The 144179-nt window shown below is 41.9% G+C and overlaps 2 protein-coding genes across 6 annotated transcripts in view; one reads left to right on the top strand and one right to left on the bottom strand.

Annotated features, from left to right (window-relative positions):
* Positions 1 to 13887: 13887 nt before the first annotated feature.
* Positions 13888 to 48782, bottom strand: Lamp3 (lysosomal associated membrane protein 3). 2 transcript variants are annotated; one of them, XM_042699632.1, is made up of 6 exons: positions 48520 to 48782; positions 37081 to 37811; positions 35901 to 36029; positions 27639 to 27696; positions 26044 to 26211; positions 13888 to 14412 (listed from the first exon to the last, which is right to left on the bottom strand). In XM_042699632.1, exons 1-6 carry the CDS (start codon positions 48566 to 48568, stop codon positions 14279 to 14281), a joined length of 1269 nt encoding a protein of 422 aa, XP_042555566.1. In that variant the 5' UTR covers positions 48569 to 48782; the 3' UTR covers positions 13888 to 14278. The 2 variants fall into 2 exon arrangements, with proteins under 2 accessions (XP_042555566.1, XP_042555565.1); XM_042699631.1 differs by lacking the exon at positions 13888 to 14412 and adding an exon at positions 21245 to 21751.
* Positions 48783 to 137131: 88349 nt separating this feature from the next.
* B3gnt5 (UDP-GlcNAc:betaGal beta-1,3-N-acetylglucosaminyltransferase 5) overlaps positions 137132 to 144179 on the top strand; it is a 17179-nt gene continuing 10131 nt past the window's right edge. Inside the window, exons 1-3 of one of the 4 annotated variants that reach the window (XM_042699634.1) lie at positions 137132 to 137409; positions 137615 to 137693; positions 141427 to 141533. The gene's annotated coding sequence lies outside the window, so the exon portion shown is untranslated. The other 3 variants (XM_042699633.1, XM_042699635.1, XM_042699636.1) reach the window with 3 other exon arrangements.

The following is a 144179-nucleotide window of genomic DNA, read 5'->3' on the forward strand; positions in this document are numbered from 1 at the left end:
TCTATCTATCTATCTATCTATCTATCTATCTATCTATCTATCTATCTATCTATCTATCTATCTATCTATCTATCTATCTATCTATCTATCTATCTATCTATCTATCTATCTATCTATCTATCTATCTATCTATCTATCTATCTTTCCAGAATGAAAACAAAATTGAAAGAACTTTTAAATTATTAGGAAGCAGGACTTACTGCTGACTAGGAAAGTGGCAAGCATCTAGAACGGTCCAAATGCCCAATTGCATTGTGCAGAAAAGTTCAAGATGTAGATCAGGAGATTAAAGCTAGACACAGTGGCTCATGTCATTCCAACTACTTAGAAGATAGAGATGGAGAGGATTCCAATTTGGGGATAGCTCTGTCAAAAAGTTAACAAGACCTCATTTCAGAAAGACAAAACAAAAACAACAACCCTGGGCACCATAGTATGCCTTTGTAATCCTAGCTATTCAGAAAGCATAAGTAGGAGAACTACGTTCTGATCTAAAAAAGATGAGTAAGACCCTATCCAAAAAATGACTAAATTTAAAAGGGCTGGAGATGTGGCTCAAATGGAAGAGTTCAAATGTGAGAAACCTTTCAAAGCCCAACTGTTGGGACCCTTGGTTAATGACATGTCCTGTAGCTGAAATTCTGCTAGTCACATTCCCCTGGTCACCACTGGCTGAAACACAGGAAACGGAACTATTCTCTTCTGGGCTCTCTCTCTCCCTGTTCCATCATAAAATTTATAGAATGGTTGGGGAAAAAAGAAGATAATTTTAGCAGGTGACTGGGGTAGAAAAAGTGAGCAAGGTGCTGGGATCCAGAGTGACGGACACAGATATTGGTGGCTCACATCTGTAATCTTAGCTGCTGAGAAGGCTGAGATCTGAGGATTATAGTTCAATGCCAGTCCTGAAAGTCCATGAGAATTTTATCTCCAATTAACCACTGAAATTCCAGAAGTGGAGGCATGGATCAAGTAGTAAAGCACTAGCTTTGGGTAAAAAGGGTAAGCAAAGATAAGAGGCCTTGACTTTACATCTCAGTACCAGCACACACACACACACACACACACACACACACACACACGTACACACACACATTCACTCACACTCACAGGTGATTATGTAAGTGAAGGCCCTGCTTGCTGCACCCTGAAGACATAACGCTGGAGGAGGACAGGGCACAGCTCCCAAAGAGGCTCACACCTAGGATGGAACGGAGTCTACATAGCTTGGTGTGGTGCCAGGGGGAAATAGGGTAGTAGTCTGTAATTAGAAGGGTAGATAGGACTAGAATTGGCTGATCCCAGAAAGTCAGAGTGGAAAAACCATTGAAAGATGTTTTACCACAAGGGTGTCAGGATCTGACTTATGCATTTGTTTTTTTTTTTTTCCCTTGTCAGTCATGTGGCTTGAACTCTGGGCCTGGGTGCTGTCCCTCAGCTGTTCAGCTCAAGGCAAGCGCTCTACCACTTGAGCCACAGCGCCACTTCCAGTTTTCTGGTGGTTAATTGGAGATAAGCGTCTCATGGACTTTCCTGCCTGGGCTGGCTTTGAACTGTGATCCTCAGATCTTAGCCTGTTTTAAAGAGTGGATTTAAAGGAGCCAGAGGGCAAAATCATCAGAGTAACCTGGCAGAGAGAGGATTGACTGTGGTGGTGGTGGCACAGGTATAGGTGGCACAGGTGAGAAGGGACCAGATACTGGACTTGCAGATAGTAAAAATGGTGAGGTGATGGGAAGGATTAGGGCTGATGCTTACATTTTTAGAATCGAAACGAATGATGTTAAAATGGAAGGAAAGGAAGGGGAGGTTTGGAGAGTAAAAGGTGAAGATCTAGCCTTTGCTTGCAATTTGTTAGGTTTGAGATATGTCTCTTACATAGCTCACACCTGTAATCCTAGCTACTCAGGAGGCTGAGATATGAGGTTTACTATTTGAAGCCAGCCCAGTCAAGAGAATCTGTGAGACTCTTAACTCCAATTAACTACCCCAAACCCAGAAGTGGAGCTATAGTTCAAATGGCAGAGTGCTAGCTTTGAGCAAAAAGAAGTTCAGAGACAGTGTTCATGCCCTGAGTTCAAGCCCCAGAACTGGCAAAAAAAAAAAAAAAAAAAAAAAAGATGGCCAAGGACTTAGGGAGAGACTTGCACTTTGGTTTTCTTCAAAGTTTTTTTGTTTGTTTGTTTTTTGTTTTTTTGCCGGCGGTGGACCTGAACTCTAGGCCTAGGCGCTGTCCCTCAGCTCTTCAGCTCAAGGTGAGCGCTCTACCACTTGAACCACAGTGCCACTTCCGGCTTTTTCTGTTTATGTGGTGCTGAGGAATCGAACCCAGGGCCTTAGGAATGCAAGGCAAGCACTCTACCACTGAGCCACCTTCCCAGCCCTCTTCAAAGTTTTTATGGTTAATGTATCTACTTCAATCAGCCATAATATCCAGTGATTTAGTCAAGCATTAGTCTCAAGATGCATTGTATTCATAAATTGATTTGAGTGGTAACCCTTTTGTAACACTACTTAGAGATAGGAAAAAATATATTTGAAAACATTAATATAACATTATAATATAACATTAATGTAATGATTCTGAAGACATTTTATAGATGTGATTAATATCCACACATATCTGAGTTTGAGTAGAGGGGATTCTCCCTGATAATGCGGATGGATCTCACACAAATAATTGAAGGCCTTAGTGTTAGAACCCAAAAAGGCACAGAAAGTCGGCAAGAAGACAGTTCAATGCCAGTAAGGTTTACTGGGGAGAAAAGCCTGTGTGTGTGTGTGTGTGTGTGTGTGTGTGTGTGTGTGTGTGTGTGTGTGTGTGTGTGTGTGTGTCCTCCAGAAAAGAGCTAGACCCCAATCCCATTTATGGACTGAAGAGTTTTATAGGGGCAGGAGAGCAGGTCATGAGGGAGGGAGGGGGTTAGGTGCCCGTAGGTGCTGAGCAATAAGAAATGATAGTGAGGTTCAGGGTTGTTAGGAGGGTAGCTAAGGATGAAGTCTGAGGTCTCTAGGGGCACAGACTGTCATCTGGGGTGCAGGGTGTTACTTGTGGTCTGGGTGGATTTTATGCTGACTTAGGAAGTAGTGAGGAGGTAGTGAGAGGAAAAAGGGAAGTTTTCTATTTTGAGCTGATTTTTTTTTGCCAGTACTGGGGCTTGAACTCAGGGCCTGGGCACTGTCCCTGAATTTTTGCTGAAATCTAACACTTTACCACTTGAGCCATAGTACCACTTCTGGCTTTTTCTGTGTCTGTGGCACTAAGGAATTGAACCCAGGGCTGCATGCATGCTTGGCAAGCACTCTACTACTAAGCTACATTCCCAGCCCTTGAGCTGATTTTAAACAAAACTTCTGGGCAGGTACCCAAGGGGGTACCTTGGCTAAGCAGACTTAACACTTAGAGTTAAAAACTGAGATTTCTTTCAGAGAAAAAGTACTTCTGTGTTAAGACTAAAGTACCAATACTTTTCTGAGTTTGAATATATTTCAGTCCCTCTACACCTATCATCCTTTTACTTTCTTCTCTTTCTCCCTCTCTTCTCTGCCCCCCATTCCTTCTTCTTCTCCTTCTCCCCCCACCCTTATTGGCTCTGTCTTCAGGGAAATTCAGAGGAATATAGTCAGTATTTAAAATCCCGGAGAAGGCAGGAGGACCAGTGGAGTGTAGGGGTGAGTAGAAGGAAGCAGAGATGGAACTCTGGAGTGTGGTAGATCAGAGGCCATGGACGACAGCTTCCAAGAAGGTCCAGTAAACAGTTTCAGGTCATAGAAGTGAACAAAGAGGGAAATGGGAAAGTTTGGTCATGAAAAATTCTATCTGTAACTATCTGCCTATTATCTACAGCTCACCTGTCACTGAAGGAATTTAACTACTTGATTAAGAGTGTCCAAGTGCAAAAGGAGTTGACAAAGATTGTGTGGAATAAGCTCATAGCCACAGCTGTCTTGTTAGGAAGTGTGGTAAGAGGCCCCTGACAGGTAGGTAGTGGGAAATGACGAAGGCTGGAATATCCTGCTGCCTTGAGAGATTCCTCTTGGTAGTCTTTTTTCAAGCTTAAAACCTCATCATCAGAGCTTTCTGACTTTGGGTTAAAGTTATTGTCATGACAAAATGCAAGTGGCTTTAGGAAAGTCCCTAAACAGCCACTAACATATGATAATCAACTACTTAATGAGATTGGGGGAGATCAGCTGACACAAGTTGGAATGGATTATGAGGTTGGTGGATATCTGATGAAATCAGTATAATCTATGGGCACTGCCATGGTTTGGATATGGTTTGTGGCTTCCCCAAGGGTTCTTGTGTTAGAGGCTTGAGTGGAGATGTTGGAAGATGTTGTAGATCTTTATTAAGAGTGTCCAAAAGAGAAAATCTTAGGGTATGGGGACATTGCCCTCAGAGAGGATTGTTGTAGTTCTCCTAAGATCCTGACTTATCACAAATGTCAGTTGCTATGAGCTACTCATGCCCATATCTTTCTTTTGCTTCCTGGTAAGATGGCATCTTTCCCATCCACAAACTCCTGTATGATGTTATCTGCCATTAGGTCTTCACCAAAGGTCAAAACACTACAACTGCCTGATCTTGGAACTTTCTATTTCTATGATGGCGTCAACTGAGCTCTTTTTTATTGTAGAAAGTAGGTAGCCTCTGTCATTTTGTTATAGTATTAGAAAACTGACTAATAGTGTGAATTAACAAGTAAGTTTGCTAGAACAGTCAAGAGGCAATACCTAGAAAGCAAGAAAGTTAGAGAATTTTAACAACAGAGTTAGTTTTGACTCCCAGTTTTGGAAGTTCCCAGTTTAAGATAGATGGCATGTGCTTGGTGGGAGCATGTGGTACAGCAAGACTACTCACTTCATAAACCAGGAAGCAAAAAGAGAGAGAGGAAGGAACCAGACTCATACAATTCCCTTCCAGAGCCTTCCTCCAGTGATTTTTATATGTTTTTTTATTGTAATAATACTGTACAGAAGTATTACAGTTACATGAGTAAGGTAATGAGTACATTTCCTATCCAGCATTGTTACTTCCTCCTTTGTTTTCCCCCTACTATCCTTTCCCTCCCCACTTCCTCCCCCCCCCCCAAGTTGTAAAGTTTGTTTTCAACATAGTGTCTTGTACATCTCATTGTCACAATGGGTCAACCTGTGTCCTTATTTCAGCATTTTGTTATTTCACTTCTCCCCAAATTAGAAAAATGTATACACAAGATGCAGGGCACCGACATCAAATACAGTGAAAACAGGGTGTTATACCGTGGGGGAAGAACATACAAGAGAAACAAAAAAAAATCACATTGTAAATACATTAAAAACAATAGCAAGAGAGAAAAAGACCCTTTTCTCCCTATCTTGGGGCTCATTTCATTTAATATCATTTTTTAAAATAAGTTTTTTATTGTGAAAATACTGTACAGAGGGGTTACTATCACATGAGAAAGGTAATGAGTACATTTCTTATCAAGCATTGTTGTCTCCTCCTTTCTTTTTTCCCCACCATCCCTTCCCTCCCATCTCCACAACTACATGCCCCCAACACCTAAATCGTAAAGTTCGTTCTTCAACATAGCATCTTGTACATCTCATTGTTGTAATGAGTCAACCTGTATCCTTTTTTAAACAATTAGTTTTTTCAGTTCTGGTCCCCAAATTATACCAACATCAAATACAGTGAAAACAGGTTATACCGTAGAGGAAGGACATACAAAGCAACAAAAAAAAAATCACGTGGTACCTTATAAATATGTTAGAAACAATAGCAGCAAAGAAAAAAACCACTTGTGTCCTTATCTTGGGGTTCATTTCGCTTAACATCATCTTATCTGAACTAGTTATTGCAAATAAGGAAAACCATGGGACCTATGTTTCTTTGGGCCTGGCTTACTTCACTTAATATAATTTTTTCCAAGTCTTTCCATTTCCTAACAAATGGGGCAATGCCATTCTTTCTGATGCAAGCATAGAATTCCATTGTATATATACCACATTTTCTTGATCCATTCATCTACTGAGGGGCATCTGGGTTGGTTTCATATCTTAGCTATGGTAAATAATGCTGCAATAAACACAGTTGTGCAGGTAGCTTTAGTATGGTCTTGTTTGTGATCATTCAGGTAAATGCCCAAAAGTGGGATTGCTGGGTCATAGGGGGGCTCTATGTGGAGTCTTTTGAGGAACCTCCATAATACTTTCCAAAGTGGTTGAACAGGTTTACATTCGCACCAACAATGCAGTAAGATTCCCTTCTGCCCACACCCCCTCCAGCATCTGTTGTTATTAGAGTTCTTGATTATAGCCATTCTAACTGGGGTGAGGTGGTATCTCAATGTTGTTTTGATTTGCATTACTTTTATGGCTAGAGAGGTTGAGCATTTCTTCATGTGTCTATTGGCCTTTCTTATTTCCTCTTCAGAGAAGTTTCTCTTTAAGTCTTTAATCCACTTATTTATTGGGCAGTTGTTTCTTTGAAGATTTGTTGTTGGGGGATTTAATTTTTTGAGTTCCAGGTTTATTTTAGATATGAGACCCTTGTCTGTTGTATGGCTAGTGAAGATCTTCTCCCAATCCGTGGGCCTTCTATTGATCTTGCTAGCTATGTCCCTTATTATGCAGAAGCTCTGCAGCTTCATGCAATCCCATTTGTCCAACCTTTCTTTGATTTGTTGTGTTTCTGGGGCTCTATTAAGAAAATTTCGGCCTGTGCCAATGCGACCTAGGGTTTCTCCTATTCCGTCCTGTAATGTTTTCAGGGTGTCTGCTTTGACTCATAGGTCTTTGATCCATTTGGAGTTGATTCTGGTACAGGGTGATATATAAGAATCTAGCTTTAGTTTTCTACAAGTGATTAACCAATTTTTCCAGCACCATTTACTGAATAGGTTGTCTTTCTTCTATTCTATTTTTTTTAGCTCCCTTATCTAAGATTAGGTGGCTATAGGTCTGTGGGTTCATTTCTGGGTTTTCAATTTTATTCCATTGGTCCTGAGGTCTGTTCTTGTGCCAGTACCAAGTTGTTCTGATTACTATGGCTTTGTAGTACAGTTTGAAATTTGTTATTGATATTCCTCTGCCATTGTTCTTTCTGCTAAGGATTGTTTCTGCTATTCAGGGTCTTTTATTGTTCCATATGAATTTTTGGATTGCTGCTTCTATTTCCTTGAAGAATGAGATTGGAATATTGATAGCTATCACACTGAATTTATAGATAGCCTTGGGAAGTATTGCCATTTTCACGATGCTGATACTTCCAATCCTGGAGCATGGGAGGTTTTTCCACTTTCTAAGTTCTATTTTGATTTCCATTTTCAGGTTTTTAACGTTTTCATCATAGAGATCCTTCACTTCTTTGGTTAAGTTAATTCCTAGGTATTTTATTTTTTGTGGGGCTATTACAAATGGAGTTGCTTTCCTGATTTCAGGCACACTTTTCTTATTGTTGGCATACAGAAAAGCCATTGATGTTTGAGGGTTAATTTTATACCTTGCTACTTTGCCAAAGTTTTGAATCAGCTGGAGTAATTTGGGAGTGGAGTCCATGGGATTCTTTAAATACAAGAGCATGTCATTGCAAAGAGGGAGAGTTTTACTTCATCTTTCCCTATTTGGATCCCCTTTATGTTTGCATCTTGTCTTATTGCTGTAGATAGGCATTCTAATACTAAATTGGAAAGAAGTGGAGAGAGTGCACATCCTTGTCTCATTCCTGAGTTTAGAGGAAATGGCTTTAGTTTTTCACTATTAAGTATAATGCTGGCTATAGGTTTGTCATATATAGCCTTTATTGTATTGAGGAATGTTCCATGGATTCCTAATTTTTCCAGAGCCTTCATCATAAAAGGGTGTTGGATCTTGTCAAATACTTTTTCTGCATCTATTGAGATAACCATGTAGTTGTTATCCTTGCTCTTGTTAATGTGATGAATTATATTAATCCATTTAATTGATCTGTGTATATTGAATCAGCTTTGCATCCCTGAAATGAATCCTATTTGATCATGGTATATGATTTTTTGATGAATTGTTGAAGTCGGTTGGCCAACATTTTGTTGAGAAGTTTTGCATCAATGTTCATCGAAGAAATGGGTCTGTAGTTTTGTTTCTTTGATGAGTCCCTGCCTGGTTTTGGGATGAGGGTTATGATGGCTTTATAGAATTAGTTTGGTAGTAAACTTTCTCTTTCAATTTCAATGAATAGTTGAAGGAGTATTGGTGTGAGTTCTGCTTTGAAGTCCTTGTAGAATTCTGCTGTAAAACCATTAGGTCCTGGGCTTTACTTAGATGGGAGATCTCTTATTGCTGTTTCTATTTCATTGCTTGATATGGGCCTGTTAAGTTGTTTTAACTCATCTTGGTTTAGTTTTGGCATGTTGATATTTGCTAGGCAATCATCCATTTCTTCCAGGTTCTCAAGCTTATTATCATAAAGGTTTGAGAAGTATTCCCTTTTAATGTTCTGGATCTTGGTTGTTTCCATTCTCATCTCTGAGTTTGTTTATTTTGGTATGTTCTCTTCTTTTTCTGATAAGATTTGCTAAGGGTCTGTCAATTTTGTTAATTTTTTTGAAGAACAAACTCTTTGTTTTGTTGATTCTTTCTATGGTGTTTTTGGATTCTAATTTGTTTAATTTTGATTTAATTTTAATTATTTCTTTCTATTACTGGATTGAGGTTTAGCTTGCTGTTCTTTTTCCAGGAGGTTCAGATGTCTCATTAAATTGTTGGTTCCAGATCTCTCCGATTTGTTGATGTAGGAACTCAGAGCTATAAACTTGCCTCTGAGTACTGCCTTTGCTGTGTCCCAGAGGAGCTGGTAATTTGTGTGTTCATTTTTGTTGAATATCATGAGCATTTGAATTTCCTTTCTAATCTCTTCCATGACCCACTGGTGATTCAACAGTGTGTTGTTCAGTCTCCATGTGTTACAGGGCTTTCTTTGGTGGCTTTTGGTGTTGAGTTTTAATTTTATTCCCTTGTTTTCTGAGAGAATGCAGGGCATAACTTCAATGTTTCTGAATTTGGACAAGTTTGCTTTGTGACCTAAAATGTGGTCTATTTTGGAAAATGATCCATGTGCTGCTGAGAAAAATGTGTATTCTGACGTTGCTGGGTGAAATATTCGGTAGATGTCTAAGTCTAGTTGATCTATGCAGTTGTTCAGATCTACATTTTCTCTGTTGAGTTTTTGCCAAGTTGATCTATCTAGTGAGGATAGTGGTGTGTTAAAATCTCCACCAATTAGTGTCTTTGGATATATGTGAGATTTGAGGGAAAGTAGAGTTTCTTGGATGAATTTGGGTGCTCATTTGTTTGGTGAATAGATATTTAGAACTGTAATATCTTCCTGAAGGAGAGATCCTTTAATTTCTATGTAGCAACCTTCTTTATTTCTTCTCATTAATTTTAATTTGAAGTCTATTTTATCTGATATTAGTTTTGTTTTGTTTTTGCCAGTCCTGGGGCTTGAATTCAGGGCCTGAGTCCTGTCCTTGAGCTTCTTTTGTTCAAGGTGAGCACTCTACCGCTTGAGCCACAGCACCAACTCCAGCATTTTTTCTGTGTATGTGGTACTGAGGAATCGAACCCAGGGTTTCATGCATGCTAGGCAAGCACTCTACCACTAAGCCACCTTCCCAGCCCTTTTATCTGATATTAGGATTGCAATTCCCGCCTGTTTATGGGGGCCGTTTGCTTGGTAGATATTATTCTAGCCTTTCACTTTCAGAATCTGTTTGTTTTTATGGGCAAGGTGTGATTCTTGAAGGCAGCAGATAGAAGGATCTTGCTTTTTAATCCAACTAGGCAGTCTATGTCACTTAATTGGAGAGTTTAGTCCATTAATGTTGAGAGTTAGGACTGAGAGGTGTTTGGTAGTTCCTTCCATGTTATTCATCTTCTTGGGGGCTGTGACAGATGGGTTCTTCCTATGGTTCTTGTACTCTCAGTTTGGGTGCAATTTCTTGGCCTTTATTGTGTTGTTGGTTTTCTATGTGTAGCACATCTTTAAATATCTTTTGTAGGGCTGGTTTGGTGGAGATATTGTTTCAGTTTTTCTTTGCTAGGGAAGGTTTTTATTTGACCTTCTGTTATGAAGGAGAGTTTAGCTGGGTACAGTATTCTTGGTTGATAGTTGATTGTCTTTAGGGTGTGGCATACACCATTTCAGGATCTTCTTGTTGTAATTGTCTAGCTTGAGAAATCAGAGGTTATTCTAATTGGTTTCCCTGTGACAGCTTTAAGGATCCTTTCCTTGGTCTGAATTGATCCTGTGCATATTATAATGTGATGGTGGGATGTCCTGTTCCGGTCTGGTCTATTTTAGGTTCTAAAAGCTTCTTGTATCTCAATAACCCTATCTTTTTGCATGTTTGGGAAGTTCTCTGTTAGCATCCTGTTAATAAATTTCCTAGACCTTTAACTTCTGTCTCTAGGTGCTCCTCTACACCCATTATCCTCAGATTAGGCCTGCTGATGGTGTTTTCCAAATGTTGAATAGATCTATCATATTTCTTGGATTTGTCTTAGATAGCTGTATGTTCTTTCTCTATAATATCTAGCCTGTCTTCAATCCCCAAGATTTGATCTTCTGCATGGTCTAATCTACTGTCAAGACTTTCTACTTTGTTTTTTTATTTCCTTTCCTTCTAATTGGTCAGCTTTGATGGCTTCAGATTCTTTGTTGGAGCTTTGTTTTAGGTCTTGTATGAACTTCTTTACTTCCTTAATTTGGTGTTCAGTGTTTACTCTCAAATATTTGGTTGATTGGTTATGGTTTCCTTGGACTCCCTTTCCTTCTGATGGGCTCCATTCAGCATTCCCTTTGTGGTCTCCCTGGAGTCCTTCAGCTGTCTGTTTATGGATTCCATGAATGCCTCTATTGATCTTTGCCTATTCTCATCCTGCTTATGCAATTCCTGTATTATTCTTTCATTAGCTTCCTCACACTCATGCAATTCCTTTATTTCTTTTTGACTGTTCTCAGCCTGCTCATGGAATTTCTGTCTTTCTCTTTGACTGTTCTCAGGCTGCTCAAGCAATTCCTGTATTAATCTTTGAGTAGATTCCTCAGGCTCATGAGATTTCTGTAGTAATTTTTGGTTAGCCTCATGCTTGTGAAGTTCCTGCATTAATCTTTGGTTTGCGTAGTGTTGCTCCCTATCACGCTCACACTGAGTCCTTTGCAGGTTTTCAGTCTTTTCATTCACCATGTTTACCAGTAGTGTTTAATAGAGCTTTTTGGGAAGTCTCTTCTAGATAATTCATTAATTGTTCTGTCACCTGATTATCCTGAGTGGGAGCTGAGATACCCGGACTTGCCATTTTTCTTGTCTTTCTCTGGCTTGTTCTGCCCATTTTAACATCATCTTATATGGTCATATTTACATAGCTTTTGACCTATTCTGCTTGTCTTAGATGTATTAGTTATTGCAAATAAGGGAAACCATGGGACCTATGTTTCTTTGGGCCTGGCTTACTTTACTTAATATAATTTTTTTCCAAGTCTTTCCATTTCCTCACAAATGGGGTGATGCCATTCTTTCTGATGGAGGCACAGAATTCCATTATATCTCTATCTCTATCTCTATCTCTACATATATATCACATTTTCTTGATCCATTCATCTACTGAGGGTCATCTGGGTTGGTTCCCTATCTTAGCTATGGTAAATAATGATGCAATAAGCATAGTTGTGCTGGTAGTTTTAGTATAGCCTTGTTTGTGATTGTTTGGGTAAATGCCCAAAAGTGGGATTGCTGACTCATAGGGGAGTTCTGTGTAGTACCTCCAGTGATTTAAGGATCTCCCATAAAGCTACATTTCCAAAAGGCCTATCACAACACCCCATAGCACCACCCCAGGAGCAAAGGTTTTTAACACACCAACCTTTAAGAGACCTTTCACCTCTAAACTATAACAAAAAGTATGTCATTTCTATGACTGGGTTATAAAAAGCACAATCTCCCTCTGTCTCTTGAATCACTATAGATAAGTTATCTCTTCTTATTTTGAGAACCTCCACCCCAGCATCTGGCACTATGTCCTTAATTGGTGCTGGTGAATGAAGGAATGAATGGATGAATTATGAAAGCCCTTAAGTCAGACCACAATGTGATAATTTATTCTAAACTAGGAGAGGAGAAATTACATCTGCAACATTAATAGGATTTATTTTCTTGGGAATTCCATTTCTCCCACCAAGGGTCTTTCTAGTAGTGATAGGGCAGTAGAGAATAGAATAAATTACTTTTTTTATGAAAAGATGACTGAATTTATTGATTCAAATCAAGACCTCCATCTAAAGGCCTACCATGAAAAATGTAAACATTTATGTTACACAAAGAATTATACAAAAGAAATGACAAGAATATCCAAAGTAACAGTTTATTATAAGAGTTTTTCATACAATTCAACATTCCATTAAGGCTAAAGTCAGGACCTTACAACTACTGATTTATAAGGGCACATGTCAGATTAGTTGATGTGCTCTCTGGGTTAACATGAATTGTCTCTTTACTAAAGATGCTGGGATTATGTGTCTCCTGCTATCCTGATCTAGTTTCCTTCCTGGAGTGGTGGAATGCAACAGGAATACAAATACAGGCTGCTCTGCAGGATGAAGAGAACTACAAAAGGAAATGTGACTGAAAAGTGTAAAAGTGGCAACTTACCACAAGAGGGGGATCTACATTCAAGATAGAAACGTTGGTCAGTGTGTGATCGGATGACTTCTCCATTTTTGAAGTTGAGGGTTGGGGGGTGGGGGAAAATACATCTTCATCTTTAGATTCACAGTTAAACACTCCCATAAAAGTAAGAAATGACATTTTACAGAGTTCCAAGCCTCTTCAAGAGAGTGGAGAGTGGGGAAATATATTAGCATTTCATTAAGTCTTCTTTCATCTACCCTGTCTGCTGTTCTGGATAAAGCCACTCCCTGTAGAGGTGGATTGAGAGACACAGAGGGCAACACTCAGTGTCAGTGTCCTGGTAGGAAAGATGAAAGACATTTGAACCAGAGCTACATGAGTTCCAATTCTGGCTCTGCCTACTGTTAGGTGTACAACATTTGAGTGATTTAATTTCTTTAAGCAAGAGCTGGGAGCTGGTGGTACATTCCTGTAATACTTTGCAGGAGACTGAGGTCTAAGGATCCAAGTTTGAAGCCAGCCTAGGCAGAAAAGTCCCTGAGATTCTTATCTCTGATTAACCACCAAGAAACCAGAAGTAGAGTGCCAACTTTGAGTGAAAAAGCCAATCAAGAGCACAAGTCTGAGTATTGGCACACACACACAAAATTCCTTTAGCTCTGAGTTTACTCACCTTTAAGCTATAAAGTGATTAAATGAGATGTATTTAAATTGCTTATCCTAGTGTTTTACATACATGCGTTCAATAATTAAGTGCCATGATTATTGTTGTTTCCTTATTATTTAATTATATTGTCTCTAAGCAGGTAATTCTTAGTCTTTAATAATTCCAGATCAGGAATTGGATTTGTGTGTATGCATACATATATGTACATGTACAGATATATATTCATATATACATATATATGTGCATGACATATACATACATGTAATATTGTAAATATCAGGAATTGTGTGTATATATGTATCAAATATATATACACATATAGAACTTATATGTGTATATATAGGTATATTTGTACATATATGCTGATTTGTTTTTTCTGTTTCACAGTAAAAATTTAGATAACCTGAGACATATTGTTCTTTTCAATGGTTAAATAAAGACAGAAAAAGCAAAACAAATTGAGTAAGCAGAAGAGGAGGTGTGATACTAGGCATACAAATATGAAATAGACTCAAACAGCAAAAGTATTGAAAGGCCAGTTGACAGAAAAAGTAAAGACTTTTTTTCTTAACTGGGAAAGGTCAAGGGTAACATAAAATTCTTAATGTAAACAGAAGTAGCACTAATTACAATTAACTCTTAGGAGGGACCATGCTACTTTACATCTATTATGTCAACTCAATGTACCTCAGATATTGACTTTAAGATACTCTGTAGAAAATACTCTTCCACAACTCACTAAGTCTTTCATAAGATGAGCAAAAAATAGTCAGGAATTGGTGGGCTGCTTGAACTTGCATGGCTTACAAAGGCTTACTCGGTTTTAGTGGAAGATGGTACATCATTTAGTGGAAGATGGCTTGTGGTTTGAAGGACCCAGACTTAAAAGGAAGTCCCAAAATTCTGGAAATCATGAACGAATTTTCTCAGCTTTATTGTTTAATTTTTTGGGCACCAGTTAGATTCTCTGGTATCCGGATAATTGGCGCTTCAGGCGGATTATATAGACCCCCAGACCCACAGTGCAGAGGGCAACCAGGATGGCCCCAATCACAGGAAGCACAACTGTGTAGTCAGAAGAGCACTCGTTCACTAAGAGAGAAAACAAATACAAAATAGCAGGTGAGGTTTGGCAATGACAAGCCAGAAAATAGGCTAGACTAGGAAAAAATAAAGTGTGAGCTTTGGAGTCAAAACAAATCTAATTTTGACTTTTCATGACACCATTAATTTGCTGTGTGATTGGAGGCAGGTAATCAATCCTTCATAAAGTAAGCAGATAATTTATACAAAATGACAGACTGCTTAAGTAAAATATTTGTCTTATGTTCTCAAAAGTTAATAATGTTCCAAACATTAATAGTAATTTTTCTCAACATTGACAATAGCATATATATATATATATATATGTATGTATATATATATATATATATATATATATATATATATATATAGTCGGTTGTGGGCCTAAACTTTGGGCCTGGGCACTGTCCCTCAGCTCTTCAGCTCAAGGCTAGTGCTCTACCACTTGAGCCAAGCACCACTTCTGGCTTTTTCTGCTTATGTGGTGCTGAGGAATAGAACCCAGGGCCTCATGCATGCAAGGCAAGCACTCTACCACTGAGCCACCTTCCCAGCCCCAGCACTAATATTTTTAGCCCAAGTTAGTGAGTGCCCTTCAGAGCTGCTCTCTGAACAGGGGGAAATGTCCCTATATCCCAAATGATCCTTCAGGGAACATGGGTTGTTTGTCCAACTTATGAAATATTGCAAGGCTTGAATGTGGGGCCTGGGCACTGTTCCTGAGTTTTTTTTTGCTCAAGGCTGGTGCTCTACCACTTGAGGCACACCTCTACTTCTGGCTTTGTGGTTGTTAATTAGAGACAAACTCATGGACTTTTCTGCCCAGGATGGCTTTGAACCACGATCCTCAGATCTCAGCCTCCTGAGTAGCTAGGATTACAGGTATGAACCACTGGTGCAAGACTCAAAGGTTTTTTGTTTTTTTTTTTGGGCCTGAACTCTGGGCCTGAGCACTGTCCTTCAGCTCTTCAGCTCAAGGCTAGCACTCTACCACTTGAGCTACAGCACCACCTCCAGCTTTTTTCTTTTTGCATATGTGGTGCTGAGGAATCGAACCCAGGGCCTCATGCATGCAAGGCAAGCGCTCTACCACTGAGCCACCTTCCCAGCCCCATCAAAGGTTTTTATATATTGCTTTTAGCTAATATTTTTTTAAAAAGACCAATTTTTTGTGAGAGCTTAAAAGTAAGAGTTTAGACTGCCAAAACTGGTTTTCCTTTATTTCACTAGAGAGCACTTAACTCATTTAAAATGAAATTGGTTGGATCAGAAACTAATCAATCTTTTAAAATAATTGCTTTTTATGCCGGGCACCAGTGGCTTACACCTGTAATCCTAGCTACTCAGGAGGCTGAGATCTGAGGATTGCGGTTCAAAGCCAGCCCAGGCAGGAAAGTCTGTGAGACTCTTACCTCCAATAAACCACTAGAAAACCAGAAGTGGTGCTGTAGCTCAAGTGGTAGAGTGCTCGCCTTGAGCCTGAATTGCTGAGGGACAGCGCCTAAAACCAGAGTTCAAGCCCCATAACCAACCAAAAAAAATTGCTTTTTTAAGTGCCTTTAAAAATTATCCAAGTAGATTCACAAAGAGATTTCAACTTGACAGTTTATAAGTATAATGCATCTTGATTGATGACACCCATTTCATCATTCTTTCTACCCCCATCTATTTCAACTTCATCCATCCCTTCAAGTTACCTGATTCCATTTTCATATATGTACATTGAATGCAATGAGTTTGTATATAATACAATGTATTTGCCCACCCTCCTTTCTCCATTTGTCTTCCCCTTCCCTCCCCTTAACCTCCTCCCTCTGACAAAATATGCTTCAGTTTCCTGGTATTCATTTTGTTAAACCATACTTTAGTTGTTTAAACAAACTACACCATTGGAATCCTCCCTTGCACATACAGTACTTTAATCAATTTGTTTGTGTATATGTTTGTATGACCCTGTATATGTTTTCATATGTGTTTGTAATTTAGATCTATTCTACAAATGAGAGAAAACATGGGCCCTTTGTTTCTCTGAGTCTGATACTTCACTTAACAGAACTGTTCTCAAGTTCATAATTTCCCTGCAAATGATATAATATTCTTCTTCTTGATGAATAAGAAAAATATGCATAAAATATATATTCACCATAGACAAGTTATGGAAATCTGGGCTGTTTCCATAATTTGGCTGTGGTTAATAGTGCAGCACTAACTATGGATGTATATCTTTACTGTATCCTGAATTATAATATTCTGAATAGATGTCTGAGTGATAACCCTGAATCATAGAATAGTTTTGTTTAGTTTTTTGAAGAATCTCCATAGTGGCTTCAGTAGTTTATATTCCCACCAACGATGTAATAGGATTTCTTTTTCCCCATATCCCTTCCAGCATTTGTTAAGAAAAACCAATTTTGACTGGAAAAAGATGAAGGACATGGGGATAAAAAAAATCTCAGTGAAAAAAAGGTCAAATACACAGAAATATATATGTACATATGTTTCACTCATAGATATGAAAGTATATGTATATGAGCCAGTATGGAAACTTTGTCTTAAACCAAGGATTACCACTAACTCACTCTTGTGTACCTGAAGTCCAAATAGCAGGCAGGACATAGAGAATGACAATTAGAGATAATAGAAAAAAGGAACATTTATATAAGAAAGAAATTGTACTTGTAGTATAGTATATAATTTGGCAGTGGGCACTATTTTTCCTATTTTTCTCCACAGGCCTATATAAAACTTGCATGATGCTCTATGGCCTATGTCAGATATGTCCCTGAGTTTGACTTTTTGTATCAGTTCATCTCTGTGACTCAGTATGAACTTTCAACCCCATCTTCAAATATTTATGTTAAGGGAATTATTCAACTATATCTTCATTCCATTTTTCAGCTCTCTAAACAGGCACCAGCTGGCACTATGTCAGATGATCAGAATAACTTCTATTGCTAGTAACTTCTCTATAATGCTTTAAAAAAATCTGCAGTACATGTGATTGCTGCAGTCAGTCTATGAAAATACTGCACTTTCAGCACTGTCTATTTTGCTCTTGTAGTTTCTGTACAGTATGTGATGGTGCTCTATTTATTTTTCTTAGATGTGAATGCTCCTTTTAGCTTATATTTCATTTAACATCTTATCTATGTAAATTCTAGTTATATCAAATTAATTCTTATTAAGTGATACTTAGCATAAAGAAAGTTTCAAGGACTTCTTTGTTTCTTGGCTTTTCTTAGTACTATTTTATATCAACTGTGTTGGTTTCCAACTTTCTGCTATAAGCCAACTGTCCTCTTCTAAAATTCACAATTGAAATCTTAATTCCTAAGGACCAGAGAAAATGACTATATAGGAAATCAATGTCTCTAAAGAATGAAGTAAAATTAGCTCATGAGGGTTATCCACAACCCAACATGAATAGTCCTCCTAAGAAAAGGATATTTAGATATTGATAGGTATATAGAGGGAAGACCATATAAAGACCTGGAACGTTACAACCAAAGAGAGAAGCCTCAGAAGAAACCAATGATTCCAGTGTGCTGATCTTGAATTTCTAGCCCTTGGAACTGTGAAATTAAGTTTCTGTTATCTAAGGCCTTTTGTCTGTGTACTTTGTTATGGTATTCCTAGCAAACCTCCCTTCTTTAATCAATTTAACTTCATAGCATTCTTTTTTTTTTTCTCTTTTGTTGGTCATGGGGCTTGAACTCTGGGTCTGGGTGCTGTCCTTCAGCTTGTCAGCTCAAGGCGAGTGCTCTACCAGTTGAGCCACTTCCAGTTTCCTGGTTGTTTATTGGAGATGAGAGTCTCATGGACTTTCCTGCCTGGATTGTCTTTGAACCACGATCCTCAGATTTCAGCCTCCTGAGTAGTTAGGGTTACATGTATGAGACACTGGTGCCCAGCTCATAGCATTCTTATAGTTATTTTCCCCCACACTGCGTTCATAGAAGACATGCATTTGTGTGTGTGTGTGTGTGTGTGTGTGTGTTAAATCTTGGCTTTTTTTTTTTTTTTTGGTCGGTCATGGGGCTTGAACTCTGGGCCTGGGCGCTGTCCCTTAGCTCTTTAGCTCAAGGTGAGCACTCTACCACTTAAGCCACAGCACCACTTCCAGTTTTCTGGTGGTTAATTGGAGATAAGAGTCTCACAGACTTTCCTGCCTGGGCAGGCTTTGAACTGTGATCCTCAGATCTCAGCCCCCAGAGTAGCTAGGATTACAGGCGCGAGCCACCTGGGCCCAGTTTATCTTGGCTGTTCTTGAGCTTGGCAGTCTAGAGATTCAATTTACTGCCATACCTTTTGGGAAAATTATGTTGATTTTTTTTCTCATTCTATCTGAGATCTGTCAAAGATTCTCTGTAAATCAATATTTGTATTCTATTCCTTTTTCGTAGCCTGGAAACTAGAGACAGCCTCTAGTTTGGGGTTAGGTTCCCAGTTCACTTCCATCAGTCCCTGTGTTCACACTTCCTGGTCTTCTAAGAGCAATGTTCACATCCTCAGTCGGAGATGGAAGATGTGTACTCTGCTAGTTTGTTTACTCCAGACTTAAGATTGGCAGTGAGTCCACAGAGCTTTGCTCTGTCATTGTAGGCTTCTTAGGGTGAATATGTGTGTGATGGTGGGAGGAGGGTATGCCTGGGAACCTGGCTTGGCTGCTGTCTACTTACCACTGCAGAAAGTGAGAAGAGCTGTGAGGAAGGTACCACACTGAAGCTTCTGCTCTGTGTAGTTACAAAATGTGAATCCAAATCAATTTTAAGGCTAATTTGTGGTGGTAGTAAATATCAATAGTGCCCTCCAAAGAAATCACTGAAGAGCTGGCTGCTAGTGCCTCATACTTGTAATCCTACTTACCCAGGAGGCTGAGATTTGAGGATTGGGGTTTGAAATCAGCCCAGGCAGGAAAGTCTGTGAGAGCCTTATCTACAAGAAACTATTCAAAAAAGGCTGGAAGTGGTGCTGTGGTTCAAGTGGTAGAGCACAGGACACTGAAGGACAGCACCCAGGCCCAGAGTCCAAGTCCCAGTACCAGCACCAAAAGGAGAAGAGGAAGGAGGAGGAGGAGGAGGAAAAGAAGAAGAGGTGGAGGAGAAAGAAAAAAATCACTGAAGATAGTAGAAAAGAAAATTAAATGACATGAACAACCTTATTCCTCTACTGCTAAGGTTTCCATCAGCTCTGGGAGACTTCCACATAATAGAAAAACTACTGTAGTCATTCTGCACATGGCCAGTGGTTTGGTAATTAACACCTCACACTCTGCACTGTAGAAGTTTTCAAGTGCCCTTAACACTGCACACATGAGAACCCAGAGCAGGTGTGTATCTGAGGGAGGAGGAGGAAAGAGTTCACATCTCTCCAGAGCCAAGCTCTCACTATGAGATCTGAGTTCCTTTGCAGAGCATGGGGGTCCTCACACCCACATTTCCATCAGTGGCTCCTGTGTTTTCAGGGGGAAATAGGCATTTCCTGATATTCTGATCTCTTCAGGGGCTCTTAGCATTCTCTTGAGCTGCCGAGTGTCCTCCAGATCCCCTCACTTCTAAGGAAATGGAGAGAGCTAAAGTGCTGCCAAAGAACGTCTGTACATTTCTAGATAAGCAGTAGAGTTGTTGACAAATTTCATAAGTTGCCTGTTAAAAATAATGAATGACATCTTTGGAAAATATAGAAAAGAAAACAAAGTTTCCTATGAGTAAAATCAGATAAGAACATCTGAAGAAGCTGGGGTCGGGGCTCAGGTTTGTAATCTTAGCTACTCAGGAGGCTGAGTTTGAAACCATCCCCAGCCGGGAATACTGAAACTTTGATCTCCAATTAAACAGCAAAAAGGTGGAGTTGTGGCTCAAGAGGGAGATTGGTAACTTTGAGAAAAAACAAAAAAGCTTAGGGACAGCACCACAGTCCTGAGTTCAAGCCCCAGTATCAGCACAAAAACAAATATGCAAAAAAGAGAAAAAAAATCTGAAAGTGGATTATGCTTCCTTTTCCAGAGAAAATGATATCCCAGTTCTCATAGTTAAGCTGGCAGTGTAATAAAAATAAACACGAATAGCATCCTAAGCCATATTTTAATAGAATATGTTCTTCCAACTACTCATTACACCCAATCTGGAATTTACTGAATTACAATTTTGTGGTTTGTGAAATGGGAACGAGAGACCCAGTCTGGGCAGGTCTTCCTCTTGTTGCTTACCTACATCTCCTTCTGCAATGGTCCAAATCAACACAGTTTTCAAGGACAGAATAGCATTAAAGAAAAGCAAGGAGACAAGTCAAAGAAAAAATGTCAAGAAAACAGACAACAAATGAGGTTGAAGGAATTAAGAACTAGCATTTATTGAGCCTTTGATTTGTTTGCCAAAAAATTAGTATATGCTTTACATTACAAAAGAAATACTAGCAGTATCCTAATAATAATAACATATTACAATAGCATATAATCTTTTAAAAATGATAGCATGTGAAGGCTATGTAGAATTTGAGTAAATTTGAGTTAATCCAAATCATTTCATGATATAGTTTGAAATGAATTGTTTTCTAGAGTAATATTCAAAAGAACACTACATAGTAAGACACACACACACACACACACACACACACACACACACACACATATATGAAACCAGGCACAGGTGTTTCATTCATGCCTGTAATCCTAGCTACTCAAGAGGATGAGATCTGATGATCACAGCTCGAAGCCAGTCTGGGCAGAAAAGTTTGTGAGACACACTTGCCTCCAATTATCCAGCAAAATCTTGGCAGTGAAAGTGTGGCCCAAGTGGTAGAGCACCAGCCTTGAATGGAAAAAGAGAGTGCCCAACCCCTGAATTCAAGCCCTAGTACTAGAACATGTATGTACACAAAGAAAGATCAATAGAGTCTAAAAAATGGTTTCCTTATGGTTCTCCCTGTGGGCTTTACTCTCTCCTTCTCACAAGCACCCCATTCACATCTCTTCCTTTGCCCAAAATTCTCACAACAGTCCTGTTTATGCTTATGAGGAAGATGGCATCCAAAGCAGTGGGTCACAGACGCCCCCCCTCACTCAGCCTACATAAGGAAATGGGTCCTCCCCAGTTTAGGGTAGATATGCCGGTCAGTTAACTAGAGAGGTCAGTCCTTTCACTTCTGGCTGAATATGAATCTAGAATGCCAAAGGCCTTAACCTCACACATCCTGAAGATGGCAGTGCTTTACACGCGTTCATATCCCCTCCTGGGACTCTTTCTGGCCACCAGATATGCTGTTAGCAAAATGACAAGCAGAACTGCGATACTCAGGCCCATGGCCACAGGGATTTCTCTCCTGTTTTTGTCACTGAAGCATTCATTCTCTGTAATTGAAGTCAGAGTAACAGGTGTTACAGGCTGGCCACACATGCTAGGAAATGATACTGCATCTGTCTGCCTCAGTTTAGGAGACAAGGAAACTGGGGTGGGTAGAGGAAGGGGTCTGCTGCCTCAGACCACAAATGGGTGAAGATGAGGGAGGAAAAGGGTCCAGATAGTGGGTCTCAAACGGGTTGGGCTCTTAGAGAGTATTCAATCACAGATCTCTAGGTTACATGCCTGAAAATTTGTGATCCAAAGGGGTCTGTGGTGGGTCTGGGGATTTTGATTCTCTTCTGGCTCTGTTCTTAAATTCCAGAAACAAGGTCTCAGAGCCCAAGTTTTCTATTCAAACTGCTTTTTAAAAAAATTATGAAAATACCATACAGAGGGGTTACAATTACATGGGCAAGATAATGAGTACATTTTTTATCAAGCATTGTTGCCTCCTCCTTTGTTTCCCCTTCCCATCCCCCCCTTACCCCCTACCCCCCCCCCCCCAACCCCGGCCAAAGTTGTAAAGTTCATTTTTCGACATAAAACTTGTACATCTCATTATTGCAATGGGTCCACCTGTATCCCTATTTAAACGATTTGTTTTTTCCCGTCCCCTCCACAAATTATACCGACATCAAATACAGTGAAAGCAGGGGTTATACCATGGGGGAGGGGCTACTGGCAGGGTACCAGTGGTTCACACCTGCCATCTTAGCTACTCAGGAGGCTGAGATCTGAGAATCCTGGTTCAAAGCCAGCCTAAAGAGACAAATCTGAGAGACTCTTATCCTCAATTAACCAGCGAAAAAGGAAGTGGGAGTATGGCTCATGTGGTAGAGCACCAGCCTTGAGTGGGAAAGTCAAGCCAGACTGCAAGGCTCTGAGTTCAAATTCCAGTACTGGCACACAATAAAGAAAGAAAGGGGCTACTGGGACAGCCTGATGTCCCTTGGATGATAGGGGAAAATAAAAGGCATAGTAAATAAGTAAATAAAGGCAAGCCCCATGGAGGAGTTGTGAATGCAATTAGAAGCCATTCCCTTTGACAAAGCTGAGCTTTTACACTTGCTGGAATCCTCTCTAAGTTCTTTGAGCCTATTAAATGTCACCATCGTAGTTATTACAAATGAGGGAAAACATGCAGCCTGTTTCTTTAGGTCTGGCTTACTTCACTAACTATAATTCCATTTCCTGATGAATGGGCCAGTGTCATTCTTTCTTATGGAAGCATAGAATTCCATTGTGTACCATATTTTCTTGATCTATTTATCCACTGAAGGGTATCTGGGTTGATTCTATATCTTAGCTATGGTTAATAATGCTGCAAGGAACATAATTGTGTTGGTGGCATTAATGAGGGCCGGTTTGAATCCAATGGATAATAAAAGACAATTAATTACACTGGGAAATGATTAATTAAACAGCATTTTAAGCATTCACACACTGAAAACAAATGAGGATATTCTTAGGAGAGGATCACAATGGCTCAATAGCTATGTGCATATGACAATATACAATGATGCTTATTGAAATGAACTCCAAGAAATGGAAATGAGGATTTTTATTGTATTATTTGCAGTTATTTCTTTTTTCTTTCTTTTTTTCTCCTTTGGTTTATTCTCTGTTGTCACTGTTTTTTTTTTTTATTTATGTACCTTTTATCTTGTATATAAGTGTGTCCTATTTGGGGAAGGGGAGGGGAATCACAGAAATGGTGGGATAAAGGGTGAGACAATTCAACAGTGATAGTTACTAGACACTATGTTGGAAATAAGCTTTACAACTTGGAGGGGGGAGGATGAGGAGAAGTGGGATAAAATGAGAGAGGTGGTAACACTGTTCAAAAAGAATATACTCATTACCTTATAACTGTAACCCCTCTATACATCATCTTTACAATGAAATTTAAATTAAAAATAATTACACCATTGGCCAGAGCTTCTCTAACACATCACTCTTCAGCAACACTTTCACCTTTCTCTGAGATTCCAGAACCTTGCTCAAACATGTTTAATACAATTTATTGCACAGTGGCATGGTCCTTGTTACCATCTACTCTTACTGGTAAAGATATAGTTTACAAGCTGGCTGTCCATGGCTCACACTTGTAATTATAACTACTCAGAAGGCTGAGTATCTAAGGATAGATGTTCTAAAGCTAGCCCAGGCAGACTCTTTTCTCCATTACCCAGTAAAAAACTGGAAATGGAACTGTGGAGCAAGTGGTAGAGTACCAGCCTTGAGTGAAAATGCTTAGGTGAAAATGTCCAGGTCTTGAGTTTCAGCCTCAGCACCAACACACACAAACAGCACAGCTTAAGAGTAATAGAGTGATTTGTTTTCTTCCCATCTGATTAGCAAAATCATGGAATATGGAGCTGAGCTGAAGCAGGTAGAATGAAGTAAACAAGAGAAGTTCTTTGACAGAAAGATTGGCAGGGCTTTGTGAGCAAAGGGTGACAAAGATAGACAGGGCTAAGTGATAACTGAGGTCTCTTGTTTGGGAACTTTCCGATGAAAGGGGTGTGTGTGTGTGTGTGTGTGTGTGTGTGTGTGTGTGTGTGTGTGTGTGTGTGTACATGTGCGTACGCTGGCACTATTGAGATGTGAACTCAGGGCCTCTAGTTCTTGCTTGGCTTTTTTGCTCAAGTCTGGCACTCTACCACATTCTACCACTTGAACTGTACCTCCACTTCTGGCTTTTTACTGGTTAATTGGAGATAGTCTCCAGGATTTGTCTGCTCCAAACCACAATTTTCAGATCTCAGCCTACTGAGTAGCTAGGCACACTCCATTAACTCTTGGCTTAGTGCCCAGCTAAATGGTGATTTTTTTTTTTTGTTTTTAGGAAACAAGATAAAAATAAAGCTTTTCTGCATCTACTTGTGAATACTAATAGTAGCTTATTCCCCACCTGCCTACTTCCTATTTCACAAAAGTTTTTTTGTTTTTGTTTTTTTTGTTTTTTTTTGGTCGTGGGGCCTTAACTCTGGGCCTGGGCGCTGTCCCTCAGCTCTTCAGCTCAAGGCTAGCACCTCTACCACTTGAGCCACAGCGCCACTTCTGATTGTTTCTGCTTATGTGGTGCTGAGGAATCAAACCCAGGGCCTCATGCATGCAAGGCAAACTCTCTACCACTGAGCCACCTTCCCAGCCCCACAAAAGATTTGATGGGAAAATAAACTAGTATGTGCCTCATTTTAAGATCACATGATTCATCTCAGAGGTTTTTCAAACCTTCATCATGAATTTTCAAAGGAATAAATACTTTCCAACATTAGAAGCTTTGAGACCTGCTGATGAAGTCGGTCTTAATACTAAATCTTAATAGTGAGCCTGAATGCTGTGGCAAAGGCCCAAATTAAACAAAAGCAGTGTCTATAGACACAGGAACCCCCCCCCCCCCCCACACACACACAAAAACCAGGGATTCAAGGCAAAGCAGCAGCTGACTCCTCTGCCAAATGTTTCCACTAGGTCAGGAAAGTTTTCTGCTAGACACATCTTTAATTTTACAGTGAAAGCCAGAGTGAAATCTGATTCTCAGTATGGATATTTAACATAAGGCTAAGCTTCTAGCTAAATCAACTTTGGATAGTTGAGAAACACTTAAAATATTTTTGACTTTTGAGAGCCTGTTTTAGAAATTGAAGTTCATGGCCCTCCTGAGAAGATGTAGAAGGTCCTTATAATGCTGTTTTCCTGGCAGACAAGAAAGGACTTTTCTGGAAAGTCACCCTGCTCTGTGCCTGGCCCTTATCCAAAGACCAGGGTCCCTCATGGGCATCATCAGGCCAGCCCTGCCTTTTGAAGTCAACCCCAAAGCAGCAATCAGATGGAAATGAGTATTGACTCTTGCGAAATGCTGTCAGATTCAACAATTTATAAATGAGTGGATCCAATAGAATTGATTTCTTTCTTGAGTTATTGTGTCTGGCTCCTTTCCCTCTGCAGGTGGGAAGGATTCTATTCTGAAATCTTAAGTCACTAATCCTTAGGATCTTTAAAGTGTTCTCTGAGCATACAAATTCCCCACTGCTCATCGGCATGTATAGGCAAGGTCACCAATGGTGGTTTCTGACTGTTGAACTGAGAACTATGGGTTTTGGTTAGATGAAGAGATCAGACACAGGAGACTGTGCCAAGGGGGCCGAGGAGTCTGTCTTTGAGGTGTGGTGGTGCTACATTGTTCTAGAAAGCATCTGCTTCCTGCCCCTTGACACCTTCAAACCAAACACAGCTTGGAGCTACCCCCGAATCTCAAAGCTTCTGTTTGTGACTTCATGAGCCTTTAACTTACCATTTCCAAAGTCATCTCCTTCAAAGTCGAAGGCCTGAAGTTGGAGATTCATTGTCTTCAGTCGCAGCTGGGGTGACAGCTGGAGGCTTTGTTCACTCACACACTTGAAGGAATGCCCCACCGCAGTTTCAAAAATCACAGCACGTTTCATCCCCTGGTACGTTTCCTCTGAAGAGAAAAAGTAAAATGTGGATGTATAGGAATCCTGATGCTATTCACCAAACTGCTGCTCGGCTGCCCTGAGGGCTTCCTGAAGGAAGTAGCTTGCCGAGCCTCTCTGTTCCTGCTTGGGATTGCTTCTGACCTTATTACCATTTGTGAGTACAGGTTCACATGAATTCGCATACTATGTGCTTCCTTCCAGGGTGCATGCTCCATCCAACAAGTCAGGTGCTATCACTTTGAATAATTATGTGGTTTTGTTTTTATTTTATTTTATTTTTTGGTGCTGGTACTGGGGCTTGAACTCAAGGCCTCATGCTCTCACTTGGCTTTTTTTTTTTCTTTCAACCAGTGCTGACTCTACCACTTGAGCCACACCTCCACTTCAGGCTTTTTGCTAGTTAATTGGAGATGAGACTCTCGTGGATTTGTCTGCATGGGCTGGCCTCAAACCAAGATCCCCAGATCTCAGCTTCCTGACTAGCTTATAGTATAGGCATGAGCCACCAGCACCTGCCCCCACTTTGGATAATTATGAATCGTCAATGCCCAATGCAGGCAGGGCTCAGCAACTACATTTTATAGAGTGAATATATTTTTTCTGAGAGAATGAATTGCACTATCCACCACAAATCTGTTAAAAAGTCATTAAATTTGTTACTATTCTGATCGTGTGCTCTCTGACATAAGCAAGTCTCATCTATGAGAAGGTAGAGAAATGGAAGCACACACTAATAAATATTCCCCCCCTCCTACCAAAGTTTAACTGCTGGATGCCTCCTCCATTCTGTTTCTTTTTTGTTTGTTTGTTTTTTGGTCGGTCATGGGGCTTGAACTCTGGGCTTGGGCGCTGTCCCTGCGCTCTTCAGCTCAAGGCAAGTGCTCTACTGCTTGAGCCACAGCGCCACTTCCAGTTTTCTAGTGATTTATTGGAGATAAGAGTCTCATGAACTTTCCTGCCTGGGCTGGCTTTGAACCAAGATCCTCAGATCTCAACCTCCTGAGTAGCTAGGACTACAGGCATAAGCCACCGGTGCCTGGCTTCCATTCTGTTTCTTGAATGCACTAGGCACCAGTGGTTCATGTCTGTAACCCAAGCTACTTAGGAGACTGATCTAAGGATCTCAGGTCAAAGCCAGTCCAGACAGACAAATCCAAGAGACTTATCTCTAATTAATCACTAAAAAGCAGGAAGTGAAGGCATGGCTCAAGTAATAAAATGGCTGTCTTGAGCAAAACTAAGATTGAATATGATGCTCTGAGTTCAAACCCCTACCAGCACACACACACACACACACACACACACACACACACACACACACACACAAAGCACAAAGCAGCATCAAAGATTAGCTAATCCAATGGAATGAAAAATGAGCTAGCCAGATACACATTGCCATTGATGGTCAAAAAGCTGTTCTCTGAAGACTAACCTGGATTTGAGACGGTCAAATAGGCTCCCACTTCACTGATGTAATATGAATTTTCTTCCTATAAAATACCAGCATGATAAAGTTTAGATACTCTCCATTTTAATGTTATGCTCATGGCCTACACATTTTTTTACTGACAATTTCAACTATTAAATGCTTGCTATGGGGAAGAATTAGGGTATAGAACCACAGTTGTGCTTGAAATTAAAAAAAAAACATGTCACACAAAATATTCAAAATAAGTAATACCTTATCCCTGTCTCTAAATTCCATTATTGCTTACTTGTTGCAATAAATGAAATTCCATCAGTATAATTTGAGTCCCTTCACGAACCACATTTCTTTATTGTATCCCAAAGGTTCTGAATGTTATGTTTTTATTTTCATTCTGTTACTCCAAGAACCTTTTGATTTCTTTTTTTTTTTTGTTTCAAAGACTTAATCATGTGTTGGTCAGTCCCTGTATGTTTAAATATTTATTAGTTGTTATTTTGTGTGTGTGTGTGTGTGTGTGTGTGTGTGTGCGTGTGTGTGTGTGTGTGTGTGTGTGTGCGTGTGTGTGTTACCAGTCCTGGGGCTTGAACTCAGGGCTGGGGTACTGTCTCTGAGCTTCTTTTGTTCAAGTCTAGAACTCTACCACTAGAGTGACAGCTCCATTTCTGGCCTTTTCAGTTTATGTGGTTCCGAGGAATTGAACCCAGGGCTTCATGCATGCTACGCAAGCACTACACCACTAAGCCACATTCCTAGCTTACTAGTTTTAATTCCACTATGGTCTGATAGAACATAGGGAAATATTTTAATTTTTTTACATTTGCTAAGACTGACTTTCTGTCCTGGAACATGATCTATTTTTTTTGAAAATTCCATGGGTTTCTGAGAAGAATATGTACTGAGTAGCTACTGGGTATTCTATAGATGTCTGTCAAGTCCATTTGGTCTATGGTGTCCAAGTTTCCTTGTTAAAATATAAGTTCATCTGGAGGGTATAGGGGTTGGAGGGCCATACATGAGCCTTTATAAGTAAATAACATCAAGATGTGGTGGTTCTTAACCTGAGGCTACTTGGATAGAATGAATGGAGTTCACAAATCCTCTGGGGAAAAATAATGAATATAAAACCAGATGTGCATTTTTTCTGGGTAGGATGTTATTTACTCTGGAGAGATTAGTAAATCCATGTTTCTAAACTGTTTAAGTAGGGTTACCAGGGGGGATTCTAAGGAGAAACCATTTACCACAGAACAAGACCCATTTTGAAACACAAAGCAGTGCCCTGCATTTTATCTAGAGATTGTCCTTTTGGAAAAACAAACCAACTCAACTACAAAATAGCCCTTTAACCTCTTGAATGATAGGGGACATGAACCCTTCAAGGGAATTAAATTGGGGGAAAGCCGGAAGTGGCGCTGTAGCTCAAGTGGTAGAGCGCTAGCTTTGAACTGAAGAGCTGAGGGGCAGTGCCCAGGCCCAGAGTTCAGGCACCATGACTGACAAAAAAAAAAAAAGAGCAAATAGAAGAGAGAATTTCTTTTCTTTTTTTCTTCTTCTGTTTTCTCTTTTGTTCATGCTGGATATTGAATCCAGGGCTATAGTAGCCCTTCTTCCTCTTTCTTCTCTTTTTTTCCCTCTTCTTCTGTCTCTTACTCTTCCTCCTCCTTCTCTTTTTCTTCCATTGTATCGATCACTTAATTTCAGGAAATCTTTCTATTAGTTTATAGTCCAAAAATATAGACTTTTTTTTGGGGGGGGTCCAGTCGTGGGGCCTGAACTCTGGGCCTGGGCGCTGTCCCTCAGCTCTTCAGCTCAAGGCTAGTGCTCTACCACTTGAGCCACAGCGCCACTTCCGGCTTTTTTCATTTTGCTTTATGTGGTGCTAAGGAATCAAACCCAGGGCCTCAGGCATGCAAGGCAAGCGCTCTACCACTGAGCCATCTTCCCAGCCCCAAAAATATAGTCTTGAAATTGAGTCTCTGTCCCTAGAGCTTAGCCTCTGTTAAAGTTAAGCAAAAAAAAAATTCCCTCAAATTTTAGTGTCTCATGCATGCTAAATACACATTCTATACCTGAGCAACACACCCAGCCTATTTCTGTTTTTTAAGTTTGATGATCTACAGCATTCTCACAAGAAAGATGTATGAAAAAAAGAGTAACTAAAATTATAATCTGAAATCAAATTAGTTATAGATAAATCTAGTTACAAATAGAATTTAACAATAATAATCTATACCATGGTAGAGTCCATGTTATATTATTTATCGACGAAATGGTGATTCATTGCACAATGCAACATGCTTTTGTAAGGAGGGGCTTTGCTATAGATACACTGAACTCTAGATCATCTAATTCATTGGTTTCACCTATCACAGACTGGTTAACCTTGTGTGAGGCACTGTAGCAGGCATTTCCATATTTAATCCTCCCAACTATGAGAGGAGACATAGGTTCAGTGACTTACCCAATGTCACAGTGTGAAGAGGTGACAGGGGAAGATGTGAGCTCTAGTTGTCTGTCCCTCAGTCCCGGATATATATGTTTTATATACCTTCTATGTTAGGATTGTTTCCAGGTCCTGGAAGGGGACCAAACTAGGCTGTCCTTCTTCAAGGCATTCAGTCTTGGCAGTTTTGAAGGGAATTTGAATAATATGCTCAGGCCATGCATATGCTTTAGGGAAAACCAGCTGCGACTCAGGCCCTTTTTGGGTTACTTTCACATACCATTTTTTGAGGGATATTACTTAATTGGGTTTCCATTTAGCATAATAAAAGACCTGAACCTTAGGACCCACAGTCAGGGTTACAAGACCCCTGCTCCATCAAAAAATCAAAAGGAAGCCATCAAAGCATTTGAAGCAGGGTTTTGTGTTTAGGAATTGCTTAGGCTGCAGTATGAGACTGATTTAAAGGGCATCGGTACAGACCAAGGCCACTCAGCCTCTCAGAGGCTTCCTGGCATCTTCCCTTTCCTCTAACAGCTCCCTGATCTTCTGCATCTATGAAAATCTGGCATTTCTATGAGCATGTCACAGTTGACAAAATGTATCTGAATATTTCCTATGAGAGGTTGGCAAAACTATAGATGTGGAACTGGTAGATTAAGAGTAAACTCCAGACAGAATTCCAGAAGGATGTCCTAAAACAAACAGGGCAGGAAAGAAGTGAGGAGATGAGGGTATATTTATCTTGAACTTGAAGGGTCTGAAGAACTGTAAGTATGACACCCTAATCAAATAAGACAGAGAGGGAAAGGTTTTCAGGTCTTAAAAAAGATGAAACTAACCTGGACACTAGTGGTTCACATCTATCTATAAGTTTAGCTATTCCAGGCGGCTGAGATCTGAAAATTGAGGTTTGAAGCTAGCCTGGATGGGAAAGTCCATGAGACTCTTACTCTAATTTACTAGCCAAAAGCCAGGAGTGAAGCTGTGGCTCAGGTAGTAGAGCACCATTCTTGAACAGAGTAAAGCCAAGGTACAGTGCCTACACCCTGAGTTCCAGTACCAGTACCAGTACAATAGCTAGCTAGCTAGCTAGAGCTGATAAAAATGAGACAGGAAACTATCCTTCTCCTCACACCCTCTCCCCCCACCTCCTGCCATGATAGACCAAATATTATACTCAGCACCTTTATAATCTCCCAGAAACCTAACAAATTGTTATAGCAAACCTCTTGTTTGAGGTGGAGGGAACTTTGAAATACAGTTTGTGAAGCCATTACAGATGCTAGCCGGGAAAAGGAGCATGTCTGGGGGACAGTTTCTCTCAATTTCCAGTCACAGGCTTAGAGAGAAGTCCACCAGACTTAACACTAAGAATATTTCCATAATGACCTTCTGAGGAAGGAAAGCATTAGCTGTTTCTATGGAGACTGCATTGGTTATGGAGGAGAGGGGCGGGACAATGTGAAGCAGGGAAGCTTTGGGATAGGATGGCCCACAGGTCTGATTGTTGCTTCTGTGCTTGTTGGGACTAAAGCAGGATGTGGCGCATCTCTAAGGAGGTAATGAGAGAACTTTGGCCATGGTTTTAACATACATTCAGGAATGCAAAACAATGTTGTTGGTTTGACCTGCAACTGCTAACTGGCTATTCTCCTTCATCTCTCCTCGTCTCCATCTTGCTGCCCTTGTAATCCTGGGAACTATAGCTTTGGGTCTTTTGTTGTTCCCCATCTGCCTAACTCATTGTTAAGGTCTGGGAGAGAGCAGTGGGTTGTTTTTTTTTTTTTTTTGACATGAAGCATGGTTGAGCTGAAGACAGCTGAGAAGAGGCAGCTTCAGAAGAGTGTTCTTCCCTCCCTGATTACCCAGAGGCAAGACATAGACTAATACATTCATCACCTCCTCTCCTGCCCATCAGGAAGGACCGAAAGTAGTCATTGGAGACATTGGAGACCCCTGTCTTCTGGAGACACCACACCAGAGACTCCATTACTTTCCCCTACCATTAGTTTCCCCACATATTTGCTTTCCTGAACTTTTTATCCCTGTAAGCCAAAGGCTGCTTTCTTTGTCTTGCTACTTCTCTAAAATCTACTGCTCTTTGCTGAAGTTGTCACATAAGCCTGAGTTCTAAGTCATTGCTTCAAACCATCTTTCATGGAGGTTTCTCCCAAGTAATGTGTGCTGTACACATTTGCTTGTCTTCTCTCTTATGAATCTGTGTTTTGTTACAGGAATCTGCTCCATAAGCTGGGGACAGACTTGTGAGGGTTGGGAAGAATTGTATTTCTTCCACAGTAGGTTGAAACTTGGTTGAAGCCAAGTGCTGGTGATTCATGTCTGTAAGCTACTCTGGAGGTTGAGATCTGAGGAACACTGTTCAAAGTCCACCTGGGCAGGAAAGTCTGTGAGACGCTTATCTCCAATTAGCTAGCAAAAAATCTGGAAGTAAATCTATGGCTTTCCTATGCTAACTTGGAGCAACAAAGCTATGAGACAGTACTCAGGCCCTGTGTTCAAGCCTTATACTAGCACAAACAAACAACAAAAGAAAAGTAAAATGAAGTAAAGAGCTCATTTCTCTTTTAGAAAAATCTAGGTGGTTTTCTTCTTGTCTGGCTATTTTTACACAATATATCTGTTAAGGCAGAAGCCACAGAATCAAGTCCTATAGGCTAAATCTGGCCCTCAGCTGAGTTTCATTTGGCTAGCATGATGTTCAAATTTTAAAACACGTTACTAACATTTAAAATAATGTACTTTTCTGAAGACATTGGATTTCTGACTTCGCTTGAATAATCACACAAACAATTTGGAAACACTAGCTTTGCATTGTGATAACTATATATGTAAGTTATTTAACAGCTGATACTGTAGGCAGCCACTCACAATGGACAGCTGACCTTCAAGAATATATAAATGTCTCCATAAAAGATTGTGACAAATCCCAGAGTTAGTCATCAACCCTGTAACTGGTACCATAGCTGGAGCTAAGGACAGACTGTGTCGTGTGTGTGTGTGTGTGTGTGTGTGTGTGTGTGTGCGCGCGCGCACGTGCACACACGCACGCCCCAGAACTAGGGCTTGAACTCAGGACCTAGGCACTGTCCCTTAGCTTTTTTTTTTTTTCCCTTAGCTTTTTCATTCAAGGCTGGTGCTCTACCATTAAACTACAATTCTAGTTCAAAAAACACTGTTTTCACTAGCCTGCTTCATTCGTTGCATTACAGGCTTAGCTCACGCAGCCCTTTAATTTATGGCCTGTTTAATTTAAGCCAGTTCTCTGAAATGCAGAAAGTCCCCAAGAGGATGATGGCTGGCAGGGATTTTGACTTTCTCAAAGGCTTTTGCTTTCCTCCAGTTCTGGAATCTGAGTCAGCTGCCTGGACAATTTGTGTTGGAGAGTGGAGTGACTAAGTGGGCTGCTTGAGCAACACTAGAGATGAAGGAGTTCACGAAGGTGTATGGGGAAAGGAGGAGGGAGGGTCAACTGGAGTTCTAGATCCTTCTGGACCCTCCTTTCCAACCCATGTGTATGAAAGGAGCAAAAATCAGGGACATACATTTTTGTTTTACAAAATCCAACATGTGGTGGAGTTTGGTGACAGTCCAGCTTGAAGGTTTCAGATGGGCAGGGTGGAAACTTGGGGAGGCAGAGAAGAGACTTTGGAAGGCAGCCAAAGAAACTCCCATTTGCAGTTCCACCCAAGGCCTAGGCAGCTGCCATAGTGTGCTGCAGACAGACGCAGAGATTTCTGCTGCATCCCTGACGCCATTGTTCACTCAGGGCTTGGGAGAGGCTCTAGGTGGAAGTGGAATCTGAGGAATAATAAATCTATATCCTCTGACATAGGGTTTTCTTTATTTAACTTATTTTTTGTTGGTTCCTGGGCTTGAACTTGGGGCCTGGACAATGTCCCTTTTTTGCTCAAGGCAAGTGCTCTACCATTTGAACCACAGCTCTGCTTCTAGCTTTTTGGTAGTTAATTGTAGATAAAATTCACATGAACTTTCCAGCCCTGTCTTTGGTTGTGATCCTCAGATCTCAGACTTCTGAGTAGCTGGGATTACAGGCATGAACCACTGGTGCTGGGCCAAAAGTGGGTTTTTAAAGAAAATATGGACCCTTCTATGATTTTGTCCAGAGATAGAGCACTTTCTTTGCTCTGAATGGCTTCTAAGTGAGGGATTATGCCTTTCCGAGGGTACTAGAGAGACTCCTGTGACTTTTCCAGTGTATCTCTACTTTTTAAAGAAAAGTGTGCATCACCACTACCCTTTACTGAAGAAACTAAACTGTCAAACAAAATGTACAGAAAGCCATTACTTTGGATTGAGCTCCTGAATTGGACCCAACAGATAAATTAAAAGTAGGTCACTCTCACTGAAGTTCCAGGCTAACAAGCCAAAACTCATTTGCTTATCTGACCTGCCCAGAAGTCAGGAGAGAGATAGATAGTGGTCAGATCCCTACACAAGTCAGTTTTAGCTCACATGATAAGGAAGTCTCCTCTGCCTTAATTGTACAAAGAAGGGAACTTTGAAAATTTGGATCCATCTTCTGTCCTACTTTCCTCACCTTTCTTTGCCTGCTCAGCTCATCGGAACGCTTGTTCTGCCACACAGAATAAAGTATGGGTCAATCTAGAATCATGAATAAGGGCTAATGAAGAACTTTAAATAGATTTCTTATATTTTTATCTTTTGTACCAAGCACTGTACTAGCAAGTTTACTCACATACGTGAGTGTGTGTATTGATACTATGAATTGAACTCAGGGCCTCACGCTTTCAATTGTCTTTTTTGCTAAGGCTGGTGCTCTACCACTTGAGCCATATCTCCATTTCCGGCTTTTTTCTGGTTAATAGCAGATTTTTCTGCCTTGTCTAACTTTGAACAGTGATTGTCTGATCTCAGCCTCCTAAGTAGCTAGGATCATGAGTGTGAGCCACCAGTGCCCAGTTAAACACACCTCTAATCCTCCAAACAGTCCTAGTTGGTAGGTGCAATCATGTAATCATTTCCACAGTTGGGGAAAATGGCCCCACATAGCCGGAGTCATAGAGCTGGTAGAGTCTCAGCACAGGCCACATGGGTGAGTCTCCCCAGGAGGGTGGGCCTACCAGGCTTCTAAGACTCCTAAGACATTTGTTTGCTCTGGTTACTGTAATTATAGCTATTACTAGTAAATACCTACCATGTCCTATCTATTGAGCATACTCTTTATAGAGGTGATATTTTCAAGTGATAAAGCGAAGCTTGGAGAGGTTAAGGAGGCTGCTCACAGTCACGTGAAAAGCCAGTGGCAGAATCAGATATGCTGCTGACTCTTACCTCAACACCCACTTTCCACTTTATTGTGTTGTCTACCCACATACACCCAAAATATGGTCTGGAAAACCCAGTTTCATTAGTCCCTTAATTTTGCCTTCTGGGGTTGGAAATAACCCATTCTGACGTTTGATCTTCAACTCATCCTTTTTATGTGGTATCCACTGGGAATTTCTACAATTTTATTTTAAATCTACACAACTTCCTCTTTTGGTGGTTTGTAAAGGGCACTAGAGACCAGGTTCCTCAAAAGCCAAGTTTCCCATAAGAGCCCCTGGAGCCCTTCTTGGGCCTGTACAGAGAAGGCTGGAGAAGGAAGAAAGTAAACAGATGTCCACACTTCCCTCTCTCCATCCCCCAGCCCTTCATCCTTATCAGCAAAGATCTCCAGATTCTTCCGCTGGGCCCAGATGAAGTGGAGACCTGTGACTGCGGAGGGACGCCAAGGGAAGTCAGAGCCAAGCAGGGCGAAGGAGCTCATGCCTCACCTTAGTAAATGTGAAATTCACAGATCCGCCTGGGAAGCTCAAGACAAGTTTCGATTTTCGGGACTCACATTTTCCAGAGATTTGGGTTACATTAGGATCGACGTTGAAGTATTTCTGAGGTGAAAAAACCTAAGCCAAATAAGATAGACAGATCAGCTCCATGGAGGCAGAATGAAACTCAAGTTGGGAACCTAGACACACAGACTAGCTAGGTGGATGTTCACCTGAGAACAGCAAAATCAAACCAGATGGGTGAGACTTTTTTCATCTCCACAGTCTTGCTCACAGGTTTCTTTCTAGAAAGAGTGCCCACAAGAGAGCTGCAGCTCCTTGATAGGTAACTCATGGCAGGTATGTTGCTGATAAGCCACATAGAGCTTTTTTTAAAAAGTTAAACATGTTGCAAGGGGCTAAGAGAAGGTACTTCTGACTTAAATAAAAACCTAGAGGTGGAAGTTTCATTTCAAATCATAAAAACTGTCTGGAACATAAAACCATTATTTTGATTTATTAATAAATCAGATACTCAAAATGCTCTATTTGATGTTCTGGTGGCTTTGTTGTCATTGTTGTTTGTTTTGTGCCAGCACAGGGGTTTAAACTTAAGGCCTCACACTCTTGCTTGGCTTTTTCTGCTCAAGACTGGAGCTCTACCACTTGATGTACATCTCTACTTCTAGGTTTTTGTTGGCTAACTGGAGGCAAGAGTCTCACAGATTTGTCTGAGTGGGCTGGCTTCAAATCATGATCCTCAGATCCCAGCCTCCCGAATAGTTTAGATTACAGGTATCAGCCACCAACACCTGGCCTGAAGTTCTTGTTCATTTGAATTTTCATACTAATATCACAACAGGTAGGATCCAGGGGGAACATTAGATTTCAGTTTCTCATTTCACAGGAGGGGTCTGCGATTGGGAAGTTACACAGAGAGGCAGGGCTGTGCTACCTCCAACTCTTTCCAACCTTTTCCCCTAGGTAGAAGAAGGGTGTCAGGTTGAAAGTTTTATTGTGTGTCTGCCTCTCTTTTGTATTTTTGCACATCCTCTTAAACAGATTCACCTTGTAATGGAGCACCTCACAGCTATCTGCCTTAAAGACAGGTACAAGGAAATTCTCAGTCCTAGCAAACTCTATTCAGACTTTCTGAAGACAGTGTTACAGTCCTATGATCCCAACTTACCAACTCCTTTTCGTGAACAATCAGCACTATCCCCATCTCTGCTTTTATACAGAGCTTGCTTCCATTTAGAACTTGGTAAGTTCCTGTCTTGACTAATGATGGCTGAGGGGCAAGGGTGGGTCTGGGAACTGTGGGGGAAGGGGCAGCTGTTTGAGTGGCATTGTGTGTGGATGTCGGTGTTCCTGCACCATGGGTAGGTGAAGTAGGCATCTGATAGGGTGTGCTTTGAGGCGGTGCTGTAAACAAAGTTTTTGAAAGGGTGGTCTGGCCACCAGGTAAGGGTGTTTGCCCAGCTGTGTAACTGATAGTGGATGGACTTGTTCCAGTTGTAGGGGCTGGTGAGGTGATGGGTTGCTGTGAATGTGTAGTTGAAGCAGGAATGATGGTAGCTTTAGTAATCATAGTAGTGGTGTGTGAATCATTAGATGTAGCCAATGTATAGATAATTGGGCTGGTGGATGGAGGGCTTCCTGTAGTTACTGGAAGTGTGGTAGTTGGGATTTTTATGGTTGTGTGTGTTAAGACTTGAGAGCTGAAATTTTCACCAGCTGTTTCAGAGGTGAGGTGACCATCCGTTGTTGTTGCTGCTGAAGTTTTGTGAGGTACATGGCTAGTTGTCTGCTGGAGAGGTTTGGATGTGGTCTGCCCTGTTGCTGTTGGATTGGGTTGAAGATAGCTTCTTGTTTCTGAAGATACTTGTGCTTGTATTTGATGGCCATCATGCAAAATTACTGTAAATTAGGAAACAAAAGTTAAGATACTAACCAATCACTAAAAGTTCCTCCTCCATTCTTGTTTTACTGTTAGTTCATTAAGAATAATAACATGCAGCTGGGTGTTGGTAGCTAATGCTTTTAATCCTAGCTAATTGGAAGCTGAGATCTGAGGACTGCAGTTTGAAGGTAGCTTGGGTAGGCTACCCAAACACCCAGAAATGGAGCTGTGGTTCAAGAGGTAAGAGTGTTTGCCTTGAACAACAACAACAAAAAAAGCTCTAGGACAGTGCCCAGGTCCCGAGTTCAAGCCTCAGAACCAGCACACACACACACACACACACACACACACACACACACACACACACACACACACAAACAACCATGCAAGCCAAGTGCTAGTGGCTCATACTTGTCATCCTAGGTACTAGAGGCTGAGATTGTGGTTCAAAGCCAGCCCATGCAGGAAAGTCCCTGGGACTCTTACTTGCAGTTAACCACTAAAATCTGGAAGTAGATCTGTGGCTCAGGTGGTAGCGATACCAGTCTTGAGCAAACAGCTAAGGCACAATGCCCAAGTCCTGAGTTCAAGTGCCAGTGTAGACAAAAAATAAGTTTAACATATATAATTTTAAATATGAAGAAAATTCTCAAGGTGGTAACAATAAAATAAAGACAATCAAAGACTAGTTAGTACTAGACCACAGTTGTAGTGTTTTTCATTCACCAATAGTTTTTACATGGTCATTATGATACTACACACATGCTTCTGCACATAACCCCTTTGTCTGCATAGGGTATGGTAGTAAGCACACCAAAGTGGTCACACTCAGCTAGGTACTAAAGTCAATGCCTCTCCACTGCCCACCCTCACATGTAACAATGGTGTCCTAGGTAGACAGCTCCTGTGATGATCTGAGGCAGCTGAAGCAGTGCTAAGAATTTGCAGAGCTTTCTAATGTTCGTAGAATCTCATAAGTCAAAGTTTGCAGAGGGTCTTGAGGGCCATCATGTCTAACCTGGTGCTTGGGTTGTGACTATGGCTCTTCTCCACGTGTTCATTCCATCTAAACTTAACTATCCCAACGGTGGGAGACTCATTTCTTCATAATATACTCCCTTCCATTTTCATTTTGCCACTTATTTGTCTAAATATAGGCTAATTCTTTTTTTTTTGGGGGGGGGGTCCGGTCATGGGGCCTGGGCTCTGGACCTGGGCGCTGTCCCTCAGCTCTTCAGCTCAAGGCTAGCGCTCTACCACTTGAGCCACAACACCACTTCCGGCTTTTTTCTTTTTGCTTATGTGGTGCTGAGGAATCGAACCCAGGGCCTCATGCATGCAAGGCAAGTGCTCTACCACTGAGCCACCTTCCCAGCCCCGGCCAATTCTTTCCCTAACCTTTTTGAGCAGTTCAATCTGTCCCAACTAAGAAAGAAAATGGAGGTGTATCTGCTCCAATATTTCAATTAAGCCCCTGGCTTAATCATCAGTCAACTCCTCAGAATCTTCCCTATCTTCTTGATATAAAATAGGCCCTCAATCCCCCCTTCATATGTGTGTATTATATAATATATAATATAATATATATACATATATAGCTTTCATTGCAGCAGTGACATTTTATACTTATATAGAGAGACAGGGTTAAAATAGTGCATGACCAGCCTGGTGTAGATACCAGAAGAATTTCAGCCCTAGAAATCACTAACTTATTGGTTTAGTGGCTAATTGTACACTGGTAGCTCACGTCTGTAATTCTACAAACTCACGAGGCTGAGATCGGAGAATCATGACTTGAAGCCAGCCTGGGTAGGAAAGTCCATGAGACTCTTAACCTTCAATTAACTACCAAAAAACTGGAAGTAGAGCTGTGGCTCAAGTAGTAGTGCACTAGCCTTTAGCAGAAAAGCTCAGGGACAGTGCTCAGGTCTTGAGTTCAAGACCCAGGCAAGCATCGCATGCATGAGTGTGTGCATGCGCACACATGCACATACAACACTCAAGCGGTAGGAACTGTGTGTACAGCTTCTGTCATCAGTACTTACACATACAAGTTGGATGAAAAAATAACTGAATGGGTAGATGAGGATAATAAAGTGGGCCCTCCAGGTTTCTTCTAAGAGTCAAATGAGTTGGCTTCAGTGAAAATCTGCATCATTATTGAGCACATCTAGTGGCTACTCTTGAAAGAGTCTTTCTGAGGTTGTCTATCAGGGGCCAAAGATTTCTTGCTCTTTTATCCAGTATAGTCTCCTCCTTCCAGACACACAGCAATCCAGAAAAGTGGACCAAATGCAAATGATGGCCCTGGAACCCACAATCAGGTACACTGGGGATAACTTTCCCTTCAGCTCTGTGGCTCAGTTGTGTTAACTCATGAAAGCTGTAGTTACTGGATGCTAGGTTGAGACTTGGGGAAACATGCAGAGAGGAAAAGAAGATGCCACTAGCTGGTGTTTTATAAAATCCTAAAGCTCATCTCCTATCAAAATAACCAATAAGTATCTTTCCATCTCCTTCTTCCTATTCAGTTTAATAAATTTCTGTGTGTGTGTGTGTGTATAAGAGAGAGAGAAGGAGAGAGACAGAAACATACAGACAGACACACACACACACACTCACACACACACACACACACACACACACACACACACACACACAGTGTCCTGGGGTTTGAACTCACGGCCTGAGTACTCAGGCCTCACCACTTCAGCCACAGCTTCACTTCCAGCTTTTTGGGTAGTTAATTGAAGATAAGACTTTCCTGCCAAGGTTGGCTTTGAACCCTTATCCTCAGATCTCAGCCTCCTGAATAGTTAGGATTATAGGTGTGAGCCACCAGCACCTGGCAGTTCAATAATTTTCTGTTTATTTTCTCCATATTAACAGATAATAACAACAACAAAAACCTAAATTACTCAATGGTTAATACAAGGAAACTTGAGGTCAAGTTTGGTTGATTCTTTAACTGGTCCTTTCAAAACCCCTCTGAGGCAAACTACTTTTATTGAGGAAACTCAGGCTACAAAATTCCATCAACTTGAGTAAAGTTATGTAACAGAAACTGGTTACTGTTGGAGTTGAGACTTGAGCTCTTATAAATGTAAATCAGTCTGCCACTGCATTTGGGGGAAGAGTAGAGTGTGTCCCTGGGAAGAACAATGACAAAACACACAGGCAGAGGGATGAGAACTAGCAGGGTGCTCTTCAGGGACCCGAATTCACTGAAAACTCATAATGGTGGCCATTGGTGAGTCATTCAAAAGGTCACCTTCCAAAATAACAATTATTTTCTAGAAGAAAAGTTCTGACCTATAAGTTATTTCTGCACACACAAAAAAAACATTCATTTAAATTGTGTGGGATCTCCTTTCTAAAAAGAATTGATAAAACCAGACTCTGGTGGCACACACTTGTAACCTATAATCAAACTAGATCTGAGGATCATGGTTTGAAGCTAGCCTGGAAAAAAAGTTTGTGAGACTCTTATCTCCAGTTAATTAGCAAAAAGCTGTAAGTGGAGCTGTGGCTCAAGTGGTAGAGTGCCAGCTTTGAGGGAAAAAGCCAAGCAAGATCACAAGATCCTGAGTTCAAGTCTTAGTACCAGTATATACACAAAGAAAGAATTATTATTAATGACATTAATAATTATGTGAGATCATCATTGAAGATAGTGTTTTTGTATAGCTTAAATATTCATTTGAATAAGATAAATACATGGTCTCAAAAGCTGTAGATTTTATGACTGTAGGTTTACTTTACAAACCTTTATAAACTCTTTACATGTGGGATATTTATGTCTGGTTGTAGAGCTTCAAGAAAGACTTTTCACTTCAAGATTGTGATAGAATTCAACAGTTGTTGAAGATTTACTTTCATAATTCATATGAGCTAAACCTCAGGTGCTGATTCTTTGGTCAAGAATTAAACAATAACCCTAAATAAGCTTGTATTATCCATATGGAGAAAGAAAATTCATTCCCAGATGTAGTTTCTATGAATTTCTTGGGAAAAGGAGTGATAACTTTACAGAGAACCTCTGGAGACTGATTATCACTTGCCTATTCTCTTAGGATGATCATTGTATCCTTGTTAAAATACTCCTCCTGCCCCCAGGAATGACTAGTGCTAGAAGCAAATTTCAACTGAGTAGATTTTCCTAAACTTAAAAAAATAGCCTTCCTAAAGCTCCTCTTTCAGTAGGGAGAAATGAACTCCAATAGATAAGAAAGGAGATTTGGTTCTCTACAAATGAAACACATTCTAAGAAGGTTCATGGTTTCCTGCAAAGCATGCTTGGTATGATGGAAGTCTTAGTGGGGTGGTGGTTGGAAGACAGTTTTGATTTGGTGTACAGGTGTGTCTTTGGGAGGAGGAAAGTGTGTAATTGCTACAATTTGGGTTGGGGTGGCATCCTCCAAAGATCCATGTGTTCTAGGCTTGGTGCCCAGCTTGTGCTATTAGAAGGTGGTAGAACCTTAGTAGGTAGAGTCTAACAGAAGGTCTTTTTTTAGGTCATGGTGTGTGTTCTCAGGACATTGTGTCTCTTTCTCACTTTCCAGCTATGAGGTGAGTGGTTTTGCTACATCACACAATTCTGTGATGGTGATGGTTTTGCTTTACCAAATGCCAGGGCCAATCAATCATGAACTGAAACTTCTGCAACCACAAGCCAAAGTAAACTTTTCTATTCACTTAGCTGTTTGTTTTGAAGTGCTGGGGACTGATCATAGGACCTAGAGTATGCTAGGCAAGTACTGTTGTATTTGGTTATATCCTAGCCCCAAACCTTTTCTCTTTATAAGTTTATCATCTTAGGCATTTGTTATAGTGACAGAAAGCTGACTAACACAGTAATGAGTAGAAAGCTGGGTAAACAGGGGCTGGACCAAAAGTGCCAAGTTTTCAGTTGTATTACAGATTGGCTCACTGTAGTATATAGTTCAGTATTCCCCCTCTCCTCTCCACCCTCCCTCCCTTCCCTTTTCCTTTAGGAGTGTGCGGTATAAATGCCATATTGGTGAATAGGTTGGAAGAAAATATTTTGTACATCCTAATATGTCCCGGAAAGTTTGTGTGTGTATGAGTTAATCAGTGAATCTGGGACACAATCATCTGTTTTTACAAAGCCTTTCTATATGGCTACACTTTTATCCAACCTTTGTCAAAATTGGGCAGAGTTTTAACCTCTGAGAGTCTCTAGCTCTTGGAGATTTGTCAAGGTCACTATCACAGAGAGGTCAGGAGGAGAAGGAGAGCAGAGCAGAATCTTGACCCTTTATTCTCAACAACACAGCACTACAGTTTACACAGTAATTGGCCAACCCCATCAGCCTTCCAGAATCTGCTGTCCAGGCGGACCAGATTCAGAAAACAAGTGTCCCAGGCCTTAATCCATTGCTCAAATGTGAGAAGGTTTTGGTTCCCTTACAACCAGCAGAAGAAGCTGAGAGATGAAGCATTGCCTAGTTCTTGGGAAAGTCAGTGGCCACACAAGGCCCAGGTTGACCTTTTAAGTTTTCCACTGAAAGTTTCCCCTTAGTTTTCCCCAGACAGTGTCTTCCTAGACAGTTGGTTGCCTGCCTCCTGCGGTTGTCTCCATGCTCAGCATTGGCAAGGTGGGGGGGAAGGGTCAAATTCTTGTGAGGCAGACATTGAAGTAGTTTACATTCTTCTGTGTGACAAAGTTATTTTAGAAACAGCCACAGGGTGCCATGACAGAATGTAGTTAGGTGTATCCAATACCAAATTCTTCAGATAGACAAACGAGTGGACAGTATCCTACAGGAAGATAAGTATGTGAAGGGGCACAGAGGTTCAGAAGACATGTATGTTTAGAGGACAAGAAGGAGTCAAAGCTGGGCACTGGTGACTCCTGCTTGTAATCTTAGCTACTCAGGAAGCTGACATCTGAGGATCCAGGTTCAGAGCAAACCTGGGCAGGAAAGTCAATTAAGACTCTTACTTCCAATTAATTACCAAAAAGCTGGAATAGAGCTGTGGCTCAAGTGATAGAGCACCAGCCTGGAGTAAAAAAGCGAAGGGACAGTGCTTAGGCTCTGAGTTGAAGGGCCAGGACCAGCACAAAATTAAAACCAAAACCATAAACAAACAACAACAACAACAACAAAAAATGGAGTCAGCATGATGAGAACTTAAAGAGAGGAAGAGGATGAAAGGGGGATCCATGGGGAGCCAGACTTGCAGGCCTTGGAGAATCCCACTTGTTTGAAGGCCTCTGAGGAGCACAGGCAAGGAGTAATTGAAAGCTTGAGACTATGTTCAGGCCTGGGAGATCAGTTTTTTGGTGTGTGTGTGTGTGTGTGTGTGTGCGTGTTCATGCTGGTCCTGGGACTTGAATTTAGGGATTATGCACTGTCTTTGAGCTCTTTTGCTCTTTTGCACTTTACCACGTGAGCTATAGTTCCACTTTCAGTTTCTTGGTGGTGAACCAATTTTTGGTGGTTAAGTATGACACTTTCTTGCCCTGGCTGGCTTTGAACTGTGATCTTCAGATCCCAGATCCTCAGATTTCAGCCTACTGACTAGCTAGGATTACAAGTGTGAGCCACTGGCATCTGGAAAAGGAGACCAGATTTTTAGCTCCCTGAACAATTTACCTGGCACCTCCTTGGAAAGTTCTAGAAGGGATGTGCAGAAAGAGTCAAGGGGTCCCCTAGAACAAGAAGGACTTGCCCTGTGGCAGTCTACAGGCCAACTGCTCCAAAATTACTCTCCCCTTCTTCCTTGATAGTAGAGACCTGAGTTTTATTGAGCACTTGTTACCTGAAATTAAGAACCCTTTGTCCACTGTCCTGTCTAGCTGGATAGGAATGTATGATGGGATTTTACAAAGCAGTAGAACTGATGAGGTCACAGGCCTTCTGGGAAGGCTGGTGGAAAGGACCTCCATCAACTGTAAGTCCTACTTCCCTATTTGGTTTTTGTTTTCTCTTCTTCAGTCAACCAGCAACTCAAAGATATGCAGAACTATGAGGAGGTGTTGAAAATATGAACCAGCAACTCAAAGATATGCAGAACCATGAGGAGGTGTTGAAAATATGTTAGGACACTGGATTCCGTGTGTGTGTGTGTGTGTGTGTGTGTGTGTGTGTGTCTGTGTGTGTCTGTGTCTGTGTGTACATGCGCACGTGTGCATGCTGGCACTGGGGCTTGAACTCAGTGCCTCCCATGCTCACTTAGCTTTTTTGTTCAAGGCTAATACTCTACCACTTGACCTCTACCACTAGCTTTTTGCTGGTTGATTTGAGAGAAAAATCTCCTGGAGTGGGCGTTGGTGGCTCACATTACTCAGGAGGCTGAGATCTGAAGATCACAAGTTCATGTGAATTTTATCTCCAATCACCCACCAAAAGGCTAGAAGCAGAGCTGTGGCTCAAGTGTCTAAGTAGAGCACTAGCCTTTAGCAAAAAAGCTCAGGGAAAAGCACTCAGGGCCTTAGTTCAAGCCCCACGATTGACCCCCCCCCCAAAAAAAAAAAGAATCTCATAGACTTTCCTACCCAAGCTGGCTTTGAACTGAGATCCTCAGAGCTACCGCTTCCATCCATCATTGGATCCTTTATGAAAATCCTCTAGCACAGATTTATATTCCCCTGCATTTCCTTTCACATGAAGGAGTATCAAGAGTGTGCTGGTATTTGGAGCTTATTGGTTTTATGTAGCTGATCCTAAACTTTGCAAATTAAATCCTTTCATTTGGGGGTAGGATTAAGAATTTGAGACCAGGGAAGCAAAGGGCCTGGATAAAGATCACTCCTGAGGTTTACAGGAACTGTGTTTCTCCCAGCAAAGTGTCTCATGGCTTTTGATCATCTGATTCCACAAATATTTCCTGACACTGTATGCAGGATCATGTGGAGAGAAGTACACAGCTGAGCTCTAAAGCTCAGCTTCTTTGACACCAGTACTAGGGGTGCCACTACTAACTGGGGTAACACAGGAAGCCTCTGAGCCTCCCTCTGCCTTGGGCCCTTCATCAATATGATGGACATAAAGCAAGGAGCTACTGCTCAGTGTTCTCATGAGACCACACAAGTTATAGGCAGGAGAGTTGCCATGAGAACAGGCAGGTTCACGGCTCAGGTTGTCACCACCCATGTAATTATGAGCAAGTTTTATTTGTATGTTTATTCATTCATTTCTTTACTGTCCAAACTCTGCCTGAACTCAGTGCATGGGCACTGTCCTTTAGATTCTTTACTCAAAACCAGCACTTGACCATTTGAACTGCAGCTTTACTTCTGGCTTTTTGTTGGCTCATTGGAAATAAGAGTCATACTTGTTTGTCTACCGAGCTGGCTTCCAGCCTTGATCCTCGGATCTCAGCCTCCTGAGTCGTAAGGATTATAGATGTGAACCAGTGGGCACCTGGCGTGAGCAAGTTCTTTAGGCTCGAAGCCTCTATTTACTCCAAAGTGGAATGAAGGTGGTATCTGTATTTTCAATGTCATATTGAGGTAGAAGAGCCATGAATGGAGCCTGGTGCACAGCAGGTACAAGCAAGGTCTCACTATCACTGTGCTGTGTGCTGAGAAGAAAGCTACAGAGGTGCGTGCAGAGAGGGCCCTGGGAGGACAGTGAGACAAGTGGGACTGACCTGACCAAGCACAAGTACCTATTTCCACACATACGGGTTTGTCTCCTCAGCACCCTGGGAGAAGATGCCATCATTTCTCAGTGAGGAAACTGGACCTCTGAAAGGTTAAGGGATATTCTCAGTGTCTCCTCCTGGGGAGGGTCCCACGGGGAGGCCTGCTATCCAGGTATGGCCCCTCAGAGGCCCCATGACACCTATGTCCTGCAGCAGCTTCATATGCTGCCTTCACCCTGTATCAGTGCAAGGAGAAAAGGGCACAGCTGCACTCCCAGCCCCCCCCCCCCCACCCCCCCCATGTATCCTGTACTTGTCAGTGCTTGGGTTCCTGAACACACCCGTCCCTGTTAGCCTTTCATTTGGTGGCCCCATGGCAGGTCACTGAGGAGGCTAAGTAGGCTAAGTAGATATAATTTACTTTTCTATTGGTTTCTAATAATGACTTCTTTTTTTGCTTCTCTCTTTTCCTTCTCCTCCTTTCTCCTTTTTTTCACTTTCTTTCCTTTCCCTCCCCCTTTCCTTTCCCTCTCTTTCCTTCCTTCCTTCCTTTCTCTCTTTCTCTTTCTTTCTTTCCTTCCTTCCTTCCTTCCTTCCTTCCTTCCTCCTTCCTTCCTTCCTTCCTTCCTTTCTTTCTTTCTCTTTCTTTCTTTCTTTCTTTCTTTCTTCTTTCTTTCTTTCTTTCTTCTTTCTTTCTTTCTTTCTTTCTTTCTTTCTTTCTTCTTCCTTGCTTCCTCTCCTTGCTTTCTCTTGTTCTTTCTCTCCTTCCTTTCTTGCGTGCTTCCTCTCTCCTTTCCTCCTTCCCTCTCTCCTTCCCTCCCCCTTCCCTCCATCCCTTCTCCCCCCCCCCCCTCTTTCTCTCTCTACTCTGCTGTGATGTGGGGATAGAATCTAAGGAAGGTGAGTTTTATGCTGAGCCACAAAGAACATGGCATAATAACTGTGAAAGCATGCCATAATGAAAAGCAGGCTGGCTTAGGGGAGCAGGCCTGACTGCACACATTCACATCCCAGACAAGGGCCACTAAGTCCTCTCCTGGAACATGGCAGCAGGGCAGAGTGTGGGCTCATTGGGCTCCTCTGACATGCTCAATTCAGTTCTAGTTCTAGAAGGAACTTGGGATTATTTAGTGAATTTGGTAACAGGAGCAGACCAGCAGAAAAAATACTCAACATCCTAGGCAGAGAATGCTCTGGTGGGAACAGGAGCTCCTCAGACAGCCTTCTGAGCTGAAGTGAAAGAGTAATTTTTTTTTGCTTTGCTTTGCTTTGCTTTGCCTTCCCTTCCCTTCCCTTCCCTTCCCTTCCCTTCCCGTCTCCTTCCTTCCTTCCTTCCTTCCATTTTTCATTGTTTTCTTTTTCTTTTTTTGTTGGTTGTGGCGCTTGAACCTGTCTGGGCACTGTCCCTGAGCTCTTCAGCTCAAGGCGAGTGCTCTACCACTTGAGCTACAGCGCCACTTCCAGTTTTCTGGTGGTTTATTGGAGATAGGAGTCTCACGGTCTCTCCTGCCCGGGCTGGCTTTGAACCGCGATCCTCAGATCTCAGCCTCCTGAGTAGCTAGGATTACAGGTGTGAGCCACCAGTGCCCGGCTTCTCCTTCTTTCTTAAAAAACAAACAAAACCTTTTTGAGGCCCTGATTTATATCTTTCTGGAATGATGCAACTGGTCAGACTACATCTAATGCATCTTCACAGTTCACTGTTTATATCAGACCAACAGAGCTTAAGTAAAACAAGGAAAATAAGATATGCCTACCAGATAACAAAGCAAGAGCCCTGTGTCTGAACCCTGACTCAGTTTTCCATCTCCTAAATCAAAGAGATTTCTACAAACGCAGCCTGAATCAGGTGCTCTGAATGAATGTTGGCACCAACTAGACAGTGGCAACAGTCTTCTGGAGTTGACACCTACTCTGCCTAACTAAACCAAAACAAGTCTAAGCTGCAAAAACCCTTGAAAAAACAAGGTGTGCTCCAACAGGACCAAGTTGGAGATACTTTGGGACTAAACACCTATAGTAGCAGAAGTCATATCTATAGACTGGGGACCACCACCAGAATGATTTAAAAGGACTAGAGGGCCACCACAGAAAGTGGTGTGTATCACTCACCAGCCAGAGACAGGAAGATCACCACTGACGCAGAGAGCTGCCAAGGCATGACGGGCACTTTGGGGAGACCTTCTGCACTAATGGGGACTCCACTGATCTGTGCTTGGCTGGTCACAGCTGGGATTTCCAAACTGCTCACTTGGAGTTAATTCCAGGGCAGGTCCCCAGAACACCAGGGACGACTCAGCTCCCGGCTTCTGATCTGCTTGTGGCTGAGAAAAACTGAAGTTACTTAAGATTATGACAAGTGGTCGAAAGGCCCGCCCCGGTGGAGTGCTGGGTTTGCAGGAAGAAAACCACAAGTAGCTCTTTGTACCTCTGCCTGTCCTGTTCCCGAGGGGCGGGGATCTGCATGGGGACCAGCCAAGGCAAAGTACTTCTCCACAAGAAATGGAGAGTCTCTGACAGTACTTCCTCTCCTAAGCTAGCTCCCCCTCATTCTCACAGAGTGGGCACATGTTTGTAAACCCAGAGACCCTTATCAACTGAGAGAAAAGTCCCTTAGAAGGTTGAGCAGGAGTCTTAACATATAACAGTTGGAGTCTAGTGCTGGTGGTTGATGCCTATAATCTTGGTGATCAAGGTTCAAAGCTAGACCCGGGTAGGAAAGTTTGTGAAACTCTTACCTCCAGTTACCCACCAAAAAGCCAGAAGTGTATTTTTGAACTCTTTTCTTATTGTCTGTCATGGGGCTTGAACTCTAGGCAGACCTGGGTACTGTCCTTGAGCTCTTCAGCTCAAGGCTAGCACTCTACCAGTTGAGCCACAGCACCACTTCTGGTTTTCTGGTGGTTAATTGGAGATAAGAATCTCATGGACTTTCCTGACTTGGCCAGCTTTGAACCGTGATCCTCAGATCTCAGCCTCCTGAGTAGCTAGGATTACAGGCATGAACCACTGGTGTCGAGCTTGAGCCACTTTTTGAACTGTAGTTCAATGGTAAAGTGCCAGCCTTGAGCAAAAAAAAAAAAAAAAGAAGCTAAGGGATAGCTCCCAGGCCCTGAGTTCAAACCCTAGGAGCAGCACAAAAACAATAAAACAGCAACTGGAGTCTAAAAAAGCCCCACAGAAAAGTTCTGCCTCAACCCAGGAGTGTTCTGGACGTTGTATATGAAAATAGGTGTCAGTCTGATGTTCCCAAGGGCTAGGTGGGAGGTTCTTAGGGGAGATGGCTCATCCATTGATGGGACAGTAGTTACTGAAGAAGATCTAGACCCATCTCCTGAGCAAGTGTTTGATTTAAACTAGAGGTGAATTTTCACAGCTTCTGCCTTTGACTAACAGAGAAATGTCACAGTTGGGTAGTTCAGAAGCAGACAGGCTGTGGAACTTCCACACAACCCATAGCCAGCAGAGCAGTTGCTGGGTTCTGGAGACCTATGGAAGCATATTTCAAGTTCTGAAAACTGTCCTGTTGTTATAAGAGACTCATACAAATTTTAGCTGCTTTGTGTCATGAGCTGGGGTCAAAGACCAGATGATAGAACAAAAAGTTCTCTTCATACCCTGTCTGCAAGGGTTTGAGGAGCTCTACCTCAGAAACTAGAGGAGAAAGCAAGTATGTATTTCTTATTATGACAATCTTAGAGTAGTTTATTATTTTAAAGAAGATTTTTTCGCATTCAATTTGCTGAATTTATTCACATAAAGCTTTTTACCATATTGCCTTATAAGTCTTGCATTAGTGATGCCATTGCTTTTATCATTAGTAATAATTTGTCATTTTTTGTGTGAGTGTGTATGCTAGTCCTGGTGCTTGAACTCAGGGTCTAGCTATTTTCCCTGACCTTTTTTTCAAGGCTAGTGCTCTACCATGTGAGCTACAGGTCTACTTCCAGCTTTATTTGGTGATTAATGAGAGATAACTCCCATGGATTTTCCTGCCTGGGCTGGCTTTGAACTGAGATTATCAGATTTCAGCCTCCTGAGTAGCTAGGATTATAGATGTGTTCTACTGGTGTTGGTTAACTTGTCTTTATTTCTCTTTCCCTGATCATTCTGGCTTGATGTTTATCCATTTTATTCATGTTCTCAAAGAATAAAAATTTGGCTTCATTGAGTTTCTTCATTGTCCTGTTTTCTGTTTCATTGATTGCCATTTCTTTTTTTTAATCTTTTTTTTAAATTAAATAAGATTTTTATTGTGAAAATGCTGTACAGAGGAGGGGTTACAGTCACATGAGCGAGGTAACGAGTGCATTTCTTATCAAGCATTGTTGCCTCCTTCTTTGTTTTCCCCTACCAGCCCTTCCTTCCCATCTCCACAAGTACATCCCTCCCCCCCCCCCCCCCGCCTAAATTGTAAAGTTTGTTTTTTGACATAGCATCTTGTATATCTCATTGTGGCAATGGGTCAAACTGTATCCCTGTTTGAACAATTTGTTTTTCCCCTTCACATCTCCAAATTATACTAACATCAAACACAGTGAAAACAGGAGGTATACCATGGGGAGAAGACATACAAAGCAACAAAAAAAGCATGTGGTACCTTATAAATATGTCAGAAACAATAGTGAGAAAGAAAAAACCACTTGGGTCCTTATCTTGGGATTCATTTCGCTTAACATCGTCTTATCTGACCTTTTCTGCTTGTCTAAGACATATACTAGTTATTGCAAATAAAGGAAACCATGGGACCTATGTTTCTTTGGGCCTGGCTTACTTCATTTAATATAATTTTTTCCAAGTCTTTCCATTTCCTAACAAATGGGGCAATGTTATTCTTTCTGATGAAGGCATAGAATTCCATTGTGTATATATACCATATTTTCTTGATCCATTCATCTACTAAGGGGCATCTGGGTTGGTTCCATATCTTAGCTATGGTAAATAATGCTGCAATAAACATGGTTGTGCTGGTAGCTTTAGTATGGTCTTGTTTGTGATCATTCAGGTAAATGCCCCAAAGTGAGATGGCTGGGTCATAGGGGAACTCTACGTGGAGTCTTTTGAGGAACCTCCATACTACTTTCCAAAGTGGTTGAACAAGTTTACATTCCCACCAACAATGTAGTAAGATTCCCTTCTGGCCACATTTCCTCCAGATGTTATTAGAGTTCTTAATTATAGCCATTCTAACTAGGGTGAGGTGGTATCTCAATGCTGTTTTGATTTGCATTAATTTTATGGCTAGAGAGGTTGAGCATTTCTTCATGTGTCTATTGGCCATTCTTATTTCCTCTTCAGAGAAGTTTCCCTTTAAGTCTTTAGCCCATTTATTTATTGGGCAGTTGTTTCTTTGAGGCTTTGTTGTTGGGGAATTTAATTTTTTGAGTTCCAGGTGTATTTTAGATATGAGACCCTTGTCTGTAGTATGGCTAGTGAAGCCCAATCCATAGGCTTTCTATTGATCTTGCTAGCTATGTCCTTTGCCATGCAGAAGCTCTGCAACTTCATGCAATCCCATTTGTCCAATCTTTCTTTGATTTGTTGTGTTTCTGGGCTCTATTAAGAAAAATTTTGGCCTGTGCCAAGGAGACCTAGGGTTTCTCCTATTCTGTCCTGTAATGTTTTCAGGGTGTCTGCTTTGACTCGAGGTCTTTGATCCATTTGGAGTTGATTCTGATGTAGGGTGATATATAAGGATTTAGCTTTAGTTTTCTACAAGTGATTAACCAATTTTTCCAGCACCATTTACTGAAGAGGCTGTCTTTCTTCCATTCTATTTTTTTTTAGCTCCGTTATCGAAGATTAGTTGGCTATAGGTCTGTGGGTTCATTTCTGGGTTTTCAATTCTATTCCATTGGTCCTGAGGTCTCTTCTTGTGCCAGTACCAAGCTGTATTTGCTATTCCGGGTCTTTTATTGTTCCATATCAATTTTTTGATTGCCTCTTCTATTTCCTTGAAGAATGAGATTGGAATACTGATAGATATCGCATTGAATTTGTAGATAGCCTTGAGAAGCATTGCCATTTTCACAATGTTGATCCTTCCAATCCAGGAGCATGGGAGGTTTTCCACTTTCTAAGCTCTGTTTTGATTTCCTTTTTCAGGTTTTTAAAGTTTTCATCATAGAGGTCCTTCACTTCTTTTATTGAGTTAATTCGTATGTATTTCATTTTTTGTGGGGCTATTATGAATGGAGTTGCTTTCCTGATTTCAGCTGCCCTCTTCGCATTTTTGGCATACAGAAAAGCCATGGATTTTTGAGGGTTAATTTTATACCCTGCTACTTTGTCAAAGTTTTGAATGAGTTGGAGAAATTTGGGAGTGAAGTCCGTGGGATTCTTTTTTTTTTTTTTTTTTTTTTTATTGTAAAGCTACTATACAGAGGGTCACAGTTACATGAGTGAGGTTATGAGTACACTTCCTCTTGAACATTGTTACCCCCTCCATTGTTTTCCCCCTACCATCCCCTCCCTCCCTCCCTTCCCCGAGGTTCTTTTTTTTTTTTTTTTTTGATTGTGATTAAATGATTACATAATTTCAAAGTCACAAGTTCATTCTAACTTCCCTGGAGCAAATTGTCTACCACAGTCTGTAATATATAACAGTGTTCACATGTTATATACCATATTTGTGATCAGCAGCATGAGGATATTTAGTAGTGGTTCAACCAGATGAGCGGGAGTTCTTTGTTTCTTAAGTCCTGTTAGTTTTGTCGTATCACTAACCTTTTGGATTTAGCATCCACTTATGAGGGAGACCATGTACCGTTTGTCTCTTCGTTCTTGGCTTACCTCGCTCAACATGATTCCTTCTAGCTCCATCCATTTCCCTGCAAATGCCATTATTTTGTCATTTCTAATGGCTGCATAATATTCCATTGTGTATAGATACCACAATTTTTGGATCCATTCATCTGTGGTGGGGCACCTAGGTTGTTTCCATATCCTAGCTATTGCGAACAGTGCTGCAATAAACATGGAGGTGCACGTGTCCTTGTATATTGGTTCCTGTTGTTCAGGGTAGATGCCTAGAAGTGGTATGACTGGGTCGTAAGGGAGGTCAATCTTTAGCTTTCTAAGGACCCTCCAGACTGCTTTCCAAAGTGGTTGTATAAGTGTACATTCCCACCAGCAGTGTAATAGGGTTCCTCTTTCTCCACATCCCCTCCAGCATTTGTCGTTGGCTGATTTGTGGATGTGGGACATTCTGACTGGGGTAAGGTGGTATCTCAGGGTTGTCTTTATTTGCATTTCCTTCACCACCAGGGATGATGAACATTTCCTCATGTGTTTCTTTGCCATTTTTATTTCTTCATTTGAGAAGTCCCTCTTTAGTTCCCTTGCCCATTTAGTAATTGGTTTGTTAGGTTTGGGAGGGATTAGTTTCTTGAGTTCCCTGTATATACAGGATGTTAACCCCTTGTCTGATATATTGCTGGTAAATATTTTTTCCCAATTAGTTGGTTGTCTTTCTAGCTTAGTTGCGATAGATTTAGCTGTGCAGAAGCTTTTTATTTTAAGGTAGTCCCATTTGTCGAGTCTCTCTCCAACTTGTTGTGACCCTGGGACTCTGTTCAGGAAGTTCCTTCCTGTGCCTATTAGTTCAAGTGTCTCTCCTACTCCGTCCTGCAGTAGTTTCAGAGATTCAGGTTTAATGTTAAGGTCTTTAATCCATTTTGAGTTGATGTTGGTGCATGGTGATAGGCTGGGGTCCACTTTTAGTTTTCTGCATGTGGCTGCCCAGTTTTCCCAGCACCAGCGGTTGAAGAGGCTGTGTTTCTTCCATTGTATGTCTTTGGCTCCTTTGTCGAATATCAGCTGGCTGTAGGCCTGTGGATTTATATCTGGATCTTCTATTCTGTTCCATTGGTCTTCGGGTCTGTTTTTGTGCCAGTACCATGCTGTCTTTGTGATTATAGCTCTGTAGTAGAGTTTGAAGTTCGGCATGGATAGCCCTCCCATATTGTCTTTATCCCCTAGAATTGTTTTGGCTATTCTAGGTCTTTTGTTGTTCCATATAAATTTTTGGACTGTTTTCTGTATTTCAGTGATGTACGTCATTGGGATTTTAATAGGAATTGCATTGAATTTGTATATTAATTTTGGAAGTATCACCATCTTTACTATATTAAGTCGGCCTATCCAGGAGCATGGGAGGTCTTTCCATTTCCTAGTGTCTTCTGCAATTTCTTTCTTTAACTTTTTATAGTTCTCATTAAATAGTTCTTTTACATCTTTGGTTAGGTTAATTCCTAAATATTTTATTTTTTGGGAGGTTATTGTGAATGGGGTTGCTCCCTTTATTTCCCTCTCTTCCTGTGCGTTATCAGTGTATAGGAAGGCAACTGATTTTTGTGGGTTTATTTTGTATCCTGCTATTTTGCCGAAGTGACTTATGATTTCTAAAAGTTTGGGGATGGAGTTTTTGGGATCGTGGAGGTATAGTATCATGTCGTCTGCAAAAAGGGATAGTTTCACTTCTTCTTTCCCTATACGGATCCCTTTAATGTCTTTTTCTTGCCTTATTGCCCTGGCTAAGGGTTCTAGGACTATGTTGAAGAGGAGTGGAGACAGTGGACATCCTTGCCTTGTTCCTGTTTTTAGGAGGATTGGTTGTAGCTTTTCCCCATTAAGTATAATATTGGCTATTGGTCTGTCATAAATGGCTTTTATTGTTTTTAGAAATGTTCCTTCTATTCCTATTTTCTCCAGAGCTTTTAGCATGAATGAATGTTGAATTTTATCAAAGGCCTTTTCTGCATCTGTGGCGATAATCATGTGATTCTTGACCTTGGCTCTGTTGATATGCTGGATTACATTTATTGACTTACGTATGTTAAACCATCCCTGTGTCTCTGGGATGAAGCCTACCTGATCATAGTGTATTATTTTTTTTATGTGTTTCTGGATTCTGTTAGCTAGAATCTTGTTAAGGATCTTTGCATCTGTGTTCATCAAGGAGATTGGCCTGTAATTCTCCTTTTTGGTTGGGTCTTTGCCTGGTTTGGGGATGAGTGTGATATTGGCTTCGTAGAATGAGTTTGGGATAGCTCCCTCCTTCTCTGTTTCTCTGAAGAGCTTGAGGAGTATGGGTATTAGTTCTTCTTTAAAGGTCTTATAGAATTCTGCTGTGAATCCATCTGGTCCTGGGCTTTTTTTTGTTGGAAGACTTTTGATAGCTTCCTGTATCTCATTATAGGATATTGGCTTATTTAATTGGTTAACTTCTTCTTTGCTCAGTTTGGGTAACTTGTATTTCTCTAAAAATGCATCCATTTCCGCCAGATTTTCTTCCTTTAGAGAGTATAGCTTTTGAAAGTAGTCTGTTAGAATTGTTTGGATATCTTGGGTACGTGTTGTGATGTTTCCCGTGGCATCCCTAATCCTATTAATATGGGTTTCCTCTCTTCTTTTTTTAATTAATCTTGCCAACGGGCCATCAATTTTGTTTATTTTTTCAAAGAACCAGCTTTTTGTTTGGTTTATTTTGGTTATGGTTTTCTGATTTTCTAATTGGTTAATCTCTGCTCTCAATTTGGTTATCTGGCTTCGTCTAGTAGCTTTAGGTCCCATTTTTTCTTGTTTTTCTAGCTGTTTTAGTTGCAACATGAGATTATTTACTTGGTCTGTCTCCATTCTCTTGATGTGGGCACTGAGGGCAATAAATTTGCCCCTCAGGACTGCTTTTGCTGTGTCCCACAAGTTTCTTTGTGAGGTGTTTTCATTTTCATTGAGTTCTAGGAAATGCTTTATTTCTTCTCTGATCTCTTCTGTTACCCAGGCCTTGTTAAGGAGTGTGCTGTTCAATTTCCATGTATTAGAGAAATTTCTGCGGTATGCTTTGTTATTGAGAGCTAGCTTGATTCCACTGTGGTCAGATAGGATACAGGGGATTATGTCGATCCCTTTGTATTTGCTTAAGTTCCTTGAATGAACTATGATATGGTCTATTTTGGAGAAAGTTCCATGAGCTGCTGAGAAGAATGTGTACTGTGTTGTTTTAGGGTGAAATACTCGGTAGATGTCAGTTAATTCCGCTTGAAGTATGGCCTCACTTAATTCGGTAGCTTCTTTGCCAATCCTCTGGTTGGTAGACCTGTCCTTTGGTGAGAGTGGCGTGTTAAAGTCTCCTAGTATTATCGTATTGGGATCTATTTTATTCTGTAAGTTTGAGAGCATTTGTTTAACATATCTGGGTGCACCGATATTTGGGGCATATAAGTTGATGATGGTTATATCCTCCTCTTGGATTGTTCCCTTTATTAATATGTAATGTCCGTCCTTGTCTTTCTGTACTGATTTTAATGAAAAGTTTATTTTGTCAGATATCAGGATAGCTACACCTGCTTTCTTATTGGGGGAATTTGATTGGTAGATCCTTTTCCACCCCTTCACTCTGAGTTTGTTTGTATGTTTGGCTGAGAGGTGGGTCTCCTGAAGGCAACAGATGGATGGGTCTTGTTTTCTGATCCAGTCCTCAGTTCGTTTTCTTTTAATTGGCGAATTCAGCCCATTTATATTAAGAGAAAGTATAGAGAGATGCATTGTTGTCCCTGCCATTCCGTTTTCCTAAGTTTTTCTTCTTTCCTTTCCTCCTGCGCTTGCTCAGTTAGACTTTGAGTAATGCCTGTTTGGGGCAGGTCCCAGTTCCTGGTTGCTTTCTTCAGGTTGTGTCCCCCCTCTTAGAATTCTTTGTAATGCTGGCTTAATGTTTATGTATTCATTTAGTTTTTCTTTGCTATTAAAAGTTTTCAGTTCTCCATCGAATGTGAATGCTAGCTTTGCCGGGTATATCAGTCTGGGTTGGCAGTTATTGGCTCTCAGGGCTCGTATGGTGCTTTCCCAGGCTTTTCTTGCATTCATTGTTTGTGTGGAGAGATCTGCAGTGATTCTAATTTTTTTCCCGTTGTAGTATAGCTCCTTCTTCATTTTTGCTGCATGCAGGATTGTTTCCTTATTATTCAGATCCATCATTGTTACTATTATGTGCCTAGAAGTGTTTCTCCTGGGATCTTGCTTGTTGGGTGTTCGATAAGCTTTTGTGATGTAGTTAAGATGGTCGTTTTTGAGGTGGGGAAAATTTTCATTGACTATCTTGTTAAATAGGTGTTGCATTCCCTTGCTCTGGAATTCCTCACCTTCGTCCACTCCGATTATGCGAAGGTTAAATTTTTTAGCATTATCTGCTTGCTCTTGAATTTCCCTTTGGTTTAATTTGAGTGATTTTTCCATATCTGTCACTTTTTGGTCCAGTTGGTGTATTCTGTCTTCTGTATCTGACACTCTACCTTCCATTTCATTCACTCTGTTGACCGTGGCTTCTATTGTGGTTTGCATGATGGAAATGGATCCCTTTATGGATTCAATGTTGGTTCTCAGAGTACTGATCTCACCTCTCAATGAGGTGATATCAGTATGCATTACCTCTAATTTGGCGTTTATCTCACTTCTTACTGAGGTTTGTGCAGCTTCTATTTTTGCATCCAATTTTTGTTTGATATCCTGTATATCTTTTGATAGTTCATCCTTGTGCTCTTTCAATTTCTGATCCATTTCTCGCTTTATTTCTTGAGTCATTGCCTCCAGCAACCCTTGGATGTAGCTTTTGTCTTCCATTCCTGCTTTGCTCCCACTGGGGCTCTCCCCTGCGTGGCTGCTGGCTTTTGAGGTGAGCTTGCTGTCCTGGGTAGTGGTAAACCTTGTGATTTTTCTCTGTGATTTTCGCATGGGGGTTCAGGAGACTGCTCTTCAATCTTGTTTTGGTGTGTCTGTCTTTGCTTGGTTGCTGATTCTCTATTGGTAGAGAGAGTCTGTGTCTGATCTGGATTCTGTTGGGAGCCTATTTCCAGCTGCTATTCACTTAGGATTCTCAGCTCTCTGCTGTAGCAATTCCCGCCTTTGGAAGGGTTGAGCAGCCTAGACTGCTTGTGTTTGCTCCTGCGGGTGCTCTTGGGAAGATCAGATGCTCTGGATGCACTCTCCCAAATACTGGAGTCTGCTATGGGCTCCTGATGTGTTTTTGTTTGTTTTGGGCTGGTTGTGGGCTTGAACTCTAGGTTTGGGTGCTGTCCCTCAGCTCTTCAGCTCAGGGCTGGCACCCTACCATTTGAGCCACAGCCCCACTTCTGACCCTTTTTGCTTTGTTCAGGCGCCGGTCCCCTGGCCTGGTTCCGGCCCCAGCCTGGAGCGCGCTCGTTAGGCCTGTGCTAATGTGTATACCACCTTGGTTATGCAGCCTGGAGGACACAGTTCAAATTTCTTCTACTGTTGGTAGTCTTGACCCAGGGGCACTGTTCCTGGCTTGAGCATTTAAGCTCCCTTCCCGGGGCGCTCTTGCTCTGGCCTGGCCAGCAGAGTGTGCTCCACCGGCTGGTGGGGCTCTCGAACAGTTCCCAGTTTTAGTGGGTCCTGTGGTCCGGGTGTTGGGGTAGGGAGTCTAGGTCAGGGTCTGGGGATTCCCTCCAGCTCTGGTCTCCCTTGATGGATTCCCTGTCCCCTGATGGGTACTCACCCTGTAGGTCGTCAGTTGTTGTTGCAGTCCGTCAGTTGTTGTTGCAGTCCGAGTTCAGTTGGGGTGGTTGCGGGCTGGGTTGGGCGGCCCCCCGCCGGGTCGTTGCGATCGCGACAGGTCCCTTTGTGGCGCTGCTGGTGCCGGGCGGCTTTGGCGGGATGGAGCCTCTCCGCTCCGGTGGAGAGTGATGGGTGGGGTGGGATCCTCCTGGAGACTCCCGGCTGGTAGGTTTCTCTGTTCCTGGCGATCCGCTGTTCTGCAATCCGGTACCTGGTGATCTGCAAGCAGCCCCCTGTGTCTCTGTGGCTCCGGCAGCCCCCGCCGGGCCGGCTGGCCGGCGGCTTGGCGCACTGCCGCGCGGCCAGTAAAGGTTGGGGGAGGGGTCTTCGCTCTTCTCTGTTCTGAAATTCTTCTTTTCCTCTCTTTCTTTTTTTGTTATTTTCCACCTCTGGTTTTTCTCTGAGTGTTCGTCTTTTTGTTGTTGTCGGTCTCTTGGGGAGATTAAAGGTTGGAACTCGAACTCTCTTTTTGGTTGGAGAGAGCTGTGGCGTTTCCCTACTGCCCCGTCGCCATCTTGAGAACTCTCCCCGTGGGATTCTTTAAATACAAGATCGTGTTATCTGCAAAGAGGGAGAGTTTTACTTCATCTTTCCCTATTTGGATCCCCTTTATGTTGCATCTTGTCTTATTGCTGTAGATAGGCATTCTAATACTAAATTGAAAAGAAGTGGAGAGAGTGCACATCCTTGTCTCATTCCTGAGTTTAGAGGAAATGGCTTTAGTTTTTCACCACTAAGTATAATGCTGGCTGTAGGTTTGTCATATATAGCCTTTATTGTATTGAGGAATGTTCCATGGATTTCTAATTTTTCCAGAGCCTTCATCTTGGATCTTGTCAAATGCTTTTTCTGCATCTATCAAGATAACCATGTAGTTGTTATCCTTGCTCTTGTTGATGTGATGAATTATATTAATCCATTTAATTGATTTGTGTATATTGAATCAGCTTTGCATCCCTGAAATGAATCCTGTTTGATCGTGGTGTATGCTTTTTTAGATGAAATATTGAAGTCTATTGGCCAAAATTTTGTTGAGAAGTTTTGTATCGATGTTCATCAAAGAAATGGGTCTATAGTTCTGTTTCTTTGATGAGTCCCTGCCTGGTTTTGGGATGAGGGTTATGATGGCTTCATAGAAAGAGTTCAGTAGTGAACTTTCTCTTTCAATTTCAATGAAGAGTTGAAGGAGTATTGGTGTGAGTTCTGCTTTGAAGTCCTTGTAGAATTCTGCTGTAAATCCATCCAGTCCTGGGTTTTTCTTAAATGGGAGGTCCCTTATTGCTGTTTTATTTCAATGCTTGATATGGGCCTGTTAAGTTGGTTTAACTCATCTTGGTTTAGTTTTGGCATGTCAGTATTTGCTAGGCAATTGTCCATTTCTTCCAGGTTCTCAAGCTTATTAGCATAGAGGTTTGAGAAGTATTTCCTTATAATGTTCTGGATCTTGATTGTTTCTGTGGTGATGTTTCCATTCTCATCTCTGAGTTTGTTTATTTGGGTGTGTTCTCTCTTCTTTTTCTGATAAGATTTGCTGAGGGTCTGTCTATTTTGTTAATATTTTTGAAGAACTAACTCTTTGTTTTGTTGATTCTTTCTTTGGTGTTTTTGGATTCTAATTCATTTAATTCTGATTTAATTTTAATTATTTCTTTCTGTCTACTGGATTGGGGTTTAGTTTGCTGCTCTTTTTCAAGGAGGTTCAGATGTCTCATTAAATTGTTGGTTCCAGATCTCTCCAATTTGTTGATGTAGGAACTATAAATTTGCCTCTGAGTACTGCCTTTGTTGTGTCCCAGAGGACCTGGTAATTTGTGTGTTCATTTTTGTTGAATATCATGAACATTTGAATTTCCTGTCTGATCTCTTCCATGACCCACTGGTGATTCAATAGTGTGTTGTTCAGTCTCCATGTGTTACAGGGCTTTCTTTGGTGGCTTTTGGTGTTGAGTTTTAATTTTATTCCCTTGTTTTCTGAGAGAATGCAGGGCATAACTTCAATGTTTCTGAGTTTGAACAAGTTTGCTTTGTGACCTAAAATGTGGTCTATTTTGGAAAACGATCCATGTGCTCCTGAGAAAAACATGTATTCTGATGTTGCTGAAATATTTGGTAGATGTGTGTTAAATCTAGTTGATCTCTGCAGTTGTTCAGATCTGCATTTTCTCTGTTGAGTTTTTGCCGAGTTGATCTATCTAGTGGGATAGTGGTGTGTTAAAGTCCCCAACAATTAGTGTCTTTGGATATATGTGAGATTTGAGGGAAAGTAGTGTTTCTTGGATGAATTTGGGTGCTCCTTTGTTTGGTGAATAGATATTTAGAACTGTAATATCTTCCTGAAGGAGAGATCCTTTAATTTCTATGTAGCAACCTTTTTTATTTCTTCTCACGAATTTTAATTTGAAGTCTATTTTATCTGATGTTAGGATTGCAACTCCTGTCTGTTTATGGGGGCCATTTGCTTGATAGATCTTATTCCAGCCTTTCACTTTCAGAATGTGTTTGTTTTTATGGGCAAGGTGTGACTTTTGAAGGCAGCAGATAGAAGGATCTTGCTTTTTAATCCAACAGTCTATGTCACTTAATTGGAGAGTTTAGTCCATTAATGTTGAGAGTTAGGACTGAGAAGTGTTTGGTAGTTCCTTCCATGTTATCCACCTTCTTGGGGCTGTGGCAGCTGGGTTCTTCCTATGGTTCTTGTATTCTCAGTTTGGGTGCAGTTTCTTGGCCTTTATTGTGTTGTTGGTTTTCTATGTGTAGGACATCTTTAAGTATCTTTTGTAGGGCTGGTTTGGTGGGGATATATTGTTTCAGTTTTTCTTTGCTAGGGAAGGTTTTTATTTGACCTTCTGTTATGAAGGAGAGTTTAGCTGGGTACAGTATTCTTGGTTGATAGTTGATTGTCTTTAAGGTGTGGCATACATCATTCCAGGCTCTTCTTGTTTTAATTGTCTCTGCTGAGACATCTGAGGTTATTCTAATTGGCTTCCCTTAATAGGTGATTATCTTTTCTCCTTGACAGCTTTAAGGATCCTTTCCTTGGTCTGAATTGATCCTATGTGGATTATAATGTGGCAGTGGGATTTCCTGTTCTAGTCTGGTCTATTTGGGGTTCTAAAAGTTTATTGTATCTTTTTGGTTGTATGTTTGGGAAGTTCTCTTCTAGGAACCTGTTAAGTAAATTTCCTAGACCATTAACTTTTGTGTCTAGGTGCTCCTTTACATCCATTATCCTCAGATTTATCATATTTCTTGAATTTGTCTTGGATAATTGTATGTTCTTTCTCTATAATATCTAGGCTGTCTTCAATCCCCAAGATTCGATCTTCTGCATGGTCTAACCTACTGTCAAGGCTTTCTACTTTTTTTTTTTATTTCCTTTCTTTCTAATTGGTTGGCTTTGATGACTTCAAATTCTTTGTTGGAGCTTTGTTGTAGGTCTTGTATGATTTCTTTACTTTCTTAAGTTAGTGTTCAGTGTTTATTCTCAAATCACTTAGTTGATTGGTTATGGTTTCCTTGGACTCCCTTTCCTTCTGACAGGCTCCATTTAGCATTCTCTTTGTTGGCTCCCTGGATTCCTTCAGCTGCCTGTTTATAGATTCCATGAATGCCTCTGTTGATCTTTCTTTATTTTCATCCTCCTCACGCAATTCCTGTATTACTGTTTGATTAGCTTCCTCACATTGTATTCCTGTATTTCTTTTTGACTGTTCTTAGCCTGCTCATGCAATTTTCGTCTTTCTCTTTGACTGTTCTCATCCTGCTCATGCAATTCCTGTATTAAGCTTTGGGTAGATTCCTCAGGCTTATGAGATTGCTGTAGTAATTTTTGGTTAGCCTCATTATGCTTTTGAAGTTCCTGCATTAATCTTTGGTTTGCCTAGTCTCACTCCCTATCATGCTCACAGAGTCCTTTGCAGGTTTTCAATCTTTTCATTCATCATGTTTACCACTAGTGTTTGTAGGGCTTTGGGGAAACTCTCCTTCAGATAATTCATTAACTGTTCTGTCACCTGATTATCCTGAGTGGGAGCTTATATACCCGGACTTGCCATTTTTCTTGTGTTTCTCTCGTTTCTGCCCATTTGTTATGAAAGTAACGCCAATTTTGTGCTAGAACACTATATTAAGGCAAGTATCAACCAGAGTCCTATAGTTGTACAGTCAATGGCTGCAGATACAATCTAGTTAAACAGATACAATCTATTCAACATCAAACAACTATGGATTAACAGGCTAAGAACATTAAAGAGGGATTCAGCAAACCAGAAATTATTAGGTTTCCCTTGAGAGGGTAGTTCCTGGGACACTCACAGAGCCCAGCCTTGAGCCATTCTCAGTGTTTATATTTACTGCATTTCAATTGTTTGTCTAGGCTGCAGTGGGGGAGGGACAGCCTCTCGCTCTGTTTACCAGTGAAGAAAGTTACTTCTCAGGGTGGAGCTTCCCCTGCCTGGGTGGAGCTGAGCCTAGCAGGTCAGGTCATGTTTCTGTGACCTGATAAATGGCTCCAATTGTATTCTTCCAAGGCCTGAACTGAAGATGGCTTCTGGGCTTGGCCTTTGTCAGTATCAAGTATATAGATCTTCTCCTGTGGTGGGGGAGGAGATGCCTTCACACTGCAGCTCTGTGAGAACGAGTGAGGATGTCAGGGTTCTACTCAGGCCAGACTCTTGGTTCCTGGGCCGTCCCTGGTCTGTGATCAGCAGGATGAAGATTTCTGCTCCTTGTCAGTTCTTGCTGGTGGTGAGTAGAACCACTAGCAAGCCGTGTCTGGCGCCTTTGTCCTGAATTTTCTCCATTGGTATGGCATCTGCAGCCACTGCCGCAGCCACTGCAGCCGTGGCTACCATAAGTGCCCAGATCTGTCTCCTTGACCAAGCTGCCTGGATTTTCCCTCTCTGGCCAAACTCTCTGTACTGTGATGGCACACTTGGTGTGATTCTCTAGCCTAGGACTGTTCACTGGAACACTAAAACTGCTTTCTATGTGAGAGCTTGTTTAGCCTCCAGCTTTTCCTCTGCCATCTTCCTCCAGACCGCTCTCCATTTCATTTAAAAATTTTTCTTTTGTCTACTCTTTTATGCTATTGAACATAGAAGTTTAAGCCATTAGCTGGTGCTCTTTTCTCTAATAAATGTATTTCTTGCTATAAATTCCTCTCTATTACTTTATGTGGGTCCCACAGATTTCAGTATCTTTTCATTTTCACCTAGATATGAGTACTTCTTAATTTCCTTTTTGATGTCCTTTCCTTGCAGTTATTTCAAATAGAGTTATTTTCTTTTTAAGTACATTGGACTTTTCCAGATGTTTTTCTCATTTATTGTAAAATTTAACTTCATGGTTGGAAACAGTTACAGGATCTAAATCTTCTAAAATTATTGAAACTTAGATGGGGGGAAATGCAAAGCAAGATGCACTGTACTCATAACCTAACATATGGAGTTGAAAGCCCTGTGTAAGTACTAAAGATAGAATGGAATACAATAAAATAATAAATTTATTGAAACTTGTTTTTTAACCAAGCCTATGGATGTATTAGTTTCCCGAACTGTCACAATAAAGTACCCCAGGTTGGACAGTTACACAAGAGAAGTTTATTATCTCTCAACTCAGACCAGTCATCTGTGGTGCAAATGTCTGCAGGGCTGCTCCCTCCAGGCTTCTTTCCTTGGCAGATGGATAGTAGTCTTTTCCTTCATCTTCTCACTCCAAATCTAGTCACATTTGGAGGCACTTGAGGTTAAGGCTTTTGCCTGTGAATCCTGGTGGAGTCACACAATTCAGTTCAGAACAATTATTGTCATGTTAAACAGTCTGTGCACATTTTCAAAAAATGTGTATTCTGTTGTTGGATTCAATGGTCTATGAACATTAATTAGGTAAAATAAATCCTGTATTCAGACTGATTTTTTTTAAATCAATTCTTACAAGAGAGAAACTGAAATATTTAACTGTAATAAGGGATTTGCCTATTTCTTTTTTGCAGCTCTGTTTTTGTTTTGTGTATTCTGATGTGTTATTCATTCATAAATATTTAGCACTTAAGTGTCTTTTTTTTGGGGGGGGGTTGGTTGTGGGGCCTGAACTCTGGGCCTGGGCACTGTCCCTGAGCTCTTCAGCTCAAGGCTAGTGCTCTACCACTTGAGCCACAGTGCCACTTCTGGCTTTTTCTGCTTACGTGGTGCTGAGGAATCAAACCCAGGGCCTCATGCATGCAAGGCAAGAACTCTACCACTGAACCACCTTCCCAGCTCAAATGTCTTATGTTAAAAAAATTATTATATGTCTTCTTGACTGAATGAACACTTTTGAAATGACTGATTTCAGTCATACTCTTTGTCTTGACAATTTTTTCTCTTCTTTCTCTTCCCCTTCCTCCTCTTCCTCCTCTTCTTCCTTCTTTTTGGCAATTTTGAGGTTTGAATTCAGGGGCAGTTGCTCTACCACTTGAGCCACAGCCCCAGTTCTTTTGAGCTTTAGTTATTATTATTACTATTTTAGTTATGATCCCATGGATTTTTTTGTCCAGGACTAGCCTCAGATAGACTTTGATTCTTCTATCTATGTCTCTCATGTATCTAGGATTACAAACATGCGTAACTCCCGGCTTTTTGTTCATTTATATGGAGTCCTAACTTTTTGTCCAAGTTGGCCTGAAATTAAAATCCTCCCAATTTCGGCCTCCCAATCAGGAGGACAGTCATGCACCATGATGCCTGACCAGGACTCCCTTTATTTTTAACATAATCATTCTAGCTTTCTTCTGATTAGGATTAGCATGGTCTCTCCCTTTCTCTCTCTTTCTCTTTTTCCCTTCCTTCCCCCCTCCCTCTTTCCCTCCCTCCTTCCCTGCCTCCCTTCCTCTCTCCCTCCTTCCCTCCTCCCCTATTTCTCTCCCTCTCCCTCCCCCCCACTCTCTCCTTCCCTCTTCTCCCTTAAATATACAATTTAACAATCATTTTTTAACTGAGGTATTTAGACCATGTGATTATTGACCTATGTTTATATTTACCAAATGGTGATTCTTTTTTACTTTTATTACATATTATTAGCTTTATTTTTCTCTTTACCAATTTCCTATTTCACCTCACTTTTTGGCTTATTATTTACAACTGTGTCATGTTATTTTAGGGCCTAATCTTTGAGGTATACATTTTTAAGGTATCACAATGTACTTTCTTTTTTTTTTTTTTTTTTTGGGTCCGGTCATGGGGCCTGAACTCTGGGTCTGGGCGCTGTCCCTTGAGCGCTTCAGCTCAAGGCTAGCACTCTACCACTTGAGCCACAGCGCCACTTCCAGCTTTTTTCTTTTTGCTTATGTGGTGCTGAGGAATTGAACCCAGGGCCTCTGGCATGCAAGGCATGCTCTCTACCACTGAGCCACCTTCCCAACCCTCACAATGTACTTTCAAGTAATAGTTTACCATATACATATAAGAAACATATCAAAGAATACAACAATGAACTTCAGTTTTTTCCTAACTTCTGTTCTATTACTGTCTTACACTTTTATCTCATGAATTAGAGCATATTATCATTGCTTTTTAATTTAAAGTCAATTATCTTTTTAAAAGAGGGAGAAAGCTTTTCTAAGTATATATTAGTAGTATGAAATAATGGGCTCATTGCTACATTTTTATCCATGCATGTAGAAACCAAAATTTTTAGACTTATTCAAATAATTACCATCTCTTGCAGTTTTCTTTCCTTTGGATAAGGTCTTGGTTTGTGGTTATGGTTACCTTAAACAAACTAAGCTGAAGAGGCTTCAATTCCCAGTCTCTCTACAGGACTGGTAGACTGTCTTTTCAACATAGTCACTGGCTTCCTCCATGATGAGCCATCCAAGAGAGAACAAGTGCCTTCTGTAACTTGGTCCTGGGAGCCTATTAACCACCACTACCACTGCATTTGTTTGTTAGAGTCATTAGTACAGCCCTTTCTCATAAGGATGGTTCTTTGATTTGAATTCTTGAAGAGAACATCAATTTAAGGGTAAAATCTGATACTATCATGGATATTTAGATTTGCTTTGCTATTAAAAATGATGCTAAGGTGAATGTTTTAATACATATTTCATTCATTTGCATGAGTTGGAGCAGAGGAAGAGCTTGACTAGACAATCCAGGCAAAGGACATCTCCCACAGAGCCTCTGTACCCCTCACGATGGCCTTGAGCAGTCCTGTGTGCAGGTCCTGAGATGTCACATGACAGTGCCGTGGCCTCTGCCCCTGGAAGGCTTGCACATGAAGAACAGGCTGAGTGGACCTTGGAGGTGTGCACTGGAACAGGCACTTAGTCAGAGGGGCTAAAGGACATGTGGAGAGCTCATACAGGCTGCATGGAGCCTCTGAGAAGGTCTGGGGACTGAGAAGGTCCACAGGCTAGCCAATGATCTTAAAAGTCATGCAGCTTTCTGACTAGCATGTTGTGGGGTTAACTCATTGAACTCTTATTTCTGTGTATTCTGCTAAATATACTCAGGAATAACTGGCAGTTCCAAGGATCCCTGGATTTGTTATTGTAGAATGCATGGCTGAGACGCACCAGATGTCACAGGTTCAGGGCAGATGTTACAGTGAAATCCCGGGCTATAACCGGCCGCAATTGTAACAACTGGCGCCCACTAGTGGATTACAAACGCCATTGCAAACTGCAGGGAAGACGACTTGGGGATGTTACCAAGTAATTTTGGATTTTTGTCCCATTTAGTCATTTCGCTTACAGAAAACCCAGTCTTTTTGTCTTCTTTGTGTTTTTGAGATATATAATAGTTCACAACTACTTCCAGATGGAGCAGCATGCCAGGCCTAAGGTAGGGCATGTAGTGTCCCCTGGACACCCACTGTGGACCTGCCATGGCTTTAGGAAAATTATCTCCCTATTTCTGTCCCACCCTGAAGTCCACCCTAGGCTCCAGGTAGTCAGGTTCCTGGTTCCTGAGCCGGGCTGCATGGCCTTCGGTGGGGCTCCCACAAGGAGACCAGGGTGGGAGGTTAGAGTACACTGTCCTAGACATCAAGCAAAGATGGCTCTGTAAAAGTTTCTCTGGTCAGCCTCCCATGGCATGAGATCCTCAGAGAGATGACTCCTAGGAGGTTTGGGCACTTTGCCTCCGTCAGCACCTTCAAGTGAGGATATTTCTGTAGACTTAGCAAAGGACTCAGTTCAGATCCGGAGGACTATAATCCTGTGTCAAGCTGCTGGCTACTCACATGTGTTTCAAATATCCATCTGGTGTTTCTTGAAGCAAGTGATCAGAATCCTGAGAATTCCTCTGTTCAGCTAAGGTAAGAAATTATCTGAAGCTCCTTTTTTTTTGTCAGTTGTGAGGCCTGAACTCTGGGCCTGGGCGCTGTCCCTCAGCTCTTCAGCTCAAGGAGAGTGCTCTACCCCTTGAGCCACAGCGCCACTTCCAGATTTCTGGTAGTTTATTGGAGATAAGATTCAAATGGATTTTCCTTCTAGGCTGGCTTTGAATTGGGATCCTCAGATCTCCTGAGTAGCTAAGATTATAGGTGTGAACCACCGGTGCCCAGCTTGTTTCTTTTTCTTTTTGGTCCTGGTACTGGGGCTTAAAACTCAGGCCCTCACATTCCTGCTTCACTCTTTCACTTAGGGCTGGCACTCTATGTTTGAGCCATTCCTCCACTTCAGCATTTTGCTGGTTAGCTGGAGAGAAGAGTTTCCCAGATTTTTCTGTCTGGGCTGGCTCTGAACCGTGATCCTCAAATCTCAGCCTCCTACATAGTTAAGATTATAGGCACAAGCCACAAGCACCTAGCCCTGGCATCTTCTGGTAGAGAAGTGAATAGCTGTGATTAACAGGATGAGTGAGGAAGTCTGCTCAGACAGACAGACAGACAGACACACACACACACACATATTTGTGACTGAAGGGAAAGGTGTGTTTTATAAAAGGTATGAAAATACATCATTGGCTATCATGTGTGACTATACTTTGATTTGACTTGGTAGTGAGTAAAGAGTTCTCTTTCTACTTATGGTGAGCTGCCATTCAATGCGTGCTGAATGCAGCTAGGAGAGGCCATGAGTGGTTTTGTGCACAGCCTAGGCCTCTTAACTGATTCCCATAGCAGATCTGCTTGGCCCCTCTCTTCCTGACCTCTTCAGCAGATGACTCTCTATCGCCTGTGTTCCCAGATGGCTGCTTCCTACCCTTCATCCTTCCGAACAGAGGTATAAAAAGCAGGGGTTAAGAAAAAGAAGGAGGAGGGACTCAGCTCCAGTGGACAAGTGAAAGAAAGCCAGGAAGGAATAAGGAGTGAAGGGCTCTAGTAATGTAACTACTTTGGGAACAGTGACAACAGGACATTGGACTTCTAAAGTGACATCCCGTTATCAGCCAACCCCCCGTGTTGGTGCCCTTCTGAGCCCTGTAACCTGGCAGTCACTCTAAGCTCATCCTCATCCGTGCCTGGCTTCTAAGTGCCCTGGGGCCTGAGAACATGCTATTCCCCAGGCCCAGGAGGAAACTCTAGGCCCATAAGACACAGCTCATATCCACCCTCCCAAAGGAAGAGCCAGGGATTGGGTTCTGTGCCCCAGGAGTATTTATTAGCCTGTGTTGTGATTCTGTTTCCTTATCTGTCTCCTCTGCTGGAGTGGTAGTTTCTTACTCACTTTCTCCAGGACAGTACTTTGGAAACAGGTGTTGAATGCTGGGACCCTCCCTCCTCCCCCCCCCCACACACACACAAAGGGGAGGGGGAGAGAGAGAGTATTATGGTCAAAATTGAACAATGTGAGTTGTCAGAAGATAAAGAAACCAGAGATTACAGATAATAGATTTAGGAAGAACTTTACTGGACAAACAATCTACAAACTTGAAACACAATGATCAAGAAACATCATTCGTTGTTAGGAAAAGAAATAGGAGAGGGTGAGGGAACAACACAGCTTCCCTTGGTGAGAATTTCCACCCAGGAAAATGCTTTCCGCTGTCCACTGGATAGCGGTTCTGAGAATCCCCTTTAATCTCAGCTCTTTTGTATGAACAAAGTGAGAGATGTTTTGTTTTCTTAATTTCTCAGTGATTTGCTTGAGCTTCTCAGGTTTGAATGGCTCACTTAGAAAAAAAATCAGAACCGAAGACTCAGCCAGAGCCCACATCCAGGCAAAACTTAAAAATCAAATCGCCCCTAATAACCAAAAACAAATGGAATCTAAAACTAACTATAAAAGTAAGTGGTTCCAAAGCAAAGTGTGCTGGTTAGCAAGGCAGAATTTCTCAGCTTCTCGCCTACCCCTCTATGCTCAGGCTGGAGGAGAGGACAGGGAGGTCCTTGACCTTTGTGGGTTCTGACAGCACCACTGTGGGTTCCAGCAGCATTGGGCTCTAGGTTGCACTTTTCCAGCACTTCTAGTACTGTCTCCTTAAAGTCATCAGAACCTCTGGCACCTGCTGGCACCTGAGACATGGGCAGAGTCTTTTCCTCAGAGGACCAAACCTCAGTCCTGGGCACCTCTAACCTCTGCCCTTTCTTCCTTTAGCTCCTGGAGTAGTAGCTGCTTCTTGAATGCTAAAAAAAAAATCTTCATGATATTCCAGTGTTATTCCTTCTTTTCTTAAAAAAACAATCTCCAATATCTGGATAACAGTTCTTTATATTAATTTTTCTCTGTTAAAAATAGCTAATCCAGTGTTGTTCTCTTGTTAAGGGATATGCCCAGTAATTAGCATTCTAAATAATTGAAAATAAATCTGACTGAAATAAAGAAGAGGGAAATGAATCAAATGGCCAAGACGTAACAAAAAGAGAAATGATGGAGAATAAGTAACTGAAAACAACTCAAAAATGAAATGACTCAAAAAATCTGAAAATTAAAAAGTTTAAAATATATGTTTGAAAATAAAATAAAGCTGAAAATTAAAAAAGACTAAAATAACTCAAAACCCAAATAACTAAAAAAAAAGAAGATAAAAACAACAACTCAGAATCTAAAATAACAGAAACAAAGAAACCCGGTGAAACCCTCTACTAAATAACTCAGAAACAAAGCCTAAACCAAATAAAAATATTTCACTTTATATTTCCAGTAACTCAAAGCTTTCAATGAGTTTCAAATAGTCAAATAACTATGAAGTTACACAAAACAAAACTTCTATAACCAGAAAACAGCTCAGATAATTGTAAAGATAATGGAAATACTTATATTGACTTGAAAAAAACTGATCTCTTAAAATGGCTACAAATAAATAACTGGACCAAGTAACTCAAAAGCTAAATAACTTTAGAAATAAGACAAGTATAAACAGATAATTAGAGGCATAGAAATAAAAAAAATACTAGAAAGATAGTGGGACACCAGTGTAATTATTCCTAGCTACTTAGGAGGCTGAGGTATGAAGACTAGGTTCAAAACCAGCCAGGGCAGAAAAAAATCTTTGTAAGACTCTAATCTCCAATTAATCAACAAAAAAAATCCCAATAAACAGAAGTGGAGATGTGGATCAAGTGGTAAAACACCAACTGTGAGCAAGAGAGCCGACTAAAATCATGAAGCCCAACTAAGGTCATGTCCCAGTACTGGGAAAAAATAAATTAAAAAATTAAAAAAAAAAAACAAAAATGGACTAACAAGACAAAACACAAAGTGATTCATGTAAACTCATAACTGAGTAACTTGAATGGCAAATACCTCAGAAATGAACTTGGAATCAGCCCTGTGGGAAACTCAAGCACCATGGGAGGAACACAGAACTCACGGCACTCCCCCTCTAGGGATGCTGGGGGTGGGGATAGGCCCACTGTTTCCCCCCCTCCTAAGTAGGGGTGTCAATGGATTCCCACCCAGCCTTCCCCCTCTCTGACCCTGGAGAACTTTGGCAATGTCTGAAGGCATTTTTGATTGTCACCATTTACAAACAGCTGGGCAGGGGGTGGCATGTTCCTGGCATCTGGTGTTGAGAAGCCAGAGCCACTGCTACACGTCCTGCACGGCACAGAACCAGGCCCCCAGTGACTTGCTAGAAGCAGTGAAGCGGTAGTGGAGCTCTGGGCATGGACTCTGGGCTCTGGGTTCTGGGTTTTGTGCCCGGGGAGGGTGAGAATCAGCTTCTCCACTAGACAGAAGGGCCTGGTGAGTGTGAGGCTCTGGGTGCCCCTTCCAGGGCGTAGATTGGCTGCTCTTGCTCCCCAAAGTTCAGAGGACATGGGCAGCTGGGCTGGGGGCCTTGGGTGTCTGGAAGGAGTCAGTTCTCTTCGGAGGAGGGCCTGGTATGTTCCATTCTCGCCCCCATGTCCTGGGCAGGAGCCAGCAGGCCAGGGGATACCCTTGTGCTCTCCTGAGTGCCGCTGGTAGCCCTAGAATTGGGAGGAACAGAGTCAGCCAAGCACAAGGAGAGCAGCCGGACTTTTATTTCTCTTCCACTCACCTTTCCTCCTCCTTGTCTTTGTCCTTTTCTTTCTCCATGCTTTCGCCCATCTCCAGAAGAACAGATTTAGACTCACAAGTCTCATAGCTGTCATCCAGCTGGAAAAGCCCCGAGAGCTGAAAGGTGGGGAGAAAGGGGTGCCTCCTGAGTTAGTAGTGGGAGAAAGCCCCTGCCCAGATAAGGCCACTGGGGGCTCTCAGGCCCCAGCTCATCCACGGGGGTCACTGGGGTTCCCAGCAGGAGGCCTCCAGCTGTGAGAGTTGCCATGGAGACAAAGATGTGTGGGCCTGCAGGGCTGAGAGGGGGGAGGGCCCAATCAAGGTCCAATGACCTTAGCTTCTCCATAGGCCACATCCTTATGGGGGAGGGATGAGGAAAAGGAGGGGAGTGGGAGGGAGTGGAGAGGGACAGGAGGAGGGATGTTGGGGGGGGTGGAGTGGGGGGGGATAAATTACACTCAGAGCGCTGTTCTCCTTTTCCATGTCTTCTGTTCTTTCATGGCTTTCACCGGATTCCATGGAGATGAACTCCCTGTTGGAGCAGCCTTGGGAAGGAAAGGAGAGTTTGGGCCTCTGGGAGGGAGCGGGATGATCCATCTGCTCATGGCAGAATGCAGCAGGTAGCTCTCAGCTTCAAAGACCTTGCCTTCTCTCATCTAACTACATGCTGTCTGTCATTAGGCTATGGCACTCTCTTTCAGCAAGAGCTTCACTTTTCTGTCTCCTTTGTTTTCCCAGAGCATAAGGAGATCCAGCATTGGATAACTGTCCGAAGGGGAATCTCAAGGGGTTTTGTATAGCCTGGGTAGGCAGAGCTGGGAGACAGTCTAGAGAGACCATAAGCTGTAAGTTCCAACTGCTCTACAGGGTAAATAGCTCCTTGGCAAGAATGGTTACCTAGAAGGTCAGAGAACTGTGGACTTGGCCACCCACTTTCCTGAGACCTTAACTTTGGAGGCAAGCTGGAGAGATAGAGAGCTGTGAGCTTCTTCATCCTCTGAGTGACCCAAGAGGGTTGTGTCTCCAGGCCCCTAGCCTGTGTTCCCAGATAACTCTGGACTGTCTAGTACCACACAGCACCTACTGGAAGCTGGGGATGGCGGTATGGCTCTGAAGCCTTCACCAGCCTTGGAACTCCCATGGCTGTGCCATGAGAGGGCAGGGCTGTGGGCAACACAGGAGCTAAGGGGTCTGACAAGTTCTCACCACTCAGCAGGGGAACTGGCACCTGGCAAAGGGATGACCCCGCCCACCTGCTCCCCTGTCTCCTGGGGGACAGAACCATTTCAGAACTCTTCTAGACCACTGCTACCTACAGGCAAGGATCTGCTTAAGCCTGGAAAGGAAAGTCCTCTGCCATCAGGATCCAGGTTCCACCTCAATGTGGGTGGGTTGTTGTCACTCCCTGTGACTAGGGAGAGAAAGACATAGGACCCATGTAGGAAAGGTAGGAAGTCAGGGCCACCTCAGCTCGTAGAGCTTCAGGTGAGGGTAGAGACAACCAAAATACCCATAGGGACTCCATATTTGTAGAATTAGCTTTTCCATACTCTTTAGAGTGAGATCCAAACGTATACACAATGCCAAATGTATACACACTCAGCCATATACACAAAACTGAAAGCTTCCTGGACAATGTTTATTCTTAGAGTGTGTGATATCTTCATCTCTTCTGTCCCACCCACCCCACCCCATCCTGCCCTGCTCCATCGGTCCAATCATGTTCTGTCCTTCAGCAGACAGGCAGGACAGGTGCAGTGGGAGGTGATGGGATGGAGGGACGGGGTCACAAGGCCTTTGCAGAGCAAGTCTTCAATTGTAGCTGCTCTGGCTTGGGCCCTGGCGTCTCCTCCTCCCCCAATGGGCCTTGGGATTTCGGCAGCAGAAAGAACACACCTATTCACCAGGCTCCCCCATGGCTCCTGGAAGAAGGCCAGGATTCTTAGAACCTTGGAGAAGGTTCCACATCACGCCTGGGTTACAGGATGAAGGTGCAGCTAGCTCATGGGCATCAGCCAGGAGCAGTTTTGATCACAGGCTGTGAGTACATTAGGTCTTGTTCACATCCTGAGTGAGTCAGGACCTGGCTTGGCCTGGCCCCTGTACAATGTCCCCTACCTCACCCAGGCCCTTCCAGCCCTGGCTCCCTGGGCTGCTTTTGGCTCTACCTGAAATCCTCTGCATATGGTATCACCTTCTGGGTTCCCTTGATGGGCTTTGAAATCCTGAGTCTTAGGTGCTATGAGCTAAGCACCAAGGGATCCACAATCTCAGACTCAGGGATTGGCCAGCGCAGGTAGGTAAGCACGAGGCCAGTGGCCAGTGCTGGGAGAAGGGGACTTCAGAGTCAGCAGATTTGAGAGTCTCACATTGCCACTCACTAGCTATGTATTCTCGGGAAGTCATTTTGAGCACTAGTTTCCTTATCTCTAAACTGTTCCAAAACAAATGTATTCAATATGTGACATATGATTGTAGCCCTCTGTATATCACCTTTACAATAACAATTAAATAGAAACAATAAAAAGGAGGACAATGTTTACTACTTCAGAGAGGTGGTGCAAGAATTAGCTAAATGTTGGTAAAATTCCTGTTCACCATAGGAGTTCTGTGATAATTGTCAAGAGCAATGCTAATAACACTCAAGAGAAGATTCTTGGGGAGCAGCTCCGGGTGTTTCATAGCAGTATGATTAGCTAATTGGGGAGATTTGTTAGACATTGTCTCATCCTCATAAACACCCAGGACAGGAACCAGATTAAATAGGTGATCAGTGGCTTCATTAAGGAACACAGAAGCTGAGGGCTCATGCCTAATGCTAGCTACTCAGGAGGCTGAGATTCAGAGCATTATGATTTAAAGCCAGCCTAAGCAGAAAAGTCCTAGAGACCCTCATTTCCAAAAATAACCCTCAAAAAGCAGAGCTGAGTACCAAATAAGCTGAGGAAGCCTGAAGCCCTTAGTTCAAACCCTGATCCTACAAAAAGAAACAATGTATGCACACACGCACGTGCATGTGTGTGCGCACACACGCATGCACACACACACCTCTGAAAAACCAAAGTACACACACAGGGCCCATGACAAATGCTTAATTTGATTGATTACAACCAAATGTTAAGTGACTGGTGCTTCCTCCCCGAGTGCCATCTCCCTCTGCCCCCTCTCAAATGCACGGAATGGCTGATCCCAGCCAAGGTGAGCAGGGCATTGGGCTGCATCTCTGGGGCCACTTCAGGGGCCATATATCAGGACAAGTTCAGAGTGTTTGTGGGAAAGACAAGAATGAAAAGGAAAGCCAGCCATGGACTTCTTGCTGGTAAGGACTGAGAAGTATTCTCTTTTCCAGTGGATGATTGTAGATCATATTACATACAGCCTGTATGGTTTAGGGAACCTAGTCTTAGCATTTCAAGGTTAGAATTATGTATTCATTTTGCCTATGTACATTGAATGAAATTCATCCATAAGTGGACCTTTGCATGAGTTTCTATTATCCTCAGCAGAGAAGACATTTTTGGTAGATATTTGGTAGACTTAGAAGACAAAAACCATAGATTTTCTCTTGCTGTCCACTGGATGGCACTGTGGATCCTGCTGCTCAGATGCAGCTCTCATCTGTAATAGATACTAAGTACAATTCAAATTAGATTTTTCTCTATTCTCTTACAAGTTGGCACAACTTTACCAATTCCATCACATGAACTAAAGTTTTGTCATTGTCTCCTGGGAGCTGGAGGTGGTAATCTGTCCTAAAGTAATGCCTGTGTTCCCTAGGGAGGGAATTGAGATGCTTTCCTTTCTTTGAAGGAACAGTACTAAAAGATACCTGGGCACTAGCCCATGAGCATCTGGTTATTTGTTCTCACAAGACTATGCGTGGTTACCTCCATTTTATAAAACAAATGATAAAGTCACCTTAAGCACAAAGAGTAAAGCACTGTCCAAAGGGCTGGAACCGGCCTTGATCCTGGATCTAACTGACCTCAGTCTTTAGTACTGCTGTGATGCTAAACAAGCTCCCTGTCTTCCTGGGTTTGAAGGGCCTAGGCATCTTCTGCCTGATAATCCCTGCCTCTCCCCAGAGCTCCCAGGTGAGAGAACACCAGAATATTCCCAGAGCTTCCAGTCTGGATTAGGGTCTTTTGTTTGGTGTTTCCAAGTATAAGCTTGGGTCTGGAGGCTAGCCAATGGCTGATGTGTCTATTTGAAGAGCTGTCTTTGGGTAAAGGAAATAAGCCTTCCTTTCTTAAGCATTCATTTAACTTCACATATTCTTAGGGCATACTTTTTCCCTGGAGAATTTTCTGTTGTTAGGGTCCTCGCCAGCTTCCCACATAGTTGAGCTGGTTCTTAGATTTTCAGAGGTGCTGTAGGTTGAGAGGTCACCAAAACCTCATAATGGGGAAATCACCTCCTCTCCCAGCAGTCAACTGCCTTTTGGAACAGTTCCATGGTGAGTGGCAGGGTGAAAGACAAGCCAAGTTGGCCAAGTTTTAGTCACTTTACTAGATTTCATGGGGATTTTCAAGAAAAAATAAAAATAAAGCTCCTACACTGTAGTATGGTTCCCTTCCTTCCTTCCTTCCTTCCTTCCTTCCTTCCTTCCTTCCTTCCTTCCTTCCTTCCTTCCTCCCTCCCTCCCTCCCATCCTTCCTTTTCTATAATTATGCATTGTATAGACAAAAAAATCTGATAGGAAATAGTTATAATGATTATGTTCTCATTTTTATTTGTACTTCGTTGTAAGTCCTAAAACTTTGACTATTGTTATTATTGGTAGTAATATAGTTTGAATTAGATTTCTAGGCAGGTACTGTACAGTTTGAGCATACCTCTAGCTTTTTGTGCTTTAATCATTTTTCAGATAGGGCTGACCACCTACCTATACCTCCCTCCTACGTACACCTCCCTCATAGCTGGATGACAGATGTGCACCACTGTGCCCAGCTTGTTTGGTTTTTGCCTGGGCTAGCCTCCAACTGTGATCTTTCTGATCTCTGCCTTCTGAGTAGCTGGGATTACAGGTGTGAGGCACTGCACCCAGACTGCCTATTACTTTTTATAAGCAGGAAAAAACCTTAAAATGGTTCAAACCAATGGATCACATGTATGGAACAAGAATGCATGACAGAACTTATTTTCCTCATTCAAATACATGAGTACATGAAATAAATTTGAGTAATAACTTTGGTAAAAGTAAATTATTTAGACCTAAAAAATAAACACCATAAAAGTTATCAAAGAAGATGGGTGCTGGTGTCTCCTATAAGCCTAACTACTTAGGAGAGATCTGGGGATAATGGTTCAAAGCCATCCCAGATAGGAAAGTCCCTTATCTACAATTAACCAGAAAACCTGAAGTAGAGTTGTGGCTCAAAGTGGTATAATGTTAGCCTTGAGCAAAAGAGTTCAGGGACAGTGCCCAGCTTGAATTCAAGCCCCACGACCAATAACAAGTTAGCAAAGAAACAGCCTTGTGTGCTATACTAGATAGTCTATTGGCTACCGGGAAGACCCAAAGAGAGGGCTCTCTAGACTCTGCAGGGGTTCTCTCTGTTATCTCTGAGGTAGAACTTGATTCTAATTTCATATATCTTTCTTATGGCTAGTGCTGTGCAAATCAGGAACAAAAGTGAACTCAGAATTCAACACATGTAGTGCCATCCATGCCATTATTAGTTTTTCTCCTTTACTTCATTATCAGTGAGCACAGAGTTGGTTAACCAATAGCATCAAAAATACCTGATTTACCCACAAGCTCTGAGACTATCCCATTATGGAATTGCATGGTTCCTTGGAAGAATGTCAGCTTTCCTCCCTTCTCCTACCTGGGCCTTATCACTCCTGGCAGGCAGAGCCCCATCCCCTTGTCCACATGCTAATAGATTGGCGGGCAAAGAAAGCCCATGCCATAGGAGAAGGAATAGTCCAGACCATCAGGAGGCCAGAACTGGTGCACTGGGATATCTCTCAATACTATAACTGGCTGTAATGGGAAATGGGCAAGCATGGGGGAGAGTCTAATACCGCCCCTGTGGGTGACATCAGAAAGTGCTGATGGGGCTGGGGAGTTGTGTCTAAATTGAGTGAGAGGACTCAGGAGGCTGAGATCTGAAGATCTCCATTCCAAGACCAGGCAGGGAAACGCATGTGCTGAAAAGCCAGAAGTAGAGCTGTGGCTCTAGTAGTAGAGTGCCAGCCTTAGCACAAAAGCTAAGTCGCACAGAGCATCCTGAAGAACGCCCCTCCTGCTCCAACACTGCCACAGCCACCCTGGCATGCTGCCTCACCTTTGACCAGCTTCTCACTCCCAGCCTGGCAGCTTCTAAATGAGGAAGGGCTACAGTCATATGTCCACAACTCTTCCTCTTTTTCCACATTGAGTCCCTTCATCAAAGCCCCGTTATGCAATTGATCATACATTGTACTATTTGGCCTGAAGAAGGCTGATGAAATAATCTGTTTTCCTCCAGATACTGAGGAGCCGCTCTGACTTTCACGTGGCTCTCTGCTGCCATATTGGACATGCAGCTAGAACAATCTTAAAAACAAACAATCAAAATCAGACACTTGTGGCTCATGTCTGTAATCCTAGCTACTCAGGATGCTGAGATCTAAGGATGATGGTTCAAAGCCAATCCAAACAGAAAAGTCTACGAGATTCATTTCCAATTAGACACCAAAAAGCTGGAAGTGGAGCCACAGCTCAAGTGGTAGTGCACCAGTCTTGAGTGAAAAAAGCAAAGGGACAGTTTCCAGACCCTGAGTTCAAGCCCTAGTACCAACACATACAGACGTGCACACACATGCTCGCATACAGGCACTCACATGCATGAAAGAAAGAAAGAAAAAAGGAAGGAAAGAAGGAAAAGAGAAAAAGAAGAAAAGCAAACTACAGAAAGAAAGCAAAAAAGAAAGGCAGACTGGCCCACGCAGCAGCACAGTGGGACTAGTTTAGACTTTGGAGGCTTATTTGGAGTATCTAGCAAGGGCCCCCAGCTACTTGGGTACCCTGAACTGAACAATGGTCCTCCTTTATTAGAGAAAGTTGTCTAATCGCCCAGCTTGGGGAGGGTCACACATGGAGTGCTGAAAGAGTCAAGGAATACCGGGCTAGCCAGCCAGACCTGCCAAATCAACCCTGTAGTCACATCTTAGATCAGCCTTGACAGCATGGAGCCCACACATAGCCTGCAATGCTACTACCCAAACTCCTGTGCTTAGAAGTTCATGCAGTAGGTACTAGTATGCTACAAAGGAAGCTGGCTGACACCTGTCTGGCCATTTGGTAATTCTCTACACTGGATTTTCTTTGGAGGGTACAATTCAAAAATGCTCTTATTTTAAGGGATGAGTGTGTCCTAGGTCTGTGTGCCTCTTGTTGAGTCAGGACCTGCTGTAATTTGCCAAGTTATTGTTCTGAAAGGAGTCAGAAAGGGAGGTGGGAATGAATGTGGAGAAAGTAAGCATTGTCCTGTAAGCCTTATCTGAACCTTCTGCAGTCTTAGGGGACCAAGAGATTTATCCTCCAACAATGGGGAGCTAGCTGCTAGCTCATAGGGTCAAAAAGCATATAGTCAGACATTCTCATTGCAAGTGGTAGGTTCATTTTCCATACCAGGGCCAGACTTTGTTGCTCCTCTGACACCTGACGTCCCCACATGGCCGAGAGCAGACCTGCTCATGTGGAGAATTCATCCATTTCTCAAGTTCTGCCACTAGCTCTTGAGCTCAGTCTGCCCATGCAGTGCTGTAAGGGGCTGAGAGCTAGGCACTGACCTAGGCTCTTACGCTCACACTGGGCTTTGCACGGTGAATCATCTGAGCCTTTCATTTTCTCTTTAGTGCTTCAGCGATGGTTAGCCACAGCCTCTCAGTTCTGCCATCCTGATAGATCATATTTTACCCCAAATCTGTTCATGGCTAAAGAAGTTGCACCAGCTCCTGTATGTCTATCCATTTGGGCAACTGACTACCTCAGCAGGCCAGGGACCATGACTCTGGGTACTCTCTGGTACCGAGGCCCCCATTGCCATTTAGCCAACAAGTGAAGCAACACTAGCATCCTATAATTGCTGGGCCCTTTCCTGGTATTTTCTTAGGGCCAGCTCCCCAGAAGCAGATTGGACAAGCATATTGTGGACAAAGAGATTTCTGCTGAAGCCTAGAAGGCAGAGAGGGCAGAAGATGGGACTCAGAAGACACTGGCATAGACATGGGTTTGGCTGAAGCCCGGCAGCAGCCCAATCCTCTAGGAAATGTTGGTGTGTGAATGTTACCCCAGGATGCACCAGGTTGGTGACTTCTGTTCCCTGAGCCAGGAAGTGACTGATGGGTCATAAGGGGGAGGATATACCCTCTTAGGCATTTCCTGGCTAGACAGCTTTGCCATTGAGACACTTCTCAGAACTACACAGCTGTGAAAAGTCAGTAGCTAATCTTGAAGTAACAGGGAACTAAATGAGCACACCAGCTTGAGAAACAGGAACTGGGCAGGGTGTGAGATACTGCCATCCTATAGCACATATGGCTTACTGGACTTTTCTAGCAGTCTTTTTTTTTTTTTTTAAGGCAGTTTATAAGTTCACTGTAAAACAGAAGAAGGTTTGGAGTTCTTTCATACATCCTGTATCCCTCTATATGCCTAGCTTTCTCGACTGTCAGCTACCCCCATCAGAGGTAGTGGGGGGCACTGCGTTGTTATAACTGGTGAACTATGTGATTGCCAGCCAGAGTCCATATATCAGGGGTTACTCCTGGTGTTGTATCTTCTATGGGCTGGGGTGCTTTTATTTTATTTTATCTTATTTTTAGTTTGTGCCAGTCCTGAGGGTTGAACTTAGGGCCTGTCCCTGAGCTTTTTTGCTTAAGTCTAGCACTCTATCACTTGAGCCACATCTCCACTTTTGGCTTTTTGGTAGTTAATTTCCTGCCTGGGCTGACTTTGAACTGCAATCCTCAGATCTCAGACTCTGGAGTAGCTAGTATTTCAGGCATGAGCTACCAGCACCCTGAAATGGACAAATTTATAATGACATATATCTCCTAATGTAGTGTCCTAAGGAGTATTTTCACCACTTTAAAATCCCTCCCTGCTCTGTCTATCCATCCTTTACTCCCCACTGACCTCTACAACACTGATGCTTTTTTCTTTTTCTCCAGAAATGGGGCTGGACCTCTGGGTGCACACTTGCTAGTAAGTACTCTACCACTGTTGGCTGGTCTTTACTTTGCTTTCCCCTATTTGGTTATTTTAAGATCATATCTCAATTTTGGCCTGCAACTAGATCTCCACCTACGTATTTTATGCTTCCTCTCAGAGCTAGGATGACAAGTGTGAACAACCACAGCCAACTTATTCCTTTAAGACAGAGTCTTGTGGATTTTTTTTGTAACTCAGACTGGCCTAGAACTTCAAATAGGGTTTGATCGGTTGATAGGTAGATGCAACTCTTCCCAGCTATTGGTTGAGAAGGGGTCTCGAGTGTATGCATGGGATGGCCTTGAACCTCCAGCTTCTAGTACCCAGTTCACAGATCCTTTTCTTGCCTCCATATGCATCCTTCTACCAGAATACTACAAAGCTAGGAACATTCAGATTGGCTCTTTTCAGTGATAATACACATTTAAAGTTCTTCTACCTCTCTTCATGGTTTCAAAGCTTATTTCTTTGATGAAGAATAAAATCCCATTTTCTAGAAGGACAAAACTGTATTTATCCATTATTGACTTAAGGGCATCTGGGTTATTTCTAAGTTTTGGTAATTATGAGTAATGCTACTTTAAACATTTGTGTTCAGGAATTTGTGTGAATATAGTTGTTTTATTTTTTTGTGCCAGTACTAGGGCTTGAACAAAGGCCCTCATCTTCTCACTTTACTTTTTGGCTCAAGGCTGCCACTCTACCACATAAGCCATACTTTTGCTTCTTTGGTTGGTTAATTGGTGACAAGAGTCTTTTAGATTTGACTACCTGGGCTGACTTCGACTGTGATCCTCAGATCTCAGCTTCCTGAGTAGCTAGGATACAAGTGTGTACCCAGCTTGATACATTATTATTAACTGAAGTCCAAAGTATATGTTGGTCCAAAGTCTTGTAAGCTTTTCAGATGTATAGTGTCATATTTCCTTTTTGTTTGCTTGTTTATTTTGTTTTGTGCTAGTCTGGGGCTTGAACTCAGGATCTGGTTGCTGTCACTGTCCCTGAGTTTTCTTGTTCAAGGCTGGTGCTGTACTGAGAACCACAGTTCCACTTTCAGCTTTTAGGGTGATTAATTGAAGGTAAAAGTTTTAAGGATTTTCCTCATTGGGCTGGCTTTGAACCATGATCCTCAGGTCTCAGCCTCCTGAGTAGCTAGGATTATAGTCATGAGCCACCAGTGCCTAGCTCATGTTTTCATTTTTACAGGACCATACAGAACAGTGTCACTGCCTTAAAAATCTTGGTGCTTCACCTTACTGCTTCACCACTTCTGCTCCCAGAACTCTCAATAATCACTGATCTTTTAGCTCTCTCTATGGTTCTGGCTCTCCTAGAATGACATATAGTTGGAATCCTATAGTACAAACCTTTTTTTCTTTCTTTTTTCTTTTTTGCTAGTCCAGGGGCTTGAATTCTTGGCCTGGGTGCTATCCCTGCATTTTTGTGCTCAAGACTAGAGCTCTAGCACATGAGCTATAACTCCACTTCCAGGTTTTTTTTTTGGAGGGTAGTTTTTAGTGGGGATAAAAGTCTCATAGACTTTCCTGCCCAGATTGGCAGGAACTGTAATCCTCAGATATCAGCCTCCTAGTATAGCTTGCTACCAGTGCCTGGTGTAGTAGTCTTTTCATAGTGGCACATTTTACTTCAAAAATGTATTTAAGATTTCCTCATGTCTTTGAGTCTAGCTGACTTGTTTAAAAATCATTCAAAATTATTCTATTGTATAGACATTTTTCACAGTTTGCATCTCATTAGGGTAAATACCAAGGAGTATGACTACTGGGTTACTGGCAAGGCTATCCTGAGCTTTGTAAGAATTGCCAAATGATCTTGCAAGATAGCCATACCGTGCCTCATTCCCCCATTCACTATGGCTAACTGTAGAGCCAATTCCTGTTGCCCTACATCCCTACCAGCATTTGGGCATTTCGGTCTACATACTACTTTTCACAATGTAAAGATTTAGTTTTAAGGAATCAATCAACCTTCTGAGAAGCTGATGGAATGTACTGTGCTTAACTCTCAGAAAGGTCACCTAAGGTCAAAATCTCTCCTTCTACATGTCTGCCTCATGGAACCAGCCAGTGTTCCTAACATTGGAGATGCGTCTGGTTTGTGTTTTGCAAAGGCCCATGTGTTGAAGGCTTGGTTCTCAGCTGAGACTTTTTTGTGGTTGTTGGTGGTGGTTTGGGGCATGAACTCAAGGCCTGGGCACTCTCCCTGAGCTTCTTTGTGCTCAAGGCAAGTGTTCTACTACTTGAGTCACAAAGCCTCTTCTGGTTTTTGAGTGGTAATTGGAGATAAGAGTTTCATGGGGATTTTCTAGTTGGGATGCCTTAGAACTGCAATCCTCAGATCTCAGCCTTCTGAGTAACTAGGATTACAGGCATAAACCACCAGGGCCTAGCTTCAGCTGAGACTTTTAAGAAGTGAAGTCCAGCGAGACATCTTGTTACTCTATGTGTGTGTGTGTGTGTGTGTGTGTGTGTGTGTGTGTGTGTGTGTGTTTGTGAGAGAGAGAAAAAGAGAGAGAAATGATTTTTTGTACTGTTTAGGTGCTCAATAAATGTATGTTGAACTAAAAAACTCATTCTAGAGGCATTTGCCAAATTAAACATGGCCCTAAAGATACATTTTGTATTCCATCAAATAGTCTACCCCATCCATATGCCCTAAAGTGATGGTGTTCAGAGATGGAGCCTTTAGAAGGTAATGAAGGCTACATGAGTTCAAGATGGGGTCCTGACATGATTAAATTAGTGTCCTTATTAGAGAGAGAGAGAGAGAGAGAGAGTTGTTGGAGAGTTGGTTCTACTCCTTCCCCCACAAACATTGAGGAAGCAGCCATCTCTGGAAGTGAGCACTCAATAGAACTGCCTACACCGGCACCCTGATCTCACACTTCTAGCCTCCAGAACTGTGAAAAATACATTTCTATCATTTAAGTCACTTCATCTATGGTATTTTGTCTGTGATAGCCTGAGCTGACTAAGGCAGAGTCTAAAAGCCAAAACTTGTAAATTCCCAAGACATGCACTATCAGCAGTGGCGAAACCATAAAATAGGAGGACTTTTTTGGGGAGGGAGGGACAAAGATTTTCTTTAGAAGTGATTGAAAAAAAGTCAATGAAAATAGCATTTTTAAAGCCTGATAAACATAATCAACTCTTAAGCCATTGAAACATAAGATATAAAATACTCATATATCTGAATTTCTTTTGTCATATCCAATTGTGCCTATAGGAAAGCAATGGATGATAAGTCAGAGCTGAAATCCTATAGAAAATCACCCAGATCCAAAGCTTTTAATATCACTACAGACAGTTCTGAGAGGAGATATAATCTATAAATCTTGACTAGAGCAAGGAATAAATCATCACCGTCCAGTGTTTTGATTCTAAAGTACAAGACCTTCAAGTAATGCTGCTATCCCTGCAATCATCATTGTAGAAGAGGACCACTTTCTAAAGAGGAAGTTAGTTAGTTCTTAATGTGAGAATCCTGGCCAAATACCATGTTTCCATATTCTCCCAAATAACCAACGAAGGGCTGGGTCTCAGGTAGTATCTTTCTCAACATCTGAGCATGGGTATATCACCCTCCACTGGCACTTACCTTTAATCCCATGTGTGCTGAAGCCTGGGTCTTCCTTCCTAGTTGTAGCCCTTTCCACATTGTCAATCCAGGGAGTACACTCCCCTCCATTGCCTTTGCTTTAAGGAAATATACATAGACATTGAATTATTAAAAGGCATGGCACAAGCAGGGTGCTAGTAGCTCATGCCTGTAATCCTAGCTACTCAGGAGGCTGAGATCTGAGGATCACGGTTCAAAACCAGCCTGGGCAAGGAAGTACATGAGACTCTTATCTCCAATAAACCACCAGACAACCAGAAGTGGCGTTGTAGCTCAAGTGGTAAAGCACTAGCCTTGAGCTAAAGAGTTGAGGGACAGCACCTAGGCCCAGAGTTCAAGCCCCACGACCAACCAGAAAACAAAACAAAAAAAGGCATGACACATGGATTTCTTCTCCCAGCCAGAGCAATGCTGGCTCACACCAGCTTATCTTGCCCAATGCTCAAGGGCTGATGTCTGTCTCCTCTCTTACCCACGGTCTAAAAGACTTTCCAAGGACCACTGTTATATAGTTAACCTGGCTACAAATCTTAAAATGGGGAGAGGCAACTCTGCTTCTGCCCTCTTTTTTTTTTTTTTTTTTTGGGTCCGGTCGTGGGGCCTGAACTCTGGGCCTGGGCACTGTCCCTCAGCTCTTCAGCTCAAGGCTAGCGCTCTACCACTTGAGCCACAGCGCAACTTCCGGCTTTTTTCTTTTTGCTTATGTGGTGCTGAGGAATCGAACCCAGGGCCTCAGGCATGCAAGGCAAGCACTCTACCACTGAGCCACCTTCCCAGCCCCTGCTTCTGCCCTCTTAAAATGGCTTCACTATCTTTCTTCTGTCTTTAAAATGCCAACCATTGTACCATGTCTTTTGGATTTGGTTATGTCAATAAATACGTTCTAGATTGGAGGTCCAAAATAAATGAGCTGTTCCTACCCTAAACCTCACGAACCCTCAGGCTTTGTTTTTAGAGTCATTTGCTAGTCCTGTTTGATCATTCAGATTGCATATGAAGCCTGAGGGAAGCTAAACTAGAAATACAACCACAATGACCCAGAGGAATTCATGGTCTGGTAGGGAGAGAAAACGAATAGATCAGAAAATTATAAAACACTCTTGTGAAGTGCTGTACTAGGGTAATTTGTAAGATCCTGGGGGTGGAGAGGAGGGGTAGATACCACTAGAGCACACCCCACTCATCTGTCATCTCTTCAGGCTGGAGCTGGGGTGGCTCCATTAGGGTCAGACCTGTGAGCCTAGCGAATACAAGCAGGCCCTGATGCCTGAATTGGTTCATGGCCTACAGATTCCTTCAACATGCAAATCCTGGGCACTGTTTAAGGGCCTTGAAGACAGGCAGAGGGGAAGTATTGTAAACAAGAGTTTATAAGGGACAGATATAGCTGGGTCAGGGAGCACCGCTGAGGGCTGACTGATCTCTGAAAGAAGTGTGAGTGCATCTTCCTCCCAGAAAACAGGGTACTGAAGAGAGTGACCAGGACAGTGAGCCAGGACAGCGCTGCATGGAGAAAGGGAAGCTGAAGGGTAAGACCATTTGCCTACTCAGCAAGGAGTGGTGAGGGCAGCATTGATGTGGTGTAGAATTGGCAGTTCACTTATAAGAGGTTCTCTAGGAAAATGTCAGATGCCAGAGTAATTTATGAAAGCTTCAAAATAGCAGATAGAAGCTCTGCTATCCACATAGTCAGAATGGACTAGAAAAGACACCCTGGTCTGGCAGTGGGGTTGGAGAATGACTACTTTTTAAAAATTAGTGTTAGCCTTAGTTAAAAAAGCTAAGGGACAGGACTTGGGCTTTGAGTTCAAGCTCTAATACTGGCACACAGGTGCGTATACACACACACACACACACACACACACACACACACACACACACGATTGTGTAAAATGAACTACCTATAGCATTTGACAGTACTCACCTAGCGCTTACTTCAAGATTCTCTTGACCTGAAAGAATACAAAGTGAATGTGAATTGATTTTATATACAAGTTTCATGTATACATATAGGCATAGGAAAAATGCTATGAAAATATGTGTAATATGTAGATCTTGAACTTACCTACTAATTCACAAATCATTTCTGCGATCCCTGGCTCCCTAGTCCTGGTGCCCCTCCCACCCTTGCTGCTGGGTCCCCTGTGTGCCTTGACTCTAGATCTATGCAAGTTTTATCAGCTCCCTTACTACTGAATTAAGAAATAAAGGAAGTGCCCATCTGGTGCTTATTTGTTCCACTTGAACCCAAGTTATATTACTAGGTAAAGGAAAGATTGCCAGTCCTTCAGACAATGATAATAATCTTTATTATGATAATTCTTTATCTAGGTTATATACCAGAGTAGTAACAGATCTCAGTGTCACCTGTAACAATATCCTCAGCCTGAAGACTTGGCTCCAGTCTTACTTTCTTCTACTCTATCCTGGAATCTCTCCAGCCAGGCTCTAAGTCATCACTGACTATGATTACATAGAGGCAAAGGCTCCTGGAATCATCTTTTTATTTCTTGTGTGCTTAGCATGTGAGGTACTACAACAGAGTCACTTTTAGTTTTCTGGTAGCCAATTGGAGATAAGAGTCCCACTGACTTTTCTTATCAGGCTGGCTTTGATTCTCAGATCTCAGCCTCCTGAGTAGCTAGGATTAAAGGTGTGAGACACCATAGTTTAAACACCCTTGAACACCCTTCAGCCTGTCCCCTGTCAGTCTCATCTCCTCACAGGGTCCAGCCCAGGGTCATGCACCCCACTCTGTCACACAGTCCATTGGGGGGCCTCTCTGAATTCCTAGAGTTCTCACAGTTTGATTTATTCATGATGGTATTTAATCAAACCTGGAGCACCAGGCTCAGGAGCCCAGTTCTATGGTGTGACATTCCTTCTGTTTGCATATTTGTAAAAAGATAAGGCTAAATGTCTTCAGGCCTGCTCTTCACTTTAGCAGAATTTTGCTTTTTATCTAAAATCATGCTAGGGTCTGGTTCTGCTTCTCACTTAGATTTTACATTCCGGTGGCAACCTACAGTGCTCAGGGTTAGGCTTTGAGGAGGGTTGGAGAAATGTGTTTTGGAGTAGCTAACTGAATCACTGTAATGCTCTCCTAACCAATGTGTGTCTTTTCTATGGGTTAGGGGAGATTCAGTAAAGTTTAAATTGTAGATTCATCTCAATATTATTAAAAAGTCAATTCATCTCTAGATCACAAAATTGATTTATAGATTTTTACACAATCCCAATCAAGTTTCACAAGTTTTAGTCTTTTCTATAAATTGATGACATAGTTGCTCTTTGTCCAAGTATCCTGCATGTGAGGATACAACCAACTGCAGATGGAAAACATCTGAAAAAGATATAGTAATGTACAGGTTTTGTTCTTTGTCATTATATTCTAAACCATATGTAACAACTATTTATATATTACTTCTATTGTATTAGGTATTATAAGTAATGTAGAGATAATTTAAAGTATACAAGAATAGGTGCATAGGTTGTATGGAAATGCTATGGCATTTTATGAGAGGAACTTAAGCATCTGTAGACTTGGGCATCCACTAGGGATTCAAGAACCAATTCTCCATGGATACAAGGCACAATTACTTATGGAGATATAAGAAACACAGAATAGCCTATATAATTTTAAAAGGAAGGATGAAGTGGAGAATTCAATCCTGGATTTTAATCTAACTATAAAGGAATAGTAATTATGATAGGCAAGTATTCAAGATAGGCAAATATGCTGGGTACTTATGGCTTATACTTATAATCCTAGCTACTTAAGAGGCTGAGATCTCAGGGTCACAGTTTGAAGCAAGCCCAGGTAGACAAATTATTGAGATTTTTATTGCCAATTAATCAGCTAAAAGCTGGAACTGGAGGCGTGGCTATAGTTGTAAAGTGCCAACTTTGAGTGAAGAAGCCAAGTAAGTGTGAGAGGCCCTGAATTCAAAGTCCAGTATTGGCACACAGACAGACAGACACACCACACACACACACACACACACACACACACACTCACACTCACACACACAAGATAGACATATAGGCCAATGGAATAAGATAGGGCATCCAGAAATAGAGGTACTTTTTTTTTGTCGGTCATGGGGCTTGAACTCTGGGCTTGGGCGCTGTCCCTGCAAAATCCAGGGAGCATGGCTCACAAACTAAAGTACCAGCCAAGCAAGGAGGCCCTGGGTTCAAACCCCAACATCAATACAAAAAAAAAAAATTTTAAACAAATATCCACAGCATCATTATTTTATCTAAAAGTAAAAATCTAGAGGCTATCAAAGTGATGAATGGAATAACAAATGTGGTTGCTATAATTTAAATATGTCCCCCAATGTTCCTGTATTGAAAGTGAATTCTAATGGGAGAAGTTTATGTCATGAGGACACTGCCGTCATGAATGAGTTCATGCTATTATCATGGGGCTAGGGCTGTTATCATAGGCATGGACTTCCTTCATACACACCTCATATATATTCTTCTCACTCTCCTTCTGACTCTGTCTCTGTTTCTCTTTCTCTGTCTCTTTCCCTATTTCCTTCCTTCGTTTCTTCGTTCCTTCCTTCGTTCCTTCGTTCCTTCCTTCCTTCCTTTCTTCCGTCCTTCCTTCCTTCCGTCCTTCCTTCCTTCCCCTCTTGTCTTTCTGTCTTCTGTCATAGGATGCAGAGAAAACACTTGGCAGATGCTGGTCTCTTAATCTGGGACTTCTAAATCTCTAAGACTGTGAGTCAATAAATTTCTCTTCATGATAAATGACCCAGTCAGTTATAACAGCATAAAATGGACTAAGTCAGTGATACATCCGTACAACTGAACTGTAATTTATCCACATGACAGAAAAATGTACTGATAGAGTATCTTTTTTGATATGAGTAAACTTAAAAATTATAATGTGTATATCTAAAAAGAAAGACACATTGTTTCCTGATTTCATTCATAGAAAAATTCTAGAATGAAAAATCTAATAGAGGTAGGAAGATTCATAGCTAGCAACAGCTCAGGTTGGAGTATAATAGGAAGTGACTACAAGTTGGTACAGGTTTTATTTTGTCAGCACTGTGGTTTGAATTCAGAGTTTCACGCTTGCTTGCTAACCTGGTACCTACCACTTGAGCCATGTTTTTAGGTTATTTTAGAGATGACGTCTCATGGACTTCTCTGCCTGGGTTGGCTTTGAACCATGATTTTCCAAATCTCAGCCTCCTGAGTAGCTAGGATTACCAGCATGAGCCATCAATACCTCCCATAGTACAGGACTCTTTTAAATGGGAACTATAACATGTTTCAGACTTAGAATTCAAGTTGGAGTGGGGATGATCATACAACTTTGTAAATAGGCTAAACCTCAGTGAATTGTATACCTTAAGAGACTGAATTTTATGGCATGTTAAAATTATTTCAACTTTTGAAAAAATTAGCATACCTTCCAAAAGGTACCACTGAAAATTTGAATCTCTGCTAACATTTTCTTTGGTGAGTTTCTTTTGAGTTTTTGACTGAGAAGATGTGGAATGTACAAAACTAAAAGGGACATATTGTAACAAGCGTGTGCACATGCACGCACATGTGTGTGCACATGTGCGCACACACACACAATCCCTACTCCATCTAATGCAAGCACAGGTGTATCCAGGGTCTGAGTAAATGTAGCTGTGGTTATGTTCCTGGCAAATCATTCTTTAATGTCCTCCCACAAAGCTCCAGAGGTGACCTACCTTTCATATTGTTTTGTTGTTCCATCAGTAACCGACTTATTTCTGAAAACCAGCAATCTCTGATTTCTTTGGAAGCTGCCTGCAATTACAGAGAAGAAAATACTATGAGTATCAGATCACCTTGAGTGTTCGCTTCACAGAGCTTTTATTGTATTGTATTGACCTTTGGAGTGATGAAGCAGAAGACCCTTGTCAAATTAGGGGAATGAAGCAGGGAAAGCATTTTACAGGGAAGGCAAGGCCTACCTGAAGAATGTATTTCTCATGTCCATTTCGATTGGCAATTTCAAACTTCTTATTGCTCCCCCTTCCAAGTTGGCGAATTGAAAGTGTCACCAGCTATAATAAAGAAAACAGAAAATGTTCTATATCACCATTCGACTCCTCCTCCCCCTCCTCCTTTTTTTCCTCTTCCTCCTCCTTTTTCTTCATCAGTACTGTATTTTGAACTCACAGCTTTGCGCTTGCTAAGCAGATATTCTACTACCTGAGCCACACTTTTAGCCCTGTAACACCATTTCCTGATATTAAAATGCTCAGCCACTCTAATCCTTTGTATTCTTGAGATCTCCCTTTCTTCTCCCTTGTAAGTGTCTTGTTTTCCTCTATTAGTGGCCTCAAGCAGCATAGTCTGATGCAGTGCCATCTCTTTGTCTGTCTCAGAAGCTAACAGAATATGCTTTCTGTAAAGAGAGCTATAGCCACCCACCTGTAAGTAAGGAAATCATCTCACCTTTTTAAAATGCCTGTTTCACAGTTCTCTATATAACAGTACCTAAATGAGTATCCATTAAGAAAGATAAATAGCCAGATGCTAATTGCTCGCACCCGTAATCCTAGTTACTCAGAAGGCTAATAATCATTCTGAGATCCTGGTTCCAAGCCAGCATGGACAAGAAAGTCCACGAGACTCCAATCAACTACTAGAAGGCCAGAAGTGGAGCTGTGATTCAAGCAGTAAAGCTCCAGCCTTGAGTGAAAAAAAAGCTAAGGGACAGTACCCAGTCCCTGAGTTCAAGTCCCAATATCAGTGCATGCGCGCGCGTGCGCACACACACACACACACACACACACACACACACACACACACGAAATGTAAACAAAGATGACTATAAATAAGTATTAACAATTATAATCACAAGAACTATGTGAACATGGGGTTTAGAGACCCCAGAGAGTCAGCCTATTCCCCACCGTTGAGAAGGGTAAATAAATCTAAGATGAAATCCAGCCTGTGCTGACATTACCAATTGTACTCTGCTCAGCCTGGAGTCCGTCAAGACAGGATACCAGACAGTCCCTTTTCTAACTACCCATGCCACCCGCAGCCCCACCCTGGGTTGGGGCTGATAATAAGCCCTGAATCTGGAGTCAAGAAGGCCTGGGTGTGGATTCTAGCCTTGCTGTGATGTATGTGACAAGTTTACTTCACCTCTCCATGCTTTTGCTTCTCTTTCACCCTCCCTCCCTCCTCCCCTTCCTCTCTCTCCCAGCTTTCATTATGGTGATCCCCAGGTATAAGGGGCCCACTTACCTTCATGAACTTCTTAAAGCTGTATTGGGGAGATAATCCCAGATCACCCGGCTCCATTCGAATCTTACAAAATGCGATTCCATTTTCAAACAGATAGATTTGCCTCTGGCTGGGCTTAAATCTGATAAAATCTTTCATTTTATAACGATCCTTGTGAATTGTCCAGATACTGAAAGGACTTTGCATCAGCAACTTGCCCAGGTTCCCTATATCATCCTTTAGGAAACAAAGAAAGGAAGGAAGAAAGAAAGGAAGGAAGAAAAGGAGAGAGGGAAGGAGGGAGGGAAGGAAGGAGGGAGGAAAGGAGGGAAGGAGGGAGGGAAGAAGGGAGGAAGGGAAAGAGAAGAAAAGCAAAAGACAAAAGAAGTCATTAAGTGTTTTTTTTTTCCACTAACTTTTTATTTATTTTTATTTTTATTTATTTTTATTTTATTTTATTTTTATTTTTTTAATTTTATTTTATTTGAGAACATACTGTACAGAGGGGTTACAATTACATGGGCAGGATAATGCATACATTTCTTACCAAGCATTGCAACCTCCTCCTTTGTTTACCCTTCACCTCCCTTCCCAGCCTCCCCCCTCCCCCCCAGTCATTAAGTGTTTAAAGGGAAGAAACCACATAGTTTTGATTTCAAATTATAAAAGTATGCTTATTTGAGGTTTACAATTGTGGTGTGTGTGTGTGTGTGTGTGTGTGTGAACTCAGGGCCTGGGTACTGTTCTCCAGCTTTTTTTGCTCAAGGCTGGTGCTCTATCCCTTGAAGCACACCTCTACTTCCAGCCTTTTTCTGGTTAATTGGAGCTAAAACTCACAGACTTTTCTGCCTGGGCTAGTTTCTGAATCACAGTCCTTAGATTGCAGCCTCCTGAGTAGCTAGCATTACAGGTGTGAGCCACCAGTGCCCAGCTTGAACATTTATTTATTTAAAAACGAACAACCTGGTGGTACTTCTGAAATGCTCAAATACCCCAAGAGCAATAAATTGTTGTCATGTGGTGCTTATATTCTTTTTATTGGGGGGGGCTTAATTTGTTACCTCTTCTCTTTTTGCATATGTAAGAGCTGCGTATGTAAGCTGTGGTGAATGAAATCCTCAGAGCTGAGAGCATCCTTTCCCGTGAGAGAGGCACTCCAGTTCTGCATGCACAGGCCTAGCTTGACTGGGTTACAAGCTCGATGGGGGCATGGTGAGCCCGTATGAAGATGTTCATTCTGTCCACACCCTTCAGCTACTCATGCACATGCAGTTCCTACCCAGCACTTAGACATCCAGAGATGGATTTCTCCTTTGCACCCTCAGTTTGTTTTCGGTACAAATTGAACAGCAAATCCAGGATGTGTGTTTTAGTCAAGGTAACTAACGGAAGTACCTGCTTAATATTTGTAACACCAACAACTGTTACCAGCAGTTTCCATTGCACTAACATTCTGCTTTGCTATACAAATTTTATGCATCTCTGAGAAATTATATACAGGAGGCCTGGATGTAACTCAGTGGCAAAGCACTTGCTTACAAGTGCAATGTCTTGGGTTCAATTCCCAGTACCCTAAAAGAAAAGACACAAAACAGTATATATATATATACATATATATATATATACACATACATACATATATATGTATATATATATGATATATATATGTGTGTGTGTGTGTGTGTGCGTGCATGTACCAGATGACAGTGGCTCACACTTGTAATCCTAGCTACTGAGGAGGCTGAGTACAATCTCAGGATTGCGGTGTGAAGTTAGCCTGGGCAAGAAAGTCTGTGAGAGTTTTATCTACAGTTAAATACCAAAAACTGGAAATGGAGTTGTGGCTTGAGAGGTAGAACACTAGCCTTGAGAAAAAAAGCTCAAGGACAGTGTCCAGGATCTGAGTTCAAGTCTCAGACCTGGAGCAAAAAGAATACCCCCCCACACACACACACACATTAGCTAGGTGTGATATATTCCAACTGCTTATCCTGGCTATGAAGGAAGCACAAAGGCTGGGCACAAGGGAATGCACCTTTCATCCCAGTGACACAGGGATAGAAAGAAGTAGGGGAATTGTCCCCTACGCTTGCCTGGACATAAATTGAGACCCTTCAAGTATAAAATAACATTAAAAATATTACAAAAACATAAGGGGGCCAAAGGCATGGCCCAAGTGAAAGAGGACCTGATTAGCAAGCATGAGACCATGAGTTAAATCCATAGTACTCTCTCTCTCTCTCTATATATATATATATATACACACACACATATGTATGCTGCATAATAATATATACACATAGTATATACTATATGAATACTATATGCTGTGTATTTTATATATATACATATATAGGCAAAAATAACTGAGGGATTTAGTCTAAAAAACAAGTGATCAAGATGCATTGTACTCATAACCTGATATGAAATTGTAACTAATCCCTTTGTATAACTACTTAACAGTAACATTTTTGAACACTGAAAAAAATTCAAACAGAAATCTTTGGTCTCAAAAACAATAGAAAAACAGATGAAGATAATGAAATAAGATGAAGATGAAGAGCATGTACATCAATTCCATGTGATAGTGCCACACAAACTCAGCTCTAACTCAGCCCTGACCTCACAGAGTTAATACAGGAGGAATCACAGTGAGTTATATGATTTATTATGCCCAAAGACAAACACAAAGCACTAGTTCAGGAAGAGCACAATTATTCCTGTTCACAAAGCCTAGGAAAAATGCTTCCCTGGGAAGAAAGTGGTTCTGGGTCGCTGGTATTAAGCAACATCCTCAATCATATCCCCAAACACAAAGTGAAACAGATTTCAGTCAATGTACAGGAATTCTAAGAGGCCAGAATGAGGAGGGTAGAGGTCCAAATTCAAACTGTGTTGTGACTCAGAGAAGACACAACAGAATTAGTTAGGTGTCCACCAAGGTCCTTCTCATCTGACTCTTGACCATACTGCTCACACATTAGCAGACAACTGACTGATGAACATGAATCCAGGCTGGGTGAGGGGCAAGTAAAAAGGCATGCTGGGTGTCCAGTCTTTCTTGGATGTAAAGAACACTGAGGTAGAGACAGAGCTCAGCAGGACTAACAGCCATGAGATGCTTTTTGGGTAGTCAGAAAGCATCTTATTCCTTGGACTAAATAAGAAGAGATGAGGGACTACAAAGAAAGGGAGCCAGTAGAAACTATGAAGATCAGGAAGAGGTTCTGATGAAGGGGAAGAACCAGTCTGAAGGGAAAGAGGAGGGCCATGTGCTCTGTTTGCATCTGGCACGCAGGTTGGGTGCACAGGCAAGAACTCTGAATCTCTCCCTAAGCTGAGGCCCCGTGAGCTAGCTTCTGTGGCTGCTGGATTTGCTCAGTGCTCCTCTGCATTTGTCTGGGTATTCACAGTGCTGACTTCTTGCAGCTGTGGGGCAGCTTGTTTCCCAGCCTATTGTCACTCAAGGTGACTGGAAGGAGTCTCTAGGTCTTTTGAGTTGGAGTGAAACATGGTGGCGTATTTTCTGGGCCATCTTGTATAAATGCTATGAGAACCATCCTCATGGTGGGGTATGGCACATCAGGGCTTGAGGTCAACAGTGGGCTAACTCAAACAGATGCAAATGCCAAGTCTGATGGCCTCCTCCATAGGAATGTGATGGTGAAATAAACTAGTAAACACTGACATTTTCATACGTGGGAATTAGCTCTGATTGACAGAATTTCCTATGTAACTTCATGCTTCACGTGAAGACTCAGGCTAAGATACTGAACAAGGAACAAGGGTTCCGCAAAGAGACCTTTTTTGGGAGTGCCCAATATTTTATCCCTGGCAGGTAGAGCTAATGTGACAAAACTCTCTACTTCTGTATGGAGAAGCAGGAAACATCTGGATAAATACATCAGCACACAGCCTGATCCAGAAATGAAAATCAGAAGCTGATATTACAATAGTGGAGGCAAAAGTTCCTTCCTTTCTACTTTTGATGGATCACGAACAAGGCAGCTCAGGGGTATTAATCCGCTTCTGCTGGCACCAGACACAGTGCTGGGTGCCTTCCCTGTGACTCAGTGTAACTTCCTTCTGAAAACTAGCCTTTGGCAGACACAGATTTGATGAGGGTTGGGGGATTCATTGAGTTTATTCACTTGGCCTTAGCTCTGTCACTACCACTATGGTAAAGAAAATAAATAAAAAATTTGGTCCTAGCCCATACGATCTTGTAATTAAGGCATGTCTTTTCCTGAATTATTATTTTTCCAGAGAAGAACAAAGTCTCATTCAACCTTTGCTATTCTATGTTGGGATTTGTCTCTAGCACATCAGGTTTATGCACATCTCTAATAGGAGTTGACCAGTTGCTTTTTTTAACTTGAAGATTTTTGCAAATGAATTGAAGTACATTGTATCTTTAATGTTTCATAAAACAAATTCATTGAAAACATTTTCACCATCTGGGGAAAGTTACCTGGAAGGCTAAATGTTCTCCATTATCCACTCTGATCGTCATATCCTCATTTCCTGCTCTGCCTGACCTAGGCCAGGCCTCAGCTCCCACCTGGCAGCCATCACTAAATGTTCTACATTGTTCCTTTTCGTTCTTTTCCAACAGACTTGCCAGAAGTTCTGAGGATGAGAGCTATGGCCTTCTAGCCTCTAACTTTGGTGATTGGTGGTGACTTTCTCAGCTGATGGCCTCAGGTCATCTGATCTGTTTTGTCTGGGCTTTTAATAAAGTTTAATCTTAAACATCAAAAAAACTTTTGTAATAAAAATATACCAAAAACTTATTGAGGTGGAAAAAAGTAAATTTTCAGCAGGGATTTTTTTCCTAGTTCTTTTAATTATAAATTGATCTACTGATGTTCACGAGCTTTCCTTTATGAAACCAAGTTAACATCTATTTTGAAGTAGCAAAATTAAGAGGCTCAACTCTGGATTTATCTATGCCTCCTACATGTATCATAAACTTGTAATAAAGTTATATAAAGCTGGGGAAAAGAGACCCAGAGTTATTAGATCTGAATTATTAGTAGCTGAGTTGTGAGTCAGTGCTTATTGGTATCTGAGAGCATATAGATGGTTCCCTTGGAAGGAAGGGAGAAATAGTCTGAATCAAGGAACACATGATCTTAGATTCCTTTATTACTCTTTTCACAGACCTGTTCTTGAATCAAAAAGTTGTAGATACCAATGCTTTCTCCTCCATATTTCAACTGCCCAGCCAAATCAACTGTTGTATTAATATAAATGAAAAATTAGTCAGGTGCTGGTGGGCCATGCCTCTGATCCTAGCTACTCAGGATCAGAGTAGCTAGGATCCTAGCTACTGCTCTCTATCTCTATCTCAGCCTAGAGGCTGAGATCTGAGGATCATGTTTCAAATCCAGCGGGGCCAGATAGTCCCTGCGACTCTTATCTCCAATTAACCACCAAAAATCCAGAAGTGGAGGCGTGGCTCAAGTAGAAGAGTACTAGCCTTGAGCAAAAAAGAGGTAAGGGACAGAGCCCAGCCCTGGCACATGCCAGAACTGGCACATACACAAAAAACAAAGCAAATTAAAACCAGGCACCAGTGGGTCACCTCTGTAATTCTAGCTACTCAGGATTCTGAGATCTGGAGGATTTCAAAGTCAGCCTGTGCACAAAAGATTATGAGGCTCCATCTCTAATTAATCAGCAAAATGCTAAACTGAAGGTGCAGCTCAAGTGGTAGAGCACCTTCCATGAGTGAGCAAGTTGAGCAAAAACACAAGGCCCTGAGTTCAAGAATCAGCATACATACACATGCACCTGCATGCGTGTGCGCACACACACATACCACACACAGAAAACAAATTCATATATTAGTAGAAAAGAAATCATAGCGCATATGTCAAAGGCACAATTCTGAGAACATATGGGAGAAAAAGGTCCTTTGTGTTTAGCAAAAAAAAAAAAAATCCCTAAAATCTTATAAACTGGGTCATTTTACACATAAACTGGTTTGGAATGAAAGGAAGGCAGCTTTTTGATCCTTACATTTTAACCATTCTTTCCTTACCATTTCCTCTTCCTGTGTTATTTACATGCACAATAATACCTAGGATTTCCTGCTCAGTGTATTGTTTCCAGGACATCCATTTGATTCAGGGAAATGCTGATGTGTGTAATAGAAGTAGCTGGCAGGCACATGATTCAAGATTTTAGAAAAAAGAATAGACAAATGTCTTTAAATAATTACACAAATCATTTCATTGATGTTCCTTAGCTAAAGAAGGAAAAATGTATTACCCACAAAATGAGCTCCTCTCATGTGTACCCTGTCACTTTGTGGGTCATGAATTCCTTGAATCATGTCTCTGCAGTAAACAGAGCATACTGAGGCTTGAACTCAGGGTCTTGCACTCTTGCTTTGCTTTCTCACTGGCAATCATTTGAGCCACACCTCTAACCAGCAAAAGGTCAGAAGAAGATAAGAGTCTCAGAGATATTCCTGTCCAGGCTGGCTTTGGATATCAGATCTCAGCTTCCTGAGTAGCTAAGATTACAGGTGTGAGCCATCCATGCCCAGCTTGTCCATCTTTTAATAGTGTCATGAGTTAGAAAATAAATGATTCCTTCAACACTTTTCCTCTTCAGATATATTTGGGTCCCTGTGTTTCTGCTGTGTCAGGAGTGTGGGTCAAATATTCAGGACTGAAAAAGTTGGGGGGCAATGTACTTTCCTGTGGATTCTTTCTATCACTATGCACAGCATCTCCCATCTCTGTAACATTGCAACAGCCTTCTTGTGGCAACTTCCAACAATTGTTATGGAACATACCGGACATCCAGAGACAGCTCCAAGGTCTACCACCAACTCACAGGACTTGATCAAATCTTCTAGCACTGCCAAAGCTTGTTGGAGCTCAGCGAAGGGTGTTGAATCTTTGGTTCTCCTTGGACCATCCTGTGGAAAACAAATGCCTGGTTGGAAATGAAAAGCATATCACCTACTAAGTAGAAACTTGAAATAGGAGCCATAGGTCCAGCCCACACTGCCTGGGAAGATAAACACATCTATCTTCCTGTTTTCAAAGATTGGTGGCTAAAGACATTGGCTGGTTGAAGTATGAGACGTGCAAAAGATACAAGCAAAAATATCTACAGAATCTTTTGTATATTTTACTAATGAAGACCCAAGTGCATACAAAAATAAATCACACCACCAGTGGCTTATGCCTATAATCCTAGCTATTCAGTAGGCTAAGATCTGAGGATCAAAGTTAAAAACCTTTCCAGGTAGAAAAATCCGTGAGACTCTTATCTTCAATTAACCACACACACACACACACACACACACACACACACACACACACACACACACAGCTGGAAGTGGAGGCTGTGGTTCAAATGTCGGCGTTGAGTGGAAAAAGTTAAGGAAGGGATGGTGCCTAGGATCCGAGTTCAAGCCCCAGTACTGACAAAAAAATTAACAGAAATTTTATTCCTGCTATGGAAGAACCAGATGAAACTGTTTTGTTTTTGAAGTGAGGTTGCTGGGTCTGGCTGGCACCATCTTGGTCACATGGTGGATGGTAGGGAGTGGAGTTTGGCCAGTGCCATCTTGTCTTCATGGTGAAGGAAGGCGAAGTCCCACCTCCCAGGTGATGGACGTGCCTGAATTCTTAGAGGTAGGGACTGGGACTTGGACAATAGGTTACTGGACCTGCCAGTCTTGGGTCATAAACTCTCAAGCTCCCTATGACCCTGCCCCCTGACCTGACTGTATTTAGGTCCGGAGCAGCTCAGGTGCAAGTAAGCTATGCCTCCTGTCTCCGTGTTCCTGTCTCCATGTCAACATGAAATCCACTTCAGCTCCCCATTGGAGTTGATCTGGTTTGTTGGTATTGTATTTTTGCTTTCTTTCCTCTCTAGCTCTCGTGGCTCAGTTTTCTAAGTACTAAGTGTATTCGCTGGGCTGCAGATCTTGGTGACAGGAGTCTCTCTGCAGACCACCAGGCACTCCAATAAAAGCTCCATATTCAACCTCTCAAAATGTGGCTTCTCTGTTTTCTTGCTGTACAACATTTTTAAGTATGAAAAACTAGTTAACCTTTTTAAATAGGCTTTTCTCTTTTTTTATACCCCTACCACCAGGAGCTTACTGAAAAAGGCAATCTAAATTTCCTAATCCCCTATGGTGAGAATCTCCTTCCTTTCTTTCCTTCCCTCCTTCCTTTCTCCCTCCCTCCCTCCCTCTTCCTCCTTCCTTCTTTCCTTCCTTCTTTCCTTCCTTTCTTCCTTCCTTTGCTTTCTTTCTTTCTTTCTTTTTTCTTTCTCTCTCTTTCCTTCCTTCCTTCCTTCCTTCCTTCCTTCCTTCCTTCCTTCCTTCCTTTCTTCCTTCTTTCTTTCGTGAGGTGGTGTAGGAAAGAAAGACCCTATGCTTGGCACGCTGCTGCTGTTGCTGCTGCTGCTGCTCCTCCTCTTCCTCCTCCTTCTTCTTTGGTTTTTGCAATAGGGCTATTTTCTATTTTGTTAGCTTGACAGCCTTTATGCTGTTCTTGATATCTAAAGTATAAAGATATATATATATATCTAAATATATAAAGATATATTTAAAGGTTGTTTATATCTAAAGGTATGTTGTACTGTATCTGAATTCTTTTATCTAAGATCAGATATTAATATCGTTTATTTGTTCAATAAATGTGACATACAAGTAAAATAGTAAAAGACATATATCATAATTAATGGAAGCTTTAATCTATTCAAAAATATTCAAAACAGGATGCAAACAATGGATGGATCTTATTTTTGATCCAATCTGCTATTCTTCATTTGGTTGGAGAATTGAGTCCACTAATATTTAGGATTACTATAGATAGATGTGTCATTTTCCTGTTTTTTGTTTCTTTCCTCTTCCTGTGTTTACTAAATTGATTTTCTAGTGATTTTTGTCTTATGTGTTTGATTTTGATTGTTTTCTTCAGAGTGTATTCTTCCCTTTAGAACTCTTTGCAATGCTAGCTTAATAATGATGAATTCTTTTAATGTTTGTTTGTCATGGAAGGTTTTGGTTTCACCATCTATTGTAAATGATAGTTTTGCTGGGTAGATCAGTCAGTTGTTGATCTTCAGTGCTTGGATTATACCATTCCAGATCCTTCTTGCATTGAGAATTTGTGTGGAGAGGTCTGCAGTGATTCTGATATACTTTCCATTATAATTTTTTTCTTTAATTTTGCAGTATTTAAAATCAGTTCTTTGCTATTCACATCGTGTTTTTACTATGATGTGTCTAGAAGTTTCTTCTTGAATCCAGTCTACTGGGGGTTCTATATGCTTCTGCTAAGCTGGTCAGAATTTTCTCTCTTAAGAGGGGGGAACAAAGGAGGAGGCTGCAATGCTTGGTAAGAAATGTACACATTATCCTGCCCATGTAACTGTAACTCCTCTGTACAGTATGTTCACAAATAAAATTAAATTAAATTAAAAAAAAAAAAGAGGGGGGAAGTTCTCAGCTATTATTTTACCGAATAGGTGGTCAATGCCTTTACTATTAAATTCTTCTCCCTCATTGATCCTAATTACATGTATGTTTGATTGCTTAGCTGAGTCTGCCAATTTCTTGACTTATTTTTGGTAGGTTCTGAGTGTTTTTTCCATACTTTTGACTTTTTGTTCTAGCTTCTCTGTTTTAACCTTGACTTCTGAAGTTCTTTTTTTTTTTTTTTTTGACTTCTGAAGTTCTATTTTCCAGTTCACTTATTCTGTTACCTATGGATTCCACTGTGGTTTGCATTATGGAAATTGAACTTTTTATGGCTCCTAGATCAGTTCTCAGTGTCCATTCCAACTTTTATATAAGTACCGCGTGCTGATTGCGGCACTGGAGCACCCTTCCATTCCGTCTTTTAATGAGATGTATAGTGTATCTATTTTTCTCTCTGTATCTTTCTGAGAGGTTTGGATTTTCTTTGTCATTTCTTCTTTGAGTTCTTGAAGTCATTTATGCATCTCGACCCTTTTATTTTATTGACCCATTCTGTCATCATTTTATAAATAGTTCTTTCATTATCCATCTCTTTTTCATTCTCACTGGAGTCCTTCCTTGGATTACTGTTGGCTATTGGATTTAGTTTGTTGTCTTGATTGCTCATGAATCTTGTAATCTTTCATTGTGACTTAAGCATTTGGGTTCAGAGATTATCAGAGCCCTAACCCCAGTTTGGCCTGTTTGTGCCTGACTAGTGGTAGCTCTTGCTTGATTTGGACTAGTTCACACTGGGTAGGCTAGCCTGCACTGGGTCCCAGGGCCAGCAAACGCCTGTGCACATGCTTAGCCCTACGCTAGTATGAGAATCTTATTTCTACAAGTAAAATTATATGTAAAGGCATCCCAGAGGAGGATCTTTGCAAACTCTTATAGGGACAAGGAATGAGCTACTATGTGGAAGTTTACTAATCCTTACATTCCAGAGTTATAATATTGATGGCACTTAGCACATTGAATTCCCCCCAGCTCTGCAAAACTCATCCACTTCTTTCCCCAGTCAGGCCCACATTCTGTTACAATGAAAAATGCCAAAGGCCCAGGTACAGCAGCATATGTCTGTAATCCCAGCTATCTTAGAGACAAAGGCAAGAGGGTTGCAACTTCAAGGCCAGCCTGAGCAGATGTAATGGGCAGAACCTAGGTCAAAGACATATTGAGCAAACAAACAAGAATGCTGGGGGCATGAGTTATGTGGTACAGTGCTTGCCTAGCATTCACAAAGTCCTGGATTCAGCCCCTAGGACTGAAGCAAAAAGACAAAAAAAAAAAAGGAAAGAAAACATCTCTCAACCACAGCATTGGAGGAAAAGTGGTAACTGCTAATTAAAAGCACAGTATTCCAATTATTACCACAGTGGTACTTAGAAAATTGTGACAGTGATGATTGTTTCATCAGTAAAGGGTTTGGGATTTTATTCTTTCCTACCTGGTTGGCATCTTTTTTGGGTGGGGGGGGCGTCCGGTTGTGGGGCCTAAACTCTGGGCCTGGGCACTGTCCCTCAGCTCTTCAGCTCAAGGCTAATGCTCTACCACTTGAGCCACAGCGCCACTTCTGGCTTTTTTCTTTTTGCTTATGTGGTGCTGAGGAATCAAACCCAGGGCCTCATGTATGCAAGGTAAGCGCTCTACCACTGAGCCACCTTCCCAGCCCCTGGCTGACATCTTTATCTGTCACTTGGTAAATAAGAATAGAAGGATTCAGGCTCAGTCTGTTTGTTTTAGCACTTTAATTTCTACACCAAAGAATGGATAGCTCTTTACTGTTCTCAGTGAACCTTGCCTTTTTTGTCTTCAGACTTTGATAGCGGAGAGGTTGTACATCTTCCTCCCCTACCCACCTGACCCTCTTTTGTTTTCTTGCTATGTAGCCCTGGCTGGCCTCAAACTTCCAATCATCCTCCCTCAGCCTCCCAAGTGCTGAGATTATAGGCATGTACCAACATGCCTGGCTCACTTTGATAATCCCTTTGAAGCACTGAGTGTTGGAATCTTTGGATCAGAGATGTACATGGCTGGGCTGATGAATGGGGTGGATCACGCCGCTTCCACTGAACCATGTGCTGGAGGATTACCTTCTTATTCAATAAATGAACTTCAGAAGTTCCTGGAGAGAGAAAACAGCCTCTCCACTTGAGCTGATTTTAACATTGCCAACAGGAATTAAAAGTTCTCATACCAGGCATCTTCCTGGTAGCCATTCACTTCCTTTCAGACACTTCCCTGCTCCTACCCCTCCCCTCTCTGCTAGTCCTCCTTACACTAACTGCCCATCCCCCCTTCCCCCCAGCCCTCCCCTGCCCCCCCACCCTGCACAGCCCCAGTCCCATGTCTTGTTTACAGCATGGAAAAGAGAACTCAGAAAAGTCTCTACATCCTTATGCAACTCCTCAAACTAGGGCCAGCTTCCCTTGCCCCATGGTCTAAAATGGTTTTTCCTAGGCCTGGAGTCTACTTTCAATGTGTCTTCACCAACATGCAAATAACTGGTCCTTGAGACACCTTTCAAATTTTCTGGGTACATTCAGAATCTTCTCTAGGAAATGGAAAAGAAATTGTTCTGTTTAAATTGTGTTCTTCTTAACCTACTGTGACTACTGTCCCCCCCCCAAGAAAACCTTGACAATTTCTCTCTCTCTCTCTCCACCCCCCTCTCTCTCATAAGCACATATGTTCACTTACATCCACTCACAGAAAAACATGACATAATAATTCTAGATATACTAAGAAGTACAAAGAAGATGGGCACTAGTGGCTCATGCTTATAATCTAGCTACTCAGGAGGCTGAGATCTGAAGATCAAGGTTTGGAGCCAGCCATGAAATTCTTATCTCCAATTAACTAGAAAAAAGACCAAAGTAGAGGCATAGTTCAAATGGCATAGCACTAGTGTTGATCAAAAAAAAAAAAGCTAAGAGGCAACATAAGGCCTGAGTTTAAGACTCAATATTGGCACGCGCGTGCACACACACACACAGACACACACACACACACACACACACACACACACAGTAGAAGAAGAAGTAGAAAGAAGAAAACTTGTTATAACCCTGTAATGTAAGAGAAGTACAACAAAGATTCTATCACGTTTGCTTCTAATCTTTTTGGTAGACATTGTACACATTCACTGAACTTTGAATTCCCACTAAAACTTACCCATGTGGAAGAAAGAAAAGAAATATATCTGCTTCTCTTGGGCTGGAAATCCTTATGTCAAAAATGGCCTTTGAGTTTTTTTCCCCCTGACTGAACTGCAGAACACATACTATTTTAGAAAATTTAGATAACAAAGATCATAATTGTGTTCTATGCTCCCACCCATAGGCAAACACTATTAACAGTTACCTATATAAATTTACCTTAGCTGAGCCTCCTCCTAGGTCACCCGGGACTGTGTCCACATCTTCAGGAGACTCAAGATCCAGTAGAGCCTGCATTAACCCAAAAGCCCTGTTGAAAATCAAGAAGCAGATTGCGGACGAAATCTACTATGCAAGCATCTCAGCTAGTACTAAACTCATTAGGTTTATGGCAACTTGTAAGAGGGAAGAAAGGAAAGCAGTCTTCTTTGTCCAAGCACAGAATTCTATCACCCACACCATTTTGTTAGGGGCCTTTCTTCACACAATTTAGAGAAAAAAATTCTAGCCAGCCTCCAGTGGCTCATGCATGTAATCCTAGCTACTTAAGAGGTTGACATCTGAGAATCATGGTTTAAAGCCAGCTCAGATAGGAAAGTCCATGAGACTCTCATTTCTAATTAACCACCAAAAAAGCTGGAAGTAGAGCTGTGACTCAAGTGTTAGAGTGCTAGCTTTGAGCAAAAATGGTTCAAGGACAATGATCAGACACTGAGTTCAAACCCTAGGACCAGCATACATTTATTTTTTCTTCATGACATTTTGTTTTCTATAGTATAGTTTTTAATATGGCAGAGTGGAATCATAAAGGTAAGCCACAATAGAATAATGGTTATGAATCATGGTAAACATCGGGAAGCAATAAATTTTTATAATAGTAATAATAATAATTTTTTATACCTTTCTTTCCCCCAATGATAAGGCCTTAAAAGTAGAATGGTAAGTGTGCGTTTTGTGGCAGATTTCCAAGGTCTTCAGAGAAGAACTTCGTTCCTGCCAGCCATAAATGTTAGCTGCCTTTAGCTGACCTTAGCCTACATCCAGAATTACCATTTAATTACAGAATTTTGCCAGTTGAATCTATACAGAAATCCTACCTCACTGTTAATTTGAACTCCTCAGATAACTAGTGCCATAAAATTACTTTTTTAAGTTGACTATTAGTATTTCTTTTATAAACTGCCAAACCCGTTAGTTTATTATTGATTTTTTTTTCCAGTCCTGGGGCTTGAACTCAGGGTCTGAGCACTGTCCCTGAGCTTCTTTTGCTCAAGGCTAGTACTCTACCACTTGAGCCACAGCACCACTTCTGGCTTCTGTGTATGTGGAACCAAGGAATTGAACCCAGGGCTTCATTCCTGCTAGGCAAGCACTCTACCACTAAGTTACATTCCCAGGCCTGTTTATTATTATTTTCTAAGAGCTGATTATTATTTAAGACTATTGATCATTTGTCACATAGTTTGTTGTATATTCACAGATTTTCACATCTTTGATTTTGATGGAGCAATCTAACCTTTCTTTTCTATTTAGAAAGGACTTTCCACCCTAGGGTTCCATGATCCTAAGCCTCAAGCCACCAAGTAACAGATATATATATATATAGTTGGTACTAATTTTTCTTCATTTTGTTACTGGGTAAAAGAAGAGCTACCTAAATTTCTTACATTGGATAATTTGAAAAGTTGCTTATGGGGGCAGCCTGAACCCTTTTCTTGGGCTCAGACTTGATAGATCCTCAGGTCTGGCTAAGAGTGTCTGAAGATGGCAGTCTGCAGATGTGCCCCATCAGCAGGGAAGTAAAAGCATGAGAGAGAGAGAGACAGACAGACAGACAGACAGATAGAGACAGACAGAGACAGAGACAAAGACAGAGACAGAGAGACAGAGACAGAGAGACAGAGACAGAGAGAGAGAGAAAGCAAGAGTAATAGAAGCAGAAAGATGGTGATAAAGATAGACAAACCCAGAAAAAGACAGAGACAAGGAGAAAGAGAGGGGGCAGGGAGACAGGGAAAAAGAAAGACAAACAGAAAGACAGAGACAAAGATAAAGAAGCAATGAGAAAGACGAGACAGGTTGAGAGACAAAAAGAGAGAAAGAGAGAGGAATAGAGAGAAAGAGACAGAGAGACAGAGAACAGGGCTCACTTAGGTTCAGACACAGCAAAATTCATCTTGTTACTGTTCTGTTCTCAGGCTCAGATTCTCAACCGACAGGTGGAGGGTGATGTGGCAAATGGAGAGGAGACTCCAGTTTTGCCTTCTGCCTTTGGGAAGTGCTCACAGGCGGGGGGGGGGGGGGTGGGGTGGGTAGAGGAGCTGGCATCCCCTCTCATCCTCCCCTGAGGCGAGTTCTGAAAGGCTCATTCGCTGGTCTAGCTAGGCTCCCAGGTTCCTTCTAAACCTAACTCTTGGGTCTTCCCACAGCACAGACATATCTTGAGATTTAGGAAATCAGAGATCTCCACGTGTTTAAGAGCACCACAACTCAGGCATCTGCTTTCCAAGAAAAATACCATCAGATTGACTTTACCTTCAACAGCAGCTGATATTTCATCAGTCTCTGGCTTGGTTCTCTAAGATACCTAAAAAGTGTGACACTATGATCCAATTGGCGCTGGCAAACCTTTGAAAGTCAAACAGAAAGGATAAGAAACAAAATCAACAATCCCCACTCACCCCCCACTCACCCCCCACTCCCAGAACCAAAGTGACAGAATTTTGAGCTGAAGAAACAAATATAGCCAGGCCCTGGTCCCTCAGCCCCTGGAATCTTAGCAACTAAGGAGGCTGAGATCTGGAGAATCAAGGTTTGAAGCCTGTCTGGACAGTAAAGTATGTGAGACTCATCTACAAATAACCACCAAAAAGCTGAAAGTAGAGGTGTGGCTCAAGTGGTAGAGAGCTAGCCTTGAGCTGAGGGCCAATGCTCACTCAGGTCCTGAGTTCAAGCCCCAGTACTGACACAAAATAAACAACCAAATAAACAAATAAGGAGGCAGTCGACATCCAAATAAGGGGCAGAGTCACATGTATTCATATTATTTGGACTCTGGAGAAGTTCAATGGCTTGTGATATCATTTCAAAAGTGCCAAAATGAGACATTAGTGTATATATACACACCAGGGTTGAAACTCAGGGTCTTGTACTCTCTTAGCTTGTTCAGCTGGTGTTTGAGCATTTGAGCATGGCTCTAGACTCACGAGTGCTGGTTATTTTGGAGATGGAACCTTATGGACTATTATGTGCAGGTTAGCTTTAAACTGTGATCCTCTGGATCTTAGCCTCCTTAGTAGCTAGGGTCAGATGTAAGTGACAAGCACCCCAATATTTAAAAACCCATTCTTAAGAAGGATGCTTTTTTGTTTTGTTTTGTTGTTTGTCTTTTTACTACACTTGAAGCTGCTTTTCACAGGCCTGGTCCATGGATACCAAGGACAGTATCGAAATTTCCAATATATAGGGCACTTGAAACAGCCATTAATCCCAGTACCAAATTCCTCTCCTAGTTCAGATTTGGGATTTCTTTAAAAACCCAATGCATGTTGAATCAAAATCCCTTTGTACAACCACTTAATGATAGTAAAAAAAAACAAAAGAAATAAAATAAAAATGCAATGCCCATAGACATGTAGCTGGGAGAAAGTCCTGTGGGAGCGTTGGTGAGCTCCACATTACCCCAAAGTAGGCGCAGTCCTGACACTCTTGCCAGATTGCCCGCGCTCGGGGAAGGTTCTGATGGTACTTAAAATACATCTGGAGGTCTTCTTTCTGTGTGGGAAAAAAATTAGAACAAATGAGTCAGAGAGGCTTTTACAATGAGTGCATAGGATAATGATCATTCATTCATACACAAACCTGTGTATTTCAGTGTGTGAATAGGTGGGGTGCTCTGTAAGTTACCATGTGTGAAATGAGTGTTGATAGGGTGGGGACAGAGGCTATAAATAAATCTAAGACAACTCACAGACACAAAGAGTATGGAGGCTTGAACTCAGAGCCTCACCCTCTCACTTGGCTTTTTCACTCACGGCTGGTATGGTATTCTATCACTTGAGCCGCAGCTCAGCTTTTGGCGTTTTTGCTAGTTAATTGGAGGTAAGAGTCTCACAGACTCTTCTATTCAGGCTGGCTTCAAACTACAATCCTCAGATCTCAGCCTACTGAGTATCTAGGATTGCAGGTGTGATCCATGAGCCCCCAGCTACTACAGATACATTTGATCTTTGTTTTTCTTCCCCTGCTCTTTGTGCAGCAACTCCTCCCCTCCAAACCAAAAACCAAACAACAACAACGACAGAATTCTAAAATGAGCTGTAATACTGACAGAAAGTCTACTGGTAACTAACAGTTCCACCCTCTCCCTCCATAGCCTCTCCTTTCGATGCCAACCCCACAAATAAACCCAAGAATCAACCTAAAACTGGAAACCCCTTGAAAGGAAGATGTGGAAGTTGGAAAACAAAACACAGAACTATACCCAGGCACTGGTGGCTCCCACCTGTAATCCTAGCTACTCAGGAGGCTGAGATCTGAGGATCGAAGTTCAAAGCCAGTCCAGGCAGGAAAGTCAGTGAGACTGTTATCACCAGAAAACTGGAAGTGGAGCTGTGGCTTAAATGGCAGAGCACTAGTCTTGAGCACAAAAGCTCAGGGACAGTACACAGGCCCTGAGTTCAAGCCCTACCACTGGCAAGGAAGGAAGGAAGTGAAGGAAGGAAGGAAAGAAGGAAGGAAGGGAGAAAAGAAGGAAGGGAGGAAGGGAAGAAGGGAGGGAGGAAGGAAGAAAGGGAGGAAGGAAGGGAGGGAGGGAGAGGGAGGGAGAGAAGGAGATAGAGGGAGGGAAGAAGCAAGCCAGCATAGATCTAGGCCATTTGGGCCACTCAAAGCCGCAAGTGATAACTCGGTAACATCTTAAGACTGAGCCAATAGTGAGGCAGCTGCTGCAGAGACGGGTCTGTGCGAGTGTTTCCAAGCCTGGAGTGCTGGGCAGACTTGGCCCATAGCCCTGAAGGGGCAGAAGGAGCAGCCAAGCCTCTGCTGTCCATACCACTCCTTGTGGAAGCCAGATCCACAGAGCTCATGTGGTTTACATGGAAAGCCCATGTGGCCACCCCTTGCAAATGCTAGTGTCTCTCTCTCTCCCCTAGGTCTACCTAGTCTTGATTTCCTTTGGGTCAACATAGGTAATTTTTCTCCCTCACAGCTTCAATTATGTTTAATCTATCTCTCAACACACTGCTGGCACTGAAAGTACTCAGTGGCAGAGTGCTTGCCTAGCATGTACCAGGCCTAGCCCTGTAAGGTATATTAAGTAGGTAGGTTTCATTAGGTAGCTGATGAAGAGAACACCACGTGCTATTCAGGCAGGAAAAGAAGTTTATTTATCAAACTGCTGCCCCATCCGTGCAGGGTGGAGAAGTATGGCCCCAAAAAGGAAAGGGCGACCTATCCCTGGGCCAGGACTTATCTAGGCCAGGGGCAGGAAGAGGTGTGGCCAGGTGGGGGAAAGGTGTGGCCACACTGGATCCCCATGTGACCTCAGGGTCTGGGACCCTCCTATGGTCAGATGGGAGGTATGTGACCAGAGGTGGGTCAGGATGTAACCTAGCTGGAGGAGGTGACTGCTTCCAGATGAGCCAGTTGCCTAGGTAACAAATACTGGATGGAAACTTAGCCAAGAAACAGGGGGGTGTCTGCACAGGGTCTGCATGGCCGAAGCAAACCTTTCATCCCCCAGCACCAAACAAACAAAAAATACCAAAAATGCACTGATGCCAGCCAGCACTTGTGGCTCACACTTGTAATCCTAGCTACTCCAGACGCTGAGATCTGAGGATCTCAGTTCACAGTCAGCCTGGACAGGAAAGTCTGTGAGATTCTTTTATCTCGAATTAACCACTAAACAGCCAAAAGTGGAGCTGTGGCTCAAGTGAAAGAATGCCAACCTTGAGCAAAAAAGCCAGTGGGAATAAGAGGCTCTAAGTTCAAGCTCTAGAATTGGCTAAATTTAATAAAAATTAAATAAAAAATGCATTGCTGTGGCAAATGAAGTACTTCAATTCCTCTAGTTCTTCTCTCCTAATGGATTTGAAGTGGTCTTTTCAGTATAAGAGCTACTGCAATTTTGTCCTTAATTTGCTCCAGGAAAAATTCACATGCAACTACCCTCCCACCCCCCACCCCTACTGTTACACCTAGGGTAGAGAGATGGTTCTTGAGAGAGTTGTTTAAATTAGTTAACGAACTATAATGATTATTCTGAACTAACTGCAACATGTTCATTACTCATTCACTCAAGAATCACTGTAATAATGAAACCCATTAAAATTGTTTTAAAAGAAAAAAAATAGCTACTCAGGAGGTTGAGAGCCTAGGATTGGGACTATTCTTTTTTTGTCAGACGTGGGGCTTGAACTCAGGGCCTAGGTGCTGTCGCTCAACTCTTCAGCTCAAGGCTAGTGCTCTATCATTTGAGCCCCAGCACCACTTGCGGCTTTTTCTGCTTTTGTGGAGCTGAGGAATCGAACCCAGGGACTCATGCTTGCAAGGCAAGCACTCTACCACTGAGCCACCTTCCCAGCCCCCCATGAGACTATTATCTGCAATTAACGACCAAAAAAGCCTGAGTTCAACCCCAGGACTGGCAAAAACAACAACAAAAAAAGAAGTGTGTAAGAAAGAACAATAGAGGAGGTGAATTCGTTCCAAGTATATTGAAAGTATTATCACAGTAAAAGCTCATTCTACAATGAATGTGCACTAATAGTTTTTAAAAAAGAATTACCTATTGTTATCTTAGCTACTTGGGAGGCAGGAAGAACTCAAAGTAGACTGAGTAAAGGTAACGAAGATCCTGTCTTAGAAAAAGATAGGCTAGCTAAGCACCAGTGGCTCATGCCTGTAAATTCTTCCTTCTCGGCAGGCTGAGATTTGAGGATTATGGTTCAAAGCCAGTCTGAGGAGTAAAGTCTATGGGACTCTTCAAGTAACCAGCAAAAAGCCAGAAGTGGAGCTGTGATTCAACTAGCTTTAAGCAACAAGCAAAGAAACAATGCTCAGGTCCTAAGTTCAAGCCCAAGAGTTGGCATAAAAGAGGGGAGAGAAAAATGGGGTGCTGGGGACATGGTTCAAGTGGTAGAGTACTTCCTAGTATGAGGTCCTGGGTCCAATCCTACCTATTATATGCTTCTGATGTGTCATGTACTGTGCTAAGTACATTTATTTAACTCAATGGCTCATACAATACAATAGCCTGACAATAGCCTGTTGTCTGTAGGGACTATTCCTGCTGTACTGGAGGCTAAGCTTATAAATCATTCTAAACATTAAGATTATCTCAGTTACCTTTGATCCTGTTGGTGAGAACACTCAGATACCATGAAACACCTCAAGCCATGACCCCAATGAGAGTCCAAGGTTTCACTGCTTTCCTGACACCAACCAAATTATCAGAAATGGAAGGAGAGTTTGACATTTTGCCTCCATATAGGGTGTGCCACATTCTCACAAGCTGACCACCTTATCCTGACTTCTGGTAATTAGAAGGATCTTGACTGACCAATACTGAAACCTACCTTCTTAAAAATCCGTTGTCTTTATTCTGCCCTTTGAGCAACACAGAACACTGTAGGCTTTCAAGTACAAAAATACAATAATTGACCTAAATTATTCGTGTGTGTGTGTGTGTGTGTGTGTGAGAGAGAGAGAGAGAGAGAGAGAGAGAGAGAGAGAGAGAGCGTGCACACCCACATTTGATGCTTGAACTCAGGGCCTTGTACTCTCACTTGGCTTTTTTGCTCAGTACTGGCACTCTACCACATAAGCCACACTTTAACTTTGAGCTTTTTGGTAATTAATTTGAGACAAGAATCCCATGGAGATGTACAGGTTGGCTTTGTATCTTGATCCTCAGATCTTAGCCTCCTGAGTAGCTAGGATTGTAGTCATAAGCCACCAGTGCTTGGCTCTACAGTTTTCTTATATTGACTAATAGTCCAGAATTCCCACAAGAAAGTATGAGTATGAACCAGCCACAAATGAAAATGCCCTATGACCCTAATCTCTTTTATAGTATCTATGAGGCCATAAAAGTACTGCCAGTAACACAAGGAAACATAAGGTCTGATAGATTAAGGCTTAAGAGTGTTGGTAATAGGTAGATAGCCAAGGTTCAGTCTCTGACTTGGCCAATGATAAATGTATGGGCAATTTGCCAGTTCCCTAACCTTCTTTAACATCAATTTCATCCTGGCCTCTGTTAAATGGACTTATAACAAATGTCAGCTCCTTGAATTGGGAAATCCTGGGCAGAAACTCCCAACAAATGCCCACTTATACTCAGAGTACTGAGTAGAGGGGATGCTGATCAAATACTTCTGTAGATCCCTCTGTGTGCATTCTTGCATGGGTTCAGCACCGGTTTCCCATGATGCATTGGTACCATTCAGCCCAGCTTTCTCCTCTGGGAGAAACTGAGATGCCAAGGGTTATTTCAGGTCATCTAGCTAGCAAGTGGCTCTGCTTAGAAGATAAGTTCCTTTTTCTGAGTGCCATTAGGGTGCTCTCTCCATTGGACTTTGTGAGCTCTCAGAGTAAGTGAAAACCAGCAAACCTCTGACAAATACTGTCTGTATAGAGGGTGTTTTAACCTTCCTAGGTGAGACGGATGATCGCGTTTGAGGAACACACTTAGTCATTTTTGGGTCAAAATTCACTTCCCTGTATGCAAATATTATTGAGAAAAGCAAATTGTTTTGTAGTCAAGGGTGAGGGACCATGACCCAACAGCAGCCTTTCCAACTATGCCCAGCTCCCTCTAAGAAGTGATTAGATAATTGTGGGGTTTTTTTAGTTGGTTTATTTTAGCTCAGAGAAAAACTTTGGACATGATAAGAGTTTATTACTCATATTTTAAATCTCTAACAATATAAATCATATGGGATGAAATATGAGGTTTGTGTTTTAGATAGGTAATTTCCAAGGTTCCTCCCAACCTAAGAGTCATAAAGTGTTTAGTCAGCAATTCCATCATCATTCCATCATGTTTCAACACTTCTTGATAGTATCCATTATTTCTTCCAACAATGAGTTGGCCTATTCTCATTCAAAAATTTCGTCTTTCCAGTAACAACATAATCATAAACTAGTTGTGAGTGCTGAAGCTAGATTTCCCATCAGTAGGTTTATAAGTATCAAAGCACAGAATAGTATAAAACCCTAATAGTGATAATTCAAAGAAGAAATGGACCAGATGGTATACAAAACAGTGTGTGCTGTGTCTTCAGCTCTGGCACTTGGAAGTCTGTTGAAGCAGAGGTTTCAGAGGCAGAAAGACATACAGAGCCAATGGAGATTCAGTTTCTTCATTAGGTCAAATACTTTGAAACCTGGGAGTTTTTGTTTGTTCACCTTCATTTTATCTTGACTTTATCTTTACTTTCTCCTATATACCATACACACCTTAGGTATTTAATTTTTTTTAAGTTGTAGCCAAGCTCCAGTGACTCAAGTCTGTAATCCTTGCTATTTAAGAGGCTAAGATCTGGAGGACTGCAGTTAGAAGCCAGCCTGGGCAGAAAAGTTTGTGAGGATCCATCTGAAAAAGCCAGGCTGGAGGCATGGCTCAAGTGGTAGAGTGCCAACCAAACAAGGAAACCAACCAAGTGAGAAGTTCTGAGTTCAAATCCTAGTACCAGAAAAATAATTGTTGTTTTTCTCTTGCCTTGGGTTCACCAAAAGAAAAACAAGAGGGTAAATAAGAATTAGGCCTCAGTGGGAGAGAGAAAAGTGGGAAGGATTGAGAAACTGGAGGATAGGCTGTGTGTGGTAGCACACGCCAGTAATTCAGCTCCATGGGAGGCAAAGAAGGAAGATGGAGATTTGAGGACAGCTCCAGTGTTGCACTCTCGCAACCCCCTTCCCCTAAAAAATACATTTGCAAAGTCCTATGAAGCTCAGTATATCAGACTACATCTATAATCTCAGCCACTCAAAAGATAGATGTAAAAGAATCACAACCCAGCCCTGGGCAAAAGCATAAGACTTTATCTGAAAAAAGCAAAAAAGGAATGAAGGTGTGGCTCAAGTTGGTAGAGAGGTCTGAAGTTCAAATTCAAGTACTGTAAGAAAGACAGAAAGAAAGAAAGACAGAAAGAAAGAAAGACAGGAAGGAAGGAAGGAAGGAAGGAAGGAAGGAAGGAAGGAAGGAAGGAAGGAAGGAAGGAAGGAAGGAAGGAAGGAAGGGAGGGAAAGAGAGAAACAAGAGAAAGAGAAAAGAAAGCAGGAAAGAAAGAGAAAAGAAGGAAAAAAGGGAGGGAAGAAGGGAGGGAGGGAGGGAAGACACCAGGGTGATTGACATGGTTTTCATAAAAAAACAAGAAGGTTTATGGTAGAGGATGTTACTTCAACATGCTTCATTGTGCCAGCCTCTGCTGTCCCTGTAAACAAGTAGAGAACAGGGCAGGCCAAGGGGAAAGAGGTCAGGATGCTGGGCAGGGGAGATATTTTGTTATAAGACAGGAAGTTCATAATTTGGATGCTACGCATAAGAAAGGGTACAGATTTTAAAAACACACCAAACTTAGTTTTCCTCTATATTGTAAAAAATAAAATGAAAGAAAATGTACTTCTTGTCTTGAGAACATGATTGCAACTTCAGTGTGAGATATGGTTTTTGCCCTCAATTACAATCTAATGTTTAGGAGGGGATCCTTTACTCTGGGCACCAAGCCGTGAGCTCTGCAGGAAGCCATGTTGGCGGTTGTTCTTTCCCATCAGTGTGAGCACAATCAAACTGGATTCAGTCTCCCATTGGATCAAATGAAGTCAAGTTGAGAAGCTAGCCTAGCTGCATCCCTGTATTGCATTCAAATGGCAGATAGATTGGCTTTTTTTTTTTTTTTTTTAGCAAATTTCATGTGCACAGAACAATATTTTCAACAATACTTAGCCATATTCTCCAGAATTTATTCACCTTAAAACTGAAAGTTTGGCTGGATGCCTGTGGCTCACATCTATAACCCTAGTTATGCAAGAAGCTGAGATCTAGAGACTAAGATTTGAAGCCAGCCTGGGCAGAAAAGTCTGTCAGACTCTTATGTCCAATCAACCACTGAATAGCTAGAGGTCAAGTATAGCTCAAGTGATAGAGTGCCAACTTTGAGCAAAAAATGCCAACTGACGAAGTCCTGAGTTCAAGTCACCAATACTGGCACAAAACAAACAAACTGAAAGTTTGTACCCTGTGACCAGTCTCTTCTCACACCCTTTCTTAGTCTCTAACAACAATCAGCCTTTTATTCTCTGCTTCACACATGTAACCAAGTGAAGCAGTCACTTACTACACACACACACACACACACACTCACACACATATAGAGAGGGATATATAAAATCAAATTATCATATTGTATAGCTTGTGCAATATCAATGGGGCAGGTGGGAACAAGGAAAGCAGATATGTTTTCTGACCTTTGGTGTTTCTATGTGTCCTGGCCATTTACAAAGAAAAACAGAGGCTTGAGTACATAGTTATGCTGGTTACTTGGAAACACAGACTTACTCTTTTGAGAAAACAACATGCTAGCATTTCAGGGTTTTCAGCACACTTTTCCAATTCTTTTAAGAAAATCCTAAGGAAAGAAAAGCATAATAATATTTTGGTTTTTACACAGATGTGGTTCATCTGTGTTAAGTTAAATCAGATAAAGTTTAAGTTAAGTCAGATAAAGTCTTAAGAAGTGCCTAGAGAAAATGCTGTTTTTCAGACTTTATTGCTCTTGGCTAATCTGCCTACTTGGGAATCCGGTGTCTTCCTAGGCACTGCTATGGTGAGCAGCAAACAGCCCACAGCTCTTTGGGTCTTCCTGCAAGCTAGCACAGACAAATGGGTCCACCTAGGTCCACCCATCCCTGATAGCCATGGCTGCTACTGCTGTTTTTATTCATACCACTGAGAGTTTATGACACACCAGGCATAAGCTAAATGTTTCATGAACATCTCATTTAATCCTCCACCAACCGCTGAAAGATAAGGTCTCATAAGTATAAAACCCGAGGCTTAAAGAAATTGAATTACTTCTCTGGGGAAAGTGAGAGCAATGGAATTTTAGTTTTGTGTCTGATCAGAGGATGAGGAATGGAAGTTAGGAAACAACTGCATTCAATTCCTTTCTTCCCCCTTCTGTTCTAGAACTCAATATCTCAGCAGTCCTGGGTTAAAGGGACAACTTGTCCAACCACTTATTTGGACACCCAGCGTCACCCAATGATAATAAGTATGTGAACCTACATCTCAGTCTCACTTGCATTTCCAACACTGAGCCCAGTGCGTGCATGGAAGAGGAGGTGTCCAATAAATACTGAGGCATGAATAAACAAACAAGTGAAGAAACACACAAACCAATTTGACAGTGATGTGTGACCCCTAGTGCATGTTCAATGGTGACTTTTCCCCCTCTGTCCTCCTCTCATCCTCTTTCCACTCCAACCTAAGTCACCAACTCTTTTTGTTTGCTTAAGCCTGAACATAGCTAAACACTTGAATGCCCAAATTCTACCAGGCTGATTTCATTCTGTTCTTGCCGTTCACTTCCTGATGACATTCATTATATACCTGTTATGAAATTCATAAAGTTCTTTAATGTTCCCAAAGAGAATGTCCTTATTATTCTGAAGAACATCTGGAATGAGATGCTTTAGCCAAATAAAATCCATGGGAGTGATGTAACCCTGTAGAAGTGGAAACAAGGTAAGTTGTGTAGGTGATATACAGCAGTGAACTCAGTTAATTATTCAAGAACCAAAAACATATGTTTAATTTCTTTTTTGTCGGTTATGGGGTTTGCACTCTGGGCCTGGGCATTGTCTCTGAGCTCTTCAGCTCAAGGTGAGCACTCTACCATTTGAGCCACAGCACCACTTCCAGTTTTCTAGTGGTTAATTGGAGATAAGAGTCTCACAGGGACTTTTCTGCCAGAGCTGGCTTTGAACCGTGATCCTCAGATCTCAGCCTCCTGAGTAGCTATGATTAAGGCGTGAGCTACTTGGGCCCAGCTTATGTTTAAATTTTTATGTTATACCAGTCAAATATGAAAGAAAGGGGGAAATAGACTAACATTTAATGACCTGATGCAATCACTATCAGGTTTTATTGTATTTTTTCATAACTTTTTCTTTCATTTTTTTGGTACTAGAGCTTAACTTCAGTGACTCATACTCTTACTTGGCTTTGTCTGCTCAAGGCTTGGAGCTCTACCACTTCAGTCATATTTCTACTTCTGGCTTTTTGCTGATTAACTGGAAATAAGAGTCTCACAGACTTCTGTCAGGGCTGACTTTGAACTGGGATCCTCAGATCTCAGTCTCCTGAGTAGCGAGGATGATAGGCATGAGTCACCAACACCTAGCTATAAATATTTAAGAGCTAAATTAATAAGATAATTTTGCTTTTCAATGTACAATTTAGGCTCAGCTCCAAAAGATCAATATATATTATCTTTAGTTTACTCTTTCATCGGGACTGCTTTCTCAATATTGCTGCATCCAAAATAATAATTTCTTACAGTTGAATAATGTTTATTCATGCTGATATCATATTTTGGTAATCATTCCCTTCCTATTACACATTTTGGCTGCTATAATAAGTAATTTTATATGCATCATTCTTTCCCTTTAAGATTATTCTCTTTGGAAAAGAAGGAAGGTATATATTTTCATTCTTAAGAAAAAATGCTTCTTAAAAATGAGTAAGTTAGATGGTGAGGGGAATGATGAAGATATGCACGTAAGTGAACATTTTGAATGGAAACTTCCTTGTACAATTATTTGAAGAAGATAATAAAATAAAAAGAGAAAAATGTGAATCTCTCTTTATTAAGCACCAAAACTATCTATGGTAATTTCTTTAGTTGTCAAGCAAATATGAAACTAGTTCAACATTGCTGAAACTAAGCCAAAAAACTATGGAGCCTTTTGATTACATGGATCAAGAGCCATAAGAAAGTATTTATTTCTACTAGAGAGACACTCTTGATATGATAAGACTTGTAACATGGGTGGAAATTCCTGAGACAGATGGCAACTATTTACTTGTTTAACCACCCCCCAAGCCCACATTCTACTCACATCAATTATGCTCTTAATTTCTTTTATATATATTTCTTCTGTCTCAATCAGTTCACGTACAATTTGTCTGAATCACAGCAGCAAAGAGGATGAGAATTTGAAAAAGAAAGACAGAAGGAGAAGAGAATATTTTTAGATTTTGTTTAGAAAAATCATCAGTACTGTTCCCCTTGGCCTAGTTAAGTTCCAGTAAATTCATTTTGTTATATTGAACACTCAGGACCAGCATCTCACAAAAACACATTCTAGTCACACTGTTATCTAGAAACCATAGGTTGAATGCTTCCAAAATTTGTCAGTATATTCTGTCCTCTGGATGGGCCATATTGAATAGAGGTAAGAGGGTAGATACTGGAACCAGAAATACCATATATGGTTCCCTGGTCAAGTAAGGTGGCTATGGTTTGGATATGAAGTGCCATCCATAAGTTCATATGCTGGATGTGCCAAGTGGGAGCACTACTGTAGGAGGTAGAGTTACTGGGAAGATGCTTTTGAAGCTGATATCTGATCCCAGTCCCTCTCTATGTCCTGTCCACTATGAGGTGAACAGCCTTCTTCTCTACACATTCCTGCTGCCATGAGGTTCTGCCTCACCATGGGCCAAGAATCAACAGAGCCAAGGACTGAACTGAAATCTCTGAAACCATGAGCCAGAACAAATCCTTCTTCCTTTGCAGTTAATTTTGCCAGGTATCTGATCAAAGCAATGAGAAAAGTAACTTAAGACTGAACACCACATTGTAATATAGTGTTCCAATTTCCATTCTAATCTTTTCTCCTTCATTGCCCACATCATATTGAGCCTGCCATTATCACAGCCAGTCCTGGGCTTGAATTCAGGGCCTGGGAGCTGTCCCTGAGCTTTCATGCTCAAGGCTAGTACTCTACCACTTAAGTCACAACTTCACTTTTGGCTTTTTATGGTTAATTGGAGATAAGAGACTTTCCTGCTGGGCTACCTTCAAACTTTGATCCTTAGATCTTAGCAAGGATTATAGGCATAAGCCACGGGCCTACTGGTGCCCAAGGGTAACAAGTTTAACAAGAAATGTACTTATTACCTTACCTATACAACTGTAACCCCTCTATACATCATCTTGACAATAAAAAATGCACAAAAAAAGAATGACAAGAAAGATAATGTAATTCTTTTTATTATCTTCAACTAATTGTGCAAAGAGATTTTTATTTAACATGTCCACTTCTATGCACGACGCATTCTTGATTCACTCATGGGTTGGAGGGCATCTGGATTACTTCTATAATTTGGCTATGGTGAATAGTGCTGCAGTAAACATGGGTATCCAGATACTTTTATTGTATCCTGACTTGTAATCTTTCAGATAAACGCCCAAGAGTAGTATCACTGAATCATAATGTAGTTCCAGTTTTAGTTTTTTGAGGAATCTCCAAACTGACTTCCATTGTCACGCTCCTTCAGTGTCACCTCCTCAATCATTCTTCCCCTCTTCTCTATTCCATCCCTACCCATCTCCTCAAGTTTTCTAGTCTTATGTTCACATATGTGAATTGAGTAGTATGACTGTATTCACCTATCACTCCTCTTTCCACTTGTCTGATCCCTTCATCTTGTCCCACCTTAAACAAGGCATGGTTACAGTTTCCCAAAACATTTTGTTAAAGTGTCTGTTGATTGTCCAAAGAAACCCACCCCTGCATATACCTTACATGTACTTTAGTCAGTTTGTGTATATATTCATATGGCCTTGAATGTATTTTCCTATATGTTTATATTTTAGGCCTAACTTCTTTAGTTCTAACTATCAGAGAAAATATGTATCCTTTTTAGTCTGAGCTTTTCTTCATTCAATACTTTTTCTACATCTATCCATTTCCCTACCAATGGCATAATTTGCTTCCTGTTGGATGAATAAAATTCTATTGCATGAGTGTGTATGTGTGTCTGTGTGTATGTATGTGTGTGTGTGTGTGTGTGTGTGTGTGTGTGTGTGTATATATATATATATATATATAAAATTTTCTTATTTATTCATTAGTTGAAGGGCACCTGACCTGTTTCCATAATTTGGCTATGTGAATAGTGTTGCAATGTACAGGCACTTTTATTATATCTTGACTTACAGTCTTTCAGATGAAACCCAAGAATGATATTGCTGGATCATAAGGTAGCTCAATTTCCAGTTTTTAGGAATCTCCATACTGACTTCCATAGTGGTTGCATTAATTTACATTCCCTTCAGTAGTGTATTAGGGTTCATTTTTCTCATAATCCTTGCCAGCATCTATTATTGTTTATATTCTTGATGATGGTCATTCTAAGTAGAGTGAGTTAGAATTTCAGTGCTGTTCTGATTTTCATTTCCTTTAAGGCCAGAGACGTTCAGGCTTTCTTCATGTATTTTTTATGAACTGTCTGCTTGCTTCTTTGCCCATTAATTGACTGAATGATTATTCTTTAGGGTTTTTTTAAGCTCCTTATATATTCTGGTACTTAGACCCTTGTCAGATATATAGCTAAAAATGATCTTCAATTCTCTAGTCTGTCTTTTTCACTTCATGATTCTCTTTCCCTCTATGTCTTTCTCTTTCTCTTTCTCTGTGTGTGTGTGTGTGTGTGTGTGTGTGTGTGTGTATGTGTGTGTGTTTGTGTGTATGCATGTGTGCTGGTACTGGGGCTTGAACTCAGGGCCTTGAGCTCACTTGGATTTTTCCACTCAAGGCTGACACTCTACCACCACTTGAGTCATACTTCCATCTCCAGTATTTTTCCAGTTAATTGGAAATAAGAGTCTTTTGTATTTCTCTGTCTAGACTGGCTTCAAACTGTGATCCTCAAGTATCAGTCTCCTGAGTAGCTTGGATTATAGGCTTTGAGCCATTTGGCCAGTGATTATATCTTTTACTATGCAGAATCTTTTTAATTTGATGCAGTTTCATTTGTCAATTCACTCTCCTGTTGACTAAGCCCTTGGAATTCCATTCAGAAAGATGCTGTTTGTGCTAATAAGTGCCAATGTTTTCTCTACTCTTTCCTGTTCTTGATTGGCACTGGAAAGTCATAAAGATTCAAAACACCAGAAGAATTAGTGCAGGCAAGAGTCTTCTTGACTGGCTTTGGAATATAAACAGCCGTGTGACAAGAAATGTAGACAGCCTCTAGAAGCTCAGTGGGCCTCAGGGACAGCCATCAAGGAAGAATGCAACTCTGTTCTACAGTTGTAAGGAATCCTACAATAACCATATGATTTTAGAAGAAGATCCTGAGCTCTATCTGACCTTACAGCCAACCAACAGCTTGACTTTACCTTTATGATGATTAGAGAAGTAAACACAGGAATTCAGCTAATCTGCCAGGTTACTCAACAAAAGAAAAACAATCCCTTGGTACAATTAATACACATTAGAGGGGGGGGAAAGGGGGGAGCTCAGTTGTAGAGGTGAGTAGTAGTGGGAGGGATAGGGAGTGGGAAGAGAGCAGATAAAGATGGATATGGTCAAAGTAGTTTGTTTGCATGTATGAAAATAGAACAGAAACTTGTCATAGAGATAGTAAGTTTCACAAGGATGCAGTATATGCATGTGTAGAAATGTCATAGTGAAATATCTCTAATACACCAAATTAATAAAAGCAATTCTATAAAGAATGTTCTATTTAATGAAGAACATAATATAAATGAAAAGAAAATGGAAACCAATTGTTTGAGAGGCCAGTCCCTACATCTGTCCCAGACAGACTGTTTTCTTTCTGTCCTTTAGACTATGTGGCCACACTTAAGCTTTCTTTTAGGGTTCCAAGAGGATGACTAAATGTTTACACAAGTGTTCCTGTGTAGTGTATATACATTGATGACTTCCTGGAACTGCTGGAGGGTTAGATATAAAATGGAAGCCTATCTCAGGATGCCTTTGCCTCTCATAAAGATGTGCAAATAATCCAACAGAAAGAAAAATAAAGAAAAGACATAAAATAAGAAATGCATACAAATATACAAATGACCAAAGTCTTTTGAAAAAGATGATTAACATACGAACAAAGGCATATTAAAAAAAGAATATTTTTCAAGCCCCACAGGAAAAACCAGAAACTGAGAATATAGAAACAGTCAGAGACAATATTTGTGGAAGTATACATTTATGAAGTTTTTAAAGATAATCTGGAAATACCTCATCACAATTTAAATAACCTCCTTGGGGTTGGAGGTATGTATTGGTGATATATGCATTGTTGTGCACAAGACCCTTAATTCTCAGCAACATTGACAAATAAATAAACAGAACCAAAAACACCCCATAGTCCATGATTCAGTAATTTTAAAATTAGGACAATAGCACTAAAAGGATAATCAGATGTAAACTGGAAATTATATACTCATAGGTTAAACTGAACCATAAACATAATGGTTCAATTGAGTACTAGTGGCTCACACCTGTAATCCTAGCTATTCAGGAGGCTGAGATTGGAATGAAAATCACAGTTCAAAGCCAGCTTGGGCAAGAAACTCTCTCATTTCCATTGGGCAAGAAACTCTCTCATTTCATCAAGAGACTCTCTCATTTCCAATTAACCAGCAAAACAACAACTACAAACAACAGCAACAACAACAAAAAAGCTGTAAATTGAGCTGTGGCTCAAGTGGTAGAGCCTTGAGCAAAAAAGCTCAAGGACAGCACCCAAGCACTGAATTCAAGCCCCAGGACTGGCATACACACACACACACACACACACACACACACACACACACACACACACACACACACACACACACACACACACAAATTGTTCCTCAACTATAAGCAAAATAATGCTTTGAAAATATATGCAAAAAACAAAAACCCTGAAGACAACAGTGATTGCTTTGGGAGAGTGGAAATGAAGGCTGGATTATTGGAAAGAAGAATTTCAGAAGTTTTACTCATCCCCCTCCTTCAATGTTTGTTTGATTTTTTTTAAAAGAAATTAAACACATACTGCTTTTTATAATCTTTTTTTTTTTTTTTTTTGGTGGTGGTGGTGTGGCTTGAATTTGGGCCTGGGTGCTGTCCCTGAGCTCTTCATCTCAAGGCGAGGGCTCTACCACTTGAGCCACAGCACCACTTCTGGTTTTCTGGTGATTAATTGGAGTCTCACAGAGTTTATTGCCTGGGCTGGCTTTGAACCATGACCCTCAGATCTCAGCCTTCTGAGATTACAGGTGTGAGCCATTGGTGCCAGCTGTTTTTATAATCTTAACAATCATTTTCATTTTTTTAAATGTTAACTGGGCATCAGTGGTTCACAACTTTAATGCTAGCTATGCAGGAGGTTGTGATCTGAGAACTGCAGTTCAAAGCCAGTCTGGGCATGACAGTCTATGAGACTCTTAACTTCAATTAAACTACAAAAAGCCAGATGTAGATCTGTAGCTCAAATGGTAGAGTGCCATCTTTAAACAAAATAGCTAAGGGACAAGTCCCAACACCAACACAAAACAACAAAACAAAACAACAAAAAAGAATATTATTAGAGTCAGTGACATGTAAGCTTCAGTTTGAGAAATGTGAAGTATAAGGCATGCAATTTAAATATTTTGTAGCTCCACAATTGTCTTTTAAAATGACAGTTTTTATATTTTTGAATAGCCTTGCATAAAGGATTTGCATCATTAGAAGATAAAATGCAGAGAAGTCTAAAGATTACTAAGAAGTTTCCTTAAGATCAAACTTAGCTAAGAATGTCACCAAAAGGTTCCTGTGTTTTTATAAATCATTCTGGAACAATGAGAGGTGCTGTGTCAGAAGTAAAAACAGGCCTCCACACCAATTTGTTTCTGTGAGCCATGGCATCCAGCAGAACCTCAGCACAGTTCAGCATTCACAGAAAACCAGAATACAACCAGCCTCTTATGCCTACACCCAGCACTGGGCTGAAGAACTTGGCAAGTTAGCTTAAGGTTGTATTGATGGAGAGGTGAGACAGAAGAGAGAAATAACTTAGTGCTGGGAATAAATAAATCTTACTATCCAACAATTACATAAGAATTTAGAGAGGTCAATGCTGGTGGCTCACGCTCATAATCTTAGCTACTCAGGAAGGTGAGATCTGGAAAACATGGTTCAAAGCCAGCCTGGGCAGAAAAGTCTATAGACTCTTACTGTCTAGTGTAGTCATCTTTCCAGCCTTGAGTGAAAAAGCCAAGTGAGAGCCAGAGACCCTGAGTTCAAGCCCCAGGACAAGCAAACACACACACACACACACACACACACACACACACACACACACACACACACACACGTTTGAACTCAGAGGCAAGCATATTTGGTTTGGTTCATGCTTCACAGTCCTTGAGGCACTAAGATCAGGAAGACTGCAGTTCAAATCCAGACTTGGCAAAAGTTAGGGAGACTCTCATCTCCACAACAACAAACAACCCCTGTGTGGTGATGCACACTTTTCAACCAGCTATGCAGGAAGTGGAGAAAGACAGGGATCCAAGCCAACCTGAGCAACATATGAGACCCTATCTGAAAAAAACCTAAAGACAAAGGCCTGGCTTTGTGGATCAAGTGGTAGAATGCCTACCCAGCAAGCACGAAGCCCTTAATTCAAACATTAGTACTGAAAACCAAAACTTCTGAACTCAGGTTTCTAGGCTTCCTTTCCCTCTTCTTCCCTCGTACTGTTCACTCTCTGACATGTTTGTCTTCTTCTCAGACCATAGTCAAGCCCAAGCCCAAGTTGTCACTGGACTTTGTCTTCATCAGGATGGATGTCTCTTCTTATACACCTCAACTTCACTGAGTGGAGACAGAACTCTGGGTAGAAATACCATGGATATTAGTAGAATTGCCATTTTCTAGTGTCCCTAAAACACACCTAATTCCTCCTGACTCCTAACTGTTGTTATAACTCCTTCCTCATCATAACATTCTGTCATTTTGTCCATTACTAGTCTTCCTGAACTCATTGCTTCTTCTCCACTTCTTGTGCCACAATGCCTCTCCATCGGGATGTTAAGTTCTCTCACCTGAACACTCCTAACAGTGCAGGCTTCACAGCTCACACTTGCCTCTGAGACCCCTTTTTCCACCAATTTGTTTTTTTTAGTTGGTTGTGGGACTTGAATGCAAGACCTGGCCACTGTCCCTGAGCTCTTCTACTCAAGGTTAATGCTTTACCACTTTGAGCCACAGCACCACTTCTGGTTTTCTGGTAGTTAATTGGAGATAAGAGTTTCGTGGATTTTCCTGCCCTGGCTGGCTTCAAACAGCAATGCTCACATCTCAGTAACTAGGATTACAGGCACAAACCACCAGTGCCTAGCTCTCCCCCAATTTATTTTGAAGACCATCAAGGTATGCCCTTTCTAAAGCTCCTGTTCCATCATGTATCATTTGCTCTCTTCAAGAACTTTCAATTGCCCACAACTTCCCAAATTACTTCCAGGACTTGAAGACTCTTCATCAATGTGATGAGAATTTTCTCAGTAGGGCACAGGTGGCTCACACCTGTAATCCTAGCTACTTAGGATACAGAGATCTGAGGATCACAATTTGAAGCCAACCGAGGCAGAAAAATCCCCAAGTCTCTTAACCCCCAAAAACAGCAAAAAGTCAGAAATGGATGTGTTGTAGAGCTCCAGCTTTGAGTGGAAAGCTAAGGAAGAGCATGAGGCCTAGAGTTTGAGGCTCTGAGTTCAAGTCCCAATACCAACACATACACACACACACACACACACACACACACACACACACACACACAAACCACTCTTCCCAAATTGCTCTTTGCTCTTTGTAAACCCAAGTACATGTGGGTTTACACTCAGAATGGGAGTAGAAGCCACTGGTGGAACTGTAGTTTTCATAAGCACCTTGGATGGATCTACTTCAGGTGGTGCCCTCATTACTTCAGTGACACTGATCTGGTAAGCAATTTTTAGGTACTTGCTTCCCCTTTAGGTAGGAAGGCAAATGTTATCACCTTTTCTACTTCCTTTCAAGTTCTAAGCATCCTCGAAAACTAACAGCTTTGAATGAAACCTGAATCTTATGATTATTTCAAACCAACATCAGTATATTCACTTATCAAAGGCTCCTTCCATGCACCATGGTTAGCACTTGGGATGGAGAAATGCATAATAACCCTGACCTTAGTAAAAGCCCAATGGAAGCAAGAAAATCAGTGGATCCAGTGGGGTAACAGGTGCAAACTGGTGGCATCTAATCAAGCCAAAGCTGAGGAAGACATTGAAAGTTTTGAACTGAGAAAACTTTAAACAATTGTGTGTGTGTGTGTCAGAGTATATGTGTGTACATATGTGTATGTGTTTCAGAATTAAACCTAGGGCTTTTGACACAGTACTAGGCAGGCACTACTACCAACTGTATTACCAGCTCTAAGCAGATACATACATACATACATACATACATACATACATACATGTATATATGTATAGGTGTGTATATGCATATATACATGTATGCAAACATGTATATATATATATATACATGTATATATATATATATGTATATGTATGTGTATTTTGTGTGTGCCTGTGCTGGAACTTGAATTCAGGGCCCAGGTGCTGTGCCCGAGCTTTTTGGTTCATGACTAGAGCTCTCCCACTTTACTCAGAGCTCCACTTTTGTTTTTTTGCTGGTTAACTTAAGATCATAATTTCATGGAACTGTGACTCTTAGATCTCATCCTCTTGCATAGCTAGAATTAAGATGTGAGCCGCTGTGATCCTCAGATCTTCCCTTAGTATCTGGCTTCATTGTTTGCTTTTGTTTTCAAAGTAAATGAGGCTGTGAAAGAGAGGTAACAGTGTCTAGAGAATTAAGTACTGGTAAATTCTCTGGTGAGAATAGGCTAACTGCTTAACAGGTTCATAAAATGCTAATATATAGCTTTAAAGACATTTTAGTTCATTCCTTTATGTTGTAGACGAAAACGTAATACTGAACAAACAAACAAAAAAGAGAAAGCCAGAACCATTTACTGATCTGGACTTTGTCAGAGCAAAGGTTTTTCCTAACACATTATAGTGTCTTTTTTGTGCATAGTGTCTCTTAAGGGTGCATCTATAAAGTGTTTACTGCTTGCTACCTGCGCAGTGTTACAAAAATTCTAGGGATCGGCAAACCGGGCTTCGAATTCTATTTCTATTCCTAACATACAGGAGGGCCACTTCCTTCCATGGGCTCTCAGTTTCTTTATGTGTCAAGGACACTCTTCCTGGTGGGCTCAAATCCTTCTCCAAAAATGTTACCGTTTCTAATAAAATCTGTTAAATGATCTTTGGTCTAAAGGCTCTTACTTCTCATTTCTCCCAAGGAATGAAGCAAAGGTCAGAAGACTTTCTTTTCATTTGCAACCTGATCAACTAATAAATAGTTAATGTGCAGCTAGAGTATTAACTGGGGCTACCAAGAAGCAGAGGAATGGAGGAGGCTGTGGAGGTCTTGGAGGAGGTAAAATCTGACTGTCCCTGGGAGAGGTACTAAGTTTGGGCAGGAAGACAGTATTGAGCTCTAGGAAGAGGGAGAAAGATACCACAGGGCTGGACTGGAGTCCCTACTACATGGCAGGGGATCCTTATCTGAAGTAGGCTGCCAGCACAGGGCTTGAATGCAGACCATGGAAAGTTGAGATAGCCTCCCAGGACAAGGAGGATAGTCAGGTGACACAGGCTCAGTGCCTGCACCTGGGGGACATATAGAAGATGAATTGGGCCCAGACAAGCAGGACAGATAAATGTCCAGGAACATGTTCCCATAATCACAGAATAAGGCCCAAGGGCTCAGGCTTAGGGAAACATGTTCTTAGTTTTGCTTCTTGGTTTCTATGAGGTATCTGTGGTTACATAATGAATTCCCAGAACTGTTGTCGTAACAACACGAAGCACAGTAGCCCTGCACAATGACCATCTTGAGGCCAAGCATATTTTATTTTGTTTTATTTTTGCCACCTCCAATAATAAAAGCTCAGATGAGTGGGAATACTTTCCTGGTCCTGGGAGGGGTTTGCTCTCCCTCTGTTCCTTCTTTATTTTGTATCTATTTGTATATCTTCCCCCCTTAGTTTAACTGGTATAGTCTCATTAGTTTGATGATTATAAAGGAAATTAACTCAAGAAGAAGATGGGACGTAAAATATCACGAATGTTTATTTGGATGAATGTTGTTTGATATCACCTAATAAATAATGATAAAATATATTGATCCACATAGCATTTTTAAAAAAAGGGCTTGGATGCAAACACAATGCCTTTGCTCCTAATTCAAATAGTTCTTCCATGTGCATAGTGTCTCAGAAATTATAGTTTTTTAAAGTTGTGTTCAGGTAGATATCCACTTAAACTTCATTAAGTATACAAGTTAGTAGTATTAATTCCACCTAAAATATTGTGCTATCATCATAATCTCCATTTCCAGAACTTATTTATAATCCCAAAATGAAATTAAAAAAATTTTGCATGCTATATTAGGGCTAGAACTCAGGGCCTCATGTTCTTGTCTGACTTTTTTTTGCTCAAGATTGGCATTCTACCACTTGAACCACAGCTCTACTCCTGGCTTTTTGCTAGTTAATTGGACATAAGATTCTCATAAACTTTTCAGCCCCAACTGGCTTTGAATCATGATCCTCGTGATCATGAGTAGCTATATTACAGGCCTGAGCCACCAGCACTTAGCCCAAACTGAAATTCTGTACACATGAAATACAACTTCCCCATTCTCCATCTCTCCCAGCCCTTGGAAATATTCATTCTCCCTTTTGTCACTATGTAGTTACTATTCTGAGTAGCTCATTATAAATGGAACTATAGGATATTTGTCTTTGGGTTTCTGGCTTATTTCATGTAGCATTTGTTTGCAAAGTACATTTATATGGTCACATGTATCAATATCTGCATGATGCTACATTTTATTTACTCATCTACCTGTCCATGGAGAAACGACTGCTCCGAGGAACCAGTGCTTGTTTGAGTCTGAGCTTTCATCTTTGGGTGTATACTAGAAGTGGGATTACTGGATCATTGTACAATTCTTTTCTTTTTCTTTGTGCTGGTCCAGGGGCTGTCCCTGTCCCTTAGCTTTTTCACTCAAGGATGGTGCTCTATCACTTAAGCCACAGCTCTACTTCCAGCTTTTAGGCAGCTAATTGGAGTTAAGAGTCTCACAGACTTTCTTGCCTGGTTTGGCTTCAAAAAGTGATCCTCAGATCTCAGCCTTCTGAAAAGCTAGGATTATGGGCATAAGTACCAGCACCCAACTCTATTGTTAACTTTTTTGAAGAATGGCCATGCCGTCTTACATAGTAGCTTTACCATTTTACATTACCACCAACAGCATATAGGAGTTCCAGTTTCTTCACAACTTCTTCAATGCTTCTTTTCTATTGCTTTTTGGTTTGCTTGTTTTGGTTAATGCAATAGTTGGCCTAATCTATATGAAGTAAGGCTTTATAAAAAGTACATGTTAAGTTACTTGAGCTGTTAAATCTCTGATAAGGAACTCCTCCAGGGCAGATGAACTGTCTTGTTCATCTTTGTCCATAGGGCCTTAGAAGCAGGCACGTTTTCAATAAATGATAACCAAATAGATGTTAGATTTACGGAACAGACACCAATTCTTTGAAGAAGAGTAGGAACGAATTTCTATTCGCATTTCACAGAAGAGGAAATTGGAACTCAGAGCATTATCTGAGCTGACTAAGAACAAGTTGTGGTCAAGGACTGCTAAAAAAAGTCAGATCCAGGCATCTAGCGCCAAAGCTTAGTGACAGGACTAGATATGCCAAGGAAGGGTGTCAGTCACTGAAACAGTGTCATCTTTCCTATCTCTCCAAAGCTTTATAAGACACAGGCAAGGCCTGTAAAGCAGGTACCCAAGTGAGCAGGTTGGCTCAGATATTCATCTAGAGAATGACAGCTCAAACCTACAACCTGAAAATATCAGATATCGTATGGAAGATTGCTAGTATAAGGAGACTCATGATTTGTAGCTAGGAATACTATTATTAATTTGGGGAGATAAGAGGAAGAGGCAGAACTGGAAATAATGCTTTGCAACCCATATTATCTTCAGAAAAGAAATAATGAAGCAACTACTAAGCTTCTATCTCATGAAAATGGGAAATTTTTTGCAAAATGGAAACTCTCAGCAGGACACATACATATGAAACTGTTACAGAGTCAAAAAAATACTGAGTAGAGACAGGCTACTACCTTTGCCTTATGTTTTGGGCAGTTAGTTCCTCATCAGAATCGATGCCATTACTTTATTCAATCCTCTTTTGTGAAGAGATTACTGAAACTTCTCTCTCTTTCTGGGATTTCTTACCTTTACATTTACGAGATTAGGTGTTAATCTCAGGCTTGCTTTAGGTTAACCAAGACTTGCTTGCAAAACACACATGAAGCACATATTGTTTTAGATTGGACTTTAGCATTGGCTCCTGGAGTGTTCTTGTGAGATAATCCATAGTTGGGTGCTGACAACTCACATCTGTGATCTTAATTGCTTAAGAGACTGAGATATCTCCAAGAAACTCTTATTTCCTATTAACCAGCAAAAAAAGTCAGAAGAGGTATGGCTACTTCTAAATCTTAACTAGATATTCTATTTATGGCAAATAACACTCAATACACACCAAAGGTAGAATGGTTTTTCTTGGTGCTTTGAGGGACTAAACTGCTTTTTTGCTTATGGCTGGTGCTCTACTACTTGAGTCATACTTGAAGCCCAGAATGTTTCTGGTTAACTAGAGATACAGTCTAATGGACTTTTCTGTCCTAGCTGGCTTCTAATCAAGATCCTCCAGGTCTCAACCTCCTGAGGGACTAGGATTATAGGCATTAGCCACCAGCACCCTGGTACTCCAAGGCAGATTTTTAAATTGCCTTTTGGTATTGGGTGGTTTGAGTGGGACTTGGACCACAGACACTCCATAAAGCAGGAAGGAGCACTTAGTAAAGAATAACAATTAAGTAAAGAGAGGTTAGGGTTGTCACTCAGGGTAGGGTAGAGTATGTGTATAGGCTCTGAGTTTGAGTCCCAGCACCTTAAAGGAGGGGGAAATAGACAATTATGTTTCAGTTGTCCCTTCATTATCAGCTCAACTAAACTTAGGTGCAGAATTCCCAACACAAGCTAGGCATGGCGGCACAATGCCTATAACCCAAATACACAGAAGGCAGAGATAGAAGGATCACCCACCTAGGCTAGATCAAGCAAAGTTAATCCAAGACCCTATCTGAAAAACAAACTAAAAAAAAAAAGCAAAAGGGCTGGGAGTATGTCTTAAGTGGTAGAAATTCAACCCCCTTTTCTGCTTAAGGAAAAAAAAAAATTCCTAACACAGAGACTATCAAATACCTGGTTCTTGGCGCATGCACTTCCATGGGCTAAAAGTTTCTTTCCTTCCTATGTCCCACTCCATCACAGGACCCAACTGTTTTGTTCAGTTTATAGAGTATAGTTGTGGCGTGGCTGAGTGTGTCACATGTCTCTGAAGGTATAAATGCTAATCAGATGGCATTTAAGATGGTCTGTCACTCATCACTCAGGATGCATGCGCCCTGCTGAGTAAGACAAAGGTGACAAAAATGTCCTGCACAGGACTCTGTGGAGGGAGGAGGGAGGGATGAAGTGTTTTGCCTGTGGGAAAGGGAGAACTGTCCAGAGACTTCACTATCACTGCCACAAGGGCTGCCTGAGCGTCTTTAGCAGCATTTGGGGCGGGGGGGGGGGGGGCACTAGGGAGGACTCTCCAACATTGCTCCGCTGGCTGCGGCCTGCCCTATCCACCTGCTACACCAAAGAAGTTCTTAGCAAGCAGAGGCCCCTGCTTCCAAACAATCCAGTCTCTGTGGGGCCCTACTGAGTACGATGGCCCCCGAGAGATGCCTTTGGCCAGGCGCTGGTGGCTCATGCCAGTAATTTTAGCTACTCAGGAGGCTGAGATCTGAGAAATGCAGTTCAAAGCCTGCCCAGGCAGGAAATGAGACTCTTTTTTCCAATTAACACACCCCAAAGCCAGAAGTGGAGCTGTGGCTCACATGGTAGAGTGTTAGCCTTGAGCATAAAAGCTCAGGGTCAACACCTAGGCTCTGAGTTCAAGCCTCAGGACTGGCACAAAAAGAGAAAAAGAGATGTCCTTGTGAAGCAGCAGGAAGGAGAGGATCAGTCTCAGTGGAGGTGGGGGGGGGGGGCGGCGCGGCACCCAGAATAGAGAAGAGACTGGAACAAAACAAGTTCTTAGATTGGCTTGTGGTGAGGGCCTCTGAGTGTACAGTTCCTGTTACCTTCTAGCCTGGATGTACCTAGTATAGTTTCATTGAAATGCCAAGGTCCTAGAATCCAGAAAGATCAAGATCTGCCAAACCACAGAAGCAATGGTGAGAGCTGCAGGAGAGAGGCCAGCACACCCAGTGTCAGCTTCAGGGTCTGGTGGCAGCAGAGAGAAGTACACTGGGCCATTGTGCTATGGAAGGGGCTTCTTGAAAGAAAGGTTGAATGTCTGGTGAAGGGACGAGCTCTTAGCTAAAGTTCAGTCCAGCCCTTGGTACAGTGTGTGGCCATTCTGTGCAAGCAAGGCATTGTGGTGGTTCTTCATGGGAGCTAGAGATGAACAGGATATGGTCTCCACTTCAAGAGTCTGAAGCTTCTTGAACTAGTCAGAAGAACAGAACCACAGATCATCTATAGTATGGATTCTATACTATACAAAACGCTACAGGATGTTACTGACACATACTAATGAGTTCATTAGAGTGAAGAAAGAGGATTCTGGCCTCTGAGGTTTTCACATCCTATTTAGTCTCTGTGTGCCCTAGCACCTGTTGCAGTATTCCAGTTTAGAGCTGTTATCTGAAGACTGATGTGATCCCTTAAGTGCGCTTCACAGTGCAAAGCTCAGAATCTGGGCTAGAAAGGCGTATTGAGCTGAGAGGCAATGGTGGGGGGTGGGTCACAAGGAGCAAGTATGGGTGCCAAGACCAAGCAGGGTGGGGGAGAAGAGTGATAGAAGAGGAAGCATGACAGTCTCCCGTGGCTCATGCTTGTAATCCTAGCTACTAAGGAGGTTGAGATCTGAAGATCATGGTTTGGAGCCAGCATGGGCAGGAAAGTCTGTGAGAGTCATCTCCAGTTAACCAAAAAAAAGCAGCAAGTGGAGCTGTGGCTCAAGTGATAGAGCACCAGCCGTAGTGAAACAGCTAAGGGATAGGGCCCAGGCTCTGAGTTCAAGCCCCAGTTCCAGCATAAATAAGCAAGCAAACAGAAAAGGAGGTAGCCAGGGAGAGGGGACTTCACTTCAGGGGTGATGTTGCATCAACTTTGAATGGAATTCTGGAGATAATGAATCACAGCTGAACCTATCATAGTAATGGTGTCAGGAGCCAGCATGGAGCCATCTGTGCCTTCTCTGCAGGATAGAGGGGCTTTCTGCAGCATGATGTAGGCATGAGGATGTAGACATGTTAGGATGCCCAGTCACTGTGGCAGCACTGCACCTGTCATTGTGGTTGTACTGAGTCCTTACCACTCAGGCAGGTATTACTGTGGGGTGTAAAAGAAGACTGGTAACTTGCAAAGGTCCTGTGTAGAAAGCTTTCAGGATCCCCCCTCAACTGTCTCTATCAGGCCAGTCCTTGTAGGAATACTGGCTATTTTCAGAATCCGGAGCCTGTGGTATCTGAAGTCATAGGGCAGGGTCTCTATTTAGGGCCTGATCTGACAATCCATGCAGAGCAAATGAAACTGAACAAGTGGAGCCTGACACTAGGTTGACATCATTCAGTTGTGTTAGTTGCCAGTTACTATGCCTACTCCTCCCTCCCAGAGTTCAATAATAGTGGCCTCTTCTTTGTTGAGCCATCGCATAGGATATCTTGAACTCAAGATTTAGTGCTCTTTGCCACAACTGAAACTGCACACTCCACTCCACAGCCCGACGATCTGGTCCCCACCCCTGATCTGCTTTCCTGCTCTGCCTTATTGGTCTTTAGCACAGAAATACCAGCTCTTTTCACTTTTCAATGTACCATCTTCATGTTCCTTTTCTTTTTCTAGCACTTTCTGTAGTTCTTTAGTCCTCTGCAAAGCATGTTCCTAGCAGTGGGATTCCAAAGTCATTTATAAGTGGAATCCCCAGGCTGTCTGCTCACAAGCAGCAAGTGTGGAAAGGTGAAGGCATTTGCCCTGCTGCTTCTTCATACTGACAAAGTCAGCACCATCGCTGTCATTTACTTTCATTTCCTGCTCACCAAGCTTCAGGCACTGCAATGAGTTAAGAGTGCCATGCCATGGAATCTCTGAGGTGTGGGAGGGAGCTAGTCTATTGTAGGAACCCTTCCCAGATGGGCAAAAAGACTTCCTTTTTTGTTTCCTTGTGTTGTGAGTATGCACAGGTATCAAGCCCCATATACATATGAGGGCCTCAGAACAGGCCTCCTGGGCCACTTTCCTTCCTCAACTTGCGTTTTCTAGTCTCTACCTCCGGAAACCCCTATTTTCTCATCCATCTGGTGACTTGCTTGTGAAATCATTTATCTGTTATGTTTCTCTGTACATAGATTGTATATGTACCAATCTGTATCAATTTGGAGTTCACTTATACAGTTTCATATATTCCTGCAGGAGGAACTTACAAATGCTGACACTGAATCTAGGGTTTTGTTTTCTTTTTAAAGGTAGATACTGGGGCTTGAACTCAGGGTCTTGGACTCTCACTTGGCTTTTTGCCGCTCAAGGCTGATGGTCTACCATTTGAGCTAAACCTCTACTTCTGACTTCTTGTTAGTTAACTGGAGACAAGAGTCTCATGGAGTTGTCTGCCTGGGCTGGCTTTGAATCTCAATCATCAGATTACAGCCTCCTGAGCGGCTAGGATTACAGGCAGGAGGCCTTGGAGCCCAGTTCTTAATGTTTGGAAAGGAACAAAATTCATAATTGACGCTATAGGGATCAAATATACATATGCTAGCAGGGAAGAAATGAATATAGGATTACAGTCAGAATTTTAGCAAGGAAAGGATATAATTAGTTCTGTATTGAGAGTGAGTTGGTCTATTCATGGGTCACTGTCACAGACTCACTTAGAAGTCACATTTCTGCCCATGGTTAATGTGCTTATATTACAGACCCTGAAGTAATAACAGCCAAGCCATGCCATTTGTAATAAATGACAAGACTTTCATAATTAAAAATATACTGAAGAACTTTTAAGAAGCAATTACTAAATGTCCAGGAAGTCTAGTTTGAAATAACAAATACCAGTCAGGCATATGGTACATGCCTGTAATCGCAGGATGTTGGGAGGCTGTGGAAGGAGAATTATGAGTTAGAGACCAGCTGGGGATACATAACTAGATCTTGTCCAATAAATAAATATTGAAATAAGAAGAAATATAAATTCTGTTAGCAACTACTTCGAATCATCATTGTTCCTTTTATAAGTAAGAAACCCAAAGCTTTTCTTTTAGTGAAGTAGTTGATGAAATTCTTTGTTTTTCTCTCCTGTTCAGCAATATATGTGATTATGAAAACAGACCCAAAGTGCCTTCTGTTGAATGGTAATGTTTTGTTGAGTAAGGAGAGGCCTAGAACAAAGTTCTAGCAATGAGCCACCAAATGCATAAAGGATTTATTTAGTAGATCCTTCCTCCCGGAGATGTCTACGGTCTTCTGATAATGTCTAGTTCCATGCATGGGGAAGACAGCTGAAAGAGGACATTCATGCGGCTTTTGGCTCACATCTGGTCCTCTGAGTCAACCAGTCCAAGTACCTGAAAACGCGCGCCGGGTGGGTGTCACTTCCGGGAGTCTCATCCACAGACAGAACACGTGGGGCGGGGCTCTTCACCTTCACAAACACGGCCTGGTGGTGGCAACTGGACAGGCGGGGCCGAGCGAGGCTTCGGCTCTGACGCCTGGAGGTGCAGGCGGCGCGCGGCCAGGGGAGCTCCGGCGGCCGCGGCGTCCCCGCCCCGGCCTCAGCCCCTGATTGGGTGCTCCACCCGGCTCCAGCCAGCTCCTGGCTGGGACAAGGGCCAAGCTCAGCGCTGGCTCCCCGGGTCTTCGCAGGAGATTTAAAGCCCGAAAGTTGTGTTCGGAGACAGTTAACTTTTCGCTCCGCCGTGCGGAGAAAAGCCGGTCTCCGTCTCGGATGGAGAGCTGGGGTGCGCAGGTGAGTTTTGCTTTTAAAGCCTTGGTTGCAGCTATCCCGAGTATGGTGGGCAAGCCACCGGGGGTGATGGCCGGGGGTGGGGGGAAGGGGTGTATTGCACGCGCGCGCGCGCACACACACACACTCTCACACACTCCGGACCATTGCAGTGCTGCCACAGTTGCACGCAAACCGGGTTTCCTTCCTTTGTTATTCGGACCCCCAGAAGCTCACAGCCGACACGAGACCCCGACTTAACCACAGCGATCGCAGAACTGCAACTCAGTTAAAACTTAGAACCCCGAGTGAGTAACCGCTGCTGAACCCAACAAATGCGTCTGGAGTGCAACAAACGCTCCAAGCGGAGGAGCCGCGCCGAGGCCACTAGTTTCGGACAGGCGCTGTTGGCCGAACACCCAGCCCAGCCGCGGACCGCCTCCAAGCGTGGCCCGCGGCCCCTCGGTGGGTCGCCCGTAGCGCCCGGCTGTTGCTCGCGGGGCGGGGTGCGTCCGCGGACGGTCTTTCTTTGTGCGGCCGGCTGGGGTCGGTTCCCGGGCCCTCCCGCCGGGCAGCGGGGCTGCGCACCGCAGGGTCGCCGGGGGCTGCTCGGCGGGGGCGGGGTGAGGCGGGGAGGGGGGCGCTGGCGCGGAGGTGAGGGCGCTCCGGTTCCCAGGGGGTGGATCCGGGGACACCAGGCTGTACCGGGACGCGCGGGCGGATCACGCGCGGGCTCCGCGTGGGAGAAGCCGGGCAGGATCTGCGGGCCCTGGCCTGGACTCCCCGCGTCCCGAGGCGCGGCGGGGACTCGGGGCGCGCTCCCCGCCGCGGCGTCTTTGTTCGCTCCCGCCGGCCGGAGGCGCGGGTCCACCGCGGTGGCCTGGTGGGGTCGGGCCCGGGCGGAGGTCGGTGGCGCACCTTTCCAGGGCCGGATCCCTCCGGATGGCCTCTGGCGAGGCGGGGTCTAGCCTGAGAGCCGGAGCCTTGGCCTCCAGCGGGGTCCCGCGCTTGCCGCCACCGTCAGACGGCAGGGCGGAATCCCGCAGAAAGCCTGGCGTGGGTTTGGAAACCGGTGGACGGGGACACGGGGCGAGATCCAGACCGGGAAGTGGGCGGGTGGGGGACACTGGGAAAGGAAGATCTCTTTCGTGCTTGGAGGGGAAGTCGCGGCCACACTTTAGGTTCCCGACGCCAGACTTTACTCAGCATCCCGCCATGGCAGTCACTTCCGATGCCGCGCGCGGGTACAAGTAACAACTTTACATTTGCCGCCCGCCGCTCCGTATTCTTTGCCAGGGCTGGGCTCTGGATCTTGTTAAAGGGACACTGGTGGTGTCACCCCAGGGTGGTTGGCCGGGGCCACGGAGTTTATATTTATGGTAATTCTCTAATGAAAGAACATCTATTCGAATTGGATTTGCTCCTCTGTGCCTTTATTTTGGGAAACCTTGCCTGGTCCCTATGGAGATGGGGAAAGGGATGTGAGAAGCTGAAATTGACCCAGAAAAAGGATGATTGAAGATAGGTGTGTTAAGTGCTGTCTCAGAAACGATCCCACCATGAATGCTAGAGATGAGCAGCTGAGGTTTGTTTTAACTCTAGGGTAGAATTTGTGTCTTGTCACAGGAGGCGGGAAACTTGCTGGGGAGTACAGTGCGGGGGGGGGGGGGGGGGCGGGGAGGGTGATTCCGCTTTTAAAGCCAAAATAAATAAATAAATAAAATACCTGAAGGGTTTCCATTAAATACCTAAAGGGCTAGTACCTAAAGTTTCTCTCCTTTCTTTGTCTTGTATCTTTCACTCTCTTTCCCTGCACTAGATCACATACATGAGGTGTCCACTTAAAATGAGGCCAACTCGGCCTCATCAGCCCTCCAAAGGCTCATCATGAAGCGATTGATATTGGTCTCCCGTACTGCCCCCGCCCCCCCCCCCCCCAAATAGAGGAAAAAAGAAGGTTGGGATTAATGTTAGGACAGGGTAAAGTTCTCCCACTGGGACTCACAGAAACTTCCTCAGGAAGTGACAAATGAAAAGGAAGGTAGTCTGTATAGATTGCTTCTGCCACAATGAAAACTCAGATGAGAATGAATTTTCAAAATGAAGTCCAGGCCCCATTCAAAAATCTCAAAGAAGCAAACAACCGCCCCCCCCCAAAAAAAACCCCACAACCAACAAAAGAAGTTACATTGTAATTTATTAAAATGGAAAACAAACTTTCCTTTTTATAAGACACTCGGTGAGATTTGTAGTAAAAAGAAACAACATTAATTTTTAAATATAGAACAGCTTGAATAATAACTCATGGGTTTTGAAATAGGTCATCTTTTAAAATAGGCCACTTTAGCTAGAATCTGCACTTGGTGACCTTCAAACTCTGAAGGCTTGAGTTCTTTCTGAGGCCCAATTGCATTAGAATATGCATTTCAGAACATAATTACTAGGGAAGGAAAAACTAGGAGAAAGTCAGAAGGAAGTGGTTGCTTAAAGTAACAAACAAGGAATGTATCTTAAACTGGAGGAATTTTCTGTGATCAGTTGAACAGATCTAAGCAGATTAGTAAAAGACCTCTATTGATATGCACCAGTGGTTTACGTCTGTAATCCTAGCTACTCTGTAAACTGAGATCTGAGGATCCCAGTCCTAAGGCAGCTGAGCAAAAAGTCCTTGAGACTCTTATCTCTACTAAACCACCAAAAAGCCATTAGTGGAGCTATGGCTCAAGTGGAAGAACACTGGTATTAAGTGAAAAAACTTACAGTCAGTGCCCAGACCCTGAGTTCAATTCCCAGTACTGGCACAAAAACTAAAAGCTCTGCCATTTGACATCAAATATGGCAGAAACGACGTAGCAGATCAGTGTAAATCTAGAATTGCATACTTCCCTTACAATGTACAGTACCTATTATGCATTAATTTTTATATGTGGGATATAAGGATTTAAAAATTTATAGATAAAAATCTTATCAAGAAAGATATGAATTAAATAAATAAAACAGTTACTACATTTTGATGCTACAAATGTTGAAGATTTATCTTCTGTAGTGAAGTCTGTTATACCTCAAAGCCAGTTCATGATAGAAGAGAATGTTCTAAGTCTGCAGGCAACAAAACTTCGAAAGGTCAAATTTAAAAGTTTGTAATGTAGCCTAAGGTCCATGTAAGCTTTCATATTTTATCTTTCCGGCAGCTCTTTCTAGAGTCTTTCAACTCAGATAGGGCTATAAGCAAAATAAGCTTAAAAAGTTGAGTCCACTTGGGCTTTGTTCTTTAAAGTTGACAGGGCTGTAACTCGGGTTTCAGTCTTCATAACTGACAAGGCCTTATAGTTTTATGTCTGTGTCATCTTCATTAAAAGGTGTTTTAAGTGCTTGTGAGAACCATAGTATTTTTTCCCTGTCAAGACTAATTGAAGATGATACTCATTTAGGAATGATACTTTTGTGTTAAATAGCAGTTAGCAATCAAATCAGCATTTAAAAAATTCATATAATTAATTTTTTGAGAAGAATATTAGGAGTATAGCTCAGCTTTTCCCCCCGGTACTGGGCTTAAACTCAGGTTTCTGAGCTTTCCTTTTCCACTCAACGCTAGTGCTCTACCACTTCAGCCACACACTTTCACTTCCTGCTTTTTTGCTCATTAATTAGAAAATAAGAGTCCCACAGACTTTTCTGTGAAACTCTGGCTTCAGATCTCGGCATCCTCAGTAGCTAGGATTACAGGTGGTGCTAGTCACTAGCACCCAACTCTAGATAAGCAACTTGAAGAATAATAACCTTTAAAACCTCATGTATTAACTCACCTATTATGGTAAAGATGTATGAATGGTTTCTAGAGAAAGGAAATTGGCACATAGTCAATATCTGATGTGGATCATTCTTTGTCTCTAAGTGATTTCAAATGATCCTCAGAAAACATGTGCATGTAGCTCAGAAATAAGTCCAAGAGCACAAGACCATAAAATGGGAATATAATAAATATACATTTTTCTCAAAATATAAACTCTCATCTTTCCTACTCTCTCTTGCCTCCCTCAGGTACAAGTTCCAGGTTGCAGCCAACCATTGTTGATGCTTTGGTAAAGGATCTACTTGAAGCAGCTCTTAAGTCATCCTAACATCCTGCCTGTGGCAGTATGTGACAAGTTAGTATTTATTGAACTTATAAAATCTAGGCTTTACTCATTCTCACAGTTGCCCAATGTAATGCCCTGAACAAGACAGGTACTTCATAAATGATAGTTAACATACATAATACGTGTTGCTTACTGAGCTACACTATGTGTGTGTGTGTGTGTATGTATATATAATACTTTTTATATATTATACTTTTTTTCCTTTGGTGATTGAACCTAGTGCCTCATGCATACTAGGTAAGAGATCTACCATTTGAGCCCTACTCCTAGCCATTGTACTCTTAGGTTTATGCTACCCTTTGCTTTTTGTGTTCTGTGGCAACCCCTCAATCAAATGTTTCTAGGTGCAATATTCATAATGAGACATATGGATTACCATTGAGCCACAAGCAAAGAGCACATTAACATTATGGTACTTGTGAATCCCCACTTTTCTTACCATGATAGGAACTAGCCTCTCTAATTACCTTTTGTGGGGTTGGTACTGCTCTTGATTGATTTCAGGGCCTTTTGCTCCTTTGGCTTTTTTCACTCAAAGCTGGTACTCTATCACTTGAGCCACATTTCTACTTCCAGCTTTTTACTGATTAAGTGGAGATAAGTCTTACAGATTTATTTGCCCAGACTAGCTTAGAACTGTGATCCTCAGATCTCAGGCCTCTGAATTGCTAAGATTACAGGCAGGCGTGAGCCATCAGCTCCCAGCTCTAATGGCTCTAAATGCTTTTCACCATCTCCTCCTAGCCACAGCTCTTTCCTCTTCTGGGCTTTCAAAAATTCCTATACTGATCTCTCTGGGAACGTCTTTCTGCTTGATCTCTCCACTTTACCCTTATCAACCAGCTTAATGCTCCCTGTTACTTACTGTCTTTCTTTCTGAACTGTCTCTTTTTCTTTCTCCTCAAACCACATTTGAATTCCAGACACGACTGGGCCCTGCTTTTTTGTCAAACCGCCCACAAAGCCATCCTCCTCTGACAATCCCCCATAGTGCTCATGGTTTAACAATTGGGATTCGGATGTCAGATTCTGGATGAATTTTCCACAGCCTCCCCTTCCCCCAACTGGAATGCAACATCTAGTCTGCATATGTGGAGATAATTGATTTCAAATGTACCTTGGTCAGTTTTTCTGAATCCTAAGAGATCTCAAGAATGTTTGAAACATCCTATTCTGAATGAATGTTGGTCTTCTAGTATCCCAGATAAAGCAGTCATGATGTGTATAGAGCCCTAGAGAGTGGCAGGGGTGGGGCCAGGAGTGTGGCAATTTTTAGCATGTTTTATATTCTATTAAATGTATAGCACTGGCTGTTAGGTAACTGATTTGCATTGGTGAAGCATATTCACTTTTTTGCCTGTCATTTTATAAGCCAGTTTTGAATATATTTTTGAAGTTTTTCATGTTATTACTGAGGAAAAATTTAGATACTTCTGGATTTGGGGAGGGGTTTCTTTGGTGCTGGTACTGGGGCTTGAACTCAGGGCCTCCTGCTCTTGCTTGTTTTTGTTTTTTTTTCTCAAGGCGGGAGTTCTAACACATGAACCACAGCTCCACTTCTGGTTTTTTGCCGTTTAATTGATGATAAGAATCTCTTAGAGTTGTCTGCCTAGTCTGGCTTTGATTCTTGATCCTCAGATCTCAACCTCCTTAGGAGCTAGGATTATAGGCATGAGCCACTAGCTCCCAGACATACTGCTTTTTCATAAAAGAATGTTAGTTTTTCCAGGGCTAAGGCATGATTTCTATGTGTATGACTCTTCAGCTTTTAATTTACCCAATAATTGAGTGATTGTCATCAAAATTCACTTTGAATTTCTCTTTCCTTCACTGCCTTCTCCCTTCTTTTCTCTTCCCTATCCCTCTACTCTGTCACTTTGAATCACTGTCCATAGATTCTTTCAACTTCTTTGGGCACAAAGGACATAGATTCAAAAGGCCATTCATTTTTGCCCACTGTCTAGTGCTATTAGGACAAAGAAGGGAAAAAAAAGGAGGGTGGGAAAATTGAGTCCATGAGGGCTAGGAAAAAGTTTACGTTAGTAAAGCAAATGTGAAAAAGCACCAAGAAAATGCAGGAGGTGACAAATCATAAATGTCTCCAAACATCAGATATGAAGCAAATTCCTGGTTGATGCTCTTTCCTTGCTCTACCTACTTCCCTCCTCTCTCCTTCTGGGAAGATCTCTGGTAGAGTGGAAGGGCAGTGAACAGCTGGAGACTGGCTGGAACTGGTCAGCTGCTGTGAACTGCCTGGGGGCCTGGAATTTATGAAGGTTAAATTGTTAACCTGGTATCTCCATGCCTCAGTGTCTTATGCAAAATGGGAAGCTCATTTCTCACTGATAGGTTGTTGCCAGGCTTAGAGTTACTGGGTATGTACAATACCTGAAGTGTAGAAAACATGTTCTTGTTAGTAACTATTGCTAGCATGTATAAAGAAGTTTGTGTCTTCAGTAGACCAGGAAAAACTGACAAGAACATTTAAAGAGCGAACAGCCTAGTCAACCCAAACAACTGTGTGGTAACCACAAGTTCCAAAGGCCAGCTTTCAGAAAGCAAATGTTTGACTGCTTAATATTTTCATCTTTTCTATGTCAAATTCCCCATAATCACTGAGAAATTTTCATGACTTACTACAACCAATCTGCAATA

The sequence above is a fragment of the Dipodomys spectabilis genome, unplaced genomic scaffold (assembly GCF_019054845.1).
Source record: "Dipodomys spectabilis isolate Male_0828 unplaced genomic scaffold, ASM1905484v1 ptg000260l, whole genome shotgun sequence".
NCBI lineage: Eukaryota > Metazoa > Chordata > Mammalia > Rodentia > Heteromyidae > Dipodomys > Dipodomys spectabilis.

Coding starts and splice junctions, on each gene's coding strand:
- Lamp3 (XM_042699631.1), bottom strand. CDS start 48,568: ATGCCTTGGCAGCTCTCTGCGTCAGTGGTGATCTTCCTGTCTCTGGCT. Junction 37,812..48,519: donor GATCTTCCTGTCTCTGGCTG/GTGAGTGATACA, acceptor CCTAATTTACAG/TAATTTTGCATGATGGCCAT. Junction 27,697..35,900: donor TGAATTTCACATTTACTAAG/GTGAGGCATGAG, acceptor GGTATTTTATAG/GAAGAAAATTCATATTACAT.